Source organism: Tursiops truncatus, chromosome 3, assembly GCF_011762595.2.
Source record: "Tursiops truncatus isolate mTurTru1 chromosome 3, mTurTru1.mat.Y, whole genome shotgun sequence".
Classification (NCBI taxonomy): Eukaryota; Metazoa; Chordata; class Mammalia; order Artiodactyla; family Delphinidae; genus Tursiops; species Tursiops truncatus.
Window position 1 is genome coordinate 44606883 of NC_047036.1, and position 144179 is coordinate 44751061.

Genomic DNA, 144179 nt, shown 5'->3' on the forward strand with positions numbered 1-144179 from the left:
TTTTCCCTCTCCTTCTCTACCCGTTTTTCTGCCCATAGTCTCTTGCAACACTCCTGAACTTCCCTCTCATATAATATCATACTACCATAATTGCCTTTCTTATTGTCTTGGTGACCTACTAAACTAAGTCCTGAGAAGGCAGAAACCATGTCAGTTGTGTTCCTTGTGGTATCCTCAGCACCTAGTACAGGAACTTGCACAAATTGGTGCTGAATATTTATTGAATGAATGAATGAATGTGTGAATATGAAGCCATTTTATTTTTTATTAAAGCATAATTGATTTACAGTATTGTGTTGGTTTCAGGTGTACAGCAGAGAGATTCAGTTACACATATGTATATATGTAGGGCGCGGTCAGCTAACTGCTACGCAGCAGGAAGCTGAAATAAGCTGAGTCATCCTTCCTGTGGCCACTGCGCTTGCGCTAAGTATACTAATGAGGTTTTAAAGTAGCGACCTATCCGATGCTGGCTCACAAATCGCACCATCGGCGAAAGCCAATCACAGAGCGACACATGTTCTTAATCCCTATATAAGCAGACTGCTCTAGGATTGCGGGGTCTTCCTTCCATCTTTCTTCAACCAAGCTGTGCTCCAATAAAGTGTGATACGAGAAGAATCTTGCGTGTGGCGGCTCGTTATTCTGCCGGTCAGAAACGGCCCGCCGCATATATATATTCTTCTTCAGATCCTCTTCCCTTATAGGTTATTACAAAATACTGAGTATAGTTCCCTGTGCTATAGAGTAGGTCCTTGTTGGTTATCTATTTTATATATAGTAGTGTGTATATGTTAATCCAAACCTCCTATATAAAGTCATTTTATATTATTCACTGGATTTCATCTTGCCATGCTGTTGAGAAATTATAGGATAATAACAACTGGAACTCTGGAGTTAATTTTTTTTTTTTTTAACTAGCTGCATATGAGACTGTTTCTGACAGTCCTGTGTTTGTTGTTTTCTTCAGGTGTACAATGAGAAACCTGGGTTTTGTGACATCTGAGTCTCTTCCCAACTTAGTGAGTCTGTCTGGATCTCTGACTAACCATAAGCATGAAGGCTCTTATCAAAATAAACCACTGATAAGGGGAATCTGGTGACTGATGGAGATAAGGTAGGCAATCTCATTTATACTTCTGTATGGTGGGAAGTCCCTTCTCTCTACCAAAGGGAGTGGGGTGCCTCTAAGTCACTGGCAGTGGTCTAATATGCCAAAAATAGCTTTCTGGAACCATCATGGATTTGGTCTGGTTTCATGACCAGAAGGTGGGCTCAGGAAGATGAGGTGTTAAGTATTGTTGAAGAGCATTTTATCTTCTTGGGAGGTATAAGGCTGAAATTTATTAGTGACTCAGCAAGGCTGCCCTATTTTTAGGCCTAAAGGTTAGCTTGCAACACTTCAGAGAGTGGGCGACTGGGAGGAAGTGTTACCAGCTCAACTGAGTCTTGTTTTATTTATAAATACTGTGTTGATTAATTTTAAATTGGTTATATTTAATTTGGGACCTGAAATAGATCAGACCCCCTTCTTAGTTCCCTCTTGAGTCAAAAGACACCAAAATAAGAATTTACATATGCATTACCAAATAGTGGGTGTGCTGTGTTTGTGGCTTTATTTGTTGAATTGGGTACTAATGGAATGTGTAGAAAAATATACCTTTCCTTTCTTGCAAATGAGTCAAACGTCCAAGGATTTGTCCCTTAAGAAACTCATTTTATCTCCTATTTCTCCTGTAGAGAAATAATCCTTAACTGTAGCTTGCCCAGTTATTTCTCATGTGTGAAATTGGTCATTAGACGGTCTGGGGAGGGAGATAATGACTCAATCTGGATGAATCACTACCACTCGTGTAAATTGAGGAGTGTGGGTTTCATGACCTCATATACTCTGAGTCCAGAAGGTCTGCGAGGGTGAAAGTTTGCCTCCAGATAAATTCTAATGAGTGAGTTTGGCGAATGATCAAGTCATAAACAAACTTTCTTCCTAATTCATCCTTTGTTTGGGTCAGTAGTATTAACTGTGACAGACGAATATTATTACTGGTATATTGCATTTAGACAACTGGAGTTTGGTCAAAAGAAACCTTGACTTAGAGTGACAAGAACTGGCCTCTGCCTCAAGTTGTGTGATGTTGGGCAATCAGCTAAAATATTTGAGCCTCAATTCCTCATCTTTAAAATGAAACTAATTTGAACATGACACAGAGGTCAGGAAAAATATCATGTGTTGATGGAAATTTTTTGGTGTAATTGACTAAAATAGGAAACTCAAAGGTGTTGTAATGTGTGTTATGGTTAAATCTAGTCAACAAACTATACCCCCAAATTTACGTACAGGTGCACACACATGCTTCCTAGTTTTTTTCAGGTTCTATTTCCCATGTACTTTCATGATGGATTAGTATACACTTCACCCAACATCCAGGTGACAATTGACATATTCATAAGTTTAGTTTCTTTTTAATGTACATAACTGCCACATCCATGTGGGAGGATGAACTAAGATTTACTGTGCATCTATTCTAGGTTAGATGAAAACTCAGTGTGGTACATAAATTACCTTCAAATCAATATCCGGAGGCAGGGATTACTCTGTTTCAGCCAGGATAATAATTATGAGGGAAATAAAGGGTGAAAGTTCAGATCCTGGAGTCAGGTTTCAGTTTCTAGACCTGAATAGCATGTAAATGCATATAAGAGTTTTAATGTCATTTCAGAATTTTGTATCTCACATTTATTTATTCTTCTACTCTGTCCCTGCTCCTGTCTCCAGAGGCCACTCGTGTTATCGGTTGTTTTGTGTATTCTTCCAGGGATTCACAAGAATAGATATAGCACACTCATGTACACAAGCAATATCTCCTTTTATTATTTTTCCCTTAAATAATAGTGTACTTTCTAGTTGTTCCACTCCCTAATTTCTTTTGCTTCACAGTGTACCTTGAAGATGATTCCATATTAAGTATATAAAGAGCTTCCTCATTCATTTTGAAGACTGTATAGTATTCTGTTGTATGGATGTGTATGTGTGTGTGTGTGTGCATGTTATTTCTAATTGTTTTCTCTTACAAATAATGCAGCAAAGAATAACTTATACTATGTTATTTCAAATTTGTAAGATATAGGATAAATTTCTGAAAGAGGAATTGCTGTGTGTAGGTGCTATGCATTTGAAGTTTGTATAGATATAGCCAAGTTTCTTATCATAGGGTCATGCTGATTTACACTTTGGCTAGTCATATGTAAGTGTGCCTGTTTCTATACACCATCACCAATGGGATACATTATCCAATTTTTTCCCCTCATCTTATAAGTAGAAAATTATATGTCGGTGCAATTCTAATTTGTATTTCTTATTGTAAGAGAAGGAGGCAACTTTTCATGTGTTTAATAATCATTTGATTATTTTTTGACTGCCCAAAGGAATGTTTCTTTATATTTGAACTCCTTTTAACTGGGATAAGACTCATGTGGACTTTGCTGGGTCAGTATTCCCAAAATGGTGTGCTATATCAATATTTAATTTTTTAAAGTCTTCCTTATTTTTAGAAATGTTTTCTTGAATTTTTAAAACAAATTTATCATGTTTAATTTCCAGATTTCTTCTTTGGGCATTCCAATTATGTATACGTTGAATCTCCGTTATCTATCCTTCTTGTCATTTTCTCTCAAATTTTAAACTATTATGATTTACTTTTTATTTTTCTTGTTTCACATCAATATCTACTTCTGTCCTTGTGTTTTTAACGCTATTTATTCTGTCATGTTTCTTCCAATTTTATCTTCATTTTAATATTTTGTTTCTTCTTTTCTGAGCCCTTCAGTTCACGTTTTGTTTCCTTTAGTGTCAGCATCTCATCCTGGAACACGTATATTTTTGTTTAGTCTTTTTTATAAGGATGATTAATTAATTAACTCTGGGGAACAATTCCTGATGGAATATTTTGTGATAATTTTTATCTGTCCTGTGATTTTTTTTCTGGTGGCTCTTCTTTATTTGACTTTTGTTTCATATTTTTCTTTCTCCATTCCTGTAGGATTTTTTATAGATACTGTGCTGGTCTTCTATGTTCACTATTCATTTATAAAGGAAGTAAAGTTTTTCTGGGTCAGGTATTGACAGAAAATTCACGTGGAATTGGCACTATATTCCAGGCTACCTGGGACTTCCTAACGATCCGTGAACTTGTGGGGAGTTTATATAGGAATTACTTTTCCCAGCCTTGGCATTTTTTTTGACGTGCGTTCTCTCTTCTGCTTTGTTGGTACAGAGACAGCTTCCTGAAAATATTGCTTGTTTGTGTGATCATTTTTTTAGCTCCACCCTTATTTACCTCTTCCCCCAGTGTGTATAACACCATCCTGCTGTTAAAAACAAAGGCTTTAGCAATCAGGACACAGGTTCTATTCCTCTCTTTTAAAAAACTGTTTTTATTTATTTTTTTTTTCCTGAGACCTACTGCCATGATTTCCTCTACCTGATTCTTCCTTCATGTGACCTTGCTTTATTCCCATGTGTGAACAGCCCCCAAACCTATCCTGTATTTTTAGAGACTTTTATGTTTCCATTTTTACCAAAAATGGAATTTTGATTTTTAGTTCTCATTCTGTGGAATAGAAGAAGTAAATGCCCACTTTACTCTGCCATCATTAGATTGGGTATCCTTTGCATTATTCTTTGGGATTTTTAAAACTTTTCAAAAAAACTAGGCATGATTCTTGATATTTCAGCCCTTATTAATCAGTTTATTTTGATTTAGCCCAAGATGTCCAGTTGCTTAACAGACTTCCTCAGAGGAATTCTACCAATACTTCAAATTTACAATGTTTAGAGATAAATTCAACCTCTTTTTTCACAATACTGATTTTTCTGGAATTATTAAACCTCCCCATCAGCAGCCTTCAAACACTACCACTGTGCTTTACTTACTTATGTGTTCTTCACCCCAGACCTGTATAATTGGACACCAACTTCTGTAACAACTGCAACATTAATTATACCCTGCTATGTAGGAGACAGTGTGATGGGTAATGGATAGTAATGCCCTTGGGCTTGAGTTAAAGGTGTTTCTGCTGTGGAGCCCTTAAACTTTTGAGAACCCTGCATGTCCTAGATCCACATTCAGAATGATTTTAAAACTCACAGGCAACTCTTTCACTTAGGGTCTGGAGCTCAGCACCAGTACAAATGTTCTTGTGGCCCAAATAAATGCTTTTCCACATCTCTTAACCTATTTCCTTGAAAGAAAAAGTACTCCAAAGCCACAAAAACTGGTGGATTCTGCCACTGCTGTGTTGAATATGGACACTCCTTCAAAGTAGGAAGGATCCAACGCAGGGGACACGAGTTCGAGCCCTGGGGAAGATCCCACATGCCGCAGAGCAACTAAGCCCGTGTGCCACAACTACTGAGCCTGCATGCCACAACTACGGAAGCCTGAACACCTAGAGCCCGTGCTCTGCAACAAGAGAAGCCACCACAATGAGAAGCCTGCACACCACAACAAAGAGTAGCCCCTGCTCACGGCAACTGGAGAAAGCCTGCATGCAGCAATGAAGACCCAACGCAGCAAAAATAAATTAATTAATTTAAAAAAAAAACCTATAAAAAGGGCCAGCCTTGCTTCTTGCCAGAGAGGCACTATACTAATTTAATTACTAAGCACCTGGAGTCAGAATACCAGAGCTCAAACCCTGACACCACCACTTATCAGCTGTGTGAACCTGAGCAAGGTTCCTGACCTCTCTGTGCCTCCTCTGTAAATGGGGATAATAACAGCACCATCATTGGGTTAGGTTAATTAATGAGATAAAACATATAAAAGACTTGCCCAGGGCATGAGCACAGGAAGCCCTCAATAAATATTATTTCCAGAGAAAAATGCCCCAAAGCCAAGGAGCAATATACCTGAGGATTCTTGTAAAAGGTTATCATTAAACCCAAAATTCTAACACATTTGGTCTCTGGACTTGTGCATACTATAGATAATAGTAGTAATAAAAAAAATAATAATAATTCATGCTACTCTTATAGGTCTAGCTGTAACATGGTGAAGCCAGTTCTTTACATTAGCAACTAAGTGGAGGTTGAGCACTAAATTTCAAATAGTCTTATTTTTATAAAAATACTTCATAAGAATAAATTAAAAATTTTCAAAATTAAAGTCTTTATTAAACTAATAACTTAAATTTTTGATATTCATTTACTGTAACGTGTTTTATCTCATAATTTTGAATATTTAAAAAGTGAAATAACTATTTTTGAAGATATATATGAAAAATTCTTCATTTATTTATATTTATTTTCATATGTAATTTTGACAAAAATACATTCACATTTTGGAAATTATCATGTTTATATTTTTAATCGTTTCTATTGATGTCAATAGAACATACATTATGTAAAAAAATCTTGAATAAGCAACATAATTAGTGAGCCTGTTGAAATAAAGGCAAGAAAAATAAATCTATTAAAAATATGTACTAGTTTATGAATTGTACATATTTTTACTTCATTACTCATCAAAACATTGTTGATCCATCAACAGAATACTTAGATATGTACAATAGTAAGTAAATTTAGTTGTTTTTTTAAATTTTGCTGACTTTCAGTCATATAAAAACATAACTTGCAGGACTTCCCTGGTGGTGCAGTGGTTAAGAACCCACTGCCAATGCAGGGATCATGGGTTCGAGCCCTGATCTGGGAAGATCCCACATGTCGTGGATCAACTAAGCCTGTGTGCCACAACTGAGCCTGCACTCCAGAGCCCGGGAGCCACAACCACTGAGCCCGCGAGCCACAACTTCTGAGCCCACGAGCCACAACTACTGAAGCCCGCGTGCCAAGAGCCCATGCTCCGCAGCAAGAGAAGCCCGCGCACTGCAGCGCAGAGAATGAAGAGCAGCCCCCGCTTGCCACAACTAGAAGAAAGCCCGCACGCAGCAATGAAGACCCAGCGCAGCCAAAAAAAAAAAAAAAAGCTGCGTGTGGTTTTGCAGTCACAGTATGAACCAAACTTTTTTTCCTGCATGCCCATCATTAAATGAAATAAATGTATTGGCAAAAGCCAGAGGAATCTTAAGAAATTTGAGCAGTTGTCATTCCCAGGAATAGAAAAACAAAACACTGACTGTTAGAAAATAGAGTTTTTTTTTTTTTTTTTTTTTTTTCGGTATGCGGGCCTCTCACTGTTGTGGCCTCTCCCATTGTGGAGCACAGGCTCTGGACGCCGGTGGCAGGCTCGGTGGCCATGGCTCACGGGCCCAGCCGCTCCGCGTCCCGGACCGGCGCACAAACCCGTGTCCCCTGCATCGGCAGGCGGACCCTCAACCACTGCGCCACCAGGTAAGCCCAGAAAATAGAGTTTTGAAAAATCCTTTTATGAGTGATTCTGTTTTCTGTTGAATATATATATTAGAAATATTAGTCTGGAGCCTGCTGTGTGGAAAAGAAAGCTTTGAAAATGTTACAGACTGTGTTCCGTTGCTCAGAAAATAAGAAGAAAATGTCATTTTTCCACGTCTTAAGACAGCCTCATACTATTTCTTGATTATTTTCCTCACTCCATGAGTGAAGGTCAAAGATTAACTCAAAAATATTTCAAAATATTATAGGTTAAGTTTGGAGAAAAAATTGCTATCGAATCTTTAAGAAAGTTATCATTTGGATGTAAATTTTTAGGGGAATGAAAAATAAAAACCAGGGAGTGGACTATAGCATAATACTAGCTATTCTTGATCAGAAAGGACAGTAGGTTAAATGCATGGCTATTTACTTTAATTTTTAAAAACTGTATCCAGGAGATCTATATTATTTGCAAGAACTGTAAAAAATAATTCAGCTTGGGGACTTCCCTGGTGGCGCAGTGGTTGAGAATCTGCCTGCTAATGCAGGGGACACGGGTTCGAGCTCTGGTCTGGGAAGATCCCACATGCCACGGAGCAACTAGGCCCGTGAGCCACAACTACTGAGCCTGCACGTCTGGATCCTGTGCTCCGCAACAAGAGAGGCCGCGATAGTGAGAGGCCTGCGCACCGCGATGAAAGAGTGGCCCCCGCTCGCCGCAACTAGAGAAAGCCCTTGCACAGAAACGAAGACCCAACACAGCCCAAAATAAATAAATAAACAAATGTGGAGTTAAAAAAAACGTCGTTAAAAAAATAATTAAGCTTGCTGAAATGACTTCTTGTTTAATTTGCTGCTTCGTATAGTGTTCAACTCACTAATTATGTGCTTAAAGATAGATTTCCAGCTACCTAGAGCAGAAATGTTACTAATGGGGACCAACTAAGAATTGTTAACTGACAAGTAGCTATAAGTAGGTACCTCAAATAGATGCTGTTTGAAAAGGCCCTCATGGGGGTTGAGGAGGGCAGGAGAGCAAAATTTTGATTTGGACTACTTTGTAGTTTTTAATTGAAAAGGTATTCCCTAATTAGTAGAATTACTACAGATGTATACAAGAGAGTCTACATAGTTCTCATTTATTCCCCTTTTCTTTGACTTACTGCCTCAAAATTTTAGAAAGAAAGAAGATTTGAGAGTTGTTCAGTGAACTGAAAAAAAAAAAAAAAAGAATAAACAGCTGAATAGAGGTCTTGCTTGATCCAATGAAGAGGAAAGATTTCATACAGGGAGTAAATAAGCTGGCAGCCTAAATAATGTACTAGGAACTTTTAGTTGGAAGTCCCCAAACTGATTATTCAACTGCTGGAGACTTCTGCCTCCAAATTAATTTTGGTTTTGGTGATCACTCTTAGTAATAGCCAAAAACTAGAAAGGAAAGATACACTCACCTTATAGAATTTAGAGGGTTTTTGTGTGTGTGTGTGTTTAATGTTTATTTTAGTCCATAAAGTTATTTACTTTGGTGGAATACACTATTTCTAAAGCAATTTATTTCTAATAGAAAACTTGAAATTTATGCATGACCATTTTTTTCCAAGCCCCAGTCACCATGAGAAAGGAAGGCTCAACTTATAACCACAGAGTTATTTTATGTCAGCTCCTACCCACTAATTATTTTACCTGGATCCCTATCTCCCCTCCCCATCTTTAGTGACTGGCTTCTGCTCTCCCCTCCTACTATCAGGAGGGAAGCAACCGGAAGTCCTCTCTTGTCCTGAACCCACCTGACCTAGGACTTCGATAATGATGTTACCCAGCTTCACTTTTCAACCCACATCCTGACTCAGTTTTGGTTTTTGCTGACTCTCCTTCTAGCTTAGACTTTTTATTTAAAGACCTTCCCTCAGATTTTGCCTCTGACCTCACCACCTTTGGTGACCTGCTAAATTCAATGTAAAATTCCCAAGCAGTGCTTATGGCTTGGACTTCACTACTTCCCATACCAAGCTTGGTTATAATAATCCTACATACACTTGACCAAAAAGAAATATATAAATTATCAGAAAAACCCTGTGTCAAAGCAGCTTGGGTCTGTGAGTCCTTCAAATACTAAAGAGCCATCAATTAGACAGAAGTTAAGCTTCTTTGGCAAATCGAATCACAATATCCTTATTGAGGAAGAAACTGCCACTTAATCTGTTCAGTGCATTCACAGATATGTCTTCTGTGTGGACTGTGTGTTATGCATTATTCCTGATATTGGGTATATGGCTGTGAATAACACAATCAAAAGTTCTGCCTACATGAAATCTACCTTGTAGTGGGTGGAGAATAGAGTCAGCACTTTTCTGTGTCCTCACTCGGTAACGCTGCTTAGTAGGCAAAGGGCCTTTACCAACAGGGTGGGGTTAGGGAAGGCAGACTTCCCATAAAAGAGGTCATTACCATTCATTGTTTTTAAGGTGTCTGTCCCTAGTGTTCACTAGCCTGTCACCCCCAATCTGGCAACTCAAGAAACATTATTTTCACTCTTCTTTTAAAAATATTCTATCATAAAACCTTTCTGTATCTTGGTTATCCGAAGTTATAACTTGTCAATTAAAGAAGCAACTCAAAAATGAAGCTGGGAAAGAGTCCTCCTCGTCCAGTCTTTGGTCAAATTCTGCCTTGATTTTCCGTGAAGAGAGTCATCCAGTAGTCAGTAAAATTGGATTGATCCCAAAGCAGCATTGAACATTTGTTTTTGATGATTCAGAAGAATTAGTAAGGTGAAATTCCTGAAGGGCAGATCTTAACGATGGCCCTGATAAAGCACATGGAACTGGTTAGTGGACATTTCACTCAGTAGAATGGCAGAAAAAAATAGCATGTTAGGGCATCACTAGAGAAGATCAAAATTCCTACATAAGGTCATTCAGTTTCTTTTATAGTCTCTGTCTGCTATTTTTTTTTTTTTTTTTTTTTTTTGCGGTACGCGGCCCCCTCACCGCTGCGGCCTCTCCCATTGCGGAGCACAGGCTTCGGACGCGCAGACTCCGCGGCACGCGGGACCCTCCCGGACCGGGGCACGAACCTGCGTCCCCTGCATCGGCAGGCGGACCCTCAACCACCGCGCCACCGGGGAAGCCCCTCTGTTTGCTATTTTTCTATAAACTTACTTATATCCCTAGCAGAAAAAATAAATATGTTTATTTTTATTCAATCTCCTAAAATCAGTACGAACTCGCCTAAAGTTGATTCTGTTCATAAATTGTGGTAAAAGTCCAATATATTTTCTGTAGCCATACTTCTCTTTTACTGTTTGACTGGAAAGATTCTCTCTTATGTTTGAAGACTTCATCTCCCACCCTTGGTGCTCTAGCTGACTGCTGTGGCCTGCTCTGAAGTTGACCTCACAGTTAGCAACGCATTCTGAGGCGAGTGAGTCACTTCATTGGCAATAGTCATGCAACTGTGAAACCTCTGTGGGGTTTCCCTGGCCATCTTTGCCAATTCAAAATACCAGAGACACTGCGATGCTGACTTCAGTCCTCACACCCGAATAAGCGGAGGCTGGATGCTTATAGCTGGACAGGGCTTCTGTGCGTATTTATGCAAAGGAGGGGTAGGGTCTCTCCCACATGCAGATTTTTAAAGAGGCCTGGTGCTGCCCCTTCCCTGTCTTCACTATCTTGAGCGTTTCTCAAATAGAGAACGGACAGAGTGGAGCAAGTCTGAAGACCCACCAACATTCCCTGGAGATCTAAGCTATAAACCTGGTACATTGATTTCCATCTCTCTCTCTCTCTCTCTCTCTTTTTCTTAAAGACCTTCAGAAATAAGACAAACCCCCATCAGTCAGAAGAAGCCCCACCCTTAAAAATCACTGCCGTAGATCCTGAGCTCCTTGAGAGTTGGCAACCTGCTGTTCATTGCTGTATAATAGTGCCTCGCACTGAGTAGGTGCTTGATCAATGTTTATCGATCTAATGGATAAATGAGAAACATTTGGTATGTTGCAGTTTTGAATGAGTACATGCCAGGTCTGAGCTAAAAGAACGTGGTTGCTTTGCCATTCACACTGCTAGGCTTGGTTTGGGATTTTGTGTCATCTACAGGACAGTTTCTGCTGAAGAAAAACTTCCTAGCAGAGCCAGGCTGCTGTTACAACTGAGGTCATACGTCTGTGTCTAGACCTTTTATATGCCAAAGGAGAGTGCTTCCTTTACATGTCTGAGCTATAAAGCTCACCATCCCGTCTCCAAACTGTTGTAAATGCTTTTAAGAGCATAGTATGGAATGGTCCCAAAGAGGGCAAGGGGTACTTTGTGTTTGCTTGGAAATTGTAATACCAGTTTTCCAAGATAAACAAGAGATACACGAATTCTCTGTCGCTGAAAATGTTTCCATTTATTCTTTAAAGAGATATATCTGGACTAACCCATAAGAAATAAGAGAGATTTGTGAAGAACAGTTTGGGAATAAAGGTGAGGATTGCCTTCCAGTGCAGAAGTGTATGAGGCAGTCTTCACTTTTGAGCCATAGAGTGCCTTATGCTGAAATTCAGTAGCCATGCTGAAAATCAGTCAGTTGTGGGCTTCCCTGGTGGCACAGTGGTTGGGAGTCCGCCTGCCGATGCGGGGGACGCAGGTTCGTGCCCCGGTCTGGGAGGATCCCGCGTGCTGCGGAGCGGCTGGGCCCGTGAGCCATGGCCGTTGGGCCTGTGCGTCCGGAGCCTGTGCTCCACAGCGGGAGAGGCCACAGCAGTAAGAGGCCCACGTACTGCAAAAACAAAAAAAAAATTCAGTCAGTTGCATATGGAAATACACTTTTTCCAAGACAGTCTAATACTTCTCCCAAATTGACTCTAGAAGTGACATAGACTTCTGTTACTTCCCTTTAAACTTCTCCTTGGTTTACATCCAACTTATAGCTCTGCTTCTCAAAATGAATGTGTTTGTGCTATTAGAAACCCATTAACTACAGAGACAACTGAGGAGACCCACTCTAGTGATAATTCTTCCATGACATGTGATGTTGCTGCTCAGTTGAAAGGGACCCTGGAGGTGGATGTGTGAGGTGGGCTCGGGACCTGGTGAGTATCATGCTGTGAGCCGTCACTTCCCTGCAGCTTCAGTAGGGCGAACTCTAAAGCACTGTGAATATTCTCTATGGAGAATTTTAAAAATCAGTAACCATAGAGGCCGTTTAAAAATCTGTGGTCTCTTTCGTTAATAGCAAAGTCAATAGATTGTTTAAGAGGTTGATCAATCCAACATCTTATTTGGTGTGAATTTTTTCTGTTTTTTTGGCACAGATAACAGTGTATTTTGGTCAACTCTTAGGAAAAGCAGAAAATCATGGAGTCACATTTTGCTTTCCTGTTCAGGATTCATTTCCTGACACATCTGTTTTCTGAGACCAAGGTATGATCTCTTACACCCTAGGTTAAACTTCATTTGAAGGGAGATATTTATTCTCCTTTTGCTAGGAGGGCCTTATGTGATTTCTCAGCCACCCAGAAAAACAGTGGTTATGGCAGAAAATAGAATTTTTGACCCTATTTGTTTTCTTTAACTCTTGTAAGACAAAATGTGCTTCCTGGACGCAGATTTCATTTGTGTCCAATGAGTCAGTACAATAGGCTTTCTTACTTACATTTTGAGAGAAACTAATTCTTAGGCCAATGTTTAAAAGTACAACCACCACTAGAGATGGTTATAATTCTCATCTTTCCAGTATTGTAGATGTAAACAGTTACAGGTTTGTTCTCTCTCTCTCTCTCATTAAGCGTTCTCTCAGTGCTAGGTACTAGTCTGTGAGCCCTACATTAATTAATGCATTTAATCCTCACAACAACCTTTGAGGTTGGTATTCTAAATTTCCTCTTTGTACATATAAGAAAACTGAATCATTTAGAAGGTTAAAAACCTGTAAAGGATTATACAGCAACTAGTAACAATGCCACCTAGGCAGCCTAACTCCAGAAATCATATCCTTTTTTTTTTTTAATATTTATTTATTTTATTTTAATTTTTGGCTGCTTTGGGTCTTAGTTGTGGCACACGGGATCTTCGTTGAGGCATGCGGGATCTTTCACTGAGGCATGTGAACTTCTCTCTAGTTGTGACATGTAGGTTTTCTCTTCTCCAGTTGTGGCACATGGGCTCTGCAGTTTGCAGCCCACAGGCTCTCTAGTTGAGGCACGCAAGCTAAGTAGTCACGGCATGCGGGTTAGTTGCCCCGCGGCATGTGGGATCTTAGTTCCCTGACCAGGGATCGAACCTGTGTCCTCTATATTACAAGGTGGATTCTTTTTTTTTACATCTTTATTGGAGTATAATTTGCTTTACAATGGTGTGTTAGTTTCTGCTTTATAACAAAGTGAATCAGTTATACATATACATATGTTCTCATATCTCTTCCCTCTGGCGTCTCCCTCCCTCCCATCCTCCCTATCCCACCCCTCCAAGCGGTCACAAAGCACCGAGCTGATCTCCCTGTGCTATGCGGCTGCTTCCCACTAGCTATCTATTTTACATTTGGTGTTGTATATATGTCCATGTCACTCTCTCACTTTGTCACAGTTTACCCTTCCCCCTCCCCATATCCTCAAGTCCATTCTCTAGTAGGTCTGTGTCTTTATTCCTGTCTCACTGCTAGGTTCTTCATGACATTTTTTTTTCTTAAATTCCATATATATGTGTTAGCATAGACAAATACAAGGTGGATTCTTTACCACTGGAACACCAGAGAAGTCCCCAGAAATCATATTCTTAACTGGACACTACAGAAGCCCTTGTAGATGAAATATCCGTTATCAGAAATGTGGTCTTCAAATATCGCCTCTAAATCTATGGCTTTTGTTTTCAGTCTCATGTCAGAATCTTTCAAAGAGTAGCGGTTTTTAACTTTGAAGAGGTCAAAATTATTTTTTTCTTTTATAGATTTTGTTTTTGGTGTATATCTAACAAATTTTCACTAATCAAAAGTCACAGACATCACAAAGATTTTCTCCTTTTTTTCTTCTAGAAGTTGCATAGTTTTAGGTTTAAAAATAGGTCTATGATCCATTTTGAATTAATTGTTTTTTGATGAAAGATATTTATCAAAGTTTATTTTATGTATCTTTTTGCATATGGATATCCGATTGTTCAAGCATCATTTGTTGAAAAGACTGTTCCTTCTCCACAGAATTGCCTTTGCACCTCGATCAAAAATCATTTGTCCATGTATATATGAACAAATATATTTCTAGACTCTCTGTTCTGTTTCATTGATTTATTTGGCCATTTAGATGCCAATACCACACTGTCTTTTTTATTATAGCTTTGTAATAAGTGTTGAACTCAGTCAGTTTTAGTTTTCCAACTTTGTTCTTTTACAAAGTTGGTTTGATTGTTCTAGATCCTTTGGCATTCCCATGTGAATTTCCATATGGCATTTCCATATGAATTTTAGAATCAACTTATCTACTTCTACAGACATGCCTGATAAGATTGCATTGAACCTATAGATATTTGAGAATTGGCATTTTAACAATACTGAGTACTATAACTTATGAATAAGATATCTCTCCATTTGTTTAGGTCTTGTAAAATTTCTCTCAGCAGTGTTTTGCAGTTTTCAGTGTATAGGTCTCATACATCTTTAGTCCAATTTATCTTTAAGTATTTCATATTTTTGATGTTATTGTAGATAGTATTGTTTTTTAGTTTAAATATCTTATTGTTCATTACTAGTATATAGAAATATGCTTTTTGTTTATATTGATCTTGTATAATTCAACCTTCCTGAATTCACATATTAGTTCTAGTAGCTTTCTTGTAGATTCTGTTGGATTTTCACAAAGAGATCATGTCATGTACAAGTAGATAACTTGAAACCACCAAAAATAGACTTGACCTGATTGACATATTGTAGAACACTATACCCCAAAAGAGCAGAGCATATATCCTTTTAGAGTCCAACAAAGTCCTACTCTGGGTAAGCCATAATATGTCTCAATAAATATAAAAGGTTTGAGTCACACAAAGCGTGCTCTCTGACCACAGTGGAATTAAATCAGAAATCAATAACAGAAATATTTATATAAAATTTGTAGATTAAAAAAAATCATTATTTCTTTCATTTTTTTCTGCCTCTTTTCTCTTACCTCTCCCTGGGGACTCTGATTACATTATATTAGGCTACTAAGAATTGCCCCAAATTCACTGATAGTCTTTTCAATTAATACAAATATTTTTCTACCTGATTTTCAGATTGGATAGTTTCCATTGCTGTCTTCAAGTTTCGTAATATATTTCTTCTATAATGACTAATTGCTATTAGTTCTCTCCAGTGTATATTTTTTTCTTATGCATTATAGTTTTCACCTCTAGAATTTTGGGACTCATTCTGTATCTTCCATGTCACTACTTACTGGTTTAAACATAAACAATCAGCTATAATTACTCTTTTAATTTTGTTTTGTCTTCTAATTCTATCATCTGTGTCAGTTCTAGGTTGATTTTGATTATTTTTCACCCTCGTTATTGGTCATGTTTTCTTTCTTCTTTCGTTCCTGGTGATCTTTAGTTGGATATCATATTTTGTGAATTTTACCTTATTGAGTGCTATATACTGTCATATTTCTATAAACCTTGAGCTTTGTTACTTGGAAAAATTTGATTGTTTCGGGGGTGAGTGTAGATTTTAAGATGTGTTAGGTTGACTGGGGCAGCATTGAGACCAGGACTAATTATTTCTCGATACAGAGGCAAGACCCTTCTGAATACTCCAGCTGTGCGCTGTGGAGAAGCATCTCTTCTCAACCTGTGTGAGCATCAAGTACCGGTCCGTCTAATCCTTTTGGATGATTCTTTCTTCAGACTTGGTGCTTATCATTACTCTGCAGAATACATGAGTGAGGGTTACAGATCTCCAGGGCTCTCTATGCAGCTGTCTCCTCTCTGGCACTCTGTTCTGTGACTCTGGCCTCTTCGTCTCCCTGGGTTCTCTGCAGTATCTCTTCAACATAAGGGCTCCTTCCCAGGCTCTACCTGTATCACATACGGCCTGGAAACACTCTTAAGATATTGAGCTGGGCTCATCTTGCTTGTTTCCCCTCTCTTAGGAATCACTGACCTGTGCTGCCTAGTGTCCAGTGTCTTGAAAATCATTATTTCAAGTATTTTATCTAGTTTTTCTGGATGTTTCAGGAAGGAAAGTAAATCCAGAAATAGAAGTCAATTAATTTGATTTTCAGAAATAAAAAGAGTGAGCATTCCTTATCTATGTACATTCATTGATATCATAGATACTGCGTAAGCAAAAGATCTCTTTTCAATTTCATTTCCTTGAGACTACAACCTTTTTTATCTACTTTTATCCCTCCAAATGAGTTGGTTCCTTGCTTCTTTAAAATCTATTAACATTCATTATCTCTTAAAGGAACTAGAGGGACAACTTTTGTTTGCCTATTAGTAAATAGTTAAATCAGTGTCTTTCAAATTTGCTCAGATACCTAAACAACCACCTTAGCTTCTTATGGAATGTAATCAAATACTAATACAGTTCATCTCATTTTATACACTAGAGAAATTTTTACTTTCAAAAAATGCGATCACGTGAACATAGATTGCCACATCTCAGGTAATAATACTAATTTAGTCATCCATTTATTTATTCAACATGTGCTCATTTATTATCTACTGTGATACACATATGATGATATAAATTTTCATTGATTTTCATAACTATTATTAACAGTGTATTTAGGTCAATCTGAATCTGTGTGGAGACTTGTTTTATGAAGATTTGTTTTATACTTGAGTTGTCTTTATGAAGTGTTCAATGGTACCTTCAGATACACAGGCAATCTAACCTGAATCCAACTCTCAGATGATTACAGTGTTGAAACTTTAGGGATCTATAAGAGATGCTGGAATAATGAGACTAATATTCAATACCTTGTTACCTGAACAAACAGATACAAACTCAAAGAAGAGTCATTGATCATATTTTTAGCTGTTTGATATTTTGTGATATAATATTTAGTGCTTAGGTATTATATCAACCATCATGCAAATTCAAGAAAATTTTCCAAAATTTCTCGAAAAGGTGATTAACACTTTAGTCCCTTTTTTTAGTTCAAAGAACACCCACAACTGGAAATGAAAATTGATGGAATCTTTTAGAGAGCAATTTGGCAATCTGTATCCAAAGTCTTAAATAGCTCATATCTTTTGATATGAACTTCTGGGGAATTATCCAGAAAAATTGTCAATGGTTGATCAAAGTTGAGATATAAGAACACTCTACACAGTGCTTCTTATAATAATGAAAAATTAGAAAAAACCCTGAATGTTCAAAAAAGGATGTTTAAAAATATAGTGATACAATAATGTAAGGAAATACTATACAATTATTTTAAAAGGTACATCTCAAGGTATAGAAAGATTATCATGTTAACTCAAATAAAAAATTTCAGGTTGCAGATCACATGCGTTATATGACCCTCTTGTGCAAGCATGTGTGTGTGTTTGTGAGTGTTTGCGTGAAACAGCAGAGACACACACGTATATAAAAACCGAAAGGACACATGCCAAATGTTAACATTTCTTCTACCTAGGGTAGGGTAGTGATGCTTTTCTGTTTTTTCTTTTTCCTTGTCTGTACTACTATATTGTTACAGTGTTAGGCTCCTTGAAGTTGAAAGTTTACCCTGCAACATGCTCGTGCTTAGAAAGTTTTTTCTTGGATTGAGCTGAAATCTGCCTGGTACTTCACTCTAACTCTCTTCTCTTCAAATATTTGAGGAGAGGTATTTATTTCCATCTCTTTCAACCATTCCTCATGTGACACGGTTTCCAATCTATTAACTTGGTCCCTCTCTTCTGTGAGGGGGCTGGGATTCAGTTTGCAGATATGTTCTTAAGATGCAGCTCCCAGAAATAAACACTGTAGCCAGATGTGATCTGCCAACCTATAATTGCAGATTACCTAAGTCTTTCCAGCAGCCAAGTCAGACTCCTGCTTTCTACTGAAGTGCTCTCCAGCCAGGTCTCTCTCATCTGACACTCATACAATGGATTTATTGGAACGTGGATGCAAAAATTTGCATTTGTATCTATGAAGTGTCACCAACTGTATCCTTGGAACACTTGTCGGTGTGCTCTAGTCTTTCACAGACATTATCTCATTTAATCCTCCCAGTGTGTTGATTTTGGCCCATAACTGCTGCTTGGTCTATACGATCATTCACAGTTGCCAGTCTTTCCTGTATTCACTGTCAACACTGGAGTTTTCACTGTAACATAAGAACTGAATGAAGGTGGAGTAAATTTCCCCCTGTAGCGTTAGAGAGCAAACTTGTATATAGAGTAATGCTCCAGGCCAAGGTAGGATGCATAGTGCTGGGGATATAATCGCTGCATGCCCTGAAATCCCTGGGTTGAGGGTACACAGAATAGGAGCCAGTGAGAGATTTTCAGGGCATCCTTGACAGAATATATGTCAATAGGAAAATAGTTTCTCCAGAATATTCACAAGCATGCCCTTTTCTCCGTGTCCATACAATGGCAGTCAACTGCAGGAACAGGACTTTCCTTAGAGGTTTGTAAAATCATGGATCAGATACAATACATGGCATTTGACTAAATTTGTTTACTTCTTGAACCTTTGTACTAGTGTTTTAAAATTCTGCCCTCACATCTTGATTCTTTCTCACCATGGAAATATGGAAGCTTTGTGGTTCAGGTGGTGCCCTCCAATCATGGTCTGTACGGTGCGCATGACTCGCGTGAGAGTCACTGCCGGCAGCATTGCTCACTCGGTTACTGTCATCGGGCTCCACCTCATTCCATTGCCTCTATTCCCTAAATAAGGAGAGTACTCTGCCTTCTTTGTTTTCCTGCCATATTTTCACTGTCTTGTATCATAGGTGAAACGTAGGGTTTTTTTCCCTCCTTACAATAGTCTGCCTACTACTCAGCTATAGAATATAGATAGAGATCTATTATCTTATTAAAATGAGTTGCCAAGTATCCAGTTTTGAACAGAACATTTTCATGTCGACAGTCCTGATAGCTAAAAAAATTATTAAGTTAAATCAAGTAAATTGCAGGATGTCTAATGTGCATCTGTGTATAAAGCAGCAAAATCTAATGTCAAGTAGAAGCAAAAGTGTATCTGGATACCAAAAATTTGTCATAAATATATTTTAGGATTTGATCTATAAGATTTTTAAAATCAAGTATATCTGATATTCCTTTTTTTTTGGTAAAAAAGCTTTATTTTAAAAATCTTTTAAAACTGAGCTATAATTGACATACAACATTGTATTAGTTTTAGGTACACAACATAATGGCTTTTTTTTTAACACATAATTTTTATAACATAAAATTCACCCACATATAAACAATGATTTTTGGTAAATCAGAATTGTGCAACATCACTATAATCCAGTTGTAGGATATTTCCATCACTTTTTTTTTAAATTTTTTTATCCAGCAGGTTCTTATTAGTTATCTGTTTTATACACATCAGTGTATACATGTCAATCCCAATCTTCCAATTCATCACACCACTTCCCCCTTGGTGTCCATACGTTTGTTCTCTACATCTGTGTCTCAATTTTTGCCCTGCAAACCAGTTCATCTGTACCATTTTTCTAGGTTCCACATATGTGTTAATATATGATATTTGTTTTTCTCTTTCTGACTTCACTCTGTATGACAGTCTCTAGGTCCATCCACCTCACTACAAATAACTCAGTTTCATTTCTTTTTATGGCTGAGTAGTATTCCATTGTATATATGTAACACATCTTCTTTATCCATTCATCTGTCAATGGGCATTTAGGTTGCTTCCATGACCTGGCTATTGTAAATAGTGCTGCAGTGAACATTGGGGTGCATGTGTCTTTTTGAATTATGGTTTTCTCTGGGTATATGCCCAGTAGTGGGATTGCTGGGTCATATGGTAATTCTATTTTTAGTTTTTTAAGGAACCTCCATACTGTTCTCCATAGTGGCTGTATCAATTGACATTCCCACCAGCAGTGCAAGAGTGTTCCCTTTTCTCCACACCCTCTCCAGCATTTGTTGTTTGTAGATTTTTTGATGATGGCCATTCTGACTGGTGTGAGGTGATACCCCACTGTAGTTTTGATATGCATTTCTTTAATGATTAGTGATGTTGAGCATCTTTTCATGTGTTTGTTGGCAATCTGTATAACTTCTTTGGAGAAATGTCTATTTAGGTCTTCTGCCTATTTTTGGATTTGTTTGTTTGTTTTTTTGTTATTGAGCTGCATGTAGCTCCTTATAATTTAAATGAGATTATGTGTTGGGTAAGACAGTCTCATCGGTAGCAGCTGTGTGTGTGTCTGACTGTATGTCTCCGAGGGGGTTATGTGTCTGTGTCTGTGTGTATCTGTGCACATGGGACAGAGTATGAGGAAAAACCGTACTCCTATCAGCTCCATTTGGTGTCAGTTCAACACTGATAAATGTAAACACAGACAAAAGGAATATGAAGAACTCATTGTTACTGGTAACGAAACAGCTGGAAAAAGATGAAGGTGTAGATACAAAAGCCTTTTCTTACCAACTCCTCATCCCCACAGTTGCCAGCTGGCTTGCTAATAGTTTTAGAAACTTTCATGAGTACATAACAAAGTATAGTTTTTAGAAGTTGAAAACCAGTTGCTGGTGAATCTGCTGAAATGGTTCATTTTACAACTCTTTACATTCTCAGGAACTGTTACAGACATTGAGTCCACAAACAGTGCACATTTGCCTGCTTCATCAACAGCATTCCTTTTTGCATGGGTAGATCCCTGTTCTGTATGTCAGGAAACAGGCATACTTTCACCTTATTTATACCGTGTAACTACTCTCAGTAGGTAGTTTTACCTGCATTTGATAGGCATACAAATGAAAAGTCAGAAATGAAAAGTCAGACAGTTAAACAATTAGCTGTTGGCCATTTAACTAGGAAGTGGTAGAACCATGACTCCAATTCTCTTTCACTGCCTAGTCCACACTTTCTCGTTCCAGTAGTGCTTCCCCAGTCTTTCCTTTTTGTTCTGTTTATCCTGTGACTCACAGACTTGATGACCTCATCTATATGTTTCTTCCTAATAGCTGCTTTAAAACAATATAGCATTTAATGATCAATATTTCCAGTAAAATTAAAGGGTTAGAAGCAAAGCATATGTTCGAAGCCTTCTTCATCTGAGCTCAGAAAACTAGAGAATTCTGCCTTTATTTCAGAGAAGGCTCTCAAATAACCACTTAGCTTTCTTGTTATCTGTTCATATCTCTACAAGAGAGCAAATCCATGTCTGTATCAAATTCATTAGTCTTGTGTCAGAGACAACACCTCTGCTTAGTGTTCAAACATACTATACCTTCAGATGCTTCATGTGAGAGGCCCATGTTTATGCATTAGTGAAAAAGTCAGCATTAAGAGAACGATGAGGCCCTCCCTAGAGTCCTGTCTGAGGAGAATTGAGGAATGGTGGTTCTATCCAGGTAGCTGTAGGCTTTTATCTAGGCTTCTGTAACAATCTGAAGAGGATCTAGCTTCATTCATAGCTTGCTGATACTGCTCATGGATGGGAATGCTCGTTGCGTTTGAATTTAACCTGAAGTCATTGTATTGTGATGCTGGTAGAACAGTGAACAAGATTAGTGTCCTGGACAGCACTGGGTTACTATGCTTTGGTAAATCGGTATTAGTTGGGTTCTTGTTGCCATTTTTCTTCACCTTGGCAAGAGTTGCATGCCGTCTTCAGCTCTGTATCCATTTGCAGCATTTTATACTATCTTAGATAGCATACATAACCCGAGAAAGTGAGTTTACAACTTGATCTCATCATAAAACTCTTTAGGACTATCTCTGCGTCCTTGAGATTAGTCATACCCTTTTTTATTCTCCAACCTAATAACTTCTTATTTTTATCCAAAAATAGAAATGAGTAGAACAATATTTAAAATGAAGACATCATCTTTCCTTAGAAGGCCTTATTAAATAGTATTGCCTGTATGTCTGCTAAAGTTTTTATCTTCTTAGAGGCTCTAATTCAGGAAGGTCTAACATTTGCTGATATTTGCACTTTGATTTACACATTCTTTCAACAAATACTTATTGGGCCCAGACTCTCTGCGGGGGACTATGCCGGTTACCAATAATACCCAGCTGAGAGCAGCCATCACCACCCCAGCCTTCACCCAGTGGCTCTCTAGACAGAAGTCAGATTTTAAAACAAATATCATTGAATATTTCTTTTTTCCCCTGTCGATATAGCTTGGATAATGTTTACTTCATCTGATTTTAAAACTTTAAATGCCTTTACAGTTAAAACCCCTTGTTTATAAACAAAGGGAAAACAGGGTTGAAGTAACTTATTTTGTTTGTCTGAAAACAATTTGTACTCATGGAATTTATTGAACACATTTATAAATCAATGAGCTAGATTAACTGTAAAAAAGTATGCCTGAAACTATGGACAAAGCAACAAAATTTGTTTTAGAACATGAATATTATTTAAAGACCCATTTAGAAAAAGCAAATTCTAGAGTGTTCCTTAAGTGAGGCCTTTGAAAGCAACCCTGACTCATCACTAAAATACTTGTAGGGGGATAAAATGACTGGGCTAATTCCATTATAAGGGTAGATACTTAGATAAGAAGATCCATTTAAAATTTACTTCTTCATTATGAGGTAATAGAACATGGATATATTGGTCTGTGCCTATGATTTTGGACCCAGAGCTCCTAAAACCCTTGTAAATCCCTAAGTGATGAGCTCTGGGAGCATCTTTTGTTCTAATGAGGGGACTCTGGGTGGGCTCTTGGATGGTTCCTGGATGGGGTCCGGTCATCAGAAAGACCAAGCTAAAATTAGAAGCTTGGAATTTTTAGCCCTTTCTCCCACCTTCACCTCCGTTTCTAGAGAGGGGAGAAGGGTTGGAAATGGAGTTAATAATTGATCATGCCCATGTGAGGAAGCCTCCATAAAATCCCAAAAGTATGGATTCAGGAGTTTCCAGGTTGGTGAACACATCCACTGTCTGGGAGGGTGATGCACCCCAACTCCACAGGGTCAGGAGCTCCTGCATTCAGGGCCCTCCTAGGCTTCACCTTATGTATATCTTCATCTTGTTCTTCATCTGTATCCTATACTATATCCTTTAATAAGCTGGTAAACATAGGTGTTTCTCAGAGTTTTGTGAGCTGCTTGAGCAAATTAACCAAACTTGAGGAGTGACATGGGAACCTCTGATTTGTAGCCAAATCAGACAGAAGTTGTGGGTAACTTAGGGACCTACTGCTTGCGATTGGCATCTGAAGTGGGGGGCAGTCTCCTGGGATGGCATGCTTAACCTGTGGAATCTGATGCTGTCTCCTGGTAAATAGTATCAGAGTTGAGTTACTTTGTAGGATACTCAGCTGGTGTCACAGAATTGCTTGATAGTGGGGGGAAAACCCATACATCTTGTGTCAGAAGTGTTGTGAATATAGTAGTAGTGTAAGAATAAAAAGCACAGGAGGAAAAACTGGGGTTTTTCCAACTCACCCATTAAATTACTGAGCGTGCAATAACATGTTATCATAAATAACATGAATCTAGGAAGTATCTATTAAACATACTTGAAATCAAGAGCTCTGGAGCATATTAGACACTCAGACTACAGTAGAAGTATTTAGTCTACTTTAGTCCTTTCAGGGAAAAATGGATTGCATCTTCTGTTTACAAGTTCAACTTCTAGCACAGATTGAATCAAACTGCACAAATTCTTAGAAGACACTATTTTAATTTAATTCAGTTCTATGCCACCCAAAATGCAATGAAGGATAGGTTCCTAATGAACACAAGAGCCAATGGAAGCAAACTAAAATCCAAACTAGTGGAATCTTAACACCACGTGGGTTTTCAATATTCTTCCTCTCTCTCCATGCAGACTTGGAAAACTCCTCTTGTTCACCATTATTAAAATATATGGCTAAGAGGTTCCACTGACTGACATAGAGATCTATTACCTACTCTAAGATGTTAGCAGAGGAGGATGGAAACAATGAATAAGCTTTGCTTCTGGGTCTAATCTCAAAAGCTTCTTAGTTTGTGGACCTGGTTTTGCTTTTTTAAGCACCCATAAAGTCCTAAGAATGCCTTAGAAGTATCCTTTTTGGTACTCTGACACTGTCTGTCATTTCATAACTTATAAGAGAGAAAGTAAAAGTCCAGATATCTGGAGACATTTTTATATTTGCCGTTTCAGAAACTTAGTATAACCTTATAAAATTGAAAAATATTACAAAGCTTAGTAAACATGTTTTAACTAATTTTTTGGCCATAAATTTTCCTATAAATGTTCAAAATTGAGTCAACTTTTGGTATTCAAACACAGGTCAAATACGGTCTTTTGGGAACAAAATCTGAATCTATCTAAGAAACTCAGTTCAGAATATATACAAATTTCATAATGTGTATAAATATTGAATCATTATGTTGTACTCTAAGCTAACATAATGTTACATGTCAATTATACCTCAATTAAAAAAAACAAATTCAGTGGAAAATGAATTAGGTATTTTATGCATTTAGTAAACATATATTCTTTGACTTGGCTGGGTAATTGTCTTTTTGATATTCTTTTCAGGATAAAAACAACAAAAGAGTAGGGATGATAGCAACTAGTTACTTATTCAGAAATCTCTTATTGAACACTGATTTCCTGTCAGGTCTCTACCAGGCTTTGTGAATATAAAGATTCTGTTCTGCCCTCAAGTCATTTGTTCTGTAAAATAGTTCATGCTTTGATTTCTTCATTCATAGGACAAGTCTTCATTAAGCACCTACCTACTCAGTATAAGGCACTATGCTCAGAGCCAAGGATGTATAATGAGTCAAATAGACCTCATTCTTGCCTTTGTGGAGTGTACAGTCCAGTGGAGAACATACACATTTGTCAAATTATCAACCAGTTGCATGTAGACTCATCATATAGAATCTAAAAGTGCAGTGAAGAGAAGTACATGGTCCTATAAAAGTACAAAATTGGAGGATAAGATTTAGTCAAAAAAATCAGAATTGTTAATTGACATCTAAAGAGTAAGTAGAAGTGAGTAGGTGTGCCTAGGGAAATAGGAGAAAACAGCATATTCCTAACAGAAGGACTAGGGTAATGGGTTGACGTGTGTCCCCCTAGAATATATGTTGAAGTCAGAGCCCCCAGTATGTCAGAATGTGATTGTACTTGGAAGTATAGTCATTGCCAATGGAATTAATTAAATTAAGATGAGGTCGTACTGGAGAAGGGTGGGTTGTTAATTCAATCTGACTGGTGTCCTTATCAGAAGAGGAGAAGACACAGAGAGAGAAGATGGCCATGTGAAGACTGAACCAGAGATTGAAGTTATGCTGCTACAAGTCAAGGGTTATCTGCAGCTACCAGAAGGAAGATGCAAAATAAAGGATCCTTCCTTAGAGGTTCCGGAGTGAGCATAACCTTGCCAATACCTTGACTTCAGACGTCTAACCTCCCGAATTGTGAGACAATCAATTTCTCTTGTTTTAAGCCACCTAGTTTGTGGGTCTTTGTTACAGCAGCTGTAGGAAATGAGTACAACCAACAACTGTAAAAGTCCTGTGACAATGAAAAACATTCCAAATTCAAAGGACCAGAAGACATCCAGAATGGTTAGATTGTACTGTATAGAAGAGGTAGGGCTGCTGAGTAAAACACAGGTCACCTAATTTGAAATTCAGATAAATAACAAATACTTTTTTCATGTAAGTGTGTCCCATATTACATCTAAGTATCTGCTAAAAATTGTTTATCTGAAATTCAAATTTAACTGGGCATCCTATAGTTTTATTTGCTAAATTTTGCAATCCTATGGAGAGGGCACATGGTTAGAAGGTGATGGGAAAGAGGTATGGAAAGGCCATTCCATGCCAGAATGAAGTAGATTGAGTATGTGGGAGATGAGGAAATGGTGACAGCAGGTATAGGCAACCCTGTAACTGTTCAGCTGTAAAAGGTCTGAAAGAGATGCTGAGGAACTGGGGTAGGAATGGAGGAATGAACAGTTGAGCGAGGATCAATATTTTTGTTTTTGAAATGGAAGAGATTTATATATGTTTAAGAGCTGTCTTTGTCCATTCCATGCTCATGTCCTAAACACCTCCCAAAGGCCCCACCTCCTAATACCATCACACTGAGATTAGGATTTCAACATATGACTTTTGCGGGGGACACAAACATTCAGACCATAGCAAGAGCCTAATGAAAGAACCCCATTGAGAGTTTGATTAAACAAGGGAAGAAAAAAAGGATGACAAATGTATATAGCTCATGAGAAGATGAAAAATGATGGTATCCAAAGAGATTAACCTTAGATAGAAGAAGGGGCACATCCTCCACTGTAACAAGACAGGAGGATAGTAAGGGTTCAGTGTGTGTTGTTTTGTATATTTACTATTAGGGAAACTGTTGGGTGTGTGGGAATTCTCATCTGGTAGTCTCTATCTTCTCTTTAAACTAAGAGGCAAGTTCATATGCTAAATACCAGAAGGAACGAGACTGTTTCAGAGATTTGAAGGAAGAGGAGACAGTTTAATTTGTTATTGTGGAATGGATTGAACAACAAAAGATGTCAGGCAGTATTAGTGGCCCATTTGAGTTTTAATCTCAACAATTTCACAGTAATGTAAGTGCTATTTTTGCTCCATGGAAAAATTTACATGGAGGCATGGAGGAGGAAGTAATTAACTGGCATAGAAGGGAAGAGAGACCAGGCAGGTATAAAAAAGGAGGAAGAAACTCTGCTGATCTGACCTTGAGGAATGAGTAGGATTTTCCTGGTATGTAGAAGGTAGGGGTGGGAATATCTTGCTTAGTGTATAGAGAGATGGAGACAGGAAGGGAAAAGGTCTATTATTTAGTTCTCATTGTGGCTATAAAAAGCTTAAATTATTGCTTTGAGAGAGAAGAGAAGAGGTAGTAGCTATTCCAGAAACTCAGAGGAGGGAAAAATCACTGAAAGTTGGGATAGACAGAAAGGCTTCTGACGACAGAGGCTGGACTTCAAAGGAAGAAGGGCTTGAGTGGAAGGGTGGTGGAAAGACTGGCTTATACAAAATTTCTATATCCATGTTATCTTCCTGCCCATGTAAGTATTTGAAATTACTAATCATACTACAGAGGCTGCCATATTTATATTTCAGCCTTATATTTTGCCAGGGACTTTCTTGCTCTTGTTTGTAGAAGAATCTCAGAGATTCTACTCATCCAGAAAATATGTATGGAATGCAAAGTGGGTAAATACTGTAAGCCTCCAATATCAGAGGTGGCACAAGGTGCTGAGTAGTATGGCTAATCCTGGCTCCACAGGAGAGTTTCAAGGCGGAAATGAGCACTGTGGCTGGAGGCACGTGAGAGGGCTGCAGTCAGCTGTGGTCTCAGCCTGTAGGACACAAATCTCTCTCCAGGGTTTCATTACAAACCCAAATACTCAATTTTATGAACTCCACAACAAAACTCCTATATGTACACCTTAAATGTGTGTGATGGATAAGATACCCTCATCCAGGATCACTCACTGAATAATATTCAAGGATTTCCCAGAATATGAGAAACACACCACTCTGTGTTTTTTGTATTTTCACTGGTTTGCAGTTTCATAAGGGTAATCTGAACCCTTTTAAAAAATTATTTTTTGGTATAATATTCAATTAGTAATTTAAGAGACTATCCTTTATTCTGAGATCATGAACGTCCTACCTTTTTTGTTGTTAAAATGTCCTTATTTTATGAAATGATGGTGATTAGGTCATGGTAGGTTTTTGAGAGTTCATTTTCTAGTTTTTAACGTTCATGCTTGCCAGGAATTAGTTTTCATGTTATTGGATTTCTGAACTTTGGAAGTCTGGGGAACTCCAGTTGTGACCACGTTACAGAATGCTGCATATTGCTCCCCATGGGATGAAAGTCAAGGCTATTTAAGACTGTGGTCAGCACACACCAAAGTGAGGGTGGGTGTGTGAGCACCCTGCACCTGGCTGTGTCTCAGCTCTCCGAGTCAAGTACTTGTGACTTGGATGCAAGACCATCCAGATTAATAAAATATGGTCAGAAGGAAGTCCAGTGCTGGCAGGAGTCATAAGTCCTTCCCTGGGAGGGGGCTGAGTGCCAGATGTAAAGGCAAGCATGTGTTTACCTCCTCCAGTGCAGAAACAAAACAGTAACGGCCACCTACGAGCGCTCAGCATCAGTAGCTCTGCCAGCCACATTACATCGTACTTTTCCATCCTCAGGAGATCAGTGGTAAGATTTTTATCAGAGTAACTAGCTCCTTCCTCACATGAGCATAGACACTACTTGGGGCTTTTCTTAATTGAGATGGCAGGAGTCCTGGGCACTGACCCAGTGGGGCTCCTCTGTAAGATCTGAGGCAGAGATCTTACTTTCCTCCATTGCTGGTCACTTGGTCTTTAAAACCGATGGGGAAAAATTAGCAATCTCTACTTGCATTCAGAGATGAAGCCACATTGTCAGGATACAGATACCAAAGTCAGCTCAGAACAGCCTTGCTGAAATTGATGGATAATAAGAAATCTTTCATTATAACCAGGATTGAAGGAATCTGACTCTCATCACTACAGATTTACTCTTGTGTCACTCTAACTCAGTAGCTGGATTCTAACATACGGTTAGTGAGGATGGGACGGGACCTTCTCTGTTGATTGGAGAGGTGAGCAAGTGTATAAAAATGGGCCACCCCTTGATTACATGGGCTGCCGTCTCTACCTGGCTCATGGTCTTGCTTTCACCCTTCTTCCTTTAATGTCTTTTCATCACAGCCTTAACAACTCTCATATCAACACATCAACATACCACCTTTAGAAACATTCCTGAAGGCTATGCTGATAAAGAGCCTTGTTACACTTCTGGAATGGACCCATGTTTTCCTAGTTTTCTTTCAAACATCTGGTTTTATAACAATTCTGGTTTAATCTATAATCTTTAAAAATTCTTCTTTCCTGAAGAAATAGGAAGTCAGCCTTTCCTTGTTTCAGGATTTTCTTTGGCCTGGAAATGTCTATAGGATAATGAATACATTCACTATTATTTAATCATCATCAACTAGTTAATTAGTGATTATATATAACAATCATTAGCGTTTATTTGGCATTTACTGTGGGTTAAACATTGTGCTGAGCCTGCCCTCATGCATATTATCAGTTGGCATGTGGATCACGTACCTAAAATGTGACGTAACATGAAAGGTAGTATGGACAAAGTAAGCCTTGTAGACAATGCAGTGTGGGGACTGTGGAGTTAGACACACTGGGTTTGAATTTTGATTCACTCACTTATTAACTTGGCAAGTTTAATATCTCCTAGCCTTGATTTTTTTAATGTAAGCTAAGGAAAGTAAGACGTATATTGGAGGGTGGCAGTGAGAATCTAAGAGCATTTATGGAGATCTTAGAGATAGTAAGGCTCAAAAGCCTGGATCTCTAAATACCATCACAGATGAGACCAGAAGAAGTGGTGTAGGAGGGGTTCACTGAGCAGGAGGGATAAAGAAACAGAGAAGTTGTAGGAAGCCAGCCTTTGAGTGAAGAATGATATTTCTATGAGAGTAGAAGAGGAGGAAAGGCACACGGATTAGAGTACGTACCGGGTCAGAGAGGGGGGAGATTTATTGCTTGTTGAGAGCCAAATATGAGTCAGGCACTGGGCAAAGTACTTTGTGCATATTATCTTTAATCTTCTCTGCAAGTCAACAACAGGGGAAATAAGTGCTCCATTTTTTCAGGTGAGAAGTTGAATCTGAGGAACTTCAAATGTGTTTCTTAAGATGACACAGGTGGTAAAAGGTAGCTCCTGGATTGCAACCCATTTTCTCAGGTTCCTACGTTCTCCACTGAAGCAGGGTAGTGCCGTGATCATTAACTTGCACTGTGGAGCCCCACTTTTGCGGCACGTTCAGCTCATTCTAGTTTTAGTCCTAAGAGTGGAGGTGCGGGCGTGCTGTTGCGGTGGTGGTGGTGTAGGGTTGGAACTGAGCTTGTCCTGAAGCGATTCCAACCGAATATTCTTCCAGCCATTGTCCCTCTGCAGAGGAAGGCGAGGGAGCAAGCAGTGCACTGCCGTCCCACCCTGCAGGGCCCTGCCTGTTCCGGGGCTGGGGGCTCGCCCATTCTTACTCCACAGCGCTGTGGAGTCTGTAGGCAAATCTGAAGGAGAGAGTGAGCCTCCGTGCCTTTCACTCATGCCTTCATTTGTCTTAGATCCCATAACAGAAAATGGTGGGCTCCATATGGAAACAAATGAGATCTGACCAGAAATTTAAGATATCTGTCAATGGAGAAAAGAAGCAGATATTTATCTCACGTTGTGCGCTACATGAAATTCACATATGACATACGTGGTCTCATTGAATCCTCACGATAAGCTTAGGAGGTGCACATCATCACTGTTTGTATGATATCGTACAGCTTTCTCCAGGTCATACAGAAAACAAATTTCAGAACTGGGTCTTATACTTAGGATGATGTAAGAGCAAAGATTGAATTGGCACAAAAATAGGAGGATTTAAATGAAAATGTGTATGTGCTGAGAAACTGTAAATAATGCAGATAAGTTACAATAAATTGTATTCCTCGTTTTCTATCCACGGATTGATGCTGTTTATTTCATTCTATGGTGTTCCTGCAGTAGAAAAAAGATATCACAAAGGATTTTTTCAAATAAATCTTCATCTTTTCATCTCAAAAAATAGAACTTCTGGTGATGTTTTGTATATTGGGTTTGGCTTCTTTTAGCAGCGCAAATGGTGTCTGTTGATCAATGGCAAACTATACCTGTGAATGAGCTACACCCTATGAAGGCTCCAGCACTCTTTGGAAAAGAAGAGATAGAAACCATTCTGTCTCCTAAGCCTAAGAAGACACGGGATGCATCTGAGGCTTAAGGATGTAAAGATGCTCCACATCTTCCGTGTACCCTTAGCTGCTTAATAGAGCTGTTCAAAATATAAGTGTTTAAAATATATATATATATTCAAAATATTTATATATAAAAATATGTAAATAAATATCAATGCTACTAGCATATTTGATGTTGCCTATAATCTACTTTGAAATACTTCATGATTGACATTGTGATATATATAATGTGATATATATAATGTGATATATATAATAGTTAGTTTCAATCTGCTCCCTGGTGTGGTTAGTACCCCTTGTTGGAAATGCATATTTCACGGTATATTAGTTTCCTAAGACTATTGTAACAAATTGCCACACACAGGCTTAAAACAGCAGAAAATTATTCTCTTACAGTCCCGGAAGCTAGAAGACCAAAACTGAGGTGTCAGCAAGGCTGATTCCTTCTGGAGGCTCTGAGAGAGAATATACTCCTTTCCTCCCTACTGGCTTCTAGGGGTTGCCCACAGTCCTTGATATTGTTTGGCTTCTAGATGCATCAGTCTAATCTCTGCCTCAGTCTTCACAAAGTGTTCTTGTCTCTGTATGTGGTTGTCTCCAAATTTCCCTCTTCTTATAAGGGTACCAGTCCTTATAAGTTGGCTCTAATCCAATATGACCCCATCTTAACTTGATTATATCTGCAAAGATCCTGTTTCCAAATAAAGTCACATTCACAAATTTCTGGTGGACATGAATTTTGAAGGGACACTCTTCAACCTAGTACATGGTTTATCAGTTAGCATGTAATTAGAAGATTCTGCTCCACGGTTAGCTATCGTAAGAAATTCAGCTGCCCAACGAATGTCAGTTTGTAAAGTGGCATAGCAAATATTAGAAATAGGTTTCCATTCATGAAATTAGTGGTCTTTGGATATGTGGACTGGCTAGAAATATTAAAGAAACAATCCTCATCCTTGCATGGGTGAGACATAAAAATGTAGAGAGCCGTGTCGTCTGTGCCCTTCAGCATGGTACCAAGGCTTATCTCTGCCAGTCTCCAGTTAGCTTGCTGATTCAGAGTGCTTATTTGCCTGAATGTAGCTAAATCCTGCCTCTAAGATACTGTTGCATTTGTTTTAGGGAACTTTTCCTACAGGATGTGGTCCAAGCACCTAACAGTTTAGAAAGCTGGAGCTATATAATGCTTACAGTACCGGTTGGATGATTCTTTTTGTGACCGCTTGATGATTAATGTTTGTATAGCAGAATTCAGCTTGAGACTTGCTATCATACATGGTAGCAAGGTTGAAGGAAGGAGACCAAGAACACTCACGTACCTGTTACTATAGGACATACCTCCCCAAAAGAACCTCACAGTTATGAACAGCAAAACTGGCTTAGGTTAATTCACAGCTCATATCCACCAACATTTTTCTATAACTGCAAATCCTCTAGTCTCTTTTGGACTGCCATTCTTACCCTCTTTTTCAAAATTTTTTTTAAGTATGTAGATTTACAATACTAGTTTCAAGTGGACATTTAATTCTTATTAAACAATATAACCCAATGTTTAGATAATTATGCCAATATTAGAAACACTCTATTATTGAAGATTTTCAATAAGAAAATAGATTTGGCAAAACTTGAACTCTTCACCTGGGATTTTCCCATATCCCTTGCCATGCCCAAGAGTGGCAAATTGGCTCCCATGTCTCTGGCTGACTCAGTGTCTCTGGAATTCCCTCCTTCATGCATTCCATGGGAGCCTCTGTTTGGTGGTGTTTAGTACGTGGTGCCAGGCATCTGTTGTTTTGGCTTGAGTTTAATCTGAATCTTTGTTGTTTGACTGGGTTTTGTATTTCTGAGGGAATTTTTTTTTTTTTTATCATAAATCACCAGCTCTGCTAAGCAGCATGTGAGGCTGTTGGGAGTGAGAGTTTAATGTATTGTTACTACTGGAAATAAAACTGGAAAAATTCTTCAAAAGTGCACGTCATCTGGATTTTTCAGAAGTAATTCTTTTGGAAAAGAAAAGGTCTGCTGTATGGTCTCCTCATGCTATTTTTCTTTCATGCATTTAAACAAATAAGCAAACATGCAAACAAAGTAATGGTACCATGGCATTTCTCCTTGGTTGAGGTCCAGACCGTTGACCCCCACTGATCTGTGCTTCAGTAAAGAAGTTGTGACAGTGGCAGGCAGGAGTCCTGAAATAAATGAAACAGTTGAGTGGACTGTGGGAATAAACGACTTGCCCATGTGGATCTCTGCTTTTCTTTCTACCCTAATCTCTTTGTCCTCATTCATCCTAATGAAAGGATGCTGGAGGAGAGAACTACAGGGATGGAAAACCCCTGAGAGAAGACAGTACTAAATACAAAGCCAAAATGTGAAACTGGTTCTGAAAAGTGATAGTTGCTTGTTCGTGCTGCATAAATTCTGAGTACATCTGTGAATATGCTATTGTGTATCAGGCTCCCCAAGAGTAAATATGCCCAGACTCAGGGATTACGTCACCTGATCAATACCAGTGATAAACCAATCAGCACCATGCTTATGGGGGGGGATGGGTGCGGGGAAATGTGGACCCAAGTAACCGCGGTGATAGCGAAGGTTGTTTTAAGGATTGACGCTGTCAGGTTAATCTACCTGTCAGTTTTAGGTAGCTGATAATATTTTAAAGGAGTTTTTTCAAGTTGAACATAATTCTCATATTTCACAGGCCACGCCTTTGGAACAGGTACCTGATTTCTTATACATAGCAGCTTCTTTCTCTGTCCCTCCCGTAAGAAGACTAATCGTTAACTGATGAACACTTGGTTCCTGGGTGACGGTATATTGTAAAATCTAAGGCAGTAAACGCATGCCATCCTTTATTCCCTTCCGAAGATTTTTTTGGTGATTTGGTACTTGCTTAGTTCCTTAGTAAACATTGAATGAAAACCTACAGGGCAATAAATATGAACGTAAATAAATATGTGGGGAAAAGAAAAATGAACAGGGATTAAGAGAGCTGCCACTGATGTTTATTGACTGCTTTCTGTAGCCCAGCACTCACTTTTTTTTAATATATATAACTTTAAAAAAAAACTAATTAATTTATTTATTTTTGGCTACATTGGGTCTTTGTTGCTGCACGCGGGCTTTCTCCAGTTGCGACGAGCCGGGGCTGCTCTTCGTTGCGGTGCGCGGGCTTCTCATTGAAGTGGCTTCTCTTGCTGCGGAGCATGGGCTCTAGGCGCACGGGTCTCAGTAGTTGTGGCTCGTGGGCTCTAGAGTGCAGCCTCAGTAGTTGTGGCGCACGGGCTTAGTTGCTCTGGGGCATGTGGGATCTTCCTGGACCAGGGCTCGAACCCATGTCCCCTGCATTGGCAGGCGGATTCTTAACCACTGAGCCACCAGGGAAGTCCCCCAGTGCTCATTTTTTGAAAAATACTTTTTATGATTAGAAAATGTACATAGATAAAATAGACAACTGATGGGAACATACTGTATAGCACAGGGAGCTCTACCTACGGCACTGTGGTAACCTAAATGGGAGGGAAGTCCAAAAGGGAGGGGATATCTGTATGTATATGGCTAACTCATTTTGTTGTACAGTGGAGGCTAACACAACATTGTAAAGCAACCATACTCCAATAAAAATTAATTAAAAAATAAAAGAAAAATAAATGTTAAAACAAAAATGTGCATAGATATAACAGTCAAATCATTCCTCAAGTCTTATAATGCACAACACCAGCCCCTGTCTCACCTAGCCCATCTCAGTTCTCATCTCCTGCAGGAAACCACTTTTAATCCTTTAATCTTCTGGTATTTGCCTCCATAGTTTTGCATAATGCTATACACTGTACTGCTATTTATTTATTTGTCACATTTAGATATTGCCTATGAACATTCTACAATGGAAGACAATGGTTTAATTTCCTTAAATACCTCCTCTCACCCCAAACACATACTTCTACTTTCTCTGTTTTTATAATCTAAATTATACTTTTTGGTCAGATTAATATTCAGTCTATACATTGCTAGGTTTACATAAACATTATTCATAGTTAAGCCAGGTAGGCACCCGGGTATGTGGGGAACAGAATGTTTCCAGGGTTTCACTCTCCTTGCAAAGACTTTCAATCAGTGTTGTTTTCACCCCACCAACAGTCACTTGCAAAGTTCCTCCTGCCTCCAAAGCCTGAGCCTTCTGAGATCCTGAAGTGCAAATGAACCTTCGTAGTGACTTTATTTGCTGAAGAGTTTCCCTGTTTGCTGGTCTGGCTAATCAGTTACCACAAATCAGTCCATTGCTTTCTATACATATGTTCTTTTTTTCTCTCTCTCTCTTACCTCATTTCCCTTGCTTTCTTTACCCTTAGCAGTTTAAGAAGCTTTGTTTATCACTGAAATTTTAATGTGTTTCTGGAATAAACCATATATGTTTCAATCTGCTATGTTTAACTAAAGCTTCAAATACCCTTTTAAAAGTCTAGCTAATAATTCTCTATGCGATTATTAACCTCATTTTATAGATGAATAAAACAAGGATGGGAGAAGTTAAATAATTTGCTCAAGGTTGTACAAATAGTAAATGGTAATTTCACTTACTAATAAAAATCTTGTTCTTTTCTTTCCAGCACATTGCCTTTTACTGTGAGACACAGTTCCTGTTGTAAGGACTTTACAGTTTTTGCGGGGAGATAAGACAAGTGCATGGCCATTAGAATACAATGCATGAAATGTCAAGAACAAGAAAAATGGCATGGTGTGCGGTGGAAATTCAGAGGTGAGAGAAATGTTTTCCTGCCCATTTCTTTGTGTCTGAAACCCCATTTGGAATTGGAATATATGTTTTGTAGTACTGTGTGGACATTTCCTCATACAGAAATCTTAATTCGATGGGATTTAACCTCTATTCTTTGGTCATTTGGGATTCCATGGAGTCTTCGGAGTGAAGTAGACAGTTAATTTGTATCTTCACATAATAACTATTCTTAAGATGATATTTTAGGAAGAAGAGGCAGATTTTTGACTCACTAAATATCTGTGAGTGTACTTGATATTAAAGGCATTCAAGAGAGAATTTTTGCATCTATTTATTTTTGCCATTGATGTTGCACAATCCTTTTTTTTTAAGCTTTCTTTGTTTTCTTCTTTGAGTTTTACAGATTTAGGTTTTATGTCTATGATCCATTCTTAAAATATATTTTTTATTATGCTAAAATGTATATAACACAATCTTTCACCTTGTTAAATCTGAAGTGTGTGGACAGCCCTGAGTGAAGAAGATGGGTTATAAATTTATCCACATCTGTCCAGACCTGAATTGATTCTTTTTTGCCAGTTTGAACTATGATAACTTCATGCCACTTGTGCTCTGTGGCTCCAAAGCACTGTCTACAGAGTATCCCAGGAGGCAACATCCCATAGAGAGTTGGTGCATAGTTTCTGGAGCCAACTGGGCTGTGTTTTCTTCCAGGCTCTGCACTAGCTGCTGTTTGACCTTGAGAAATTTCACTCACCTGCTCTCTCTCTCTCTCTGTATCAGATTTCTCATCTGTAAAATGGGGATAATGACAGAATCTAGCTCATAGTATTGTTAGGAGAATTATTTGACTTATTGGATACAACAAATGTGATGCACTTACAAAAGTATCTGGTACATGGAAAAGACTATATCATCAACCATTCTCCTTCTAGGATCCTTGTGAGGAAGCAGTCTCTGAGAGCAATGTATGCTTCAGGGCTGTTTTGTTTGCTCTAGTGGAAGCTTCTTCAATCACATGTTTATTATTTTATTTTTCAACCTTTTTTTTTTAACATCTTTATTGGAGTATAATTGCTTTACAATGGTGTGTTAGTTTCTGCTTTAAAACAAAGTGAATCAGTTATACATATATATATATCCCCACATCTCCTCCCTCTTGCATCTCCCTCCCACCCGCTCTATCCCACCCCTCTAGGTGGTCACAAAGCACCAAGCTGATCTCCCTGTGCTATGCGGCTGCTTCCCACTAGCTATCTATTTTACGTTTGGTAGTGTATATATGTCCATGCCACTCTCTCACTTTGTCACAGCTTACCCTTCCCCCTCCCCATAACCTCAAGTCCATTCTCTAGTAGGTCTGTGTTTTTATTCCCATCTTACCCCTAGGTTCTTCATGACCTTTTTATTTTTTTTTTCTTAGATTCTATATATATATGTTAGCATATGGTATTTGTTTTTCTCTTTCTGACTTACTTCACTCTGTATGACAGACTCTAGGTCCATCCACATCACTACAAATAACTCAATTTTGTTTCTTTTTATGGCTGCGTAATATTCCATTGTATATATGTGCCACATCTTCTTTATCCATTCATCTGATGATGGACACTTAGGTTGCTTCCATCTCCTGTCTATTGTAAATAGAGCTGCAATGAACATTTTGGTACATGACTCTTTTTGAACTATGGTTTTCTCAGGGTATATGCCCAGTAGTGGGATTGCTGGGTCATATGGTAGTTCTGTTTGTAGTTTTTTAAGGAACTTCCATACTGTTCTCCATAGTGGCTATATCGATTTACATTCCCACCAGCAGTGCAAGAGTGTTCCCTTTTCTCCACATCCTCTCCAGCATTTATTGTTTGTAGATTTCTTGATGATGGCCATTCTGACTGGTGTGAGATGATATCTGATTGTAGTTTTGATTTGCATTTCTCTAATGATTAATGATGTTGAGCATTCTTTCATGTGTCTGTTGGCAGTCTGTATATCTTCTTTGGAGAAATGTCTATTTAGGGCTTCTACCCATTTTTGGATTGGGTTGTTTGTCTTTTTAATGTTGAGCTGCTTGTAAATTTTGGAGATTAATCCTTTGTCAGTTGCTTCATTTGCAAATATTTTCTCCCATTCTGAGGTTTGTCTTTTGGTCTTGTTTATGGTTTCCTTTGCTGTGCAAAAGCTTTTAAGTTTTATTAGGTCCCATTTGTTTATTTTTGGTTTTGTTTCCATTTCTCTAGGAGGTGGGTCAAAAAGGACCTTGCTGTGATTTATATCATAGAGTACTCTGCCTATGTTTTCCTCTAAGAGTTTGATGGTGTCTGGCCTTACATTTAGGTCTTTAACCCATTTTGAGTTTCTTTTTGTGTATGGTGTTAGGGAGTGTTCTAATTTCATTCTTTTACATGTAGCTGTCCAGTTTTCCCAGCACCACTTATTGAAGAGGCTGTCATTTCTCCACTATGTATTCTTGCCTCCTTTATCAAAGATAAGGTGACCATATGTGTGTGGGTTTATCTCTGGGCTTTCTATCCTGTTCCACTGATCTATATTTCTGTTTCTGCGCCAGTGCCATGCTGTCTTGATTACTGTAGCTTTGTAGTATAGTCTGAAGTCAGGGAGCCTGATTCCTCCAGCTCCGTTTTTCTTTCTCAAGATTGCTTTGGCTATTCGGGTTCTTTTGTGTTTCCATACAAATTGTGAAATTTTTTGTTCTAGTTCTGTGAAAAATGCCAGTGGTAGTTTGATAGGGATTGCATTGAATCTGTAGATTGCTTTGTGTAGTAGAGTCATTTTCACAATGTTGATTTTTCCAATCCAAGAACATGGTATATCTCTCCATCTATTTGTATCATCTTTAATTTCTTTCATCAGTGTCTTATAATTTTCTGCATATAGGTCTTTTGTCTCCTTAGGTAGGTTTATTCCTAGATATTGTATTATTTTTGTTGCAATGGTAGATGGGAGTGTTTTCTTAATTTCACTTTCAGATTTTTCATCATTAGTGTATAGGAATGCCAGAGATTTCTGTGCATTAATTTTGTATCCTGCAACTTTACCAGATTCATTGATTAGCTCTAGTAATTTTCTGGTAGCATCTTTAGAATTCTCTATGTATAGTATCATGTCATCTGCAAACAGTGACAGCTTTACTTCTTCTTTTCCAATTTGGATTCCTTTTGTTTCTTTTCTTCTCTGATTGCTATGGCTAAAACTTCCAAAAGTACGTTGAATAATAGTGGTGAGAGTGGACAATCTTGTCTTGTTCCTGATCTTAGTGGAAATGGTTTCAGTGTTTCACCATTGAGGATGATGTTGGCTGTGGGTTTGTCGTATATGGCCTTTATTACGTTGAGGAAAGTTCCCTCTATGCCTACTTTCTTGGAGGATTTTTATCATAAATGGATGTCGAATTTTGTCGAAAGCTTTCTCTGCATCTATTGAGGTGATCATAGGGTTTTTCTCTATTGTTCAACCATTTGTTGAGTGCCTAGTATGTGCTAGACACACTGCTTTGTGCTCAGGATATAAGGGAGACCAAAATCAGACATGCCACTGCTTTCATGGAATCCTCAGCATAATGGGAGAGATGGTCACAAATCAACTAATTATACAAATTACAACTTGATAAGTGCTAGGAAAGACAGGCTACATGGCTCTTTGTTACATTATATACGCAGAGTTTAACCCTGAGAGAGCAAAACTTTGTGTTTCCTTTTTTAAAATTTATTTTTATTGAAGTATAGTTGCTTTACAATGTTGTGTTAATTTCTGCTGTACAGCAAAATGATTCAATTATAATTCAATTATACATATACATTTTTTTCATATTCTTTTCCGTTATGGTTTATCACAGGATATTGAATATATTTCCCTGTGCTATACAGTAGGACCTTGTTGTTTATCCATTCTCTGTCTAATACTTTACATCTGCTAATCTCAAACTCCCAATTCATCCCTCCCCCTCCCCCCACCCCTTTGGCAACCACAAGCCTGTTCTCCATGTGTGTGAGTCTGTGTGTGTTTCTTGAATAATCCAAGAAGAGCTCTGATGCAAAAAAGGGAAGGGCTGTTCTGTGCAGAAACTGAGAACATCCTGAGAAACTAATTAAAACCTTCCTTTTTGATTACACCCTGGAGGATGGGAATAGCTTCCTCTCTCGCCTTTCCTTGACACAACTTGCTCAGGAGGAATGCAAAGGATGGGTGGGATCTTTCCCAACATGAGAGTGAAAGGAAGCAACATACCAAAGAGATGACGGAGTAAGAGGCACTGCAGCTGCTGATTCCACCTCCACCCTGTGGGACAGCCACTTTGCAATATTTCAAAAGCGAAGGCAACTTACAGGAAAGAAAAAAAATGCATTTAACAACTTCCTTGTCTGGAGGTCTGGATAGGGGTGGAGCACATTTTAAAGCTGCATTTATGGCAGAAATATACACGGCTTTACAGACATCTGTGCCTGGGATTCCCAGTGCCCAAGTGTGCATCTATACATGAAGCACACTCAGTTTTTCCGGGCATTTGTCAAGAAACTTGAATATTGAAGTCATTTGAGTAGCACACTGGTTCATTTCTTGTGTACTCCTAATGCCAATTTCACCAGAAAGCAATAGCTGGGAATTACATCCAGAATTCCCTCTGCCATTCTTTATTACCAATGCTCGAAAGGGTGGTGTCCTTCTGAACTTAACTGTTAACCTCAGAAAAATACATTCTCTTTTAGTATATTGTAGCACATGAGGAAAAATTGGGTTTAAATATGAGCAAGGACACGGTATCATATACCAATGGCCAAGAAACAAAATGTTAGTATTTTGCCCCCGTTTGACGTGTGTGTGTGTGTGTGTGTGTGTCTCCGTTATCTATCTAACTTTATCTTGTTCACTTTCTCTTCCTTCAAGCTGTTACATTTCATGTGGTTGGTTGATGGCTCTGCATTCAGCATGTAAAACAATTAAGTGATTATTTCCTGAGCATCTACTTTGAGTTAGACAGGAATGTCTTTGAACTCATGAAGATCATAGTCTACAAGTAAATGCAGATGTGAAACACGTAATTAAAAGCAAGATGAGTGTCAAGAAAAGAGATATATAGAATACTCTGGAATCATATAGCAATAGTAATAACAACCAAGATCAAGTCAGTGCTTACTCTGTACCCGGGCACTGTTGTAAGTGTAGGTACTATTAACTTTAATTCCCATATCCCACCTCTATTGTCACTATTTCCATTTTATAGATGAGGAAACTAGAGCCAAGAAGGATTAATCGCTTATGTACTTTCCAGAGGTTGCCCAGAAAGAAAGGGGTGGACTGGAATTTGAACCCATGTAGTTTGGCTCCTGTGTTCTATGCCCAAGTACACGGTCCTAAGGAAGAGAATTGACCCTAGTCCTCTTTGAGGAAGTGTACTGAAGTTTGGAAACGTTTTAATGATTTGTTGCTGTTGTTGTTTGTTTGTTTATTAGAGTACCCCTTTAATAAAATAAATGAGGGCAAGTATTTTTCTCTGTAAGTATTAAGATAGATTGGAAATAAAAATAAAATGCCCCTAGATGTAATATAGTAGGATCCTCGGGGGCAGGGGACCAGATATTAGGAAAGAATAGTGAAATTCAAGTAAACTGCAGAGTTTAGTAGTGGTCATGTACTAATGTCGGTTTCAATGTTGGTGACAAATGTACCATAGTAACGTAAGACAGTGACAGTAGGGGAAAATGGGTGAGGGATATATGGGGACTCTGCACTCTCTTTGCAACTTCTCTCTAAACCTGAAAATATTCTGAAATAAAAAAGTTTACTTAATGAAAAAATAAAATAAAATGCCCATAAGTCTGGCCAACCCCCAGCAAGCCTTTATTAGCTGCAAACTGACCAGTTCTCTAGGAGAGAGGTGGCTCCTCTCTGGTGTCCTTCCTGTACTATGCAGGCAACACGGCACCTTCAGCATCACACAGGGCATCTGTGCCCCCTTGTTTCCAGGCCTCTTTCTGGCCAGGCCAGACACTGTCTTCATCACGCTGTGCCGTCCTCTGTAGCCTGGGTATCTTTGTGTTCACCATCATCTCCTTGCCCTTTTCCTTCCTGGCCATTTGTGCATTCTATTCCTTGTCCTGATTCCATCCAACAAAATAGTACCTTAACTTTGTTCTGTTAGGTCTTCATGTAGCATGTTCTAAATCAAGTACTGATGTCCGGGGCATCCCGTTGGGTCGGGTTCACATTCCCATTTGTAGAGGCTGGCAGTCTGAAGCCTGGCGGACCAGACAGTGGATGATTCCTGTGGAAGGTGAGCCCCCTGAGAAGACTTGTCTGCCCTACCCATGCAGCACCCGTTGTTTTTGATCTTTTATTCTTGTCACATGGAGTTTGGCCACTTCCCATCTCTGCCATACTGCAAATAGCCAGCTAGCTAAGGAATCAATACAATAAGCTTCAGTTCAGGGATGTGCAAAAGAGTGAGAACAATTTTGAGTTAAGTGATATGAGAAATCTTCATAAAGTCCCAATGATTCTGCCACCAAAATATTTCTCAAATGCATCTCCTCCTGTATCAGTCAGAGTCCAACCAGAAGAAAAACCTCTCCAGATATTTTAAAAGAGAGGTTTTATACAGCAAATCAGTTATACAGATGGTGGAAGAGATGAGAAGCCAAACAGGAGACAAAGCAGCAACTCAGATGTTAGCCACAGCAGGAAGCCACAATCAACCCTGGGCTGGAGGGACAAAAGGAGGAAGTGGGGTTCCCAGAGCCCAGGGCGGGATCCTTGGGCAGAAGCCAGAATTAGGGCCTGTGCACGTGCCAAGGAGGAGATGCAGCAGCTGCTGGAGGTGTCACCTGAGACCCACAGAGGGAGGGTGAAATACGCCGGATTTTCCTTTCCTCCCGCTTCCCGATCTCCTGACAGTAACTACCAGTGGCCCAAGCTAATTGGAAAGCAGCCGACATGGAAGGCTAGTAAGCGCAGCCCAGAGAGGTTAGCCCTCCTTCTGCACAGCACAGGGACACTGCCACTGCCTAGGCTGAGGCCTCCACTCTCTCTTCCTTGTACCATTACAGAATCCTCAGAATCATTCTCTTGACTCAGCAACTGCGGTTTCCCTCCGTTTCATCCTCTATATGTCGGGTAGTGATGTTGCTAAAATACAAATATATGCTTTAAGCTCCTGTCTAAACCCTTAGCTGACTCCCTGCTGACTACAGGCTCATCCCAAGCTTCTTAGCAGAGTAAACAGGACCTCCCTCCTGCCCGCCTCTCCAGCCTCATCTTCCACAGCTCCCAGCATGGCACAGCTTCAGTGCCCTGAAGACTCCAGGGGACGCAGGGTGGTGTGGGCTACTTAAGTGTTTGCTTTGTGGATCTCAGAAGAGGCTCCCTGGCCCAGGTGTCAAGGTTATCATGGGGGGATGGCGGGAACAGCAGTCATAGGTGGCACTCTCAAGAGGCTTCTAGGGCCACCATGAGGGGTCCTGGAGAATAGGAGAGGACTGGTAGAGAGAGCCTGTGAGAGCACGTAAGACTCTCTATAGATGCTCCTGGGAGACAGATGGGAGGAGAAATGGAAGGGCCTTGAAGGGATATCAGCTAATGGGGGCATGGGTCAGTGAGATTTGAGTGCTTAATAATGAAATCCGTCAAGTTGGTTAAGTTTGAAGAAACTGAGATTATGTTTGAAGGAGAATAAAGTTCAATGTCCAAATATGTTTCTCAGAGCATTGTTACTAAAATTATTCCATAAGTCAAAAGATCTCTAGCAGAATGAATGAATATGAGGGACTCACTTCTGATAGGCACTAGAAGCTAGTTATCTGTCATGGGGCCTTGATTAAAATGAAGAAGGAAATTAACATCCATGAGTCTCTTAGGGAATAATCAAGTTTTAGAAGATATGGTGAGGACAAATAGAAGGTAGAAAGCATGAGTCTGGGACATCTGACAAAGTTTCAATGAAGTTTCCATACCTTCTAGATTTTTAGAAATATCTTGTGACACCATACATATATATCAATCTTCTTTGTATTCCCCTATAGTCTTACTGTAATGTGAACCTTATTGTGAAGTTAAAAGGTAACGCTACTCTTCAACGTCAAAAGAAACCAAACATTTGTTTAGCTAACATAAATGTGCCAAGCATTGAGCTGGACAGATTACATAACGTATTCCATTTTGTTATAAATTTTTGTGTGACAGATGAGGGAAATGAGACTCAGAGAGGTTAAATGATTTGCCCAAGGTTGTGTCACAAGTAGAGGCATTGGTATTTAAGCCTAGGTCTTCTTCTACTACCCCACATTTTTATCTGTTAGTAAGCAACCCTCATGATGGAGTGCAGGTAAGAGTAACTTAGTACTGAATTCAGTTTTCTTACCAAGAACATGAAAATAACATTTGGGTTTATTTCCAAATAGGATCCCTAAAATCCTATGTGCTGATTTCTGAAAAATATGGAATTCATTTTGAAGGTTTAAGACCACCCTACATCTCTCAAAATCCAGGCATTACGATGGCATCCTTGTTATGTCCAGCCTTTGAACTAATATATTTATTATCTTATCACTTTGAGTTTTCAGTGTGAAACACTGATTAATATCATTGTTGCATGTTGGGAGAAATCATTGGAAAGCAGGTTCTGAGAGGGAGGTAAGTGTTTAGGGCATCCGTTAGGTAGTGCTCTTGGGAATCAGCCCTGAGGAAGAGAGGGCAAAGAAGCAGAATTCACCACAGCGTTCACCACAATGACAAATGTAATTCTTAATAAATCTGTGTGTATACAATAAATGTATATATGTGCTGATATACAACACATGGTAAAATATCTAAATATATACAATATAGAAACAAATGTTTATATAATTATAAAATATATATTTATTGTATAGACAAGTGGTAAAGGCAATAACTACCTGGATCAGGATGAAAGCTGGACTTAAAAGAATTAATAAATTGGGCAATGTAGTGCCTACAGATTGAAAGTGTGAAGTCCAAGAGGGAGCAGAGGTTCAGGACTTCTTGAAGCTCTCACACTTCTTACCACCGTAGGATGTACTGTTGCTGTGCCAGTAATAAGAATGCATTGGTCTGTTGAGTGATGGTGTCCTATGTACACAGAATGGTATTAGGCTTATTGTCTTTGTTTTTACACGTTTGCTGATTCTAAAGACTAATACAGGGCTTCCCTGGTGGCGCAGTGGTTGAGAGTCCGCCTGCCGATGCAGGGGGACACGGGTTCGTGCCCCGGTCCGGGAAGATCCCACATGCCGCGGAGCGGCTGGGCCCGTGAGCCATGGCCGCTGAGCCTGCGCGTCCGGAGCCTGTGCTCCACAACGGGAGAGGCCGCAACAGTGAGAGACCCGCGTATCACAAAAAAAAAAAAAGACTAATACATTATGAGTGGAAACAGAAAAAAATATAAAATCAACATGTGGTAAAAACTTTTCGTAAAAAAAATGAACATTAATTCCTCAGAAATTGCAATGGCCCTTACTCTGTTTACTTAGTCAACTTTTTCCTATTTCAGCCATTCCCATCTGAGAAGGCAGATATCTAACCAGACAGTAAATCCCCATACATCCAAGGGGAAAAGAAGGAGAGGCTAATGTAGCTGTCCCTTTTAGTGCACAGATGGTGCACAGATGCTTACGAGACTCTGCCAGGCTATCTCTTCCTTCCGCCCATCCCTGCTTCTGACTCAACAGTCTTAAATCCAGAGGACTAAGGCTCTCCGTGGCTCCTCGAAGCACAGGCCTTGATAGTTGGTGCCCAAAGGGTACGGATAACTTGCTCACAATGATTGAAAGGACAAGTGCCTTCAATTTGTTCAGGGGGAGCTGCAGTGTGGAGTGCATGCCTAGCACGAGCTTAGCTGCAGTTTAGAAATACTGCTGCCTGAGGCAATCTAGAAAACGTTGGCCCTCCTACAATGACAGTCCCCTTCATTCTTGACATTTTTCTTCCATTAGTCCTTTCCTGTCCTTTTGAACAATGAATTAAGTCTGATTTAGCTATTATCTGTATCAGCAAGTCTTAATCACGCCCCAAAGATGTGGATGAGCCATATAGGTTCTTTCTTTTAAAAATTATTTTATCTATCCATTCATTCATTCATTTGCTCATTCATTTATAGTTCAGGAACTGTTTTGTTTTGTGGTTAGATAGTGCAGGTATTTGCTCTAAGGCTGAAGTGCAGAACTGGTATCATGCACGGTGACTACTGTTTGAAAATATAGAGACGGATATTTAGAGTGATAGAATTCCAGTTAGTCTGATTACATCGTAATGAAATAGCAGGCAGTTGGCTTTCCTTCTGTTTATTTTCTTCTTAACTTTCTCTAAATAATGTCACATAATTCAAAAACCTGACTCTTTCTTGCCTCTTCTTTTCATCCTCTATAAAGCCATCACTCAGGAGGGTGCCCTAATTCATTTTCTTTCCACATGTTTTAACCTTTGTTAAACCTCATATCATCTTGCTCTAATTCCTTTACATAGAATTGTGATTTTATTCCATTTTTCTTGTTTTTATCATTGCTACATACAGGAGGCAAACTTTATCTGGATCCCCAGTATTTCATCAGGGCGTCTGGTTTTCTAGCAGCTTACTGCTAGAGTGTCAGTGGATTAGATTCCCTTGCTGGTTTGTTTTGTTTTGTGGCCATGGGCAAGTCAAACTCCATTAACCTCAGCTTCTCCATTTGCAAAATGGGATAATAATACTTACCTTCTACACACCTGGAGTGTTGTGAGAATGAAAAAGATAATGTTTGCAAAGTGCTTTGTAAAAACGTGGAGCCTTTCATCTAAGGAAGGAGCTCAGAGTATTATTATTTTTGTTGTTACTGTTGGTCATGTTCCCACATGGCTTTATTTTGATGGTGTTCTTAACTGCAGTAGAGTTGAATTACAGCAACGAGAGACGGTGAAGACATAGCAGGTCATCTGGTTCAAACGTATTATAGAATTCTTCCCCTGCAACATGCTCTTGTACTTCAGTCTTGCTATTTTTAAGTCCCAAAGCATCAAACATTACAGGGTCCATTTCTTCTGCTTGACATCAGAACTCTTCTGAAGAACAGTTTCAGTGGCAACTTTTGATCTAAGTATTTTCTTAATGACCCAATTGGAAAAACTTTGAGTCTCTGCCAGGAAGATATTTTTGCCCAATGTGAGGGTTACAATTATTTTCAGGACCCTTTACTACTTTCCTGGGAGAATGGAGTCACAATCCATTAGCTTTCCTTCTGATGATGTTCTTTACAATGTTTACTCCAAAGTTTCAATTTAGAAATTTGCTAATAACCATTGGTCCATGGAGGAGACCAAACCTTGTTCAGAGATATCTCATTTCAAACACAGTTAAACTGCTTTAAATTCAATCTCAGAAGACTAAAAAAACATGTGCTAACTTCAGCCTTGTAAGCTGCATGTATTTTGCTCTTGGCAGGTGTATAATCTATCGCTGAAGATAGAGAGATTCTAGCATCTGATATTACATAAATATTTGTTGAATAAGTGGATCATTCATATTATATATATAATTCATTGTTATTTAATTCAGTAGGCTAATAATAGTCCTTTTGGTCATTTTAGATTTATATATATAAATATATTATAAATATATATTAATGTACTATACATATTATGTGTGTATATTATATATATATAGTGTGTATATATACATATATATAGTCATGAATAAATTATTTGGGAATATCACCACTTACAACATAAATACAACTGGTATCCTGACAAAGGGACCATCTAGAATGATATACAGACTTCCAAAATATGTGGAGCATGTACTATTTAGGAGCTGAAATACAGTGGTAAAGCCAAACATACTTCTCTTGTAATGCTGATTACTTCAGCCAGTGAGAATTGGTTTTGAAGATACAATGATTCTGTTTTCCCCTTGGCAATTAGTTTTCCGTCCTTTTGCTATAGAGAGTAAGGTCTGAGGTTAAATCAATACCCCGAGTAATTCTTTCCTTTTCTTCTACTTGTGGTAGTTTAATTAATTACTCTCCATTAAACTGATCCCTTGATTAAAACTAAGCTTTTATTTTACGCGCGAATGATTATTGTTTTGAATGCAATCATGGTGCCCAATCAGAATCAGGTTTTAGGTTTAAGCGGAAGGATTTTGTTTTTCATTAATTCCTGGTGAATCCTCAATCCAAGGATTTGAGCAATAATTAGGCTTTCTTAATAAAGAAAGAAGGATATGACTTTTAAGAGAGAACTCCATTCTAATTTCAAGCAGACAGAAAACTAAAATACATCTTTGAAAACTCTACAAAGCTAATGAGACACTCTGTTTTGAGATATTTTGGAAAACTAAGGAGCATAACTTCATCGAAAACTGCTCAAGTTATTACCTGTTGAAATTTGATCAGAAGGCTTGTGACATTTGACATATTTTTATGTGGCATATTTCCAGAGAGTGGAATCATTGGTGGTCAACTTTTGGGATTCTTTGCTCTTTAATCTCTTTGCCTTTAACATGGTAGTAACTGGGTAGTGAGATAGGAGGTGGTGATTAGCTTGCTGAGTCAGTGGGAAGGAGCTCTGTAATACTGAATAATTATTTCTTTGATGTGTGGAGTGGTTAACATGCTTAAGATTCTTAACACAGGACCAGCTGGGTGCCATATCTAGGAGGGGGAAGTAAAATCACTTTTATATGCCATGTAGAACATGAAACAACAAATCTCAGAGTCCAGACTTTGCCATTCTTTGTTTTCAACTTTTTGCTTTTTTTAAACTTTACACCAATCAGCTTAAGCACTTAATTTGTAAATTCCTGACCCAGGCATATCAAAATATCATTATAAGTCTGTGAATCACCTTACCTACCATGATCTTTGTCCCAGGTAACAATGGAACAGAAATCTGGACAAAAATATAAAGGCACAATGACACTACTGTTTTGGAACAAAAACATATCTTTCTTAGTGTCCTTGAAACTATAACACTAATGTGTCATTAATGGATTTAGTTTAGTGGATACCAAGTATTCTCTGACATTAGTCTCATCATGCTTTCATTTCCATAAGAGATATTCCAGTTAGGTCAAGCCCAGGGGTTAACTAAGGAGAATATAGAACCCAAAGTTGAAAATCATTAATTTTGTTCCTCTCTGTAATCACCAATTTATTACATGAGCTTTGGTGCAATGGAAAATTACTGCGTCTTTATAGATCTCAGTCATTTGAAATGGGAAGAATTTTGTTTGAGCCTTTGAGGTTCTAACACTGCATCTCTTTCCTGTCCTTAGCTGCCTTCTTCCGGGTCGGCCGCCTCTGATGCCCAAGAGAACAGCAACAAGATAGGATTTGGAGAAACCATGAGGGCCCCTGTTTTCTGAGCCTTATTTCTGGTTGTGGCAGCAAGATAGATAAGAGGAAATATGAGTTGCAGTGAGATGCAGTGGGAAAGAAAGAATTCATACCATCAGGTGAAAATTACAAAACAATTGAATAACATCTTGCAGGAAGTGTCAGCATCACATGGGTTTTTTGCCTCTCATATAATTGGCTAGGAGTCAAATTCAGGTTAAGGCATATTTTTTCCATCTCTACCACTTCACACTATAGATTTTGGTTTTTTATAAAAATAACCACTCTTTTTCCCAAAGACAGCTGAATGGTATTTCTTTGCCCCTCACTGGGACTTAGCATTGTTTGCAATGGCTGTGGGCAGCTGACTTGCATGAAAGGCAGGTTTCCACATTATATCCTCGTTGGCGTGAACTCAGCACGTGGGTAGATGAACAGCAGCCCTTGTTCCCAGGCAGAGCTCATTCGCCTGACTTGACTAATATTTACCTAAACTGCTCTCTACCTCTTCCTCCTCTCTGAGATTTGTTTTTCTTGTTTTCCCAACCTGGATGCTTTCACCTACAGCTCAACTTCCTCAGAACGGCTCTTGGCTCACCTTGTTCAGTTTTCATTTCCACGATTATTATATTTCTTAACTTGAGTGCTTCCCTTTGTTCTATAACATGACATTCAACACTGCTCTCCTGCTTTCTGCCAGGATGCCCTTTGCTATTGGTGTGCTTCCCGCCTACATAGGTATGTAACAAGCTTCTGTAGCTAAGCTCCTGCCTTTTGATATTTCCCTAACATGTGTAGTCCAGCCTTATTTGATTTATCGCCAATATATCAACTCCCCCATGACTTCACCTTTCCATTTGCTTCTGTGGATGTGAAATGTCCTTCAGGAGAAACTGACTTTAGTCCCCATAAAGAAACAATATCTGAAGACTTTTAAAAAATGACCTTAGAACATCTCACAAACATTACCACTTTCATCTTTCATATTATTTCTATTGCAAAACATAGCTGGAAAGCAAGCATTCAATTTTGAGATGGAAAATTGTAGTAAAGGCCGATTGCTTACATCCTGCAGAAAGGGGATACACAACAATAGGATCACTGCCTCCAGAGAGGAAAACACTGGAGCCATATTGTCTCCATCCCTCACCCAACATTTCAGTGTCCCTCTTCAGTATAAATATAGCTTCCAAAGATACCACCTTACAGATCCTGAATATGCCTTTTCTGGGAGCCATCTGAGCATGGATAGCTCTGTGCATTTCTGATATAAAGTAAACAGGATTTCAGGCCTCAAAGAAATGAGTTTAAAGATGATAACAACAAAATGATAGAAATTCTGGTAGTCTGGAAATTGCAACTGGAAAGAAATGAAAACCAGAGAACTTAGGAAGTCACTTTCTGGGTTTTGAAGTTGTGTGTGCTTCACTGAGAAGTATATTGTGAAAATTCCTCATGATGCTTGTTTCTCAATCTTGTGATTAGCCTCCTGAGACAGTCACATGGGCTGATTTCCTCTAAATCAGCATTAGAGAAGCATTTCAGGCAGACCACCTTGAGGTGATAATTGCCTTTCTCAGGAGACACTCACATGTGCTAGGTCCTCTGGGAGGAAATGAATGAATTGCCCATTGTGCATTAAATCTCAGACAAGAAATTTTAAAGGTGAATTTCCAAAGCGTTAAGGCTCAGAGTAATCACCGGAGCTGGACAGCTAGCCTTGGGGGGGGTCCGCCCTTCCTAGAATCAGCAAACTCTTCCCTTGTAGAAAATTACATAAACATTTGAAGGTTTCCTTCTGTCCTCAGAATTCTACTTGTCTGCCAAGATTATGGTCATTTGAGCTGGAAATTTGGCCAGTTACAATCTCTATTAAGGCATTGGTGGCTGCACTCTTTCCTGTGTTTGCTTATTCATGATCCTGTGATTCTCTGGGTCTCTGGGGTCTTTGGGGTCACGTGCTGCCTCTGAGAGCTGTCAGCATGGAGGAAAGGATATGCCTATGTCTTTTCTATCTAAATGGCAGGGTTGCTCTGGAGTTGACCCAGGGTAGCCTCCCCGAGCCTCTCCTCCATCTCAAGTAAAAGCTTTATGTAGATCTTGGTTGAGCAGAAACCCAGAAACCATTATAGGGCATCTTTCTTCATGACAACCAATAAATAGGTCTGCACCATATACAGGGCTGGTCACGTGGCCGGTTCGTCTCTTTCCTGCTACCCCACGTGCCACTCCTCATTCCTTACATCTTGACAGAACTTCTAGTGGAGAGGAATGCAAAGCTTGGACAGCTTCACTCCCTCCTCACTTCCATTAAAAAGCTATTCTTAGGGTTTCCCTGGTGGCACAGTGGTTGAGAGTCCGCCTGCCGATGCAGGGGACGTGGGTTCGTGCCCCGGTCCGGGAAGATCCCACAGCCGCGGAGCAGCTGGGCCCGTGAGCCATGGCCGCTGAGCCTGCGTGTCAAGAGCCTGTGCTCTGCAATGGGAGAGACCACAACAGTGAGAGGCCCGCTTACCGCAAAAAAAAAAAAAAGAGCTATTCTTGGCTTCTTAACACCCTACTGTCATATTGCTTTCAGAAATAAAAAGTATTTTCTTTCTCCAGTAGGCAAATGACTCAGAATTTGTTATTTCTCTCTACAGTCATTCTCATCTGTTGCAGGTTAGGGTACATTGAGAAACTCTGAGATGGAGTTTAGAGTATGGAATATTTATTATGGAGTGTCCTTGGGACCAAGACGCCTGGAAGGCTGGGAAAGGGAACAGGATTGGGAAGAAGAAGATGTTAAGCTGAGACACAGACCCAACAAAAGCCTTGGTCAACTCCACAGGGATCTCTGGAATTAGAATGACCCTTCAGATTTGTCCTGAGTTTGACTGAGGTGACCAGGCCTTTGTATTCCTGTATCAGTCAGTCATCAGATGTGGGCAACCTCGCATGGGAATAACCTCGAGTGAGAGCTGTCTCTGCAGTTAAGGCAACGCTGAAGGGGCTGACAGCTGACGGCTGTCTGCTGGTGGCATTCCAAATGGCTGGGACAAGAATCTCTTATTGAAGGAATATCTGGATGGATCTGGGTGGTGTCTACCACAGTCTACTCTTTGCTCCATTCAGATTACTTCTCAATATACGTTTAGGAAGCAGCTCTTCAGGATGCTTTTAAACTTTTCTTGGGGTAAACTGAGGACAGGAAGTTAGTGGGCTGACTATAGCCCAATGCTACAGCTGGTCTCAAGGTCACGACTTATACTCATTGCCTCCCTCCTCCACTATTGATTCTAGAGTTTCCTCTCTCATCTTCCATCTCTGTCTGTCTCAGTTGCTTACCTGATGGCATAACTGATACCCTCAGCCTTGAGTAGTCTCAGTCCCAGTCACCATGCCCTTCTCAAATCAGGATTGCTGTGCTTGTCCATTTGCCATTATAGTTGGGAAGGAAGGACCAAGAGATGCCCAACTGGATCACCTGGGTGCCAGACTTATTCCTCCATGCCCCATTGTGTAATGGCAGCCCTACTACCTGATGACTGGTCAGCTGCCCTGCCAAAACAATGACTCCTTTTCTTGCCTGCTCCTTGTGGCAAGGAACCTTAATGGTTCCTTGCCACAAGGAGCCTGAATGCCCAAGCTGTAGTCAGAGGGTTTATTACCATTAGCAAAAATGTTCTCTTTTTAAGACTCAGGATCTGTAAACCCACAGAATCCAGAGCTGCAGAGAAGGGATGAACAACTTATTCAAGCAGGTCACTGGGAAAGATGAGAGGTGGGTCCACTTTTTTTCCTATAACCATGTATTTTTCTTATAGCTATTTTTTTTTTCTTATAACCATGTGTTTTTCCTTTTGGGGGTATAGTACCATATGAAGCCCTTTGATTCAAAGAGCATACTAGTCCTAGAGGATGACACTCCATCCTGATAAATCATTGGCACTGAGCTGGAACTTCAGCTGTGCCTTCAGAGAGATATTCCAGTGCTCTCTCAGGCTACTAGCTTCTGTGTAGTGAGGTATATGATACACCCAGAGGATCCTATGATTATGGGCCAACTTTCACATCTGTTTTCTCTATCATGAGCTCCCCTGATGCAATGTTATACGAAATCCCACACCAGTGGATCAGACGCTCCATAAACCCTTGGATAGTGATGCTGGCTAAGCCCCTACTAGCAAGAAAGGCAAACCTAGTGGCAAGTTGGCTTCCTCAAAGGATGATGTCACAACCGGGAGTCAGTATTGGTCTTCTGTTTCTGGCAGGTTGGACCTTCAGTGGCAGCCATAGCTAAATTAGCCTTGGGAAGGGGAAATCCATGCTCTTGGACATATGTATAGCCTTCATTCTTACCACCTCAGCTACTCTGTTCATACACCCAGAATGAACAGAGCTTTGGGATGGACAATGACAAAGGCTGGCTGATGTTAACAGGCTGAGTCATTTTGGCTACATGGTTCTTTAGTACTTTCTCTGTGTTGGATGCTGCTGGTGGGTGTGATCATGTGATATACATTTTTATAATTTGTGCATGCTCTCATATTAATTCACACACTTCTACCCTAGATGTCCTTGTCTCTGATCTTCCTATTTTTCTCTTTCCAGGCCCTAATAGCCAAGCAATTTGCTACTGCCCATGAGTTCATATATGTATTCCAACTTTGGGCCACGTCTCTTTCTACACTAAATAGATGGCCAGGTACAGAGAAGAGAGACTGCACTATCTCTTGGAGTCCTTGCCGGGATTCTAAATCCTGTATGCTGGGAACGTATACTTTCCTTCTTCCCTTATTAGGCTTGATATGTCTCTTGCTTGCTTATGCTGCAACTTAACCTTAAAGATGATGTGGTATATTTATATAATGGAATATTAGCCACAAAAGAGAATGAAATTCTGCCATTTGCAGCAACGTAAATGGACCTAGAGAATGTTATGCTTAGTGAAATAAGTCAGACAGAGAAAGATAATTACTGTATGATATCACTTATATGTGGAATCTAAAAAATAATGCACACAAATGTATATAGCAAAATAGAAACAGACTCACAGATATAGAAAACAGACCAGTGGTTACCAGTGGGGAGAGGGAAAGGAAGAGAGACAAGTTAAGGGTATGGGATTAACAGATACAGACTACTGTGTATAAAATTGATAAGCATCAGGGATATATTGTACAGCACAGAGAATTATAGCCATCATCTTGTAACAGCTTTTCATGGAGTATAATCCATGAAAATACTGTATACCTGAAATTAATATAATATTGTAAATCAAATACACTTCACTTGAAAAACAAATAAAAGTGGCAATTTAAAAAAATATCTTAGCTGTTAGTCAACTGACCAGAATGGGAGGCAGGTGTGTATCCTGAGGGAGGCATACATTGTCTTGCAGAGGGAAGGCCTCTGCATTTTCCTCTTGCAAGAGGAGAGGGATGTTAGCTTTTGATGGTGGGTGGGGAACAGGCACTTCTGCAGTCTATGGGGTTTTGGGGAATCTAAGGATTTTGGATTTTTGTGGGCATCCACTTAGATAACTATTCAATGTGTCAGTGTCCTATTTTTCCTAGCCAGGGCCCTAATCTTAACCAGAAGATCTGTCTTGATTAGGAGTTTAACCTTGTTCAGAGTTTGGCTCCTTTGATGATTATATTCTAGACCTGGTCCTCGGATTTCTGTGCCTTCCTGCAGCAGAAAGTGAGATCCTTTGTGTCTGCTACCAAGAAGGCTCTCTACTTTCACAATTGCACTTTTTAAAAAATTTTATTTATTTTTCTATACAGCAGGTTCTTATTAGTCATCCATTTTATACACATCAGTGTATACATGTCAATCCCAATCTCCCAATTCATCACACCACCACCCCAGGCCCCCGCTGTTTTCCCTGCTTGGTGTCCATACGTTTGTTCTCTACATCTGTGTCTCAATTTCTGCCCTGCAAACTGGTTCATTTGTACCATTTTTCTAGGTTCCACATATATGCACTAATATGCAATATTTATTTTTCTCTTTCTGACTTACTTCACTCTGTATGACAGTCTCTAGATTCATCCACGTCTCTACAAATGACCCAATTTCATTCTTTTTTATGGCTGAGTAATATTCCACTGTATATATGTACCACATCCTCTTTATCCATTCGTCTGTCAGTGGGCATTTAGGTTGCTTCCATGACCTGGCTATTGTAAATAGTGCTGCAATGAACATTGGGGGGCATGTGTCTTTTTGAATTATGGCTTCCTCTGGGTATATGCCCAGTAGTGGGATTGCTGGGTCATATGGTAATTCTATTTTTAGTTTTTTTAAGGAACCTCCATACTGTTCCCCATAGTGGCTGTATCAATTTACATTTCCACCAGCAGTGCAAGAGTGTTCCCTTTTCTCCACATCCTCTCCAGCATTTATTGTTTGTAGATTTTTTGATGATGGCCATTCTGACTGGTATGAGGTGATATCTCATTATAGTTTTGATTTGCATTTCTCTAATAATTAGTGGTGTTGAGCAGCTTTTCATGTGCTTCTTGCCCATCTGTATGTCCTCTTTGGAGAAATGTCTATTTAGGTCTTCTGCCCATTTTTTGATTGGGTTGTCTGTTTTTTTAATATTGAGCTGCATGAGCTGTTTTTGAAGATTTTGAAGATTAATCCTTTGTCTGTTGATTCATTTGCAAACATTGTTTCCCATTCTGAGGGTTGTCTTTTCGTCTTGTTTGTAGTTTCCTTTGCTTTGCAAAAGCTTTTAAGTTTCATTAGGTCCCATTTGTTTATTTTTGTTTTAAATTTCATTACTCTAGGAGGTGGATCAAAAAACATCTTGCTGAGATTTATGTCAAAGAGTGTTCTCCCTATGTTTTCTTCTAAGCATTTTATGGTGTCCACTCTTAATTTAGGTCTCTAATCCATTTTGAGTTTATTTTTGTGTACGGTGTTAGGGAGTGTTCTAATTTCATTCTTTTACATGTAGCTGTCCAGTTTTCCCAGCACCACTTATTGAAGAGACTATCTTTTCTCCATTGTATATCCTTGCCTCCTTTGTCATAGATTAGTTGAACATAGGTGCATGGGTTTATCTCTGGGCTTTCTATCCTGTTCCATTGATCTATATTTCTGTTTTTGTTCCAGTACCATATTGTCTTGATTACTAGCTTTGTAGTATCATCTGAAGTCAGGGAGTCTGATTCCTCCAGCTCCGTTTATTTCCCTGAAGACTGCTTTGGCTATTCAGAGACTTTTATGTATTCATACAAATTTTAAGATTTTTCGTTCTAGTTCTGTAAAAAAATGCCATTGCTAATTTGATAGGGATTGCATTGAATCTGTAGATTGCTTTGTGTAGTATAGTCATTTTCACAATATTGATTCTTCCAATGCAAGAACATGGTATATCTATCCATCTATTTGTATCATCTTTAATTTCTTTCATCAGTGTCTTATAGTTTTCTGCATACAGGTCTTTTGTCTCCCTAGGTAGGTTTATTCCTAGGTATTTTATTCTTTTTGTTGCAATGGTAAATGGGAGTGTTTCCTTAATTTCTCTTTCAGATTTTTCATCATTAGTGTATAGGAATGCCAGAGATTTCTGTGCATTAATTTTGCCTCCTGCTACTTTACCAAATTCATTGATTAGCTCTAGTAGTCTTCTGGTAGCGTCTTTAGGATTCTCTATGTATAGTATCATGTTATCTGCAAACAGTGACAGGTTTACTTCTTTTTTTCCAATTTGTATTGCTTTTATTTATTGTTCTTCTCTGATTGCCATGGCTAGGATCTCTAAAACTATGTTGAATAATAGCGGCGAGAGTGGGCATCCTTGTTTTGTTCCTGATCTTAGAGGAAATGCTTTCAGTTTTTCACCATTGAGAATGATGTTTGCTGTGGGTTTGTCATATGTGGCCTTTATTATGTTGAGGTAGGTTCCTTCTGTGCCCACTTTCTGGAGATTTTTTATCATAAATAGGTGTTGAATTTTATCAAAAGCTTTTTCTGCATCTATTGAGATGATCATGTGGTTTTTCTTCTTCAGTTTGTTAATATGGTGTATCACATTGATTGATTTGCATATATTGAAGAATCCTTGCATCTCTGTGATAAATCCCACTTGATCATGGTGTATGATCCTTTTAATGTATTGTTGGATTCTGTTTGCTAGTATTTTGTTGAGGATTTTTGCGTCTATATTCATCAGTGATACTGGTCTGTATTTTCTTTTTTTGTAGTATCTTTGTCTGGTTTTGGTATCAGGGTGATGGTGGCCTTGTAGAATGAGTTTGGGAGTATTCCTTCCTCTGCAATTTTTTGGAAGAGTTTGAGAAGGATGGGTGTTAGCTCTTCTCTAAATGTTTGATAGAATTCACCTGTGAAGCCATCTGGTCCTGGACTTTTGTTTGTTGGAAGATTTTTAATAACAGTTTCATTTTCATTCCTTGTGGTTTGTCTGTTCATATTTTCTATTTCTTCCTGGTTCATTCTTAGAAGGTTATACCTTTGTAAGAACTTGTCCATTTCTTCCAGGTTGTCCATTTTTCTGGCATAGAGTTGCTTGTAGTAGTCTCTTAGGATGCTTTGTATTTCTGCGGTGTCTATTGTAACTTCTCCTTTTTCATTTCTAATTTTATTGATTTTAGTCCTCTCCCTCTTCTTCATGATGAGTCTGGCTAATGGTTTATCAATTTTGTTTATCTTCTTGAAGAATCAGCTTTTAGTTTTATTGATCTTTGCTATTGTTTTCTCTGTTTCTGTTTCATTTATTTCTTCTCTGATCTTTATGATTTCTTTCCTTCTGCTAACTTGGGTTTTGTTTGTTCTTCTTTCTCTAGTTCCCTTAGGTGTAAGGTTAGACTGTTTATTTGAGATGTTTCTTGTTTCTTGAGGTAGGCTTGCATAACTATCAACTTCCCTCTTAGAACTGCTTTTGCTGCATCCCATAGGTTTTGGATCGTCGTGTTTTCATTATCATTTGTCTCTAGGTATTTTTTGATTTCCTCTTTGATTTCTTCAGTGATCTCTTGGTTATTTTGTAACTTATTGTTTAGCCTCCATGTGTTTGTGTTCTTTTACGTTTTTTTCCCTGTAATTGATTTCTAATCTCATAGCATTGTGGTCAGAAAAGATGCTTGATATGATTTCAATTTTCTTATGTTTACTGAGGCCTGATTTGTGACCCAAGATGTGATCTATCCTGGAGAATGTTCCGTGCGCACATGAGAAGAAAGTGTAATCTGCTGTTTTTGGATGGAATGTCCTATAAATATCAATTTTCTCTGTCCGGTTTGTTGTGTCATTTAAAGCTTCTGTTTCCTTATTTATTTTCATTTTGGATGATCTGTCCATTGGTGTACGTGAGGTGTTAAAATCCCCCACTATTATTGTGTTATTGTCGATTTCCTGTTTTATAGCTATTAGCAATTGCCTTATGTATTGAGGTGCTCCTGTGGGTGCATATATATTTATAATTGTTGTATCTTCTTCTTGGACTGATCCTTTGATCATTATGTAGTGTCCTTCCTCGTCTCTTGTAACATTCTTTATTTTAAAGTCTATTTTATTTGATATGAGTATTGCTACTCCAGCTTTCTTTTGATTTCCATTTGCATGGAATATCTTTTTTCCATCCCCTCACTTTCAGTCTGAATGTGTCTCTAGGTGTGAAGTGGGTCTCTTGTATACAGCATATATATGGGTGTTGTTCCTGTATCCATTCAGGAAGCCTGTGTCTCTTGGTTGGAGCATTTAATCCATTCACGTTTAAGGTAATTACCTATATGTATGTTCCTATTACCATTTTCTTAATTGTTTTGGGTTTGTTTTTGTAGGTCCTTTTCTTCTCTTGTGTTTCCCACTTAGAGAAGTTCGTTTAGCGTTTGTTGTAGAGCTGGTTTGGTGGTGCTGAATTCTCTTAGCTTTTGCTTGTCTGTAAAGGTTTTGATTTCTCCATTGAATCTGAATGAGATCCTTGCAGGGTAGAGTAATCTTGGTTGTAAGTTCTTCCCTTTCATCACTTTAAGTATATCATGACGCTCCCTTCTGGCTTGTAGAGTTTCTGCTGAGAAATGAGCTGTTAACCGTATGGGAATTCCCTTGTATGTTATTTGTCATTTTCCCTTGCTGCTTTCAATAATTTTTCTTTGTCTTTAATTTTTGCCAATTTGATTACTATGTGTCTTGGCATGTTTCTCCTTGGGTTTATCCTGTTTGGGACTCTCTGCACTTCCTGGACTTGGGTGGCTATTTCCTTTCCCATGTTAGGGAATTTTTCAACTATAATCTCTTCAAATATTTTCTTGGGTCCTTTCTCTCTCTCTTCTCCTTCTGGGACCCCTATAATGTGAATGTTGTTGCATTTAATGTTGTCCCAGTGGTTTCTTAGGCTGTCTTCATTTCTTTTCATTTTTTCTTTATTCTGTTCCGCAGCAGTGAATTCCACCTTTCTGTCTTCCAGGTCACTTATCTGTTCTTCTGCCTCAGTTATTCTGCTATTGATTCCTTCTAGTGTAGTTTTCATTTCAATTATTGTATTGTTCATCTCTGTTTGTTTGTTCTTTAATTCTTCTAGATCTTCGTTAAACATTTCTTGCCTCTTCTCGATCTTTGCCTCCATTCTTTTTCCGAGGTCCTGGATCATCTTCACTATCACTATTCTGAATTCTTTTTCTGGAAGGTTGCCTATCTCCACTTCATTTAATTGTTTTTCTGGGGTTTTATCTTGTTCCTTCATCTGGTACATAGCCCTCTGCCTTGTCATCTTGTCTATCTTTCTGTGAATGTTCACAATTGCTTTTTATCACTTGTTAACTTCTCTCAGCTTTTGTTATCTTTCTTCCAGAAAAGCTTAGAATATAACAGTACAATTCCATTGTTTTTATAGTTTCTATTACCTTTTTATACAAATGCAATATATAGCACTGGCTAGTGCATCTCATCCACCTTTATACCATCTCAGTTCACCAGTGAAAACATGAGCAGTTGTTCCTTCACCTAGTACCAGGGCTGTCTGTGCTTCCTGTGCCATCAGGGAAGAAGTTCTCATTGCCAAGCAAAGCAGTAAGTGATCGAGCTCCAAAACCCTGTCTTTCTTCCTACATTCTTAGAGCACACCTGGTACCAACTATCACAGGGTGAGGTTTCCCAGGAAGCAGTCTCTGAGATGGAGATTAGAACTTGCTATATTTATTAATGAGAGCTCATGGACTGACACCTATAGAAGGGATGGGGAAGGAAACAGGATTGGGCAAAATGAAAAGTTGAGCTGAAACGCAAGCATAACTATAGCCTCAGCCAGAAACACAGAGACCCTTGGAGCTAAAATGGTCCTTCATAGGTATCTTGAGTTGGGCCATGATGTTCAGGACTGTGTATTCCTGCGTTGATCCAGGATTGGATGTGGGTATTCACGGAAAAATGGCATGACTTTGGATGAGAGGGCTCTGCAGCTGAGACAGTTCTTGAAGGGGCTCACAGGTAAAAGCTGGCTGCTGACAACTTCCAAACAGCACGAACAATAAGTCTTCCAGTGAAGAAGGATATGGACACTAGAGTTAATCTTTTGGGGCAAGTAGCAATTTCAGTAGCTATGGAGGTAACTTACAGAAAGATTATGCCATTCTTTGTTATGACTCTGTACGTTTACACATTCTCCTGTTTCTGTCCCAAATGATCTTCCCCCTACTCCTAATTCCTTTCTCAGCTAACTAAGACATGTTCTTCAAGCATTTTTTCCCCAAGGAAGCCTTTGCTGACCAAATTCCCTCTTTTACCACCCCCAATCCCAAGTCTCCTTGCCTAACTCCCTGGCTCATTAAATGCTTCAGTGAGTCCCTACGACACTTTAAACAAGCCTTTATGTAGCTATCTTAGTCTATTTTGACTGCTATAATATTAATACCATAGACTGTGTGGCTTATAAACAACAGAAATTCATTTCTCACAGTTCTGTAGGTTGGGAAGGCTAAGATCAAGGTGCCAGCTGATCAGTGTCTAGTGAGGGCCCTCTTCCTGGTTCATAGACAGTTGTCTTCTCGCTGTGTCTTCACATGGCTGAAGGGGAAAGGGAGCTCTCTTCGTCCTTTTTTATAAGGGCACTAATCCCATTCTTGAGGGTTCCACTCTTATGACCTAGTTCTCCCCCAAAGTCCCCATCTCCAAATACCATCACATTGGGGATTAGGTTTCAGCATGTGAATTTTTGTGGCAAGAGGAGTACAAACATTCAGTCCATGACATTAACATTCATCACACTGAGGTGTAATTGTGTAGTTACCTGCTTATATTTTTACTTGCACTGTTATAACTTTTTATTTTATTTGTTTGTACTCAAGGACCAGAACCAGTATGGTACCTTTCATATGTCATGTGTATTAAGTGAATGAATGCATCAAAAATGCACAAATGCATCAGACCGTCATTCATGTCATAGTATAAGGCCATAGATCTAGAGTCAAGATATCCAGTTTGAGTCTTTATTTGATCATAAACAGATAATAGATGTCAATCTCCTATATCTCAGTTTCACCTTCCATAAACTGTAGAGGTTTCCTTTTTACTTTATATCGTTATTATAAAGATAAAGGAAGATAAGATATGTGAAAGAATTTTGGGTAATAAAATGGCTATACAAATGTCAAGAATGATTACTGTTTATCTCTTTATCACTCTATGTTCACCTCTGACCTCACTGCCTATAAATGTTTCATTTACTATTACAACCCTGTAGTTAATCACAGGCACAGATTCTTTACTGTTGTTATGACATACTCTTCAGTCAAGTACAACTGATCCACATGTGTATTTGGAAACTGGTGGACAAACGAGCCACTGAAAATTATCACCTCTAAAAGAACAATCTGGGATAGTCACAGTCTAGCCACAGAGGCTAAAAAGATAATTACGATACCGTCTCTGAAGATGCGGTCTCTGACTGTAGGAAACTAATAGTCTGCTAGAGGGAGACCAACATGTAGCAATTTAGGAGAAATCAAATATTGTAAGTATTTTGTAGCTATGAGATGGAATATAGTTCAGATGCAAAGGAAGGAGTGATGGGTGATGGTCAGAAGAGCCTCCATTAAAGAGATGAAGTTTGTAAAAGATGAGTCTGTAAAAGAGGGAGTAGATCTGATCCAGGCAGGCAAGGAACTGGAGGGCATCCAGGATGAGCAGAGGCACTGAGGAGTAAGACAGCTGGAGGACTCTAAAGTGTATGAGCAGAACATAGGGTAGAGGGAGCAGAGAAAAAGAAGGCAGCCACATGTGGCCCCCAAATTGTTGTCATGAAGGCATCATTGGACATGCTATATATGAGATCTTCTTCTGAAAAACCTTCCCAGATCCTTCAAGAAGAATTCTTGCTTTTATTCCATGGGCCTCAGGTATAGGTCTGTGGGGCCCCCATCTCATTTGTTGTTGTTTGTTTTTATATCTGTCCTTCAGCCTAGACTTTGGGCCCTTTAGGGCCAGGGATTTTCTGTTCCCTCATGTCTCATAATGGTAACAGGCACACAATACATGTATACTGAGAGAGGGATGAAAAGATGTAGTATCTTAGTTTTAAGTAAATAAGCAAGACATCAGGAACTAAAGAGGAAGACTTTATATCTTAAAGAGACAAGTTTAGGGTAAAAAATAACCAGAAGTAGAATCTGTGGACTTGAATTCATGTTCTCAAAGTGAGGTACTAGCTGTGTGATTTGGACCCATGGAGAACCTTGCTAAAGCTTCAGGGGATCAATTACACTTGGCATTCAATGTCATTGCAAGAATGAGACAACTTATGTGTGCTCAAGGACACAGCTTTTTCTATCTAGACCCAGATAGGATATCCTCCACACTCAAATTCTCATCACATTTAAAAAAAATTAGTTGTAGCTTAACCAATGGAGGCAAGAACTAGACTTGACCTGGTAAAGATAATGGAATCTGAGAGGTCTTCTCTTAAACTGGAGGCCTGTTGTATGATGGTAGAGCCATGGGTACCAAAGCTAAGGCACCTGAGGTTGAGTCCCCACTCTGCTGCCTGTTGACTCTATCACTTTATACACGTTATTTAATCTCCCTGTGCTCCGAATTCTCATCTGCAGAACCAGGATTTGTTGATTCAGTTGCTATTTTGACACTGAGAGTTACAAATGTGAACAAAATATACAAAACTCCTGTTTTTATGTAGGTTATGTTCCAGTGATGATGCTAATAGTTCCTATTTTGTAGATTTGTTGTGAGATTTAAATAGGTCTTTATATATAAAGGACTTGGAACCATGCATGCCTGGCACACAGGAAGTGCATAATGACTATTCGGTATTGCTATTATATATGTAACTCTGATATGTATAGTCTTAAAAGCTGTGAGTATTCGTGGTCCAACCATTATCCTTCAACTTGACATCATGTTTCAAAGTTCCAGCCTAAAGAATTCATTGGCCTCAAATGATTAGAATTTAGTAATTTCTGATTTTTCTTTCTGTCCTAGTTGAAGTGGTTTTCTCACTGTCCTTGGTCCCCACCTTGGTTCTCCTCCCTCTGTCCTATGGTAGAACCAAGTTAACTCTCCCTGGAATGGTTCTGGAACCCTCCCCTCTTGCACCCTCCCCATCTGTCTTGAGTGGTATAAATTCTCCTGTATGGGACACCCTACACTCCCCAACCTTTCCCTAATTGCCCAGCCTACGGGGACATCTTTTTCACCTCTCTTCTCGTATAGCACTCCCTTCCAGTACCACTTATTTGACCCTGAGCACTTCTGCTCTGAATTGTAGGCTCTGTTTTTCTGTACAGACCTTGTCAACAGGTGAGGAGGAAGGATGGGGCAATGCCTTGTATTTCTTTGCATTTTCCCATAGTCTTTTGCACAATATGTGTGGTTTGTTTCCATTTGGCTTTGATGGACTTTCTGTGTGTAGAGAAACTGTGAGAGGGTTTGCTGCTGTGGATTTTCTCAGCCTAGTGATATGGGGAGCACTTAGGATGGCTCTCGGGAAGAAGGGAGGTATCGGTAATTATGGATGCGTGAGTCTAAACATTGCAACTTGCACGTCCTTTGAAGTGAACTTGTAGAACTGCAATGAGAAATGGAGAAGTAGGTCTCCACTGGCTTTTGTTGTTGTGCACTAACTAAATGCAGGTAGAAAAATCAACTTAGCAAATGTGGTAAGTTGCTTCTCAGGTGTTAGCGATTAGTTTCCATCTTCCTGCTCAGTGTTGTTCATGAACCAACAGCATCAGCAACACCTGGGAGCTTGTTACACCCACAGAGTCTCAGGCTCCACCAGAGACCTGCTGTACCAGAATCTGCATTTTAACAGAATAACCAGGTAATTCTTATGTACACTAAATTTCGAGAAGCACTGAATTCTAAAGCTGAACATTTAAATATTCCTGTATGTGGGCCCCTCCCTAAAATTAAATTAAATGAGAATCTGCAGGAGGGGACCAGGCCTAAGTATTTTTTCAAGCTTTTCAGGTGATTCCAATGTATAACAAAAGTTGAGAACCACTAATATGGGATGATTTCTGGATTGGTAAATATTGAGTAAAGGAGCAGATATGAATCTGTTTATCTTTGGGATAACTTCTCTTTCCTTTCCTTTTCTTTTCTCTTTTTTCTTCTTCCCTCCCCTCCCCTCCCCTCCCCTTCCCTTCTCTCTTCTTTTTAACAATATGCCAAATGCACACTAGGTGAATTGACAGAACTGGTTCATAAATCCCCAGCCAGACTGCATTTTTTTCGGTCCTGTTGTATTGATTCCATAGGTCTAGCCCAATGTCCAGCCATAGCCTTTCTGGGCTGATCAGCCTCATAGCCTGTTGACTGTTGAACAGGGGCCAATCCCCCTGCAATAGGCCCAGTCAGATATTGTCAAAGCATAAAACAAAGGACATGCCACTGGCATTGGCTCTGGGGCTGGAATTAGATCAGGAAAGGCACTTCCTCTGTGATCTGAGGTAGAATAAAACTTGAGTTTGAGTGTCCAGTTGTGTCCAGAGGTGAGGGTTAACATCAGAGAATGTATCCAAGAGATACGTACGTGTGTGGGGCCAAAATTCTGTAATAAATTCAGGGTCCTCAAGTCAGGTGAATGCAAGACCAGTGTAGGTGTGAGGGTCAAGGTAGAAATGAAGCCAAGGCTCCCAGAACACTGAACATGAATCGACCTGTGTTGTCTAGAACTTGTTTTTATTTGGCCACAGAATAAGCTGGCCAGAGTTAAAGGCATAAGGTTTGTGTAAATAAATAACAGCTGTTACAGTTCTGAGATCCTCTGAGCTGCTCCAATTAGTACCTTATCCTTGGTGCTGGGGGACCAACTCCGTTATGGTAATAGTCTCCTGCAATGAATTTTCTTTCCTTACTGGAAATATGATTTATTCTGAAAATGTTAAGACTTTGGTGATAGGAGATAAGAATGTCTTATCAGGACTTCAAAGGATCCAGACGGCCATTGTTGAATGGTACGATAAATGTAATGTCAGGTTAAAGAAGAAGACTGCTTTGAAAAGTAGTTAGATGGTCATGAATTGTTTGTGAATGAGGCTGAGGTAGAGTAGGTAGAGAGGTTCTTTCCTCGTCCGTTAGTATAGAAGCAGTTTTTCCCTTTGTGAGCCTTGAACACAGCAAGGAACATCAAGGAATTTCTCGGTTGGTAAAGACTAAGAATTATCTTCCTGACTTCCTTCACACTAAAAAACACATCAAAACATAATATGTGGTTGTTTCTATAGGGCCATGCCACTGGAATGGTAGGGAATGACAGTGCTATCCAGTCATTTATTGGTGGTGGTAAATACATTTCTACGTATTTCTGATATTACAGATATTCTGTGCTAATTCTAAAAGCCATAAGAGAACTCAGTAGTGTGGAAAGACTGGAAGGAAAGTGCACTTCTCCTTCTGAAAAGGGCATAGGGAGGCATAAGCACCATCTTTGCTTCACCAATGTATTTGCAAATAAGACATTTTCCCAAAAGTAGATAATCAAAGAGGAAAATATGAGAATTTAATTCCCCAGCTCTTCCAGTGAAGTGCCGTAGCAAAGTCATTGTATAAATGGCAGCCAAATGTTGTGATCAAGAATTCAGGTATATTAGGTGCTTAAAAATAAATAAACTGAGTCCCTTGCTGGTGAAGAAATTGAAGCTCCAAAATGTCAAGTGGTTTGCCCAGAGCTACTGATGGCCTGAAGTGGTCCCCAATACCGTAACACTTAATGGGTTGCCAGGCTGATTGTTTCATAGAACAGAGGTCCTTCTAATCAAGAGGGTTGTGTAGGACAAAGCATCTTTCTCATTCACCACAGGAAAGCTGTTTCCTTCTGAGACCTATTGCTTATTCTTGATTATTCAGGTGATCAGTTATCTCATGGCTCCTCCCATTCACTGCTGGTTTCTTTCCCTGTTCATAGTCAGTTCTTGGGAGGACGGAAAAATAAAGGGGGTAAAACACATAGTCATTCTTCTACCTATTAGTGGTTTGGTAGGGAGCTTGTGGGGAGAGAGCGTTGGTGGAAAGATTAAAATAATTTGTGGGGCTTCCCTGGTGGCACAGTGGTTGAGAGTCCGCCTGCCGATGCAGGGGATATGGGTTCATGCCCCGGTCCGGGAAGATCCCACATGCTGCGGAGCAGCTGGGCCCGTGAGCCATGGCCTCTGAGCCTGCGCATCCGGAGCCTGTGCTCCGCAACGGGAGAGGCCACAACAGTGAGAGGCCCGCGTACCGCAAAAAGAAAAAAAAATAATAATAATAATTTGTGGTGATTACCTGTGGATTTTATTTGTTCTAAAATATTAATGACAGAACAGAAAAATTGAGAGTTCAGCTAAAAATACATTGGTACTCATGTTGCAAAACCTCCAGTGTTTCATGACTAAAAATTTAAATGTTGAATCTTATTCAATCACATAAGTCACTAAGTTTTAGTCTGAGTTTAGTTCATGATTTATACTCCTGTTGGAAACTGTTTTAGACGTTAAGTTTTGCATTTGTAAACGCGTATAGGAGTGTGAGTGAGTGAAAGAAGGTAAGTTCCCAGGCTTTTCTAGGCTGAGAATGTCAACCTATGTGTGAACAAATGCCTTCCTAGCCGATACTGGGTGGAAACCACTTGAAATTTTGGAGGAAGGCCAACATTTCATCATCTTGGCTGATCTTTCTGCATAATGCTCTCGAGTGCCATACCAGGGCAATAAAATGCCAAAGGCTTGTCCAAAATGCCAATGATAATACACCTATTTTCATCCAGCACAGCCACTGTAGTTCACGAAGTTACTTTCCCAGCTGAAAAATGCTGGTGAACCAGCGTGGTGAGGCCCAGATAAGTACCTGCTTCCAGTTACTGGCAAACAGCAAAGACAATGAAACTTCAGTATTGAGTCACTTGTCAGCTGCGCAGGCTGACTTCAACTCCTACCACTGAGTTTTCAAGCTGCTTAGGATTTTGCCTTATTGAGCTTAACATATTAACTCTATGTTAATAGAGTTGTGCTGTTAAATTCTAGAAGAACCAAATGCTTTTAATAGAGGCTGAAGGCCTATATTCTGGAGCATGTGCAATACTTACCATTCTAGTTTCTGAACTGAAGTTGGGCTGCCAATGCCAGGAGGGGAGATGATTACACGCATTGGTGCATTGTGAGCAGACAAAATGCAGTTCCTCCTTGTTGGTTAAGAACCTGTGCAAATACCAAGTCAGTCTCCCACACACACGAGTCTTCTCCATCACTTCAGTGGGAGTTTTATGTGGGAATTAAGAAGAGAAAAATGTCACTCAGGGTGTGTGTCTGATCATGATTTAATATCTAAGCCAAGAAGTCCTCAGAGAGTGAAAGCTCCTACCCACGTAACAGTAAATCATGAACACATGCAGCAACGGGTCTTAGAAGAAGCCTCTGCAGTGTTTGGATGGAATGAGCTATAAGCTTTGTCATTTTATATTTGATAAACCTAAATGGACATTTACAAGAGAGCTTCATATTAGGGTATTTAATTGAGTACAAATGATAGAATGGTCAATCCTTTGTTCTCCCTTTGTAGGAGGACCATAAAAGTCCCAGCTGATAATTGCTGAGAGAAAAAAAAAAAGCCTAAAATAATTTAAATGCCTTCATGGCCTAAAATAGCAGAGTGGGAAGAAATGAGGGAGACAAGAGGGGCAGAATGTGTGTGAGAACTGAAGGCTTTCTTGACTAACCAATTAATTATACCTTTCTGTATGATTAAGATGCATTCATTGAAAATTAGAGTCCATATAATTTTGATTACTGTTAAAACAAATACAAACAGTAAATAAGCACAGCCATGTTTTATTAAAATAAATAATGGAGCTTACAGGATCCATTCATGGTATTTAAATGCAGTACCACCTTCATGGGGCTGTTTCCCATGGGGTAATTACATGACTCAGTCCACCAGATACCCAGCTGAGCCGAAGAAGCAGATTTACAGGGAGTGAGGAGAGGTTGGTCTGTGATTCCTTCTGCTTGGCTTTTGAGTTGCTGAGTTAGTGTAGACCTGGGTGTGATCTCCAGCCTGCACCACTAAGCAGTCTCCTCAACAGGAAGGGGACGTTTGTAACTAAAGAGGCAGTCATGCTGTGACTCTGGCCCTATTCATGTTTGAAAACTAAAGAAATGAGAGAAACACTAAGAATGAAGCTGTATGTAACTTGTATCCAAGAGACCTGGAGAGGCCATATTGACTCTACAAGGGCTGGCGCCAAGGAGGCCCCTCTGTAGGGCATGCTGTGGTCCCACCAGGATGGAATCCACCATTGTTCTTAATGGAAACACATTCCAATGCAATTCCAGTCTACCTCCTCAAAGGAGGTAGAAGGTAGTGAGTGTAAGGAGCCAAGGTGCCCCTGGCTCCTTACACTACGATGTGGTAGGTTTCATCACCTGCAAGGAGAGATATCTTGACTTATAACTTTTAAATATCTTAGCTGTAGCTCCCAGAAGCAGTCCATGCAACATTTTGCAGGTAGAACAGATCACGTTTAAGACTTTACATGAGGGCCCTTAAAATTATATTGGGGTAACTTTTTCAGGCAGATAAATAAAACAGAACATCATGTTTCACATAGGATTTTACCAACACAGCAGCATGCTTGTGCTGATTTTATCTAGCACGGCACTTTTTGGTTTCTTACCATCATAACTGTGAACTGAGTTCTGGCTTTTTTTTTTTTTTTTTTTTTTTTTTTTTTTTTTTTTTTGCGGTACGCGGGCCTCTCACCGTTGTGGCCTTTCCCGTTGCGGAGCACAGGCTCCAGACACGCAGGCTCAGCGGCCATGGCTCATGGCCCCAGCTGCTCCGCGGCATGTGGGATCTTCCCAGACCGGGGCACTAACCCGTGTCCCCTGCATCGGCAGGCGGACTCCCAAACACTGCGCCACCAGGGAAGCCCGAGTTCTGGCTTTTATATATGCTGCTCTCAACCACTGGATTCTCTAACTTTAAACTGGATAAGTGTGCATGCACATGAGTGTGTGTGATGTGTATGTTTTAAAAGACTTTTGTTTTCTTCAGAACAGTTTTAGGTTCACAGCAAAATTGAGAGGAAGGTACGGAGATTTTCCATGTACTCCATTCCTCCACACGTGCACCGCCTCCCTTATCATCAATATCCCTCACCAGAGCAGTGCATACAAATACAGCAATGCAACTGATGAACCTACGTTGACACAGCCTAAGCACCTGAAGTCTGTAGTTTACCTTAGGGTTCAGTATTGGCGGTGTACATTTTAGGGGTTTAAACAGAATGTATATTGACATGTATTCTTCATCATAATAGCATAGAGAGTATTTTTGCTGCCCAAAAGATCCTCTGTGCTCTGCCTAGTCATCCCTCCCTTCGCCCACAAGCCCTGGAAACCACTGACCTTTTCACTGTCTCCATAGTTATACCTTTTCCAGGATGTCATATGGTTGGAATCATACAGTAGATAGCCTTTTAAAATTGGATTCTTCTGTTTAGTAATATGCGTTTCAGTTCCCTCTTTTTCATGGCTTTATAGCTTATTTCTTTTTAGCACTGAATAATATTCCTTTGTCTAGAATGAAATGTACCACAGTTAATTTATCCATTTACCTATTGAAGGACATATTAATTGCTTCTAAGTTTTGGCAATTATGAATAACTGCTATAAACGTGTGTGTAGGTTTTTGTGTAGATATGAGTTTTCAACTCCTTTGGTAAATACCAAGGAGCCATAATTGCTGCCTTGTCTGGTGAGATATATTTAGTTTTACAAGAAACTGCAAAACTGTCTTCCAAAGTGGCTGTACCATTTTTTATTCCCATGAGCAGTGAATGAGCATTCCTGTTGCTCCACGTCCTCACTATCATTTGGTGTTGTCAGTGTTCCAGATTTTGGCTGTCCTAATAAGTGTTAGTGGTATCTCATTGTTTTAATTTGCATTTCCCTGATGACGTATGATGCAGAGCATCTTTTCATAGGCTTATTTGTCATCTGTATATTTTCTCTGGTGAGATGTCTGTTGAGGTATTTGGGGCATTTTCAGTTGGGTTCTCTGTTTTCTTATTGTTGAGTTTTAAAAGTTCTTTGTATATTTTGGATAACAGTTTTCAGATGTGTCTATTGCAAATATTTTCTCCCAGTGTGTGGCTTATTTTCTCACTGTTTTTGCAGAGTAGTTTTTAATTTTAATGAATACAGCTTATTATTTCTTTCATGAATCATGACTATGATGTAATATCTAAAAAAATCACCACCATACCCAATGTCATCTAGTTTTTCTCCTACAAGTTGTGTTTTTAAATTGGGTCTCTCCACAAGTATAATATTTTTCCTCTGCAGATATAAGCATTGCCATTCTCTCTTCCCTCACCCCAAGATGGAATTATGAGTGGGAAGGAAATCTAACTGGCATGGACATTGTTACACAAAAACCCAAAGCAATGCCAATTGGCAGAGGGAAGGAAGATTCTTAGTGTTTGACAATTAAGTCTTATCCTTTCGGCCAAGAAAATTTATCCACGGAAACATTGTTTTAAAAGCCTACAGTGCTATACCTTTCCTAGGTTCCTGAATATTGCTGGGAAAATCCAAGTCACATGAAGATACTTTTTACTTATCTCCAGGGAAATCAAGCTATTGGATTATTAACTCTGGGTTATATCATAACTATACTGTTTGATGATGTGTCTGGGCATTAGAGGAAGGACTGTTGCAGACTAGCATGGGTGCTGGTTTATTTTGAAGCTGAGTTTATTTGAAAAGAACTCTTTACAAGCTTCTGTGTGTTGTATTGTTTGGCCCAGAGAGTTGATGCAAGTCTTGAAGCTGGAGGTTGTGAGATAAATAATGCAGGGTAGAAACTTGCCCCACTAATTAATCAGAATCTTGTGAATCCAAGTGGAGTGAGTCACAGACAGCCAACCAGGTAAAATAGGACTGTAAGACTGTTCTAGATCAAAGACAGCAACAATTTTGGATCTAGTTGCTAAACAAAGAAAGGAAAAGAAACGATAAAAGAAGATTCAAAAGTTTGTAACTGATTCCTGGTGAAAGACATTGCCACTCAACACAATTTTATTCACAGGTTTATTCAATAATAAATGCCAATTAAATCATAATTAAATAGAAGGAATTATAAGAGTTATTATTTGCATCAGCTTCCAAGTGTGTAAACACATCCTTAATGTGACAATTTCTTAGACCATATCAAATCCCTCATCAATTAATTTTTTTCTCAAACAAGTGTGTTTGATCCTATTAGAGAAGTTTTTCATATACTGTTTTTCTGGTCGGTTTTCAATAAGTTGGCACTTTATGCTTCCCCTCTTTTTTCATCCATTGTCTTTATAGTTTATTTTCTGAGTCTCTACAGGAAACAATTTACAGTATGCCTTTATTAAAAGAAAGAGCAGGGTGGAATGCCTTAAACTTAAAAATATCACATCAGTGAGAAATACTTGCCCAATATGCAGAAATATCATCAGAGTGTTATTAATAAGCAAAGTGATGGATAAGCAAAGTGATGGATCCTAATTACATAAAAGACTTCTGCTAACAACCCCAGTCAAGTTAACATAAAATAAAAACTGATAATGGCATTTTTGACAGTTGAGTGGTCTCAGATAGTCTAAGACGCTCAAGTCTAATATCAATGGTATTTCTCCCACATTCTATATCTTGTAAGTTTGGGTGAAAATTGTATTTAGGATGTTTATGAAGCCAAAAAGTAGACATATGTGGAAGGAGAGTTTTAAGGTCTGAATTATCTGAGGTGAGTACATAGTGATGCTTCCTGAGACTTAGGCTGGAATCAAACATTTTGAAAATTTCCTGATATGAAATAAATGACGTACTAAACATGTTCTAAAGTTCAGTCACCCTCTGCAGGAGACTAATTTTTCCCCAGTGTCCTGAAATGCACCTTAAAACATAAAACTCCTTTGAAATATGCACCATCCCTGATGGAAATAGAAATTGCAGTAATTAAACAGTGGAATAAGAAGTATGCTTTACAAGGTACTGTTAAACTAGGAGATACCTACTCAACCTCGCTAAGAACCTCTAAGCATTAATGGAGCTTTTATTTAGATATTGTAGAGGATTCTTTTGTAAGATGCCTTTATCCTCAAACTATACCCATTTATTTGAGGAGTGGTAGATACAAAACATCTGATTTCTAGTCTCAGCCCCCATCTCTAGCAAACTCTGACCTGGTCCAGGAAAAGGACAGCCTAAATCCTCCTGCTAGCAATGGACTCGGTGACTTTGGGCAAGCCACTTAGTCACTAAGTCTCCATCTATTCATCTTTAAGTTGGACTCTTCTTTGCTGTCTTCCTTATGTGTATTAAGGAGATAATATTGGTAAATTGCTCTGAGTTTCTAAGAAGAAAAACGCACTTCAGATACAAGCACCATTATGTTGTTTTGAAATCAAGCTATATCTTCGTTTCCTTCAAACATCCCTTCTACTATTGTGTTTACTTCAACTGTCAGGTGTGTCTACTATAACTGGTCAAGCCAATACTTACCTGTTATGCCTTTCTCTATTCCTGTTACTTATCCTACTTTGCATATTATTCCCAATTCAATTTCTTTGGGAATAATCTATGAATGAGCAAGTCATATCGACCATAAGAGCATGGTTTTCAGAAACAGGCTTGCGCTATAATATTTGTTAAGTGATGGTAAAACAACATCCAATAGCTTCTTGTATTTTTTTTTTTTTTTTTTTTTTTTTTTTTTTGCGCGATACGCGGGCCTCTCACCACTGCGGCCTCTCTCGTTGCGGAGCACAGGCTCCGGACACGCAGGCTCAACGGCCATGGCTCACGGGCCCAGCCGCTCCGCGGCATGTGGGATCCTCCCGGACCAGGGCACGAACCCGTGTCCCCTGCATCGGCAGGCAGACTCTAAACCACTGTGCCACCAGGGAAGCCCAGCTTCTTGTATTTTGAAATGGTTATGTACAATAAAAATAATAATTAATGTTGTAAATTTCAAGTACACCTTTCATCTGATCATCTCAAAGTATTTTAGAAACACTAATTAAACTCCACAACACCCCTGTACCATACATATTATTATTTCCATTTTGCAAGTGAAGAAACTGAGGTTCAACAAGGTTATGTGACTAGTGCAGGACACAAAATGAGTCAGTGTCAGGAAGGGGATTTAGTGTTTCCAACGCCCAGTCAATGAGCTAATTATTGCTCTGATTTCAAAGATGGAAGGTATGACTGACTCCCAGGATTCAGGAGTGGCATTTCAGTGCTTCGGTTATCTGGTGCCTTCGTTCTCCCATTGATTTCTGTTCTTAACTTTTGGAAGGTTTTCTGGCTTCTCAAACTCATGCATCAGTGAACAAAATAGAGCTTGGCATAGGCTATAAAGCTCAAATTAGTTAATGTTATAGTATCTTTAGCCTAGCAAAAATATCTAGTGGGAACGAATGTTGAAAGTTAGTACTAACCTGATGGGGTGAATTACCTGTTGATTTTCTTATCCTGTTGTGCCCCATGCAATGCTGTAGCAGAAAGGTTTAGTACACTAAGTAGCATTTTATCACTAGAGAAAGAATAATCTGTAGTGTTGATTTAATTTGCTTTAAATCATAAGAATTAGAAATTGACTACCTAGCATTAATAACCTATATCCTATGAACTGACTCAGAGAGTTGGGGTAGACTGCAGTCCTTAACCTTAGCTAGGTCACACCTGTTTCTCAGTTTGGGTGGGTCAGTCTCACCTCAGAACTGTCTCTCTAGGTTACTTTGGGGTTGTTTTGAAGATTCTAACTCAAATGACTTTTTCTTCAAAGTGTAGCAACATTTTTCTTCTCACGAATAAGTTTCTAAAACTTTTCTTGTCTAATTTATGGAATCATTTAATAAAATCCTTATTAGGAGTGAACAGTTTCAGCCCAGACACTTGAATTTATCCCTGTGGTCAGATCGGCCCCATAAGTACAGAAAATCCTGGTGATTTCTGTAGGCAAGTCAGGCAAAATAGCTCAGTACTTCAGAGTCCTAGTTTGGATTTAATCCCGGCTAGGCTTCTCACTAGTTGTAGGACATTGGGCAGATTACTAAATCTCTTTGAGCTTGTTTTATCATTTGTAAAATGGAAATACTATTTCTGTATCCTGGGTTTATTGTGCAGATAAATTGAGATAGTGTAGGAAAATCCTGAACATGATACCTGGCATATGATAGGCAATCAGTAAATGGTGTTAATATTAATACTAGTCTTTTAATTACTCCCTGAATTTACAAGGAAATGATCCTAACAAAGACTGATGTTATATATGGAGATTTGGAAAGAATAAAAAGACAGAGTACGTCCAAAATAAAATAGGTGCTAAGCTGAACCCTCCGGCATTTATGTCTGGAGAAACAAGGTGAAAAGGTGTTGAGTGTGTGACCAGATGGCTCTTAGGGACTGAAGCAGGAACGGATGGCACATTAATCACAGGAGAAGGCAGGGTATGTAAATTGGCACGGAATATTATCGTGCTCTTTCTCTCACAAAAATGTTATTGTTACTTTGGGGTATTACAATGGAAAATTGTTCTCAGTAAGTCCAGCTTTTCCTTTGATATTTCCTAGGGAATTGCACTTGGCTCAAGCATTTAACGTTATTTTCAAAGAAGTTTTGAAAATGTTTGTGAAAATAGTAAGACCAAAGTTAAAGCTAATGTAAAGTAAAGAATCATTCCAGGTGGGGCTGGGAGTGAAATACAAATAGCTTTTCGCTTAATAAAAAAAAAGACTGATTCATTAAATACATATTTGCCATTTAGATATAGAAGTACTTGGGAAGGAGAGGGCAAGATGCTTTCCTTTTGGTCTAAGGACAGCAGATAGGAGACATGAAGCCATTTTCTCTTTTCCTAACCTTGCAGGAAGATCCATACAGTCTGAATTAAGTCCACGAGACAGAATATCTCATTGAAATTTATAATCCAGGATTCCAGAATAATGCATGAAAATGAAATTTGTGATAGTTACAAGCACTAGAATACTAATTTATCAATCAATACATAGTCTGCAGCTCACATCAAAATCTTTATTTATTTTCAGATGATTATCCCACCTGATTTATCATTCTGTCCCTTAACTATTTACATGCTTACTGCACTTCAGTACCTGCCTTTAGGTGGGTCACTGGAGAATTTTAATTCTTCTCTCGCTAATTCTATAGATTATTTATTTCAGGGTTACCTCTTCATTGGTTTTCCTATTTCTAGTTTCTTCCTTATTCAATCTATTCATCACAATTGCTGCCCAAAATGATCAAAGATGAAAATCCCAGAATATGATGGTATCATTGCTCAAATTAAAAAAGCCTTCGGAATCTCCTTAGATCTGCAAAGGAAAAAAAAAGTTTGAACTTATTACCACGGCATTCATATCCCTTCAAAATAAGCACCCAACCTAGTTTTCAGATTTGATCACAGATTATCCCCCCACCTAAAAACACTTTCTACTTCGTGCCATTCAAGCAGTCACCATTAGTGTTGATGTGGCAAAACCAAACCAGTTTGAGAGGTGATGAAGGAGACTAGTCTGTGTGGCACACCAGGTCCTAGCACATAACAAGAAAGAGACTGAGGACAAAAGTCAAACCCAGAGCCCACATGGCTTGATGAAGAGACTAGGCCAAAAGATGAGGAAGAATACATGGCAGGTTAAGAATTTGCACGGACTTATGATTATTGTTATTATTGTTACTGCCACAATTCTAATTGATTTTTTATTCTATTAGCTGGTCTCAGTAGAATACAAGCCTGAAAGCAACTTTACACTTTCGTACCCACTCCTTAATGTAGACTTCGTAAAACCCTTGTACCCCATGCCTGGATGAGATATCTTTCCCAGTCACTCTTAAATAATAAAAAGACTCCAGTTACTTTCAAGAATTAAAGAGTTCAGTCCAGTTTTAAAGGAGGTCTTGGCCATGGAGTTATCAGAAAGGGCAGTTAGCAAGTAGAGAGAAGGTAAGCGAGGCTAGTCTAGTCGTCACCTGTGTTTCTACCCTGTGGATGAGGGACTCATGACTGTTGAATTTTTCTTTGGGGGATACATTTGTGGGATCCTTGGAGTTCCTTTGCTCATGATCTCAGGCTGCAGTAAATTTTATGAGTAATGATTATCAGTTGCTGGTCACTTTCAATTGTCTACCGCATCCCTTGGGCTTCTCAAGGGCCACCTCACTACAGGGAACACAATGTCTTTTTGGAGAGGGTCTGTTTTGGATTGAGTCAGAATGTTTTTTTTTTTTCCCGCCATGGGATTCACATCTAGAAACAGGGAAGTAAACCCCTTTGCCAAGTCATATATGAAGAAACACTGCCATCCCACACAGCTCTCCTTTTCTTTGTTATGAAAGAGCAAAGTCTTTCTTCCCTCTTTTTCACTGTGCAGTCTTTCACCTTTAAATGTTTTCTAAACCCCAAACACCAGTCCCTGTGTCCCCCAGAATCCTGGAGATGAATGTCAAGCTCTCCCTTTAGTCACTTTTCAACCTGTTAAGCTAAGTCTGAAGTGAGGCTGCAGCTCTTCCCTACCTTCATCCAAGGAGAAGTAAAATACTCAGCGTCTTTTTCCAAAGAAATTTTCTCTTTTGATTTTTTTCAACCTCAATCTTTTATATAGCTGGAGGAAGTGATCACCTGATCCTGGTAGCACTGGCTTGGGGCCAGTTCTCTTCTAATCTTTTTGAGATAGTTTAGCACCCTACTTTAGACTTTGCAGATAATGTGGTATCTGCTGTTTTGTTCTTGGCCTTTGCATCTCTGCCAAAATCCCAGGGCAACAGAAAGAGTTACATTCAACATTCAACATCCCATGACTCTCTGGTGGTAGCTGTGGCAGTTTTTTGTTTGTTTTTTTCTTATTGAAGTATAGTTGATTCACAATGTTTCAAGTGTACAGCAAAGTGCTTCAGTTATATATGTATATATATATATATGTATATTCTTTTTCAGTTTCTTTTCCATTATATGTTATTAAAAGATATTGAATATAGTTCCCTGTGCTATACAGTAGGTCCTTGTTATTGATATTTATCTATTTTATATATAGTAGTGTGTATCTGTTCATCCCAAACTCCTAATTTCTCTCTCCTTCCACACACACCCCCTTTCCCCTTTGGTAACCATAAGTTTGTTCTCTATGTCTGTGAATCTGTTTCTGTTTTGTATGTAGATTCATTTGTATTATACTTTAGATTGCACGTATAAGTGATGTCAGTGATACTTGTCTTTCTCTGTCTGAATTGCTTCACTCAGTATGATAGTCTCTAGGTCCATTCATGTTGTTGCGAGTGGCATTATTTCATTCTCTTTTATGGTCATTTGGCTGTGGCATTTCTTTTGAAGGCCCATGTTCCGCCTCCCGCTGATGGGCCCAGACCTCCACGGCTGGCCCATGCTAAATATGGTCAGGCCTTTGTTAGTTGCTTAGGTAGTTCTTTCTGCCTGGGATGCCCTTCCCCACCTTGCAAAGGTCTCCGTCCTCTAAGATTCTGCTCAAATACCGTCTCTTCCGTACAACATTTCTGAGCTCCCTTGGTCAGGAGCAATACTAATCCAAGCTGTGTTTACCTACTATTTAGGGACCACATAATGAAAATTCTAGGCTTTAGAGTAAGACAGACCTGGGTTTAAATTTGAGCTCAGCATCTTACTAGCTCTGTGTGACCTCAAACAAGTCCCTTCATCTCTGTGAGTTCATCTGAACACACAAAGGGAAAGTAACCTCTTATTATTTGTGGTTGTATAAATAATCATTTATATAAAGCACAGTGTACAACATCTCAGTATGGTCAGTACTCAATATGATAGGTAAGTACGTCATGTAACAGTTAGACTGTTAATACTATGAATAGTAAGTACTGCTCCTGTGACCACTTCTAGTACTGGTACTTCTGCTCTCACGTCAGAAGTAAAATAATCTGAACACAGCAAAATGGAAGACTATTGCTACACATCTAGTTTGACTTTTCATTCACTGCCATCTGCCAGCCACTAGACCAGGTTCTCTATATATGCTGCACAATTTAATTCTCCCAACCTCCCTATGAGATAAGTGTAATAATTTCTTTTTGATGGTTGAGGAAACTGAGGTTCAAAGAGAAGAAGTAACTTGCCCAAGTTCCCACAGCTAATAAGGGACAGAGTCGAAATGGAAAACCTAGGTCTGCCTCACATCAAAGCTTGTGTGAGTAACAACCACGTTGCACCGTGGAGTCCTAAGGCTCTTCTTGTGTATTTGCTCAATGCCCAGGTTATACAAAGCAGCATCACCTACTTCAGTGCTTTCTGGGCCTGTTAATTCCAGCACAGCTCTACCTCTAATGTGATTTCAATTCTGCAAAAATTTCCTGGCATAAAATAACACCTAGAGGGGTGGGATAGGGAGGGTGGGAGGGAGGCTCAAGAGGGAGGGGATGCGGGGATATATGTATGCATAAGGCTGATTCACTTTGTTGTACAACAGAAACTAACACAGTATTGTAAAGCAGTTATACTCCAATAAAGACCTATAAAAAAATAACACTCAAAATTCCCATGAGTGTATGGTGGGGGAATCTTTGTAAGCCTTCCTGGTTTTAGGCTGTGAGTTCCTTAAAAGAACACCTTCCTCCATCTCCCCTCTTCCCAGCAGCCTTTACAGTGGCTACCTGGGTCTCCCTATCAGATGGACTCTTCCCTGCAGTACCTGCAACTTTAAATGAACAGCCTGAGCTCATCCAGGCTGTGCTGTTAAATCGTGTCATGCTTGCTTAGTATGGATGGCACATCCTCCCAGGAAACTGGAAGTGCCAAGTGTTATTAATTTCCCCTCAGTGTTCCAGTTTTGTCACTGGCATAGCTTTCCTTTCCAACTGTGAAAGGTACTGCATTTTCAAGTGCAAAGACTGAGCGAGAACGTGTGAGGGTGGAGGCATCAAACGCCCCATCTCCCCGCTTCTTGACCTGTACGGTCTTGCTACCTGATTACCTCCAGAGCCATCCCAGACTCCTTGGTGCTCTATGTGATCTGGCAGATGGGAGACCCTGCTGTTAATCTGAGCCCCCTATTTCTCCACGAACATGCGAGTTGCATTTTTATGTTGTTTTTTTTTCCTTAACGAGGATGTTCCTTGCTGACAGCTTGAAGTGGCCCTCAAATTCCCAAAGATTGAAGTTCAGTTTAATTTGAGGTAGATCAAAATATTTGGCAAGGACACTTTCCCTCTTCATATGTAGATCAATTTAGGGACTCAGAGAAATGACAAATGGTTCACCTGAGTTCTCAACAAAATGTTTGTTAAGATTTATTGGTAGATTTGAAATAAATGCAGGGGCTGGCTTTTTGGTGGGTAACCTTGAGATGTACCAACTTAAAAGCTACAAGTGCTTTATGGTTCCTGCTAAACATTTTTGGTATAGAATACTCCCATTACTAAGGAGCCTATTAATATTTTATTTTTCTCCTCAACTTGGGGTAGGGGTAGATATGGGGAATAATTAAAAACCTTGAAGAAACTCAACATAGAAATATCTGTAATTGAAGAGAAGATAGTATTATAAAGAATAATTGGATACATATATATGTGTGTGTGTGTGTATGTCAGTTGTATTATATATTTTATACATTTATATCATATATATCAATTGCTCTCTATGTGATATATACTACTGATTTTCTGCATAGTATCAAGCTGTTTTCCCTTCTCTCTGTCTCTATAGTAACAGTTCCAGTTATATATATAAAACTGGATATATATATGTAATTGGAGATGTATATATATGAAATTGTATATGTATGTTTTTGATACCCTGTGTAGAAGACTCCATTCCTTTTGCCTATGAAGTTTCTTATCCATTCTTTAAGAAAGACATGGGTGGAAGAGCACGTCTTCTGTACACCTTCTCCATGCTCCCAAACAATCTTGCCCACTTCCTGTTTTCTGGTCCCCTGGCACTTTGCACAAGCAAAAGGCTTCTTCCGCTTGTTACACAGTAATACTCTACTCACTGTTCTGTGTCCTCACCTGACCCATGTCTCCTTAAGGGCAGGGACCGTGTTTACACTTGGACTTCCCAACATGTGGTAGGTGCTCAATAACTATTATATTAACATGTCCCTTCGTAGAGTAATTTGAATTTTAACAGCGATACCATGATAAACATTAAGTTGCAATTATGTATAGTATCATTACAGTTTGGTGTATCTCAGTTCCAAAAATGTTTGGCTTCAAAGAGGAATACAATTTCAACATAAAATGTGTTTGGTCAGTCCATTCATTTACTACTGATATTGAAGAGTGAATGTAATCATAAATCTATGAAACATCTTTGGCTATTCTGTGTCTCCTTTTTTATCTTGGAAATTTGGAAAAGTAAAAATAATCATACACATTCCTCAGAATTGTGGTGGTGAGGATAATTTTATGAAATTCTTTGACTTCGCATCCTGCACTGAGTTTCTTCCATCTCAGGTCAGGCTCATGCCTGCCATGGAGTTAAAGGTCTAGTGGGTGGGTCCCACATGTGCTAATGCAATGTCATTAACTGTGGGGAAGGCAGAGGCTGTATTGCTTAGTTCAAGGAGATTAAGCAATAGCTCTTTATTCTAGAGAAATAGACTTTGCATGGTGTAACTCCACATATCCTTCCAAGAATTCTGCAAACTTTCTTCCTGAGGATTGGAACATGGAGGCCTGCATCACTCAGTCTTCCCTTCAGTTAGTTCGGTCTGTTGTCAGTGCTGTTTAGTTTGCCTTTTCAGATTCCAAATCTTTGGCTTCCCTGCCAAACGTACATACATATACACATACATACACATACATAGATTACATACATACAAACACACATATGCACAGACATAAACAAACATGTATACACTCAAATACACTTACCACCACTTATACATACAGATATACACACACAAGCACGGGTACCCATATGTAGATACGTAATTACTCAAACACATGATATATGCAAATGCATACACACAGATGTGAATACACATGAACACACACACACACACACACTTATGTAAGCACATGTACACGTGCACACATGCCTACATACCCATACGAATCACCTTAGATGCTTTGCCTCATTACTTAAATTTTTTTCCTACTCTTAACATCCCTAAGAAATTCTGGGATATGGGGAAGGAACAGAGTGCTGTTATTTATTCTCTCCCTTATGATTCTAAGAAAGGTTTGCTGGCATTTCCACACCCACTTGGGGTGAGTTACCTGCAATCTCCAGGCTAGTGGCTGTCAGGAAAGGCCTTCCTCTCCAGCACTGTGTGGTCAGTCCTAACGTGTCTCCTCATGGCTTTGCTAGACTGGCATTAATATCGGCTAAGACCCAGGCTCATTCATTTGCAGCTCTTAAAAATGAAACCACTGGGGACCAGGGGTCTCAGTGAACACTAGGCAACCCTGAGGCCCAAACCCATTACCTGTCACTGGCAGGATGTGGACTTTTATTTGTCCCTAGTCTCCCTGCCCAAATAGGTGGAATGGGCTTAGACTGCAATTTTAGTGACATATATATCACTTAATATAAATACCACATTTCTTCACAGCAAAGGCTGTTAACTGTTAGAATTGTTTCCCAAGAGAGTTTGCTGAATCTGTATAAAAGTATTTGAAAGTGGGGGCATTTTCTGTTTATCTGGGAGAGTATCTAAGTGGGTGAATTATTCAGACAGCCTTTTAATGTCCTAAACACGAACATTATCTGAAGCTTCCTGGGAAGTCCTTCTTTAGCACTTGGCAAAATATTTAATGATTTCAAACACCAAACCAATGGACTTAAAAACGTAGACTTAAGGTGGTTTTCATCTCGTGCTCTTCAATTAGACATTTTATGTCAGTGGCAGAACTGCTTAGCCCCTGTTGCACCTCAATGTTATTTCAAGAGAGAAGCGTACAGTGGCTTAACACCAAGGAGCCATTTGAAACCTCAAGTCTAGTGACAGTTGTAGTATTGATGTCTTTGGCAAGTCCCTCTCTCTTTCTTTATGCTCTTTATTTTTGTTTCTCAACAGGCAGACCTAATGTCTTAAAGGTATTCTTTGAAAATTTCATTAAGCCCTGTTGGTGTAGCGCTCCAAAGATTGTTCCGCTTTGTGGGAATGCAGTTACAGAATGCCTTTGAAACCACTAGCTGGAACTCTATCACTGAAAAATGATTCACTGTTTACTGTTCACTGCTTGGTATTGTGGTCACTCAGTATTGTTTTAAAAATATAATTTGGGAATTCCCGAGAATTTCTGGGGATTTGAATTTCTCATTGCTGAATCTTGAAGCCCAGTATGTGTCAGGAACTTGCGAACACCAGATCTTGTCATATGCTTTTTCCTCTGCCTGAAACACTCTTCCCCATCGCTGTTTCTGGCTAATTCTGATTCATCCTTTCTGTCTTAGTACAAATGTCACTTCATCTGGGGAGCCTTGCCAGATCCTTAGACTATACCGCTCCCCTCACTGGTCTTCTAAATTGTGTATCTTAACTCACTTCACCCTTTTGGTAATTGTTTGAATAATTGTTTAATTGCTTTCCCCTACTCCAGTCTCTGTGCAATGAGCTCTGTGAGGGGAGACCCTAGGAGTGGCCAGCAGTCTTGTCCATCCATCACTATATCCTCAGTGTCTGGAGAGTGACTGACCTGTACCTGGCCCTTAAGTGGTGAATGAATGAATGAGTGAATGAATGAATTTACTGAGCATGCACTGTTTGCCAGGCACCAAGCAAGGTGCTAGGGGAAGAATTGATAAATGAGACTTGAGGAGCTTGCCTTCTAGTGTAGAAGAACACAGAGGAACTGAGCATTAAGGTGTGCCAGTTGCCACATGCAGGTATGTACCGAGGCCTGAGGGGGGCCAGGCTTGCGCCTCCCCCTAGACATTAGGACACATTGCGGGAAGCTGGGTGAATAACTTTCTGAAGTTCAAACTTTGAAAGGCTTTGTAGTATTGAGGTAAACTTAGGCATTTAAAAATGTATGCATTAAGCAAATGTTTATCATGCACTTGTTGCAAAGGAAATAATTCCTAGGCGCTAGGAAAATCACTTTTATGTTCCTTACCATTTAAGGAATGACTTAAATGTGAAAAACATGCATTTGTTTTCTTCAAAAATTGTGTCTAGGCTAGGCCTAAGTATGATTTAATAGAATTAAGAAAAAGTGTTCTAATAAATAACTGTGTCTCTCTGTTTAAACTATAGCAATTTCCCTTGAAAAACCTTTGGCTGTTTCTTTTTGTTTTCCCAAATAAACGAAAGCTGCTATAAAGAAATCCATTGATAGGAAAATGGCTGATAATTAATATCAAAGTTCTGTCACTCTGGGATCCTGTTATCCACCAGAAGCCCTCGAAAGAGGTGAGCTGGTAACATAGATGGTGAAATGTATGCTTTCAAAGGTAAAAGTGATGTTATGTTTTTGAGACTTGTCTCAAAGAAGAGGCCTCCCTGAGAACATGAGCACACGCTTAGAGTTTTCTCATTCTCGGCAGGCAGTCTGGTCTGTGGTCATACTCCATCCTTGCCAAGAGAGGCATCCTTCTAATTGCACCAGCCCACTGCATATCTTCCCTCCTCCAAGAGGGACCGGAGGTGTCACGAACGTATCCTACCCTCCTTACCCTGGGGCTTGCAGTGGCCGTTCCTGAGAAGCAGGTGTGGACTGGAAAGAAGCTGTGGGGCTCTCTCTGGCCACATGTGGCATCTGTGAGAAAGAATCCAGCCAGACAGAATAACTGAGCTCTCTGAGAGAGCCTGAGTCTGCTTTGAAGAGAGGAATTGCACAAAGGAAGTTTCTGCAAAGAACACACTTCTCATGCGCCCTCTCATTTGTCCTGGAAGTGTCAGCCTCTGTCTTAAAACCTCCAGGCTCAGAACCTGGGAAGATTGCTGCCTGACTACTGCAACCTGTAGGACAACAATGATATAATTCAGCCTCTATGCCTGCTTCTCTGGACTTTGAGAAGGAAAGATGACAAGTCCCTCTGCATTCCATCTACCTGCTCAGCCAGCATCTCTTAGTACTTGCTATGGGCTGGGCACCGTGTGAGGTACACACCTAATAAAATCGAAACAAGTGCCTGCCCTGATAAGCTTATGCCCCAGTAAGGGAGAGAGACGGTATCAATGTAACTAGTAAACTTCTCACGTTAGGTAGTGATGAGAGCTAAGGAGAAAGCGGTAAAGCAGGTGAGAGATTATGAAATGTTCCGGTCAGGGAGAGTGAAGCAGCGTGACGTGGGAGCGCATGCAATTTTAGATAGGCTTCCCCAGGAAGGGACCTCTTGGAAGAGAGGGGTGAGCCAAGTGCGTATTTGGATGAAGATGTGATGTATGAGGAAGCTCTAAGAACGGTGGGGATGCTGGTGTGGCTAAAGCAGATCAAATGTGGAGAAGAGTAGAGGAGATGAGGCAGAGGGGAGCCAGTTCCTGTGAGGCCCTGTAGGTCCTGGCCAGGCCAAGTGTTCTGGTCTGAGAGCTGTAAAGCCTTTGCTTCGTTCCCAGCACATGGGCTCCGACCCAGAGTTATCTGTGGAAGCATCTTCCTGAGAAGGGCAAGTCTGCCTTCAAACAGCACCAGGATATATTTGTAATTCTTTTCACGTTTTAACAGGTCTTTATTCGTTTTGGAATTGCTGATTACTGGGATTTGGTGGAACCATCAATAGGTAGTCTCCTAAATATGGAGGCGGTTTCCCACAGGTTTCCGGGGTATAGCCAGGGAGATCTTGTACTGAAGCAAAAATTTAGGACAGTTGCCTTCTCTTACACATTCCACTCCATGCTTCTCTTTGCTTGGAACTAGGCCTTCTATTCCCTCACTATTCCATACAACTTTATGCCGCACTTCCATCCCCAGCTGTTCCCTGTTAAGAATACAGTTGTCAGATTTAGACTGTCCCCTCCCGCTCCTGAAATGAAGCCTGATGATTGTGTTTGTTATTTGGATTCCAGGGGCTGGATGAAAGCTGCCCTTGCTTCTTCAAAATCCCTTCACCTTTCCTCTTCTGTGAAGTGGGTATAATAATCATCTCCCTCTGAGGGCCTCTGGGATGAACAGATGAGATATGACCGTTAAAAGGGTGAGGGCATTTCCTGGAGCTTTTCTTTTTAGTTTCTTTCTCTTTCCATGAAATAGTTTGACTCTAACCCATTTTCCTTTTGTTTCTAGCCTTAGGTTCCACCAGTGTAAAAACAACGTCAATCTAGTATATAGAAAGCTGGTCAGATTTCTTTGGGGCCTATGTATTGTAATGAATGGTATCCTTTTTGAAAACAAATCATTGTGTTACATTCATCTGTTAATTATGAATGTAATTCGCAAATATTTGATAAGTGTTACACTGTACCAGGAATCCCAGACAAAGGGCTGCCATTCCCACACATAACAGAGTATATATTCCAGCAGGAAATATAGACATTCAATAAGCAATGGCAAGATTTCTTAGCAGCAGAAGTAAAGAGCTCCACAGTATTGTAGAGGTGGCTAAGGGGACAGCTTAAAAGAATCTGAACCTTCTGAGGCTTAGAAACGATCCTTAGAGGTATTTGTTGTTGTTGTTACTATAAAAATCTTCCCATTTCACTAATGTTTCCCTTTACCTATTTCAGCATATTGTTTGATTTCCTATTTTAAGCTTTAAAATATGCTCACTTTATATGCATCATTATGATACACCTCAACCTTGCCAATGGAGGTGATAAAAACCCACGTCCATACTTTCAGAGGCCCACAGCCGTCCACTGTTAGAGGCAGCTGCCTGGAGCAGGTTTTGGATTTGCTGAGCACAGTCGAAACTGGCAAGATCAAACTACCCATTTTCCAAATTACCCCAGCTTTCCTCACTGTGACTTTACCAGAAACCTGTGTGGCGAAAGTTTCCAGCTTACATTTTGTACTACAGTAAATCACATTCTATTCCCGGGGCTGCAAAACAGAAAGTTTCCTAAATTGTTCAATAGCACAGAATGTCTTTCCAAACAGCCTGCCTAGGTTTAAAAGCTACCGCTGACTATTTATTAGGAGCACCGTTCTCCCTGAAATTAAATTCTTGGTCATACAAACATATAAAAAAATGAAGCCCAGTAATGGTCTTCTCTATCCTTGATTATCTCTTCTCTGTGCAAAGAATCATGTATAGCTCTCCCCTATGTGAAAAAAGGAGAAAGGAAAAGATCTGAAAATGCTGTGATGCCTGAGAAGGGGACTCTAACACTTGGACATCTTGTGTGTGAGGAACGATTCCCATCCTTATGCTGCTGTCGTGGAGCTTGGATATTTACAGACCTCCTGCTCTTGACAAGTTTGTGCTAATTTACATAGTCTCACACCACTCCCAATTTATGGCAGAATACATCTCACATTTGTAACATACTCAGGGCTCTTCGGAATTCTAACCTTGCTAGCTAGAAACACAGTTTCTAGGCAGGCGAGAAGGAGAAAGAAGCAAGGATTGGCTACATCTCTTGTTCCCTTTTCAAAGTCTGATCCCAATCAACTCTCGAAATTCTCAAGAATCCTTGAAGTTGGGGACCTGTGGCTGATGGAACTCGAGCCAACCCATGTATTGTTGCCTTTGGAAAGTGGCTGCTGTGATCAGTTCTCCTTGGCCGTGTGCTGGGTCGGAGCCCTCCCAGCCTGCCCTGCCTGATGGAAGCTGTGCTTGCTCCAGGTTTCCACTAGAGACCTCTAGCTGCTCACAGGACGGCTGGGGAGCGTTCTCAGGAACGGGCGTTCCTCCAGAAGCAGCAGAGGTTAAGAGTTTGCCAGTGGCCCCTGGGAGGAGGGGAAGTTCGCCATCAAAGGAAAATCTGTATTATCTCTTTCTTTCCTTCTCATTTTTTTCTTAAACAAATTGAGGCTTATTCAAACAGCTGTGTTGTGACAAAAAAAAACTGAAGAAGAAAGAATTTCTGTGCTTTAAAGCAATGCCATAGAAATGCCAAAAGAGGGATTTTTTTTTTTCTAGGTTGAAAAGCCCCTTCTCCAGTTGGAAGCCAGGTTCAATGCTCAGCCTTTGAGAGCCTCTCCTGTCAGTGTGAGAGAGAAAGAGCTCTGTTCACAGGTAGTGAGCTACTGGATGTTATTATGAAGCTGAACTAACTGCCTTCCATATCCCCGCATGCCCCAACCTTTTACTGCAACCCCTGGGTAGGCTTCTCCTGGGTTCTTGCCACCTTCAGTGGGAGTCTGTAGCTATAATCCCATGTAACAGCAACACATGGGACACATCTGTAAGGAGAGACTAGCAGATGAAGTTTCACTATTTTTCCAAAAAGGCAAAACACATTAATCTCCATTTGCCTTTGAATGGTATGTAATAGAAACAGAGGACCAAAGGGGGAAGTAATCTCCCTTCATTTAACCTGTGCCCCTGTGAAAAATTGCTGTAGCTTATATTTCAGAATCTGAGTGTAACTAATTTTGCTCTCTACCCATGGTCTTTACCATACAGCAGCATTAGAAAGAGAATCAAAACAGGATTAGGTCAATGGGTCTAGAAAGCCTTGCAAGAGTTGATCAAAACTTCTTCAGAGACTCTCTAACATCTGTTTTTCTCTGAGATAATTGTGGATTCTCTGCATCTATTTTTAGGAAAAAATCTTGCCATTCTCTTAGGTAGACTGTTATTTGTTCACTCATTCATTCATTCATTTATCAAGTGCCTACAATGTGCTAGTCACTGTGATTTACAAGGAGAACATAAATAAAGATGCACGAGAACTTGAATGGGAGTTCCTAACACTGGCTCCACAGATTCCTAAGAATGAATGACTCTTTTAAGATGCCTGTTAATCCTCCTAGGGGTTGTTTGTGTGTATGTGTGTGTGTGTGTGTGTGTGTGTGTGTGTGTGTATGTGTGTGTGTGTGTACACTTTAACTGGTGAGGAAAAGCCAAGATTTAAAACAATCCTTAAAGAGGTTGATGTAAAAAAAAAAAAAAAGTTAATAACGATTGCAGAGGCTGACAGTTATGTAAGCAGATAATTAGAAGACTACATTAAAATTGCCATATAATAGAGCTGCTTGCAGTATCATGAGCTCACGGGTGGAGTTATCACAAGTGTCCCTGACGCAGAGGTCAGGGAAGGCTGTAGAGAGAAGGTAGCATTTGTGTTACCTATGGAGGATGGGTAAGAATTTGCCGGGTGGCTGGAAGGGAGAAGAGATGGAAGCCGGTGTGCCCCGAGGGGCAGCTCACCTCCGGAGTCTGAGGCTACCCTACAAGCTGGAGCATGACTGGCATTTTTTTTCACTGTAGCTTGACAAATGGAGCCTGCTTTGCCATTAGTCAACTATTACAGGAATAGGAATTCCACAGGCATGCCCTGGCTGACCACGGATGGCTGAGAGCACATGTCAGTACGGAAACGCCCCAAGGCTGGTGTGGCATGATCCAAGAGATCTCCAATGCTTGGTGCCGGGCCAGGCTGCAGGGCTGCCTGACCTTAACACAAGGTTGCTGCTCTGCAGCTCTGACCTGCACTGTGGGTGGAGTACCCACTGTGGGGGACAGAGCCCCGCACGGAGGCGGGAGAGCTAGCCCCAGTTCTGCACCTGGCCAGCTGCCTGCTCGCTCACTACCGCCAGCCACTCCATCCTCTTCCACACAGAAGAGTCACCATCTATTGAGAACTTCTAAATTCCAGCTTCTGTGCGAGGTGAATTACCTGCCTTGTTTCACTTAACTGTCCCAACATCCTACAAAGTAAGAGTTAGCTTCCTCATTTTCTAAAGAGGGAGCTGTGGTCAGAAAATGTAATTAACTCCTTTGAGGTCTTGCAGCTAAAAAGGTGGTGATACCAGCATGAGAACCATAGTCTTTCTGACTCCAAAGCCCATAACCATTTTGGTTCATCTCATTCGTTCTGGATAAGTCTCCATCTTGATAATTCAACTGTGTTTTAAATGTCATCATCTTGAGGCTATTGACTTATTAGTGAAATAACAGCTGCAAATGTCCTTTGACACTTAGTTCTGCAGAGCCAGAGTAATGTATTAGGTATATAGTGCTTATCTGGGGAGTCACAAAGCTGAATTTTTCTGCAGTTGTGCTAAATTTTGACAGTAATGACAGAATTTGATATGAAATTTACAGGATATATTTGAGGCTAAGATTAAATTGTCCTCTCTTTGATCTGGATAGTATCACTGATATCTGATTATATCTTTAAAAGTAAATGAGTTTCACACTGTACAAGCAAATCCAGATTTTAATGTGAGAATTATTACTTTATCAGGATCTATCTATAAATTATACCATTTGACATAATACAATAAATTGTAAGTCACAGGTCTTTTTAAGAGAAGGAGGTTGATTGGCCTAGCTGATAAATATTTTAAAATTTATCTAGCACACTGTTGAATGCAATATTTAATATTTTTTCTATATTTAAAGTAGCTTATTCAATATATTTTAATTATGCCTACAGCAAGTATTATAATCTGAGAAATGAACAGTCAACAAATGCAGTCCTTTGATAATATCTTTGGCAACTTGAGTTATTTCAAATAAAAAAGGCAGTTCTGTATCACTGTTTCCCCCAAATCTTTAAACTGAGCAATTGTTTGTGGGAATTCCACAGATATTAAAGAATTCTGGTTATTGTGTTTTTCCATATTAAAAATTAGACTATAACCATATTAAAAGAGACTTCTTTCTGCTGTATTTCCTAATCTTAAATTTGAACAGTTTGTACATCCATTATAGCACGTTACGGAAATACCTTTCTAGCAAGAATGCCAGTTATAGAATCCAAGTCTAATTTGTGGATGTTGTGATGTAGTAGCAATGAAGAGCCCTGTTATAGAGTAAGACTGACAGTCATTCAATTAACTTTATAATGGGAAACTCCAAAATCCCAGGTCATACTGCTAGGCACTATGCTTTAAGACAAGGCAGTTGACAAGGTGTTTTTCTTTCTTGAGATTTGCAAGTCTCTCTAACTTTCAGAAACAAAACAAGTAGGTGGATATAACTCTTACTCCAGCCTTTTAGTTGAAAAGTAAAAAGGCAATTAGTTACTCAGCCAAGCGTCTGGCTCTTCAATAGGATATATATACATATACTTATCTCCTATTGGTTCTGTTTCTCAGAGGACCTTGACTAATCTAGACCCTATTTCATTTTATAAAGGGAAGGCAAGGTGGACTTGGCCATGGATCCCAAGAACAGTATAACTGATGTACCTTTGTTTACATTTGAATTTTTGTTTTTCTCAGAAGGGTGTAAGCTGTCCTACACTTTAGGACAGTGTGCAGACATGACCGCAAACAAACCAGATGTTGACCCGTGGAGTGAAGTCTTAGAGATTTTACCGACCCAACAGAGTATATAGAATAGTGCTCAGGGAGCTGTTATTATGTCATCAGCAAGGGATTAAATCCTCCCTAGGTATGCAGTGACAAAGCAAAGAAGAATTGAACCACACCTTAGAGGAGGAATTTGGGCTCCTGGAAACATTCTCAAGATTTTAGCCAGTTCTCTGTTGGTAATCAGAGCCATTAGAAACACATTTGGAAAAAGTCCTTAACCCTGATGATTCCTTCTTCTTGGCGGAACATATCAGCAAGATTGGGTAAAGTTAGGAAAGAAAGCAAGGGACTTGGTTAAAATCAGGGAGGATCAAATTATATTTATTAATATGATATCAAATACTGGTTTGGCTTTTTGTGTATGATGAGGTTAACTTTATTTAAATTATGCATGCATTTATTTATATGAAAAATGTATGTAAAGGTACTAAATCTATTAGAGAATGAAACCAAATAATGTCCCTTAATGCTTATTTATATAACCAGTGGAGAGCTTTTCTCTGGTATCCTTGAATTTACACTATGCCCACACTGCTATCTTGGAAGCTGTAATGAAATCTGGCATATAGATTCTAGCTGGGTTTATGCAGAATAACTTGAATAGAATTTAATGTCTAAAAAGAGAGTGGGTGTGGAATACTTAAAACACAGAATCAAAGGCCTATTTCCAATAACTTTCAACTCTATTAGGATAATAAGATAGGTTATTTAAATCCATCTTTTATTTCATAGAGTATTCTGCCATTGATCTAAAATCAAAATACTCTTTCCATTGGTATGACATCAAAATAAAGTCAAAGATGGAGTATGTTTTAATGATTAATGGAAAAAATTTAAATAGCTGCTGATTAGAATAAATGATACAATAACTTTCTTTTAAGGATGAGAGAAAACTTTTGGAGGTGATGGATATATTTATGGCATACATTGTGGTAATGGTTTCACAGGTGTATGCTTATTTCTAAACTCATGAAATTATATACATTTAATATGTGCAGCTTTTTGTATATCAAGCATACCTCAATAAGGTGGTTTTAGAAAAAGAACTTTCTTTTATAACTTAAAATTAACTTTTTTTTCTGATTATAAAATTAGTAAAGGTTCATTTCAAAGAATTTGGAAAATACAGCAATTTACATAAATATTTTGTCTTAGAATATTGCTTGTGCTTGTATATTGCATCAAAACTGAAAGGATCTCGTATAAATAATTGTTTCCTAATTAAGTAATTTTTAATAAAATTACACTTATGATAAATAACACTCAATTCTATTAAAAGATTAAAAGTAAAATTCATCTCTCACTCCACCCTCTATTTTCTTGAGGTAGTTGCTGTTGAGTATTTCTTGTATGTTTGTTCCAAATTGACCAAGAAATATAACAACTGTATCATCCCACAGAAAACATTTTCATCATATGCTTGCAGTCATGCTGTCTCATGGAGAATCTTAAAAATCAAAGAGATAAGTGCGCTATATAACATATAATCATGTGCAATGAAGTTCCCCCTTTTTGTAAGACTATCCAAATATATATTTTTACCTTAAGGTATTAAATCAGTGGTAACAATCTAACACATTTCCAAGTCCATGCACCAAGTCTGTTTCTATTAACACATCCCTGGCAACTCTCCACCTACCAAGTTGAATTAGTCACCTCAAAAGCCACCCTCTTCCATATAGCATTGCTCCCTTAGCTTCTTGACCACTCCTACCACTGAAGAGGTAAGGCACCTTTGTACAGAGGTCATGGTCACTTTGCCTTGGGCTCCCACAGGCTCCAGCCTCTTCTGTTCTCTGTATCTGTGCAGTGAGATGCAACGTCTGACTCTACTCATCTTGCCAGGCTTTAAAAATCTCTTCCATGAATATGTTGATCATCACTAATATTTAGTTCCTTAATATTCCATGTTCCAAGTGGTAGAAACTTTCTTCCCCTTAAATTCTTCTGTTCAATTCCTTGCCATAGTCTTAAATACTTAACATCAGAAGAGAGATAACTGCTCATTCTATCCTAATATCTTTGCTTTGGTTGGAATAACTGTCAGGCACTTCCAAAGAACAACATTCCCTATATATGCTGCAATTTTATGGCTGGGAATTCCTCTATGTATTCAGCTTCCTAATAAGAACACTCAGATCCTTCTTACCATTAAATCTTAGTGCAAGTTTGTTCAAAGAAAGTTTTGGCTAATTAAAAAAATGATGTCCTTTAATTTAACTCTATACTACCTATACGTCTATGATGTGGTTGGTCATGAACACTTTCCATTGGTACGTATTTTCAACTAGCAACATGGCTATTTTGAGAAGCTGTGTTCCACTCTCTTGAAGTGCCCTGGATTGTGCCAGAAAGATTCTTAGTAAATGCTTGTGATAATACATTGAAATCTTAAGTGGAATGCTACTATGTATAGGAACTTCTGTATTACCAACTTCCTTTGGTGGATGGGAATGGTACTTTATATCGCCTGCCCACTATCATGGATAATTCTTCTGGAAATGCCTAAAATTCCTGACTTTATTCCATCATCTCCCTTATATCCCCACGTTCCACCCCTTACCTCTTTTTGTGGTATATATCATATGGGCTACAGATTCTTTATGTAATTTCGTAGCTTTTTGAATCTCAATTACTCCAATCAAGCCTCTCAGCTGATGAAAATGTGTAAGCAGGAGACCTAATGCTCTCTGGTCCAGGATGGTATGCAAGAATAACCTAGTTCTGCAGCTTAAATTTTCCAAAACATACAGAAAATAAAGAATAACTCCAGGAGTAGTGAGAGACGCACAACTTTTATCATGATCCAAAGTGACTTTAATAATTGTGTCCCAGACTACAGGAGCCTTCTACTTATTATTATTTCTGTGAGTATATTTTTAAAAATAATAACTTCAATTAATACATTAAAAATAATAAAATTAAATCACTAAAAGTCAATCCAAGGCTGATAAACTTCATATGAATTTCAATATATCAATCATGTTTTATGGTTCTGGGAGAAGATAACATAAAAATTCACACAGGGCCGCATTATTTTTTTTAAGGTTTCCAAAAGATAAAGCTTGAACTAGATCTGGATTGAGTTCGTGATAAGTAAAAATGGAAACAACCCATGGATTTCCCCTGATGTATTTAGTCAGTTAAAAATAGGTGGCCATTCATTTTGAAAATATTACCCTAATGGAAGCTCTGTGCCCTTCCAAATTCGATGGCATCTTGTCCCCTCTCGACTTCATCCAAGTCTAATTTTTCTCTGCACTCTTTCTTCTTCTCTACCTATCACAAGGATCCAGCCCCAGAGGAAAATATCCTCAAATCTAATCTATCCCACTGAGAACTTGCCTTAGAAGCTGCAATAAAAAAACAAAGCCATAATGTAGAGAATGTATATGAAATTATCTCTATTCACCAACTTGTTTGTTTCAGGTTTACATGTGAGAGCAAAGCATACTTTACCAGCTCACAACCTTGAACTAGTGAAATTTGTTTTCATGATGGGACCTCTTGTCCCTGTTTCCCCCTTGTTAACCTCCTGCTTCTTAATGCTTCCTGCTCTCCTCTCAAGTTGGCAAATTCAATTGAAAACTGCTCTGATGGAAGAATCTGCCATGTACAGCATCACCTCTGCATAAGAGAATGGCAACAGTTTAAAAGTATCAGCTATTCCACAGGCATTTGTGCTTAACCCAGTGCCCCTTCAGAGTTTGCAAATTGTCTGCTATGCATGGATTTTGAGAAATTCTCACAGCCCTTTGAAGTAGGTATTCACAACCTCATTATGCAGATGAGTTCACCATAGCGTAAACAATTCAGTGCACTGTCCCCAGTCACACAGCCAATAAGTGGCAGAACCTGGGTTTGAGTATATTTCTTTTTTTAATTAATTTTTATTGGAGTGTAGTTGATTTACAATGTTGTGTTAGTTTCTGCTGTACAGCAAAATGAATCAGTTATACATATAGATATATCCACTCTTTTTTAGATTCTGTTCCCATATAGGTCATTACAGAGTATTGAGTAGAGTTCCCTGTGCTATACAGTAGGTTCTTGGGTTTGAGTATATTTCTTAAGGTGCCTTTAACAGTGCTTAAAGCCTTTGTCTAAGTAGAACAGTTCTGATGTGAGAGAATTTCAGGCAGATCAGATTTGGTGAAAAGGGAAAGGCAAACCTTTCTGGAATCTGTCAGACTTGGATACGTTGTATTTAATTTGATTGTTATAAATGTTATAAATTGTTATAAATGTATCTTTACAAATATCCAAATATAATTATCTGATACTAAGGTAATGAACAAAGGATTCAGATACTCCATTCGATGGATAAATCAAATTTTATCCACCCCACTCTGTGAGGTGTCTGCCTGAAAGGACTCTTTTTTATTTTTTTTGCGGTACGGGGGCCTCTCACTGTTGTGGCCTCTCCCGTTGCAGAGCACAGGCTCCAGATGCGCAGGCTCAGCGGCCATGGCTCATGGGCCCAGCCGCTCCGCAGCATGTGGGATCTTCCCGGATCGGGGCACGAACCCGCGTCCCCTACATCAGCAGGCAGACTCTCAACCACTGCGCCACCAGGGAAGCCCGAAAAGACTCTTTTAAGTCTGAGCTTTTACCTAGCAAGTCATATTGAAGCCTACTGTGTTTCTTAATGTACAAAAAGTCTCTCTCCTAGCTGTGTTTTTTTCCCCTCTCCCTTTTTCAGCGTTGCTTTTTGTCTCCATATCTACCTTTATTTTATTTGCGTAAACTCCTCATGCTTAGCTTAAGAAAATGATGAACAACTCTTTAGCTTGTTTATTTCACTCTGCTGCTGCCCAGAAGTTGCTACAGAAAAAATTCAGGGAAAATGTACTTTTCAGCAGATGTAGTATGGGCTGAATGTTTGTGTTCCTCCGAAGTTCCTTCATGTTGAAGCCCTAAACCCTCATGTGATGGTATTTGGAGGTGGGGCCTTTGGGAAGTAATTAGGTTTAAATGTATCATGAGGGCTCTGGCTTCAAGACGGAATTAGTGTTCACTTAAGAAGAATAGCGACCAGAGATCACTCACTTTCTGCCATGTGAAGACACAGTGAGAAAGCGGCGCTCTGTAAGTCACCAAGTTCTTGACCCTCACCGAAAACCACATTTGCCAGCACCTTGATCTTGAACCTCCGTGAGAAATAAATGTCTGTTGTTTAACCCACTCAATGTACAGTGTGCTGTGATAGCAGCCCAAGGCAGCTAACACAGTGTGGTTTGTAGTTTGGTCTGTGAGGTTGTGCCACAACCCTAGTACCTTTCAGAAACTCCTGTTTTAAGTGACACTTTCTGTCCGTACATCCTTATAGTCTTAACTCACCTTGGCTAAGTTTGCAGCAGCACTTTGAACACTGTAGTACAAATTCATGTACTAAGATGCTATTTATTAAATTATTATTCCAATAATAATTAATAACATTATTAAGGAAGTATGAAGTAATTCCTATGTTTCCTGATGCATGGTAACTCTACCAAATACTCTCTCTATATATCATTTCATTTAAATGCCTTTGATAATCCTAAGGGGTCAGTACTATTAATATCTTGATTTTATAGATGATAAGTCAGATTTGGAAAGAAGTTTCTTACCTATTTCATGTATGATATTCAGCGGATGCAGGATCTGAACCCTGATAGTCAGACTCCAATGTGCAGTTTGTTATAGTTCACTTATGGATAACCATTGGCATGGAACACAGCAACTTACACATAGAAAATAACTTATCCTCAAGAATTAATTTATTACCATAAAAGATCCTAGCATCCAGCCTGGACTGTGCAATATTTCTTTAAGTCTGTGTCACTTTAAAATGCTGCATTGTAATTACATTTTCTACTAAGTTGTCCCCAGCATAATTTACACAGCTGAAGATTTCATTTTGATCCCGTAAGTAAGCTGAGATGAAGCCTAGCAATGCCCTCAGTGACAGGTGTAGGACATTTGCAGTGGAAAATCCAGAACCATCACGCGGCCCTTGAGCGGAGTTTGGCTTGCTCACCTGTGGTTGGCTCTCACGCTAGGAAGGGAAGTCCTGCTTGCTCAGGCATTTGGCAGAAAGCCCAATGAAACTGCTTTTGTTCTGGTGAGAGCAACTGATCTGGGAGGAATGTTTGAATACGGAAGAGATAAATAGGGCATTTTCCAAGGTCCAGGGAGCTGTAGGAGCCCATAAGGACAGCATTTTTGGAATAAGTGTGCAGGACCTATGTGGTTGCATGCCTGGGTGGGGATCCGACTGAAGTTTAATTTATAGGCTCTTTCAGGTTCTAAATGGAATCATTGAATAGTATTTTTTCGAGATTAGAATAAGATTACAAAAATATATTGACCTGAACACTGTTTACCTTTTGTATTATGTCTAATGCTGCAAGGTTAAAATAAAAGAGTAAGAAAAGAAATAATAGCTTCTATGTAATGAACACCTCTAATAGACCAGGCACAGATTTAGGCTTTTCGTATTCTGTCTAATGAACTCCTTACAGAAACCCACAGATTTCTATGCTCATTTTATATATCCAAGAAGAAGTGCTGGCTCAGAGAGGATAACTTCTGAGGATCACATAGCTGTAAATTGTAGAGTTGAGATTTGGACCTGTATTTGTTTACTCCAAAATCAATCCAAGGACAGAAACATTTGGTGGTAACTAATGTATTGTATTCCCTTTCCCACATAGAGTTCAACCCCTGTAGGCATAATGGTTTTCTCAATAGACCAATTAACTTTTTTTCATTGGTGTCACCTTTCTGATTTGTTTTAGTCCTAGAAGTAATCTAGGGGTCATTTTTATCACCTATTGTAATCATAGTGCTTCAACTCACCACCATTTTTGCCATAAGTCTGGGAGATCATACACCTCCCTTATTCAAATTAGAACTGGTTACAGTGTTCTCATTTGTAAGGCAGATTTTATGTTCGTTATCAATCAAAATGTCTGTTAGATTGCAAGTATGCACATGAACAGTTTTAGAAATGTGTTTATATTCCATTATGTTCTTTTGGGCTAGGTTCGTATATGGTGGTTGAGTGATAATTACATATTGTTCAGGACATCTCAAAGATTGAACTGAATGTCAAATTTCTCTTCATTGCATGAACTCTTTAAATCATATTTGATCAAAATGTTCCTAGTTCAGGTTTTGGTACCCGGTTTCATTTACATACAGTTTGACACTGTTTCAAACTCACATGAAGCTATATACATTGAAGCGAAACCGCTGGTATTGGTGAAAATTGCTTTGTTGGATTAACCTATTCAAAACCCCTCAGCCCTGAGAGATAGAATTTCAGTCTAAGTAGGTTAGCTCCACTGGATTTATGAGTCCCAAATCCTAGTCTTTGGCAAAATTCCCTTGGATAGGAACTCAATATTGAGCCTTGCCCATAAGCCAGACAAATGAGCCTTGTGTTTGGAATATAGTATATATCTAAAGTAATGCTTCTTAAACATTTTCATCTTTTGGGTTGTGGTCCAGGTTTTGTGGTTACTACTAAAAACACTGCCGTTAAACCTTCTTGAGCAGCAAACACAAGAATGTGTCCTTCCATCTTTTTATGGACAAAAAGCAATTTCACCTGGTATTTAAAGAAACAGCAATGTTCCAATCAAATAAAGGGGAACATAGAGTAATATCTACTGTTTATTTGATGAATCCTGGGATCTAATCTTATGTTTGCCTTCATATCCACCAAGTTAAGGATACTAGGGGTGATGCAAAATGCAAAAGAATATTTAAGAGAAAACTGATATGCTCTAGTTTATAGTAATCCATTTTTACTACTTTTTCTTGATAATCAGTATCTGAAGAAGGAGAAATAACTGCTTATTTGAGATGGAAGGTCTTGGCCAGACCTGCCCATAACAGAGTCCTTTGGTAAACGTAAATAAAGCATTCTTGAGCCCTGAGGTATAGGTAAGGGGAGATTGGCTGGTGCTGGCATGGCAAACATTTCAAGCCTTGGAGCCTGGGTATGCAGCCTGGGTAGCATGCTAAGTAGTAGATCTAATACCTTTTAAGTTATGTCTGGATGTTGAAATGCCCAGGATATAAAGGAGAGCAGTGCTGTACTCATCTGACCTTGAGGACAGCCTCCCTCTAGGATGTCAAGACCACCAGCATCGGACATGCTCCCATGAGAAAACAAAGGAAGCAATGGGGCTCATACCTACTCACATCTTTGCCCTCTGTTCATTCTTTGCATTCTTTATTAGCTACTTTTGGAGTAAACAAGAGTAAAAACAACATTGAACTGAGTCCAAGTCATCATTCTTATCCATCACCAAATCATGAGCAGAGTTTGAAATGTGACCACCCTTACTTGTAATGTATAGATTGTTGTATGAGCTAACTAATGGCTTGAAGCCCAACTGATTTAACTTTTAAGAAAAAGATAAATTTACAAATATGATGATACAAAAAGAAATAAACAGGTATTCCTTAGGAAAGAAACACAATGTTTGCTTCCTGACTCTGAAATCCAGATTTTCTAAGCTATACACTACTTCAATTTTTCCAACTTTAGGATGCATATATTGTGGACAAGTAGTAGGAAAAAGATTTTAAAGCATGATTTTTAAAAATATAAAACACATTACACAGGGCTTCCCTGGTGGCGCAGTGCTTGAGAGTCCGCCTGCCAATGCAGGGGACATGGGTTTGTGCCCCGGTCCGTGAGGATCCCACATGCCGCGGAGTGGCTAGGCCCGTGAGCCATGGCCACTGAGCCTGTGCGTCCGGAGCCTGTGCTCCGCAACGGGAGAGGCCACAACAGTGAGAGGCCCACGTACCACAAAACAAAAAAAAAAACACATTACACAAATAAGAACAATAAAGGTAAAAGCTATGAGTAAATGCAATTCAAATTTAGGAGCATATTTTTTCATGCCCATGGATAATTACTTGAGAAATATACAAGTAACTCTTAAAAGGTGGAAAGTGTATAGTAAAATGTTATTTTTCACAATAACAAAAATCTATGTTTTTATGAGGCTTTGAGGTTGCCAAGGTGCTGAAAATAAGAATTTCCAAAAATACCTTGGCTATTCTCTTGTCCCAGCTGCTTTCCAATCTACAATGCACCTATAAAACCATTATCCTTTATAGCAGGCTGCTTCAACTGTCTTATTATAGGTATATTTTTTATTTACCTGATGCTTCAGTATCATGATTTCATTATTGTATTAATCAGGATCCTCATGGTTGCAAGAGATAGCAACCCAATTCATATTGTCTTAAGCCAAAAGGTATATGTATTTGAGGCCAAATATGTATTTGAAGAGTCAGTAGCTCCAGCTTCTCAAAACACTATCATGTTTTTGGAATACTTGCTGGAATGAGGAAAGTGATATGTTTGTTACTAGCTATTATTTTTGTTGTAGAATGGGGTTTAGAGTCAAGCAGACATGGGTTCAAGTCCCAGTTCTCACTTAGTACCTTTGGGATCTTGGTACATAACTAAACTCTGAGCTTCTGTTTTCTCATGGACAAAACTGGTTTCACAGGACAATTTCATGAGAGGAGAGAAGAAACACTACCACCTACCTTCTCTTCTGTGGTTGTCATAAACCTCTGGAAAAGGCCAGGGCAGATATAAGAGCTTGTGTGGAAACCATCTGAGCAATATACCAGGTAAGGCACAGAGGTATTCCAGAGCATCTTGCTCTGTGGGTTGGGGTGTCTTTAGACAATCTGATGCCAAAGATATAGCTGGAATGAAAAAAATGGAGAAATGGTGACCAAGGACATAAGCAAAAATACTTCTACTCCCATCTACTGAAATGAAGAGTAACATAAGTTCTACTTAGTGACAGCACAATGAGTTCTGCTGTCTCTAAATCCATAAATAGTCAATGGTAAAATAATGCGTATATCACAAGTGCTAGGAGTATATACTAATATAAATGTTTAGAGACACTTTTAGATTTCAATTGATTTTTTAAAATTTTGACATGTATTTTCAAGTTTCTGAATTACTGAAAGAGGATGCTGAATTTAAAGTTAAAAAAATATACACATGAGTTAAATTATACAGTGAACATGGGCCACAGATTTAGATCTGTGTTACTGAAATTAGATACATAGAACTTACTTAGGAACTCTCAAAGCCTGAAGCAGAGTCATGTACAAGGCCCAGATCTACAGGAAGAAAAGGAGCAAAGAGGATTCTTGAGTCTGATCATATACCAAGGAAAGTTCCTAGCTCAACCTTTTAGTACGTGATCTAACGCAGAGTCACTCAAGAAGAAAATTGCATATATACATGGTGCTTTTTCCCTCTAGTGAATATCTAAAAGCAATTCACCTTTCACAGTATGCAAAAGCTATAGAGTATATTTTTGAAGAAAAAGTTATGTTGCTTCAGCGAGGTGCAGCTCTTGAGACATCGCCAAAATATGTTTTAATTTTATTTTCTAATTTATAGCTATTTTGTTTCCTAGTAGTCCAGTGGATTAAAAGCTATTAAAAAATTTTAACCTGAGGGGATACCTTCAAGATGGCAGAGGAGTAAGACGTGGAGATCACCTTCCTCCCCACAAATACATCAGAAATACAACTACAGGTGGAACAACTCTTACAGAACACCTACTGAATGCTGGCAGAAGACATCAGACTTCCCAAAAGGCAAGAAACTCCCCCACAGACATGCGTAGGGGAAAAGGAGAAAGAAAAAACAGACACAAATGAATAGGGATGGGACCTGCACCTCTGGGAGGGAGCTGTGAAGGAGGAAAATTTTCCACACACTAGGAAGCTCCTTCACTGGTGGAGACAGGGGGTGGCTGAAGGGAAGCTTCGGAGCCACAGAGGAGAGCGCAGCAACAGGGATGTGGAGGGCAAAGCGGAGAGATTCCCGCACAGAGGGTCGGTGCCGACCAGCACTCACCAGCCTGAGAGGCTTGTCTGCTCACCTGCTGGGATGGGCGGGGCTGGGAGCTGAGGCTCGGGCTTCGGTTGGAACGTAGGGAGAGGAATGGGGTTGGCGGCGTGAACACAGCCTGAAGGGATCTAGTGCGCCACAGCCCGTAGGGAGTCCGGGAAAAAGTCTGGAGCTGCCGAAGAGGCAAGAGACCATTGTTTCCTGGTGCGTGAGGAGAGGGGATACAGAGCACCACCTGGATGAGTTCCAGAGACGGGCGTGAGCCATGGCTATCAGTGCAGACACCAGAGATGGGCATGAAATGCTAAGCCTGCTACTGCAGCCACCAAGAAACCTATCTTGGAGCACAGGTCACTGTCCACACCTCCCCTCCCAGGATCCTGTGCAGACCTCCATGGCCAGGGTCCCATGATCCAGGGACAACTTCCCCGGGAGAACACATGGCACATGGCACACCTCTGGCTGTTGCAACATCATGCTGCCCTCTGCCACCTCTCCCCCTGGCCTGAGTGAGCCAGAGCCCCCTAATCAGCTGCTACTTTAACCCCGTCCTGTCTGAGTGAAGAACAGATGCCTTCAGATGACCTACACGCAGAGGCGGGGACAGATCCAAAGCTGAGCCCCTGGGAGCTGTGAGAACAAAGAAGAGGAAGGGAAATCTCTCCCAGCAGCCTCAGAAGCAGCGGATTAAAGCTCCACAATCAACTTGATGTACCCTGCATCTGTGGAGTACCTGAATAGACAATGAATCATCCCAAAATTGAGGTGGTGGACTTTGGAAGCAACTGTAGACTTGGGGTTTGCTGTTTGCAACTGATTTGTTTCTGATTTTTATGTTTATCATAGTATAGTGCCTGTTTTCACTGGTGAATTTGTTTATTGGTTTGGTTGCTCTTCTCTTTTTTTTTTATTATTTTTAAAATTTTATTTAGTTTTCTTTCTTTTTTTTCTCCCTTTTCTTCTGAGCCATGTGGCTGACAGGGTCTTGGTGCTCTGGCCTGGTGTCAGGCCTGAGCATCTGAGGTCGGAGAGGTGAGTTCAGGACATTGGACCACCAGAGACCTTACAGTCCCACATAATACCAATTGGTGAGACGTCTCTGAGAGAGCTCAGTCTCAACGCTAAGGCCCAGCTCCACCCAACGGCCAGCAGACTCCAGTGCTGGATGCCCGATGCCAAAAAACTAGCAAGGCAGGAACACGACCCCACCCCTTCACAGAGAGGCTGCCTACAATGACACTAAGTTCACAGACACCCTAAAACACACCACTGGATGTGGCCCTGCCCAACAGAAAGACAAGATCCAGCCCCACCCACCAGAAGACAGGCACCAGTCCCCTCCACCAGGAAACCTACACAAGCCACTGAACCAACCACACCCACTGGGGGCAGACAGCATAAACAACTGGAACTATGAACCTGCAGCCTAGGAAAAGAAGACCCCAAACACAGTAAGTTAAACAAAACGGGAAGACAGAGAAATATGCAGCAGATGAAGGAGCAAGGTAAAATCCCACCAACCAAATGAAGATGAAATAGGCAGTCTACCTGAAAAAGAATTCAGAGTAATGATAGTAAAGATGAGCCAAAATCTGGGAAATAGAATGGAGAAAATACAAGAAACGTTTAACAAGGACCTAGAAGAACTAAAGAGTAAACAATGAATGATGAATACACAATAAATGAAATTAAAAATTCTCTAGAAGTAATCAATAGCAGAATAACTGAGGCAGAAGAATGGCTAAGTGACCAGGAAGATAAAATGGTGGAAATAACTGCCAGAGAGCAGACTAAAGAAAAAAGAATGAAAAGCATTGAGGACAGTCTCAGAGACCTCTGGGACAACATTAAATGCACCAATTTTTGAATTACAGGGGTCCCATAGAAGAAGAGGAAAAGAAAGGGTCTGAGGAAATATTTGAAGAGATTATAGTTGAAAACTTCCCTAACCTTAAAACCTTTACAGACAAACAAGGTTAAGATTATTCAGCACCACCAAACCAGCTTTACAACAAATGCTAAAGGAGCTTCTCTAGGCAGGAAACATAAAGGAAGGAAAGACCTACAAAAAGAAACCCAAAACAATTAAGAAAAATGGTAATAGGAACATACATATTGATAATTATGTTAAATGTAAATGGATTAAATGCTGCAATCAAAAGACATAGACTGGCTGAATGGGTACAAAAACAAGACCCGTATATATGCTGTCTACAGGAGACCCACTTCAGACCTAGAGACACGTACAGACTGAAAGTGAGGGGATGGAAAAAGATATTCCATGCAAACGGAGATCAAAAGAAAGCTGGAGTAGCAATTCTCATATCAGACCAAATAGACTTTAAAATAAAGACTATTACAAGAGACAAAGAAGGGCACTACATAATGATCAAGGGATCAATCCAAGAAGAAGATATAACCATTGTAAAAACTTATACACCCAACATAGGAGCACCTCAATACATAAGGCAAATGCTAAGAGCCATAAAAGGGGATATTGACAGTAACACAATCTTAGTAGGGGACGATAACACCCCACTTTTACCAATGGACAGATCATGCAAATGAAAATAAATAAGGAAACACGAGCTTTAAATGATACATTAAACAAGATGGACTTAATTGATATTTATAGGACATTCCATCCACAAACAACAGAATACACTTTCTTCTCAAGTACTCATGGAACATTCTCCAGGATAGATCATATCTTGAGTCACAAAACAAGCCTTGGTATTTTTAGGAAAATTGAAATTGTATCAAGTATCTTTTCCGAGCACAATGCTATGAGACTAGATATCAATTACAGAAAAAAAACTGTAAAAAAATACAAACAAATGGAGGCGAAACAATACACTACTAAATAGCCAAGAGATCACTGAAGAAATCAAACAGGAAATCAAAAAACACCTAGAAACAAATGAAGATGAAAACACGACAACCCAAAACCTATGGGATGTAGCAAAAGCCATTCTAAGAGGGAAGTTTATAGCAATACAATTCTACCTGAAGAAACCGGAAAAATCTCAAATAAACAACCTAACTTTACACCTAAAGCAATTAGAGAAAGAAGAACAAAGAAACCCCAAAGTTAGCAGAAGGAAAGAAATCATAAAGATCAGATCAGAAATAACTGAAAAAGAAATGAAGGAAACAATAGCAAAGATCAATAAAACTAAAAGCTGGCTCTTTGAGAAAATAAACAAAATAGATAAACCATTAGGCAGATTCATCAAGAAGAAAGGGAGAAGACTCAAATAAATAGAATTAGAAATGAAAAAGGAGAAGTAACAGCTGACACTGAAAAAATACAAAGGATCATGAGAGATTACTACAAGCAACTCTATGCCAATAAAATGGACAACCTGGAAGAAATGGACAAATTCTTAGAAAAGCACAACCTGCTGTGACTGAACCTCGAAGAAATAGAAAATATAAACAGACCAATCACAGCACTGAAATTGAGACAGTGATTAAAAGTCTTCCAACAAACAAAAGCCGAGGACCAGATGGCTTCACAGGCGAATTCTATCAAACATTTAGAGAAGAGCTAACACCTATCCTTCTCAAACTCTTCCAAAATAAAGCAGAGGTAGGACACTCCCAAAGTCGTTCTACGAGGCCACCATCAACCTGAAACTGAAACAAAAGATGACACAAAAAAAGAAAACTACAGGCCAATATCACTTATGAACATAGATGCAAAAATCCTCAACAAAATACTAGCAAACAGAATCCAACAGCACATTAGAGGAACACACACCATGATCAAGAGGGGTTTATCCCAGGAATGCAAGGATTCTTCAGTATATGCAAATCAATCAATATGAAACACCATATTAACAAATTGAAGGATTAAAACCATATGGTAATCTCAATAGATGCAGAAAACCTTTCAACAAAATTCAACACCATTTATGATAAAAACTCTCCAGAAAGTAGGCATAGAGGGAAACTATCTCAACATAATAAAGGCCATATATCACAAACCCACAGTCAACATCGTTCTCAATGGTGAAAAGCTGAAACCATTTCCACTAAGATTAGGAACAAGACAAGGTTGCCCACTCTCACCACTATTATTCAACATAGTTTTGGAAGTTTTAACCACAGTGATCAGAGAAGAAAAAGAAATAAAAGGAATACAAATCAGAAAAGAAGAAGTAAAACTGTCACTGTTTGCAGATGACATGATACTATACATAGAGAATCCTAAAGATGCTACCAGAAAACTACTAGAGCTAATCATTGAATTTGGTAAAGTTGCAGGATACAAAATTAATGCACAGAAATCTCTTTCATTCCTACACACTAATGATGAAAAATCTGAAAGAGAAATGAAGGAAACACTTCCATTTACCACTGCAACAAAAAGAATAAAATACCTAGGAATAAACCCACCTAAGGAGAGAAAAGACCTGTATGCAGAAAACTATAAGCATTGATGAAAGAAATTAAAGATGATAGAAATAGATGGAGAGATATACCATGTTCTAGGATTGGAAGAATCAACATTGTGAAAATGGCTATAGTACCCAAAGCAGTCTACAGATTCAATGCAATCCCTATCAAACTACCTATGGCATTTTTCACAGAATTAGAACAAAAAATTTCACAATTTGTATGGAAACACAAAAGACCCCGAATACCAAAGCAATCTTGAGAACGAAAAATGGAGCTGGAGGAATCAGGCTCCCTGACTTCAGACTATACTACAAAGCTACAGTAATCAAAATAGTATGATACCAGCACAAAAACAGAAATATAGATCAGTGGAACAGGATAGAAAGCCCAGAGATAAACCCATGCACATATGGTCACCTTATCTTTGATAAAGAAGGCAAGAGTATACAATGGAGAAAAGAGAGCCTCTTCAATAGGTGATGCTGGGGAAACTGGACAGCTACATGTAAAAGAATGAAATTACAACACTCCCTAACACCGTACACAAAAATAAACTCAAAATGGATTAAAGACCTGAATGTCAGCCAGATACTATAAAACTCTTAGAGGAAAACATAGGCAGAACACTCTATGACATAAATCACAGCAAGATCCTTTTTGACCCACCTCCTAGAGAAATGGAAATAAAAATAAAAATAAACAAATGGGACCTAATGAAACTTAAAACTTTTGCACAGCAAAGGAAATCATAAACAAGATGAAAAGACAAACCTCAGAATGGGAGAAAATATTTGCAAATGAAGCAACTGACAAAGGATTAATCTCCAAAATTTACAAGCAGCTCATGCAGCTCAATATCAAAAAAACAAACAACCCAATCCAAAAATGGGCAGAAGACCTAAACAGACATTTCTCCAAAGTAGATGTATAGATTGCCAACAAACACATGAAAGGATGCTCAACATCACTAATCATTAGAGAAATTCAAATCAAAACTACAATGAGGTATCACCTCACACCGGTCAGAATGGCCATCATCAAAAAAGCTACAAACAATAAACGCTGGAGAGAGTGTGTAGAAAAGAGAACCCTCTTGCGCTATTGGTGGGAATGTAAATTGATACAGTCACTATGGAGAACAGTATGGAGGTTCCTTAAAAAACTAAAAATAGAACTACCATACAACCCAGCAATCCCACTGCTGGGCATATACCCCTGAGAAAACCATAATTGAAAACGAGTCATGTACCACAATGTTCATTGCCGCTCTATTTATAATAGCCAGGACATGGAAGCAACCTAAGTGACCAACAGATCAACGGATGAATGGATAAAGAAGATGTGGCACATATATACAATGGAATATTACTCAGCCATAAAAAGAAAGGAAATTGAGTTATTTGTAGTGAGGTGGATGGATCTAGAGTCTGTCATACAGATTGAAGTAAGTCAGAAAGAGAAAAACAAATACCATATGCTAACACATATATATGGAATCTGAAAAAAATAATGGTTCTGAAGAACCTAGGGGCAGGACAGGAATAAAGATGCAGATGTATAGAATGGACTTGAGGACACGGTGAGGGGAAAGGGTAAGCTGGGTTGAAGTGAGATAGTGGCATGGACATATATACACTACCAAATATAAAACAGCTAGTGGGAAGCAGCTGCAGAGCACAGGGAGATCAGCTTGGTCCTTTGTGACCGCCTAGAGGGGTGGGATAGAAACTAACTCACCATTGTAAAGCAATGATACTCCAAGAAAGATGTTAAAAAAAAAATAGTCATGTACCACAATGTTCATTGCAGTACTGTTTACAATAGCCAGGACATGGAAGTAACCTAAGTGTCCATAGCCAGATGAATGGATAAAGAAGATGTGGCACATATATACAATGGAATATTACTCAGCCATATAAAGAAGCAAAATTGCATTATTTGTAGTGAGGTGGATGGACATAGCGTCTGTTATACGGAGTGAAGTAAGTCAGAAAAAGAAAAGCAAACACCATATGCTAACACCTATATATGGAATCAAAAAAAAAAAAATGGTTCTGACGAACCTAGGGGCAGGACAGGAATAAAGATGCAGATGTAGAGAATGGACTTGAGGACACGGTGAGCAGGAAGGGTAAGCTGGGCTGAAGTAAGACAGTGGCATGGACATATATACACTACCAAATATAAAATAGGTAGCTAGTGGGAAGCAGCCGCATAGCACAGGGAGATCAGCTTGGTGCTTTGTGACCACCTAGAGGGGTGGGATAGGGAGGGTGGGATGGAGATGCAGGAGGGAGGGCATATGGGATATATGTATACATATAGCTGATTCACTTTGTTATACAGCAGAAACACACAACGTTGTAAATTATACTCCAATAAAGATGTTAAATAAAATGGTTTCTTACAACAAAAAATAAAATTATATTAAATATTATGATAATTGAACTTATAAATTATTATTTGAAGAAAAGTTGAAAGAAAGAGAACAAATATTATTAGTTTTCAATAATAAAAAAAATATTTTAGCCCAAAATTGTCCTTTTGCAAACTGAGGTCAAGATTAATAAACAAAATATAATGTAAGAAGAATAATCAACAACAAAAGGGGTTACTGGTGAGACATTCAGGTTCTTCAAACTCTGAGGAAATATTGGACCCATGACTTATTTGTCTTTGGCTTTGTCATTTATTATGTTGAACAATTCATTTTAATGATTTCAGTAGTATGTCCATGCAAGGGAAGAAAGATGTTTTTCAGAGATGCTACTTCTCTATTTCAGTTATCTTTTGCTCTGTAAAAAGCCATCCCCAAACTCTGTTGCGTAAAACAATGAGAGCCTTTTTTTTCTGCTAGTCTTGTTTGGAGCTGCTCATGTTGCTGCAGTAAGATGGCAAGTAAGCCTGGAATGCCTAAATGGCTCGCTCCCAAGTCTGCTGAATGGCAGGGACATCTGGGTGATGATGACATCTCTTTCTGCACATGGGCTCTCCATGTGACGAGATTGGGCTTCTGTGAATGATGGCCAGATTTGTCACAAACTACCCAGATTCAAGAGGAGGGGGAATAAATTCCATCTCTCAATGCGAGGGGTGTCAGGAATTTGTGGCCAACACACCTAGCCTTGAATGTTGTTATTCAAAACCATGTCTTTTTCCTCTTTTTTTTTTCTTTCTTTTCTTCAAATCATGTCATTTGTAGTCTGTCTTAAGTGAATACAGAGATTCATAGAGTTGCCTCTTCCTTTGAAGTGTGCCAGAACTTTGGCATTTCTAGAGGGCCCATTGGAGGCCAGAAGCATGATTTCAACCCTGAGCAGAGACTCAGCAAATGAGGGTGAGCTCAGTGAGGATGGTCCAACCTGTGAGATTGCTTGAAAGCTGTCAGGGCAAGTTGGTCCAAAAGATTCCCCAAATTTGGGCAGGATCCAGCCTGAGTCCTGCATTTGTCACTAGGTGCCTGGGCCCTGCCAGGTCCACAATGAAGATGTCCAGTAAACAAGCACACTACTTACTGCTGACTCTGCTTGCCAGGACAAAGCAGTAGGCAATTCTGCTCTTCCCTCCCCACACCCATAGTGCAGCAGATCCCTGGATAATGATAGGTTTCATCTTTATTAAGTAAATCACATCGGCATTACAGCACTTCCATAAACTCCTTGACCTTACCAAATGGGCAAAAACCAAGCATTATGAGCACTTATCTATGAAGTTTAAACCAATTGCTTAGGGTGTTTATTAAATGATGTCTCTAGATACACCCTGATCTTAACTATTGCATAATAAATAACATGAATTTTCATCAAAGAGCAGCATTGATTTTTTTTTTCTTTGAGATAGGTAGGTATGTGGTAATGCTTTCCTCTTTTGTTTTGAGAAGTCAAATAGAGATCCTGGAAATTATGGGTCCAACTATAGATATAAAGCCCACATTTTTTTTGTAAAACATTGGACCTCAACACTTACAAATCCAGTAATAAGGTTCTAAATCTGGGGAGGCCTTGTGACTATAAAATGCATATGGAGCATTTTAGTCTTTTTTTAAAACAGTTTTTAGCCCTATCAGCATAAATAAAACCAGTTGCTATAGAAATTATGTAGTAAAAAGTAACGCAGTGGTTAAGAGGGTCTTTCCGTATTCACTTGTTTAAGTGAATGACCACAGTTTAGGGATTTTTACTGATTCTCCAAAGAAGAGAGAAATGAGGTGGGAGGAATAAACAGATTTCTTTCCTTGCAATGGAGACAATAAGTTCCAACAGAACCAGCCTAAACAAAATCACATCCAAGTCCATATCCAATGGTGAAATTAAGGGCAGAATTTTGGTTACATAATGTTGTCGACTCTTCTTTGGTACTGGAATTACAACAATGGAGAATGATAAGTACCAAAATGAGTGGTAAGTTTTGATAGGAGCCTCTTAACAAAAGGTGAGTGCAGGGTAAGAGGGATAGAGAGGCATATTAACAAAAAAAAACTCCCATTCTTTTCTTTCTTCATCTCATCAGAATGTCTTTGTGACTTCATGATGAAAAGCTTTTGTATTTAGAGATTCAGGAATAAGCACCAAGGCTTCATGCAGAAGCTGAAAGAATTAAAGCAGGAATCAAGAGGAAATAAAGGCTATTTTATTTTAGTTTTAAAAAATTTTACTGAGTGCTTCCCTGGTGGCGCAGTGGTTGAGAGTCCGCCTGCCGATGCAGGGGACACGGGTTCGTGCCCGGGTCCGGGAAGATCCCACATGCCGCGGAGCGGCTGGGCCCGTGAGCCATGGCCGTTGAGCCTGCGCGTCCGGAGCCTGTGCTCCACAACAGGAGAGGCCACAGCAGTGAGAGGCCCGCGTACCACAAAAAAAAAAAAAAAAAAAAAAATTATTGAAGTATAGTTGATTTACAATGTGTTACTTTCCTTTGTACAGAAAAGTGACTCATTATACATATATATATATTCTTTTTCATAATCTTTTCCCTTATGGTTTGTCACAGGATATTGAATATAATTCCCTGTGTTGTTTTTCCATCCTATAAATAATAGTTTGCCTCTGCTAATCCCAGACTCCCAATCCTCATCACCCGCCCTGCCCCCGGCAACCACAAGTCTGTTCTCTAAATCTGTGAGTCTGTTTTTGTTTTGTAGATATGTTGATTTTTATTGTATTTAGATTCCACATATAAGTGATATCATATGGTATTTGTCTTTCTCTTCCTGACTTACTTCGCTTAGTATGATAATCTCTAGGTCCATCCATGTTGCTGCAAATGGCATTATTTCATTCTTTTTGATGGCTGAGTAATATTCCATTGTATATATATATACCACATATTCTTTATCCATTCATCGTTAAAGGCTGTTTTATAAAGAAGAGCTTTATTGGTCTTCCTTGATTTTAGTCCCCCTGATGATTCTGGTATCTTCTTTCTTTATTCTTCTTAGTGTCTTGGTATTTTTATCATCATTTTCCTGTTTCTCTCACTGGTAATTAAATGCATGTATTTTTATGCTGGTCCTTACTTCTTTTTCTGACTGTATTGTGAGAACTTAAAAAACAGCAAATCCCATCTTCTATTCCCACTGTAATTTTTTCCTGCCTAACACAGTGCTCTGGGTTCCTTGGGACTTAGTTCATACTCTTGGTTGATAAGGGGAAATTGCCATATTCTAAATTAACACCAAGGGTGTGAGCTTGTTCACTATTTCACAATGACCACCAAAGGGAAGATCATTACTGGTAACTTGTGTGCCACAATTTGTATGTGTGATGGCTACGCAAGGAAATAGATCTGCTTTTGAGTGCAGGTTTCAGTGGAAACTAACTAACTAACTATGGGCAACCTACGTGTTCACTTTAGGCCCAGGGGTCATCACCAATACCACAGGGGTAGTAATAGTATATATCTCATTAGAAGGTTCACAATTAATTGAGATAATGAATGTAAGGCATTTAAAGTATCTGGCATATAGCTAGATTCAATAAGTGTTGTCTGGGGCTTCCCTGGTGGCGCAGTGTTTGAGAGTCCGCCTGCCGATGCAGGGGACACGGGTTCGTGCCCTGGTCCGGGAAGGTCCCACATGCCACGGAGCGGCTGGGCCGGTGAGCCATGGCTGCTGAGCCTGCGCGTCCGGAGCCTGTGCTCCGCAATGGGAGAGGCCACAACAGTGAGAGGCCCGTGTACCGCAAAAAAAAAAAAAAAGTGTTGTCTGTGTCATCATCATCATCATCATGATTGTACTGTGCTCATATTTTTTTAAGTGCTTCAGTTCTTGAAATTTACAACACTGACTGATGTTGGCCTATTTTTTTTTTATAAATTTATTTATTATTTATTTTTGGCTGCATTGGGTGTTTGTTGCTGCACGTGGCTTTCTCTAGTTGCAGCGAGCGGGGGCTACTCTTTGTTGCGGTGCGCAGGATTCTCACTGTGGTGGCTTCTCTTGTTGCGGAGTTTGGGCTCTAGGCGTGCGGGCTTCAGTAGTTGCGGCTCGTGGGCTCTAGAGCGCAGGCTCAGTAGTTGTGGCACACAGGCTTAGTTGCTCCGAGGCATGTGGGATCCTCCCAGACCAGGGCTTGAACCCATGTACCCTACATTGGCAGGCGGATTCTTAACCACTGTGCCACCAGGGAAGCCCAGCCCAGCCTTTTTTTTTTTTTTTTTGTAAAAGTTCCTGCTAGCATGATCCTGGACCAAGTAAATACGTATTTCAAAGTATTTACCTATTTTGAAGAATTGGGTCATTTTACTTAGAGTCATTGCTATGAAGGCTTTTAGGAAGCTTAAATTGTGTGCCTGCTCAGTCTTTCACATTGAACATATCACCATTTGAAGACACCAACTTTCACGGATTTCAGTCTGTAAATAACTGTTTTACTCTCCCTATTGTACTTTTGTCACAGTACCTGATTGGAATTTTTTCAGACTGGATGACATATTTACTGCCTATTGTCCTTTTTTAGGCTTGTTCTTAACCATGCCCAAGCCCCAGGGTCATTTGGTGGTGACATGTTATAAATAACATTATTACCATAATTAAAGGATTGATCAGAGTAGCTTGGGAGGAAAATCTACTCACCTTTGGCTTGCAATCAAGCCTGAGTCACTGGGGTCATTAACACAATTTACTGTAGCTGACCAAATACTCTTCTTTGGGTAGGTGATGTTTTTCACAGTAGACATACCTAACACTTGACTGGTGTGATGTGACCTAATTCCAAGTAAACTGTAAAATCAAAAATATTCGTTGATGGCCTACTGTGTCCTTTTATTGTGCTTTTATGCAGATTCTTCAAACTTTATAAGACTCTATTAAGCTATGTAGGTCTTCCAAACCTAACCTTGTCAATATGTAAAGTAAAATGTTTACTTACTGAAGAAATAACAAAATACGATCATAATGAAATTATTGTTTAATTACTTGGGAACATATTGTCTTGTGCCATCAGTGGGTAAGATGACGACCATTAATCTGAATTTCTTTCCAGCATCTCTCTCTCTTGCCTCAGTAGCAGCTAATTTGCCATAGTTCAGGATAGGACAGTCAGAGCTGGAGTGTTCTGGGGGTTGGGTATGTGTGCTGGTCTCTGTAATTTTCCAAAGTTCTCCAGGGAAATCTGGTACTCTACCACCTTCCTTCCCTGGTGCCTCTGGGAACTACAGAGGAGCTCCCTCTTTCTCCCTGCTTCTTCTCCTTCTCCTTTTTGGTAGTCAGGTATCTTCTCCATAGGAATAGAGATCATTGCATTAAAAAAAAAATAGGAAGATTAAAATAAAAAGGGCTCTTATACTCTTATAGAACCTAATTGTAAAATTTTCATTCACTTTACGTTTTATTTCTTCTTTCTTTTATTTTCCTATTGATTGAAAGTTAAAAAGAATAGAATCCTGTAATGAGCACTAGTTTGCATACAGAATGAATAAAAGATTGTTTTCGCATTCTCCGAGTAAAATATTTTAAATGGCCAAGTACAGGAATATTTGCCAGGCTCTGAAACAATTTCAGTGGTACAGTGCACGTTCACAGTGGTAACATAATCAAGGGCCTGTCTGAGGCCCTCCTGGGAATTAACATCTTCATATCTGCTTTTGGCAACCTGACCTCACTGACTGCATTTAACCATCTTTAAGTAAGGGTGTTTGAGATTTAATTTGTACAAGTAGAGAAATATTCTGAAGATAAAAGTGTATGCACACGTATATAGAACCTAGCATGTATTTATTCAGTCAGTTTTAGTTGAGCTGGTATATTTGTATTTTCTCATAACAGTTAATATTCCCTCACTGGCAGTTTATAATGCAATATAATATTATACTTTGTGGATATTATAAATAGAATAAACTTGAACCACTAATAATAAAACATCTATGGCACTCATTTATTCTTGACTTCTTCACTTAGATCATCACCATTTATTAGAACTGCACACAATACTTCTCTAATAGGTTTAAGGCAGAACTGTAATGATTTCAAGCAGAATTGTAATGATTTCAATAGTTACTTATCAAAGGAGTGGAAGATTTCCATGTAATTTCTTCCTAGTCGGGTCTGGATACGAATGAAAGGAACAAGAAAAGATATAATCTCGGAGCTATGAAAATAATTTGGGAAAACTATTAAAGCAAAGTATTATAATTTTTAACTTGTACACCAATTTTAGTTGAATTGCATAACTATTTAGCAGTCATATCAATTAAAATGCTCTAAAATGAAATAAGGAAAATGAAGTTAAAAATAGAGCGAATTACTTTAATACCTTATTTAAATTTTAATTTGCCTTTAAGACAATTTATTTCAGGTCCGGGAAATATTCTATTTTTTGGCTCTGTCAATTAAGATCAATCCCCCAAAAGAACTTGTTTGTAAAGGCCAACATTTCCAATGTGGCATCTAGACCCGCATGCAAACTATTAATAAAGTAATACAGTGCAAATGACCCAACAAAAGCATATTTTCAATTCATATTTCAATTCATGCAGGCTATTTGATGACACATTAACAAATTATAATAAATTTCTCTCATGAGAATTTGGCCCAATGTCAATCTGACTTTGAAAAAAAGATCAAAGCTGCCCTGTCAAATTAATTCTGACAGACTTGTCAGAATTAAATAAATTAAATAAATTAAATAAAACTTGACATACTTGTCTTTGGCTATTGAAATTTGACCTCTTAACACTTCGTATATTTATTGCTTTTCATTGCTCCTTAGATTGTACACCAATGGATCTTACTGAGGAAAAACTCATCGTATCTATACCAGCTGAATATTTAGAAATGTGACAGAAATTTGGTATTTCTACATGGCCCTCTAGTACACTGTCCTCTTTATGTCTCATACATTCTTTTGTTCTGGCAAAGAACAGGACAGTGAAAGAAGGGAAAAAGAAGGCATTCTGGTATGTCTTTTGCTGACTCCTCAATAGTTGGGATTTGTAAGAGATCACAGATCAGAAAGGATTTTAAACTCTAGTGCATTTGAGCTTCCAACTGCTGCTTGAGCAATGTGACAACAGTTTGAGATGCCCTTCCAAATGTGCCTGGCTTAAGTTACAAAAAATGTTAATAGCTTTGACCTCTTCAACTATTACATGAAGAAAAGGCTCAACTCACTTAAGGGCCACCCTATTGTAATCTCTATCTTTGAAGTGAGTCACGTACTAATTTCCTCTCAGGAAAGTTTAAACCAAAATATGTTTAGTCAGAAGGATTACTTTTTACTTTAAGAACCCCAAACAGCTGAGATTTGGGCAATATGATTAAAAGATAGCAAATTAATGCATTAATTTGAAAAATGTGTGCAAAGTACTGAACTAAATTACAACCCACAGAGCCTTCATTTACTTTCCTGTGTTTATGTAAATGGACATTCTATTAGTAAATTGAATGCAAATGAATAAAATTTAGTATCTGTCATAGCTACATGAGACAGTAACTTATACAGTCATAAAAATAAGAGATCTCTACTACAATTAAACAGGCTTATGTAGATCCCAGATACTATGTGACCGAGGAGAGCCTTGTTTATTATACTCACCACTGGTGCATTAAGACTTAGGAATATTTGAAATGAGGACATCTCAGGATTGTTCACTGTGATACCAGGATTTACAGTATTTTAGAAGTGCCCCGGAGTTCTAACTATTCTTTGATAAACAGAACCTAGTCCTAAATCATGCTTCTGATTGTCTTGTAGTCCCTTTTCACTAAATATTAAGTGATGATTATAATGAAACCTTTATTAAATTTTTACTCCATTAAGGAGTTTTGGTGAGCCTGTAAGATTTAGCCACAGCTGTTGTTCTCTGAGAAAGCTTAAAAACTGACAGAATCATCTCTAAGGTTATTCTAGAGCCTAGGTATTCCTTTATGATCTGTGGCAATGTATGTTGGGTGGGTGATAGATTAAAAATAAGGACAGATGGAAATGTATGTTTATTCTTCTTCTACTGTATTTAAATCTCTAAAATCAGAATGTAACTTACGTGGTGTTACATAGTTAAATTGCAGTGTTTTTCTTCTTTGTTTATACATACTATAATGGTCCATCTTGCAATTGATGGGGTGGTGGATATAATGAAATGTGGTAGCTCCTATTTTCTGATTCACACAAAAGGCTAAAAGGTAATATTTTATAATTTTTCTATCAGTGAAGATCCATGACTTCATATCAGTCTCTGTGTATAGCTAAGAAATCCTTCCTACATTTCTCCATTTTCAGGTTCTGGGCTGGTAACATTGCCTGTAATCATTTTTATTAATTTGTGTGTGTGTGTGTGTGTGTGTGTGTGTATGTTTAGTGTCTGAAAAAACTCTTCAGGGATTGTTCTCAGTGGGGTTAGTGGAATAGCACTCAATTTTTTTTTATTACCAGAAGTTAGTGAGCCTAACCAAGAAGACATTTATTTAGACAGATTAATCCAATTGATTCTCTCAATATTGAATTAAAATCAATGGAAAGGCAGGTTTACCAGAGAAGCTGAGAGACATCTTGGGCAAAATACTAAGACCCTGAATTTCAGAGCTTGAGCTATACAGTTAATGGAAGTGAGTTTAACTAACTGATTGTTTTTCTCCCCCTATGAATACCTGGATGCATGCTAGCATAGAGCTAGTCCTTAGCAGTTGACATATCCTGTTTTCCTCACACACAGTGTTTAATTCTATGGGCTGACATGCTCAAGCAGATAGGACTAGGATTCCCTAGAAAAGTGGATTTAAACATTTTTGACCACAGTGCTAAATACAGTCTGTTCTACCTCCTGACATAATACATCTGCACACACATAACTGAAAGTCCCACACAACTGAAGTGAGAACATTACAAACAATAATTACTACTAAGACTTTTTGCTTATGATTTACTCTAATATGTTCTATTCTGTTCTATTCTCTTCTTTCCCCATGTCATTTTTACTGCTAACTTCTATTTTTTTTCCTTTTATGTATGAAAAAGCTTATGTATCACTTGAAAGATTCAAAAGAATACATATAATATAAACACATTGTGAAGCATAGTAATGAAACAAACTCCATTGCTCCCATCTAGAATATTATGAACATAATGAAAGCCCTCTGTGTACTTCTTGGTATCAACCCCTGCCTTGTACACAGAGATTACTACTTTCCTGAATTTCTTTTAATTGTACCCTTGCTTTTCTTTTTAGATTTACCACATAAATTTGTATTCTCAAAAAACATATTTAGTTTTGTTTGATTATAATTATTTGATATTCTTCCTTGACTTGCTTTTTTCTTCTTTTTGCTAAATGTTACATTTCAAAGATCAATCCATATTCATACATTCATTCATTCAACAAATATTGATTGAGTGCAGACTATATGCCAGGTCCTCTGCCATGTGCTTGGTGTGCATCACACAAACCAAATAAGGAGTCCTACTCTCCTAGAGCTTACATTCTACTGGGAGGAGACAGGTGATAAACAATAGATGTAATAAATAAGTAAATTACATCAAATGTTAGAAGCTTATCTTATCTGTATCGCTTTGTGTTTTCATGATTATTCTGCTTGCATCTCCCTTGTTAAAACTTTGATTTGGGGAAGAGTGCCGTTCCTGGAAATGAGTTTAGAGAATTATTCTCAAAAACAGAAGGAAATGGTTCTCACCTAAATATTAAGAAATAATCTCTATTTCTGATAAGGAAACATAGAGCAGGATTAGAAGAATCCAGAGTGCTGAGGTAAAGGTACATGGCAGTCTTAGAAGGATTGTTCCTGAAGGGCCTTGTAAAGAAGGTAGCAGTTGAGCAAAACAACCAACCAACCAACCCAGGGATGAGTGTAGTTGTAGTATTTGTAGTTGTGTATTTACTTTCACTGCTGTGTAATATTCAATGGTGTAGATATACCATTGAATCCTTTCTCTTCTTTATTATGATATTACAAACATTCTTGCCTTATCTCCTGGGACATGTGCAAGAGTTTCTCTAGAAGTAGAATTTCTAGAAGCTTATGAAGAATTTCTAGAAGCGCATGCAATATCTAACTTAGGATACAGACAACTTAAAAAAATTATTATTATTATTTTGGCTGCACCACGTGGCATGTAGAATCTCAGTTTTCCCCACCAGGGATCAAACCCACGCCCCCTGAAGCGGAAACGCAGAGTCTTAAGCACTGGACCGGCAGGCAAGTCCCAAGATACAGCCAGATTATTTTCCAGTGGTTAACCAATTTATACTCCCACCAACAGAGTATAAGATTTTCTATGGTCCACATTTGGCTAATGTTCAAAATTATGAGACTTTAAAATTGTGCCATATTTAATTTTGCCATATAATTATCTTTGCATTTATCTCATTTCTGTTGAAGTGAGTACTTTTTAATATAACTATTGGCCTTTCTTGTATCTCTTGCGTTTATGAGTTTTGCCTATTTTTCTGCCAGGTTATTTCTATTTTTTCTCATTGGTTTGTATAATCCAGATGATCTCATCTCAAGATTTTTAACTTAATTACATCTTTTTCAAATAAGGTAATATAGGTTCTGAGAATTAGGACATGGACGTATCTTTTTGAAGGCCACCATTCAACCCACTAGAGGAGGTTTGGGTATAGTCCTCATACCCCAGCTTTGCTTTCAAGCCAGTGTTCCTTTAGTTCTGTACAAAACCTCTACTAATTTGAAACTGATACCATCTTGTTATGAGATTTTTATGCCCCTCCTCTTTGCTTTAATTTGCAGTATTCCTTCTCTTCCAAACTTGTATCTAAGTGGATAACTCAATCAATATACAGTTTCTCAGTCTCTTTCTGACATCACTACTATCTCACCTCCTCCTCATTTTAGCCAACCCACACCTGTGACTATCCTGGGGGCTTTTTATGGCTCCAGGTTTGTTTTTTAACTTCTTTACCTTTAACTGTCATCTTTAAATTCAACACATCAGGATGTCCTTGCAGATCTCGTGTTCACTTACCTTTCCCCACATGTATTCTTCAGCAACACTGAGACCTAGAGTCTCTCAATCCCTCATTTTTACCCTTTTTTTTTTTTTTTTTTTTTTTTTTTTTGTGGTACACGGGCCTCTCACTGTTGTGGCCTCTCCCGTTGCGGAGCACAGGCTCCGTCCGGACGCTCAGGCTCAGCGACCACGGCTCACAGGCCCAGCCGCTCCGCGGCATGTGGGATCTTCCCAGACCGGGGCACGAACCCACATCCCCCGCATCGGCAGGCGGACTCCCAACCACTGTGCCACCAGGGAAGCCCCTTTACCCTGTTTATAAGCCCTCTAAAGTGCTCAGTAATTGCTGTCTGGTAGTGGTAGCAGAAGGATTCGTATTCAGATTCATAGTCCATCAGCTTAACCATTTCCTTGCCAATATTCTCAATTCTCTTTTTTTTCCCATGCCAAACTGTATCCAGCTTTTTAAATGATACTTTTCATAAACAATCGTGGTATTTCAGGCAGGACATGGGCAGGCAATCATTAACCATAAACAACAACTTTCAAACTCCCCCTTTCAATGGACTACCAAAATCAGAAAACCACTATAAAACCCAAGGAAGTCTTCATGTGATGCTCTGAACAGGAAAAGTGTAGAGTGAGGGTTGACATTTCACAGTTAGCGTGTTATTTAACAACTTTTTACAAGCCAACCCTAACTTCCAGGAAATGTAAATGTAAAAGGCAGAATTATCAATTTGAAGATCCACAATCTAAAAAAGGAACCGCTGCTTTTTCATTCTCTTAACTGCCCAACCCCAAACCTAAATAATTTACAACAAAATAAATGTAGTTCTTACCCTCATGGATCTCCAGGCTGATTGCAGAGAGAGACTTGAAGAGATAATGAAAAGTGTCAGTAGTGTTCTAAAAGTGAAAGTACAAGAAGCTAGTTTAGGAGAATAATTATCCCCTGAAAAAATGACATTTAAACTGGGTCCATGAAAAGTGAAGAGAAGAGAGTGCTGGCAGTTGGAGAAGCATGCACAAAGGCCAGATTATCAGGTGATTCTGGTCTCAACTTAGATTATTTTCTCTGTGAAGCCTTCCCTGGTTTCCCGTGTCTAAGTCAGATCTCCCTTCTTTACACCTCCCCAGGAATCATCAGTTCTCCTTAGTTAGCACTTAGAATCAGTAGTTTCTCCTTTCTCAAATATGTTGTATTTGCCTGTTTTCTTTTGTTTGTTTGTTTTTTTGCTGTATGCGGGCCTCTCACTGTTGTGGCCTCTCCCGTTGCGGAGCACAGGCTCCGGACGCGCAGGCTCAGCAGCCATGGCTCACGGGCCCAGCCGCTCCGCGGCATGTGGGAATCTTCCCGGACCGGGGCACGAACCCGTGTCCCCTGCATGCCTGTTTTCTTGACTTTCTTTCTCAGTGGCTCTGGAAAGAGTTTGGTATTTGACTCATTCCCCATAATATCTCCATGCCAGGCAGTATCTGACATATAATACAGGCTTAATAAAATTTGTCAATTAATTTAATAGATCAATGAGAGTAAAGTACTCCAAGGGCAATAACTCTATGGGTACAAATGGAGGCCAAGTGATTTGCTTTGCCTTTGTGGTGATCATATTGATGGGACCTATTCAAATCAATTTAATTCAAGGCAATGTATATTTATCGTAGACTATGGATATTACTGTAGGCATGTTGAAATGTCACGTATTCTTCACTCACATGGTATAGTGATATTGATCTTACCTTTCTGAGGAAATCCCATACAAAATAAATAATGTACAGAGTATGTTTTGGCAGGCTGAGTACTCAGTCCAGTAAAGCAAGAGCATTGTTTCTATATATGTGTATCAAAGCACTTTTTTTTTTTTTTTTTTTTTGTAGGACTCACTGAGTCACTACATAGGTTTCAGGCTCTGTAGCCATGAGAGATTTGGAAATCCATTCCCAGGACCACAGTTCTCAACAATACCTCAGTGTGTCACAGTCAGCTCTGAGGTAATGTCACCAAAAAATGGTGCTAATGTGTTCACAGCTCTTAGAGGTTTATCATGATTTTGTAAGAAAAGGTGGGTAGAATGGGAATTTGAATTAAGACAAACCATTAATGCTTTACCTCTGGGACTGTTGATAGGTCGAGGGTGTTACCCCTTTCAGACAGATTAATGCAGTTGTAGGCTTAAACAAGAGCCCTTTAGAGGAAAGAGGTTGGGAGAGGTGTGCTGGCAGACAGTTTTCTTGTTTAGATTGTATCTGATGAAAATCTTTAAAGTCACGGCATTAGTAGGAATTTCACTTCCAAGAGTTAACATCCTAAGTATTATCAAAGCAAATCTCATAATTTTGCTATAAAGGCATCAAATTTCTAGTCACCTTAGGGAACAAAAAGGTAGACCAACCCACTTCCTGCACTAAAAAAAGGAAATGCCCATCTCTGAAAGGTGCTGACCTTTAGACGTTATGTCGTATCAGTGGAGAAAGAAGATTGGATGTAGGCCTCTTGACATATTTCTTCTGAAAGGTAAGTTAGTACAGGCTACTCTCAGCATTGGTGTTTTCGTGTCAGCATTTGTAACTGATGCCAAAATATTGGCTCTCTGTGCACCAATGCTGAACAGAAATATGCAGACAGTTTTGGAGGAAAGAGAAAGAGTAGCTTTATTTCTTTGCCAGGCAAAGAGGGAATACAGCAGGCTAGCACCTGCAAAAACTGTGCCCCTTGTAGAGGGCAGTGAGAAGTTTTTATAGTAATGGTTCAAAGAGATTGTGATCAGCTCATGGACACTTTTCTGACTGGCTGGTGGTGAGGTAAGTGGGAGTCAGCATCATCAAGCTTCTGATTCCACCTGGTCTGGGCTCTACGTGCTTGTGGGCAGAATACTATAGTTAATCGTTAACTTTTTCTACCTGGAGAGGGTTTCAGTATCTGCAAAACAGCTCAAAGATATTGCTGTGTGTGCCCGTTGATGGGGAACCAGGACCTTTCCCCAAGGCTGCACTACTGTTTCTCTTGTTTGTTTCTCCTTTGTCTCACATCCCCTCCCTTCTCTAATTAACAACTGCTTGAATTTGCCTTTTGGAACTCAGGGAAGGTCAGTGAGGCTGAATGAAGTCTATTTCCTATAATCAAAGAAATGGGGGACAGAGAAAGGCTTTGTGCTCAGGAGCCCCACTGGGCTCTGCTCGGTAACGTTAAGTTTGGCATTAGTTATCTTCATTTATAATAATATTATTTATAGTAAAACTGAGACTGTAATAGTAATAAATTTCTGTAATAATTAAGGGGCAATGGAGTAGAATGAACACTAGACTGAGAGTTTGAAAATCTGAATTCTTAGGTAGGGAGTAGCCACTAGATAACTAGAGGTTTTAGATGAGCAGCCACTACATAACTAGAGATTTTAGATGAGCTACTGTAGGTCTTAAGGATTATAACTCAAAAATGAGAAGAATGGACTAGATCAGCTGATCTAAACTGTGTCCCTCAGAAACATTAGGGATCCCTGGTAACCCTCAAAGAGCACTCCGTAGGGAACAGAGAAAATATTTAGGTGGGGTCTATATTTCTACTTCTACTTTAACTAGAATCTCCACTTTGATCTCCTTTATATATTGGACTTTCTTAGAACATTTGCATAAAATGGTTCTTCTCTTCATTTCTTTTTAAGCAGTGGACTAGGTGACTTCCAAGTGTCCTTGCTGCACTAATATGCAACTACTCTGTCCTAATAGAGGTGTCATAAATTCACATATTAAATACCTTAGAAATTTAGCTTAAGATGTTTCCAGAATAAGACTTAAACATTTTGTCCAGAAAGAGCATTTTAAATTATGTCATAGATGCCCCAATCTGGAGTTTATCTTAAGAATAAAAGTGTTTTGCTTATTTTAGAGCATATCATGAATATTCATCTGAAAATACATGTTATCCTCAGAATAGAGTACCAAAAAGCACAAGAAGTACCTTCTCCTTATTCTGAGAATAATTTCCTGAAGGTTAATTAAAAACATCTATTTTTCAACCATCATTGTTTGAATATCTAGTATATACTAGCCAGGTACTGTTAGGCTTTAAAAATAAAAGATCCAAAAATGTCCCTCCTGACCTTAAGAATGTAGTCTAGCGGGGAAGACAGACACATGGACAATTAACCGCAAAGTGATGAGGTATATGTAGGGATAGACATATATAGTGTAGATTTTAAAAGAGTTAAGCATGGCGATTAGAAGCATAGGGCTTGTTTGTGTTCAAATTCTAGTTCCCTTGTTTAGTAATATTATGGCTTCTAGTTTCATGACTTACTTGAGTTATGGCTTCATTTTCTTCATTTGAAAAATGAGGATAGGAGAAGTAGCTGCCTCTTAGGAATTTTTTGTGGCAATTAAACGTTCTAACAGTGTCAGACACCTGACACAATGTCTGCAGTGAGTGCTAGCTTAAATGGAAGCTGCTGTTGCTATACTGCTTAGTAGATTTTTTAATCTTTATTTTGTATATACGAAGGATTTGGAGACAGTATGTTCCTGCGTGGCTTGCAAGCAGAGGTCTTTGCTTCAGACTAGCTCTTCAACTGTGTTGCAGAGCAAATAGCCTTGGTAGATAGGGATGGTGTCTCCTGCTGGAGCAAAGCTCAGGTATGTTCACAGCCCATTGAAACGAAGACCTTGCCTCCCTCTGGGCCAAAAGTCAGGTGGGCTTACTGCCTGCTAGAAGAGAGTCAGGTTTCCGAGCTCGGGCTTCCTCTGCTGTAGCATAGCCTGCAGCCTGGGCGGGCATCACCTGGCCCTCTTTGTGTCATCCTGTGGTCAGTGGGGCTTGGGGAGCTGGCACACCTGCTGGTACCCTGTGGGTGATAAAGTCTTTAGTCTCTGAGTCAGGAGTCATGTCTTCTTACAGCATCCAGGGCACGTGAGCACCTGCTCTGTTAGCTTGCAGGAAAGTAAAACCTCAGAACCTTCATAGTTCTTGATACTAGAGATACTTCGCGGTAAAGATCTTACCCCAGCCAGAGGATCACAGCTTTTTAAACCATATTTTCTCTCTTTCCCAACAGCATATTATGAAAAATTTTAAGCATATGCGAAGGTGAACACCCCTATTCCCATGACCTATATTATCCCAGTAACAACTTATTATATTGTAAAACTTTTTATGAAAATAAAGATTAACATTTTTATTTTTGTTACAACTGTAACTGGCATCTGTACTTCACAGACCTTTGAGCCTCATAATTAGAAGTCAGAATGCTTAGGCTCAGAAAGTTTAAGGATCTTGCCTGAAGCCCTGTTGCTAGGAATCCTCGCAGCTGCTCAGTCCTCTGACTCCATATTTCTGGCTTTCAGTAAAAGGGTACGTGTTCATTTCACAAGGTCGGGGAAGAATTACATTCTCCCCACCTTTCCTGTGTTGAGGCAAAGAGTGTTTATACCTGGGATGGGCCTGAACATAGAATCCGGCTCATGGTCCGGTTTAATCTGGATTGTCTCGCACTGAAAATATATACACCCCATTTAGGAACATCCTGAACTTGGTAGTAGATGCTCCTTTGGGATGTCTCTACATCTGCTTTAACTGACACCTCCAGCCTGCACAAGAAACGCTGTTGTTACTCTGATAAGCATCAGTGTGGATCCCTAGAGCTTCTCCAAGATGTTCACAAGCAACTGGGAGGCGTTTGGCCATCACCACTAGGAGGAGGTTATGAGGGGACTGCAGATGCTCTGGGATGGTGAGGACGGAGAAGCTGACCTGTGTCAGAGGGGTCTATTGTGGTGTGAAATGAAACTAGAGTATGAATGATAACTTACCTAGTTGTGAATTAAATGGCCTTTATGACCTGGCCTGAGCCCCATCCCAAAGTTGTCATATTGTTTTATAGGAAACACATTAATTTATAAGTAAACTTTTGGCTGATAATATGTAAGTTGGAGATAAATGATAAGTACATATGAACCTTAGGCTTTAACACTGACATTTATAACCTGAAAAATATGTTATTCTTATTACATGCAAGTGTATCATGACACACCAGCCAGAAACATGCTTTATTGAGTTACTTGCATAATGTGTTCATTTTGAACCCCAGGATCTTTTTCACAGTTGTCAGGGGGTCCACTCAATGAGATTCTTCTCTCAAGCTTCATAAAAACAACCATACTATTGACCAATAATATAAAATTGTCACTTTGCACAGGTACCTGGCACGTTGGAAGTACTAAAAATATTCATTGACTAAGTGAATGAATGAATGAACTAACTTATACTATACAAGAATGGTTACAGATGAATGCAGTGATATATACCATGTTTCATCACTTCTAAGATATAATTTTCCACATTGTAATTAATATATCTGATATTAGATGTTTTAAATTGATACAGCTAGCAGTATTTTTTCATATAAAAGTAATGATACATCTTAAAATAATTTTTTTTTTTGGTGGTACGCGGGCCTCTCACTGTTGTGGCCTCTCCCGTTGAGGAGCACAGGCTCCGGACGCGCAGGTTCAGTGGCCATGGCTCACAGGCCCAGCCGCTCCGCGGCATGTGGGATCTTCCCGGACTGGGGCACAAACCCGTGTCCCCTGCATCGGCAGGCGGACTCTCAACCACTGCGCCACCAGGGAAGCCCTTAAAATAATTTTTTTATGTTCAACGAAATGTACTTTATATCTCTAATTTACCTGTATATTGTGTGCTCCTGGTAGGTAGGCCTGTCCCTTCATTACATTAAGAGGTACTATATTCATTTCTAATAATTTTACAATTTAAAATAGAACATTTTTTGTTAGCTTTTCTTTTAATAGCTTGGAATATGTGTTCTACCTACCTACGACTATTCATTTACATGATGGGTAGGGCCTAAAACTTTCTGTCTCCTCTGATAAGCACTCTGCAAAATTGTCAACTGTGACTGCTTACTGACATAGGAATGACAATTTAGTCTTCACTAGCCTAGGGTAGAGTGTAGGCATTCATGAACCATCTGGATTTTAGCAGACTGAGCTCTACCTCAGGAAAATTTCCCATTACACAGTGGTCACTTCCTATGCCACTCTACTAAGGATTCCATCACCTCTACAGTATCTGCAGTTTAACTTCTTAGCTTTTGACACCCACTTCTGTGTGGGCTCCACTATCTGTCTTTATGTTCATTATTTAAGTGTTGCTGTCAGAGTGGGTGGTAGTATGCTCTCTGAATTGTCATGGCAACCAGAAAATCATTTTTCTAATCTTGTCGTTGGCTATTAATTGTTACTTTACAAATCTATTATATAAAACGTCTCCACATGCCAGAGTGAATCAATCTTCTATGGATTACTTTTTTTTCAAATATTTTACGATCAGATTCCAAACTAATTTCTTTGTTGATTAGTGTGTCAATAGTCTAAAGGCAATGACTGTTCAGTGAGGTTGGGTACAGTAACATGTCAATTCAAAACCCAGATTCCCTGGCTATTTGTCTGTTCCCCCCCCCCTTTTACTTTTCTGTGATAATTAAACATAATTCCAGAGGATTAGTAAAAGTAGAGTACTTATATCCTAGATGCAGTACTTTAATATGTCAGCCTGGGGAAATTCGCTGGCTTATTCTTTGGAGATTGAAATGAGTTCTTTTAATTTTGTGCAGAATTGTATAGCTTTCCCTGCCGATGGTGTTAACGGTACCTTAAAAGAGGTACTAAGTGCTATCTCTTCTTTAATTCCTGGAATAGAGAGCAGCTGAGGAGATGGAAGACTATGGCTAAATACCTTACTAGAATCTAAGTGGAAAGTAGAAATGTTTGTGCTTTAATAGAGGATTTAGGGCCTCCCTGGTGGCGCAGTGGTTGAGAGTCTGCCTGCCGATGCAGGGCACGCAGGTTCGTGCCCCGGTCCGGCATGATCCCACGTGCCGCGGAGCGGCTGGGCCCGTGAGCCATGGCCGCTGAGCGTGCGCGTCTGGAGCCTGTGCTCCACAACAGGAGAGGCCACAACAGTGAGAGGCCCGCGTAACGCAAAAAAATAAAATAAAATAAAAAGGATTTAACGTAACAATGGTTCAAACTACTGAAATATTTGTGTTTAAATTTTTGCCTTTGCGTTTGATTATTTACTTTGATCTGATTCATGATAACCTCACTGGATGTCAGATTGACGGTGCGCATACTTGTCTGAGATTTCCGTTGCATGTCAGCAGACTCAGCATGGGGGGAGCAAGATTAGGATTTTTGCACTTGTAGCTCAGTGGATGGGACAGTACAGAGATACTTTGTGCCGTGTGCTATGTACTTTGGAATGTGCATTCTATAAATATTTTATGAGCCATCAACTTACTGAGCAATATCCTAGTGATTTTTTTTTTGATGGAGAACGTAGCATCTTCTTTAGTTGTTTATTATTTTTTATGCCATATGTTTTCATTTGAAGCTCTCTGGATAATTCAGGCAAAAAAAGAAGTGAGTGTGGCTTAAAAATACCTGAATTAGCTGCTAGGCTTAAATTCTCTGAGCTTGTGATGCTCAAACAGGGGTGCACATCAAAGAAAATCCAAGGACTTTATACATAAGAATGTTAAGACTCTCAGACCTCCTGATTCAGAAGCCTCCAGAGGTAAGACCCTGAATCTGTCTGTTTAAATAGATTTCAGGTGCCCCTGGCTCTTCATTCTGGCTAAGAACCACAGACCTGCTAAATGCTCTGTTCCTGATATATATGGTGCATACCTTATAATTTGTGTCTCTTGATTTAGAATTTTTGAGGAATCCTCATGCATGGAATCTTTCTCAATTTCTGGTTTGAAAGGCAACTTTTGATTACGTTTAAGCCTATGCATTCGCTTACATTTATGGTGCACTTTACATTTAGCAAAGTACCTTCATTTCATCCTCACCATCATCTTGTGAGATAGGCCGTGGACAAGGTGCATGAATGTGCAAGTTGGCTTGCCGCACATGAGCCCTGGTTGAGGGGACATATGGGGCCTCCAACCTGGTCCACACAATGAACACTAAATTGTGAGCCTGCAGCAGGCTGGATTGACTCAGAGGGGACATCTTCTTCTAACTCTCACAGAGGCGTGCCATGGGCCAGAGGCCCCCCTGAGGTAAACAAACCAGGGCTTATTATCCCCTTGAAGAGCTTGAGAGGCTCTGACAGGATCAATAGCTCTTCCAAGGTGTCACAGGTAATGAGTGGCCAGCTGAGACGATGTTACTTGGCTTTATCCAGTGCTTTCCTGTCATACTAGAAATTATTCTTGTATATTCTTTGAGATACCCATGTAATTCCACCAGAGTAATTTACAAATGCTCTGGTTGTTCATTAAAACTGGTTCCTGGCCATATAACTATGTAGAATGAGTTTCTTTTTCTTTTTGATCAGGAGCAATTTAGTCAACGTTGGTTGTGACTTGTATTTGAAAACAAACACTCATACAAACAAAACAAAACAACGGCTTGATAACCTTTGAAATTCTCGGCTATGCTGAACATGTAGATTAAAATATGGAAAATCAATACAACTTCTGGGAGTTTTCATAAGGATGATAATGTATGTAAGATCATCCTTCAGGACATGATTGTCTTGTGATGTACTGGAAACAGTAGGAGCCTGGAGGTGGGGAAACTCAACGTCTAGTCCTGATATTTTCCCTGATTTCATGCATGCCTAACCCAATTCATGATGAAATGATAAATCTCTGGCTTTTTTTTTTTTGCTGGAAATTAGTCTTGCACAAATACGTTCCTTGGCTAGTCTGCATGGTTCCAAGGGTGGGCCTTTGTATTCTTCTAGCCATGTCCCTGTGTCTTCACCAGCTGCCACTGTGCTCACCAGGTCACTCTCAGTGGGACATGGCTCTTCTCTCCTGACCCTTGCTGCTGCCAGCATCACTCTTGCCTCTTATTTCCCAACCCTGAATGTAAAACCTTCCTCTCAACTCCTCATGTAAGAAAGAGATCAGGCTGTAAATATTGGTGTGTCTTTATTAAAGGCTTGCAGTAGTGGAAAGGAAGTTCAACACCAAGAATAACTCATAATGCTCTCTTTCTGGGTTGGTGCGCTATCTCACTACCAGCCTGTCTCTGTGTTCCAGGCACAGCTCACTCAGAAAGACTGGCAGAGCCCCAGGCCTCTCCAGACGTGGGAGTCCAAGCATAATGATTCTCATCTACAAAAAGAGGAGGAGCGTTTTTCTCCCCACCTCATCTCAGGACCTGCCTCCCTAGTTTTTAATTTCTGCCCTACGTTTCAAATTTTCCTAGGATTATTAAGAGTGGCAGCATCTGCTTACTTTAGGAGAAACCTCATTTCTGCCCAGAAGGATGTGGTATCTCCCTAGAGTCCCTATAAGACAGTTCAAAGTCATTAGTCAAGTCAGACTCCAGTAAATTAATCAAAGTCTAAATTATTCCACCTTTAATGCTAGTCCCTGTGGGACATGGATGCTCTATCAGTGTGTATCTGTTCTTCGACTGGTTGAGTTCTATCTTATTCTCTCCTCTGAGGATTTCAAGTAATCTGGATTCCAGGATCGAGGATCTCTTTTTATACCTCTCTGTTCTTCTCATTTTCCAATATGTCAAATGGAGATGAAAAATCCTTTATAGGGTTTTTAAAGGATCATATATAAAGCATGAAATCATGCTATTTATGTGGTAGATTTTGTACAAATACTAAGTTTTACATTTTGTATATATAAGTATTAATTTTAATTTAACAAATACTAAATAATAATTGCCAGGTACCATGCACTTCTATAAATGCATTTAAGAATAAGACATTTTATAACATCCCTTGGAAGTACTATGATTATCTTCATTTTATCTTTACTCTGAGACTCAGAGAAGTTAAGCAATTTGCCCAAGGTCACGCAGGTAGCAGTAGTCAGTCTGGTTCTAGAATCTGTTCTTAGCCATTTTGCATAGGCTTAGAATTTTGGTATCTGAAGACATGACCAGAGTAAGCAAAAAAATAAATGTTTACTTGCAATATGAAGGAAGGCTTAAATTAGGATTTTAGTGGAAACAATTATCCAAGTATATAAATCACCAAGAAAATAAGGATCTGTGTTCTTTCAGATGCCAGTTTTTGTGTGGCTTGTTATTGAATTTTTATGTGTAACAGGTGTTGATAGAAGACAACAACTAAGGGCCCTATCCTTAATCTGGGGCCTTGCTATTTAAAGTGTGGTCCCAGGACTAGCAATATCAGCATCACTTGAGAGTTTGTTGGAGATGAGGATATTCAGGTCCACCCAGACCTGTTGAACCAGAAACCGGATTTTACCAAGAACCTCAAATGATTTCTGGGCACATTAAAGTTTGGGAAGGTCTGGTCCAGAGCAGCCTATGTTCCAGCATTGACACAAAATAATATGACACAGGTGTAAGCAGCTGTTTACCAGATGTGCCCAGGGGGGACATCAATATGTTGGTATTCCTAGAATGAACTTGCAACACGTCACTCTTCAGCAGCGGGAGAGCTCTGTGTTAGTATATCGTGATTGCCACTAGAAAACATCCCTCTTTAAAGTTTCTTCTATTTGATGCAGACCTCCCAGAGCACCATTGCCAAGCTCCATTTGAAGGCTCTAAGGTGATGAGGGTCCGTGTCATCCATTCCATCATAACTGGTGGATCTGTTTGAACAGGCACACAAGTTGATCAGCGTTATCGGGGTGACAGAGGCTATTCTGTGACGTCATTCATGTCTTTGAGATTCTCAGTGGTGATTTCTGCTCTCCTGGTTTATGCTTTGACCCTTCTCCTCCAGCACAGGGGCTTTCTGACTCCTGCCTCTTCACATGGCTCCTCCTGTCTGGCCCAGAGCTCAGTGTGCTGGGATCTCGTCTGAATACTCTTATCCTGTTTCTCTCATGCCTTCCTGTCCTGCTTGGACATCTTGATATCCATCTGAGCGCCCCTCTCCAGATTCTGAAAATTGTTGGTATCCCCTAGCTGTACCCAGCGGTGGATTCTCTTCCCTGCTGGAGTGACTGCATGTGTGTTGTCTGTGGGACTAATCCGACACGGGGTTGAACCCAGCTTCTGATCTTTCTCTTCCAGGCTTGCTCTGCCTTGTGTCCCTTCACAACTCTGCAGCATCCCTTGCCCTGCAGAGAGGTCTAAGGCCCATAGGCACTATTTCTTGTGGATGAGTGTGAGAGTGCAAATGCACTATAAAAAAGGTAAGGCTGTGAATGCATTCAGTCATGGGGGAACTGAATTCTGTTTCAATTTCTGCTGTCAGAACAGCCTATTCTTCTAAATAAAAACATGAGCCAAACACAGTCTAATTTAGTTAATAGAATATCATGATCAAATCAGATTGGATATTTTATAACCTAAATCAGTTGTGGAAATGAAATAACGTGCCTTGAGCTCCTTCTTCTATGGCAGGTGTGTTAATAACTGCTAGTTCTCTTTTTCCTGGCAATCAGTTCAAATAAAATAGAAAAGGTCTGTTTTGATGTGTTGGGTAAACCTGGCTTTGATGTCTGTATTCTAAGTCTGTCTTCCTAAAGGCATGTATTAAGCATCATAAGAAGCGTCTGAGGCCATTAAATTCTACTAGACAGTCCAACCATTACGGTCAGAAGCACATCATCAAGAAAAGCCGTTATTTTTTGACAGTGTTTTTTCCATAATTGATAAAAGCTACAGAATAGTCTTTGCACAACCCAGGGTCTCTGTAGGAGTGTGAGGCTGGCTTGGGAATGAACAGTGTGTGTTTTGTTCAACTTGGTTCAAATCATGGAGCATCTGGTTTATGCAGATAATAGAGAGCATTTGTCCAGACACCTGGCGTGTGCAAATTGCTTCTCATTTTTATACTTGCAAATTAGGAATCCAAGACCCCTGCAAGGTTATGAATAAATAACAGGGCTAAGGGCTTACAGACCAAAGTCATTGTTAAAATAAACAAGCTTTAGCTCAAGATTTAACAAGCCAGTCACCCTGCAAGTAGTGCATTCCCAGCTCTGCATTGTCATCTTTGTGGCTTATATTCACCAGTCATTTCTTTTTCTTTTCCTTTTTTTTTTTTTAAAGAGATTGTCTCCATTTCCTCATTTTGATGGCCTTTGACAGATGGTACACAAAGGAAATATGGCTTTATATAGTGAGCTTGGTTGGTATGAGGATGAGGTTAGAGGTCTTTGCTTTTCTACCCTTGGTAAAGTCTCAGAAAAGAGTTGGCTCTGGACAGAATTGTGAGGAAGTGCGTCCTTCCATTCCGTGACGTTCCTCTTTCTCTACCCTGACTTTGCCCTATGATGGATTGCCTCCGCTGAGTGTTCTTTTCCTTCTTACCGCATCTGAAAACTTGTTTTCAGGAGATATATGCAGAAAAACTCATACTCATGAGCAGACAGCTGTTAAAGTTGTAATATATTCCTTTTACAAAGAATATTGGTATTTTAAACTGGAGACAAGAAACCACATGTCAGAGGAAAAAAATAGGAACCTGTTAATTGCAAAATGTTAGGCATTAGTGAACAGATGGAGAAAATATTTCAGTGGGGGAAGGAGATCCTGAGTTTCATTAATCCACACAGGCTACTTGCCCTGCCTACGCATATGATAGGCTGTTCTTCAGAGTTGGAAAGTCAGGACTGAAGTGGAAGGGTGGGGGAGAGGAGGGGATATATATGAGGATCAGTGGAGGAGAAGAGCAAGAAGAAATATGTATGTGATGCTAAGGGGTTGGAGTTATCTTTTTATTAAGAAACTGAGGCTTTGGACTAAGAGATGGAAAACAAGGGTGCTTACAATTCCTACTTAATACTGTGGAGTGGAGGCTAGCCTGACAATCTGGTGTGCTTTCAATGTAAAAACATACTTTTGAAGAGTGATAAGTCCTTATGTAAAAGCTTGATGTCATTATTCATTTTGTTAATATTTTCACTTGTTTCGTGTTTGATTTGCTTAAAGTAATGCACTTTTGCACAGAAAATAAACCCTAGGCAGTAAAATTTAATCAGATATGGTGTGGTGGCCCCCAGGACAGCCCCCAGTAACTCTTCCTTCCTGGTATCCATGCCCTTGTGTAGTCTTTTCCCATACTGGGTATTATTGATCTATGAGACAAGTAGGATATTATGGAAGTGACACTGTGACTTCTGTAAGGTTAGATCACAAACGTGTGGTAGCTTCTGTCTTTTACTATCTGCATCACTTGCTCTGGAGGAATCCAGATGCCGTGTGATAAGAACGTACAAGTAGCCCCACGGAAATCTCATAAGGGAGGAAGTAAGGTCTTCTGCCATTAACCAGCTCCAACTTGCCAGCCAAATGAATGCCTCCTGTTGGAAGCAGATTCTCCAACCTCAGTCAAGCCTTCAGATGAAAATCCAGCCAACATTTTGATTGTATCCTCATGAAAGACCCTGAGCCAGTACCATGTAGCTAAGCTGCTCCCAACTTCCTGACTCACAGAAGCTATGAGAGATAACCAGTGTTTATTGTTATTTTAAGCCAGTATTTTTGAGGTAATTTTTTATGCAGTAGTAGATAACTAATACATATGGATAAGGCAGGGATCTAGGCTGGAAGTATGCACAGAGAAAGAGTGCCTGTGTTTTGCAGATATTATACGTTGTAGAAAGGAGAAGGGCAGTGTAGGGTAGAACAAACAGTTAATGACTTGTGGAGGAAGTGGCACAGTAGATGTCCCACAAAAGACCTAGAACCACCTGAATGAATGGTCCCAAGAGAAATTTTTCTGGTGGGAAGAATGTGATTAGAAGGCAGAGTGATATGGGGAGGGGGAAGGGTAAGCTGGGATGAAGTGAGAGAGTGGCATGGACATATATACACTACCAAATGTCAAATAGATAGCTAGTGGGAAGCAGCCGCATAGCACAAGGGAATCAGCTGGGTGCTTTGTGACCACCTAGAGGGGTGGGATAGGGAGGGTGGGAGGGAGATGCAAGAGGGAGGGGATATGGGGATATGTGTATGTATAGCTGATTCACTTTGTTATACAGCAGAAACTAACACACCATCGTAAACAATTATACTCCAATAAAGATGTAAAAAAAAAAAGAAGGCAGAATGATAGAAATGAGCAAGCTCTTTGGGGGAGGTCTAGTGTGTGTGTGTGTACATTCATGTAGAAGGGTCTTAAATGCTAGTTTCTGATTTTTTGATCTTGGAATATTATCTAAGAAGTAGAAAAAATATTTAAAATTCTTAAGCATTAGAAATCATCTTGGAATCATATTTTAAGAAACCTAATCTGGTTTTAGACTACAGGATGAGTTAGGAGGGAGTAAAGATCACTGAGAGGATCCCACGGTGATATAGGTTTGTGAGAGATTTAGTTGAGGGCAATGAGAGTGGAGAGGAAGGGCAAATCTATGAGAAGACAAAAAGGCCAAGTGACAGCCTCTCTTCTCTTGGACTGCAAACACCATGGTGTCAGGAACTATTCTCGTTGCCAAGCACATAACCGGCATTGGTAAATGCTCAATATGTACTTATTGAATGAATGAATGAAAAAGGGCCAGTCCTTGGCAGAGATGTCAATAAATAAATAGTTAATCAACAGTTGGCAAAATTAAGACCTCAGGAAGTGTGAACAACTCCCTTCCAAGTCCATCCTCCTGTTTACTCTTCTTTTGTTCACTGGCCTTCTTTCAGGTGTAGAATAGGACCATATTACTTTCCACCCCCGGGTCTTTCGTCATGATGCTGTCTGTTCTTCCTGGGCAGACTACTCCTGGGTCAGTAAGGTAATGAGAGATGTGAGGATCATTTGATTAGTATCTGGCTATCCTATTAAAATGCAAAGAAGCTCCACAAGGAGAGGGAGCTGTCTGCTGGAATCACTCTTATATCTCCAGGTCATTTTATTGTACCTATTTAAGTTAAGGATGAGATACCAAGTAAATCTCTTCTTCTCCATCACATCTCTCACTGCCTAGAATACCCCTATGCTCTCCATTTCTCTTCCTGAACAGCTCTTTATCTCACATCTCATATTCTACCTGTGTATAGAAGAATTAACATAGCCTTCCTGTGACTGCTATCCTTCAAAGGGTAGCTTTCATGGTTAGCCGTTGGCTGGTGTCAGTAACAAAAATTTCTGGAGGTTTTCCACCATTCCCTAACCAATAAGGGTGGTTCGTTGTACCTAAATTATTTGTACAAATAGTATTCATATTGGACACTTGCTTTTCTCTGGGAGTCTGGAATTTTTGTACAGTTAGGCAGATGGTACCTATGTGGCCAGACCCCAGTAACAACTTTGAGTACTGAGTCTCTAATGAACTTCCTGGTAGACAGTATTTCACACACATTGTCACAATTCAATGCTGGAAGAATTAAACACCTTCCACGTGAGTCCACGGGGAAAGGACTCTGGAAGCTTGCGCCAGGTTTCCTCCATTCTTCTGATGTGCCTCTTTCCTTTGCTGATTTTGTTTTGTATCCTTTTGCTGTAATAACTCACAGCTGCAAGTACAACTATCTGCTGAGTTCTATGAGTCCTAGCAAATCATAGAAACTGGGGGTGGTCTTGAGGAACCCTGACCCCACCATCCATTGGCAAATTCTGTCAGCATTGCTTTCAAAATCTATCCTGAATATGACCATTGCTCATTTCCTCTACTGCTTCCACCCTTGTCAGAACCATCACTATATCTCTCCTAGTTGGTACTCTTAACCACTCTCCCTATTTCCACTCCTCTTTGTTTTTGAGCAGAGCAAACTGATTAAAACAAAAACATGACCTGTCACTCCTCTGCTCAAACCCTCCATTGACCAGACCTCCCACTCAAAGAAAAAGCAAAGTACTTACATGACCACCGTAGCCTGGCTGCCCATTGCCCCCTAGCTTGCATACGCTCCTGCTTCCACCTCATTCCCATTCCTCCACAAGCCCGTTCTCCCCCCAGAGCCTTTACACACACAGTCCTTTTGACCTGGAATGTTTTGCCCAGATGGATTTGTGTGGCTCAATCCTTCACTTCCTTTAGACTTTTTATCAAATGTGGCCTTAATATGAGGCCTTCCCTGGACACCCTGCCTGAAATGTCAACCTCTCCGTATTCCTCACAGTCCCCACCCTTCTTTACTTTTCCCCCTTAACAATTATTATCAACCTATTATACGTGTGTTGCTTATTTACATTATTTATTGTAGGGATTTTTGTCTGTGTTCACTGATGTAACTCCGGTGCCTACAATAGCTCCTGACTTACGGAAGGAACTCAAGAAATGCTTGCTTAATGAATGCACAAATGAATGAATAAATAACACACAACCCAGCCCCAAATCTCACCTTTTCTGTATAGCTTTCCCCAATTCCCTAGAACCTTTTGTATGTAACTTTGTTTCTTTTAGTAATTTTTTTCTCATTCTTGTTGTTTGCTACTTCTGATTGACAATTATTTCCTAATTCTCTTTGTAGTCCATACACCTGGAACAGTTTCTGGCATGTTGTAATTCAACAACAACAAAGTTTTGAAAGAGTGAATGAATAAATGAACTTTTCTTGTCATGCAAAATATCTTTCCAAATGATTATTCCAAATTACACTGACGGTAGCAGTATACGAGTGCACTCCTTTCACGAAAGATAAGGTAGGGAGTTTGTTTCTGCTCCTTCAGTCATGCTAAGTGGCTATATTGTATTTTTGTTTGTTTCTTTGATTGCTACTGTTGAACTATTTTCAATTCTTTTTGTTAAATCTATAAATCTGTTCTGCTTGTACTAATTTGTAATTTATTTTAGAAACAATGAAAACACAAAGTTTCCAAAGACTATGGAAATTGGTTGTTTCTTTGCATCAGCAAGATCGGAGAGCTTGTGAGTCGGGGCCCCAGATGCCTCCAGGGCCAGACAGGCAGCAAAAATGAGTGAACTGGAAGTGAGTGTTCTGTTGGTGGAGATGGGATGTACATTCTCCGCTGCCCCTTGCTGCTAGTATTCGGTACCACTAATGAGTGCCGTGAGGGGAAGTGGGCTCAGTGTTGCCAAAGTTTCTTTTTCAAAATTAAGTTTTTTATCTCTTAGGTCTAAAGGTGAAATCCTGGAGGTGAAAATACAGAGTAACTCTAGCAGTAAAGATATTCACCTTAAGAGATAATGAAATGGTAAAAGTACTAAAAAGTAATCAACAACATGTGATAACATGAGAAGCTGTGATATAGACTCACTACCCTTGAGAGTGTTGAGCATAGTATGTGCTTCATATTCACGTCTTTGGGAAGTATTGGTACGGCTTATGAAGATTAAGAAATCATTTGTTTTTATTCTTTTTCTCCCTCTATCAGATTTCCAAATTGTAACGATTGAACCGGAGTTGGCAGAAGGCTACTCCTACATTTGGTTTCGAATTTGCTAATTCATTTACAGCAGCTATTAAATTCCTGACTGATAGGTCAGGGAAGCTTCTGGCCAGCAGAAGGCATGTGTTGTACATATTTTATCAACCACACAACACAGCAGAATTCCTCATTTTCATCGCCAGCTGCCCTATGCCAACACTCTCCTGGAGTTATGTGCCATAGAACTAGGGTTATATTATTAAAATCTGTAGTCTTGAAGAAATTGCTTTGTTTTCAAAGAGTTGCTTGCTAGAAAAGGGGAATGACATTAATAATACAGGCCGGCCCATCGTTTGGACAGTTCCCTTGGTGGTCAATTATAGCTGGCATCCTAGGGTGAGCAGCATCTGTTCTACAGACTTCAAGTTTTCTTCTCACAATGAAGAAGATGGAAAAGCTGTTGAATGCACATTGGGAATCTTCCCTAGTTTTGTAGGTGGCATTGCCAGATCTAAACTGTTAGCGATCACCTTGTGTTAATCTTTTACATTTTCTTCTTTTTTTAAAATATGAGGTTTTCTGTGGCTGCCTACAGGATTTCAGCATAGAGCCATATGTGTCTTTTTGTGAAAATAACTGAAGTGCTTATTGCTACTTAAAATTTCAGAGGAGACAGAATTTGTCAAGTTCAGAGCTCTCGACCAGGTGCTCTGGAAGAATATAAAAGAGAGAAGGTTGGTTTATCATGCCTAATAGGAGATAGCACTAGAAATATCTGGTAGTGGTTCATTTAGTTTGTTTAGGACATGATTGTAATGTTGGTGTATAAAGAAAGTTACCCAAAAGCCATTTTCATAATACCAAGTAATGACTGTACTTTATCATAGCACCGTTGTCCTGTAGTCTAGACATTATAGCCTTATTCATCATGCCAGTAGCATTATTTTCATATCATATCTCTCTTTTTTATTCCACTGTCAAACAAGGCAATAAGTAAATCATGCTGCCTTTAATTTTCTTTGGGCAAACTATATAATAATTGACTTTATTTCTCTTTAACTTAAATATTTTCTAAATTTCGAATTAGTTCCTTGATGTTTCAATTAGGTTTCATCTTGTATATGTCCTGTAAACATGTTCTGTAGATCTCCTGGTAAAAGAGGTCAAGCTATTTAGGAGGTGGTTATGGCTTTTTCTTAAATAAAAACCAAAAACAATCAGAAAAGCAGAGTAATGATAGGCTTCCATGGCTGATTATTAGTCTGAAAGAATATATGATATTCAGAGCCTGCTGTGTATCGATTACATGCTTGGTAGTTTAAAGACATTTATCGTTTCTACAGATTGGCCTTTTTCAGTGAGTATTAGAATTCTCTTTACACAATGAAAACTCAAAAGCACCTGGTAAGGAACAGTACTATTTCTAACAGCCTCACTATGTGAAACTGAATCTTCTCTTTTTGCAAATAGTGGAAGAGATTCAGGATAAATTTAAAAGATAAATCAGCTGCATGGTGGCACCGAGGCTTTTTGACATTGCAGCGGGAATGAGTTCAGCAAACCAATCTGATAGTCGTACCGGTTATGTTGTGTTCGGCTCTAGCAGCCCTTTATGGTGCCACCGCTTTTTCTTTAATCTCGCAGGATCGTGTGCCTCCACGTGAGTCTGTGTCCTTTAAAACAGACACCTTGGGGATGCTGGCATCCAGAAAACGCGCCACATATTTCAACAGCTCATCCCTTCGAATTGCCTTGAGAGTAACTGGCACTCTCTTTGCAACACTTTCAGTGGTGACAGCTCTTCGGGCTTTGAGGACTGGTTTTGAAAATGTGAAGGAAACAGGAAAAAAAGGGAAAAGAAGGAAAAGTTGTCCAGAGCTAAGTCTAGACAATGTGGTAATAATTGCTTTACGTGAGCTCCAATTGAGATGTGATGATCCGATAACAAGCATGATTTTCCCTCCCTTCCTCCCTCCCTTTCTGCATTCCTTCTTCCCTCTTAGCCTCCCCCCAACTCCTTCTCCCCGTCGTCTCCTCTTTTTTTTTTTTTTTTTGCGGTATGCGGGCCTCTCACTGTTGTGGTCTCTCCCATTGCGGAGCACAGGCTCTTGACCGGGGCACGAGCCTGTGTCCCCTGCATCGGCAGGCGAACTCTCAACCACTGTGCCACCAGGGAATCCCCTATCCTCTTTTTTCTTGGCTCATAAAATGCTTTTGTGAAGAAAATTTCAAAAGTGTTTTCAGCATGGAAAATTCATAAAATAAGTAAATATTCTTCCAAAGTGATGGCTTTGAATACTAATATTTTGAAAAGTAAGTTCTAGTGTGTTTGTAAAAAAACAAATCTATCTTACAGCTAACCCCAGTGAAACTACCCATCTCTGGTTATCTGTTGCTGTGTACAAACTACCCCCAGAACTTAGTGGTGGAAACGGAAATCGTTTGCTGATGCAGTTTCGTGGCTCAGGAAATCAGGCAGGGACGGCAGGGGAGGCTCCTCTCCACCCTCACCCCCATGAGAGCTGGGGCCTCTGCCAGTGACTCAGTGGGCTGGAGTTGGCTTGGACAGGGCACTTTGCGGCCTCAGTTCTGGCTGTGATCCTTGGGCCTTGTCCACATCCAAGATGGCTTTTTTTTCACTCACATGTCTAGAACCTGGCTTGAGATGGCTAGAATGCCTGGCTCTGGCTGGCCTTCTCTCCCCATGTGGACTCTCAAAATACCCAGGTCCAACTTCTTGACAATGTGATGGTCTCAGCAGCTGGATTTCCCACACAGTGGCTGGCTTTTCCCAAAGCAAGGCTTCCAGGAAGCAAGAAGTGGAAGTTGCCAGTGTCACAAAGCCTGGCCTGGAAACTGATGTAACATCTCTTCTGCCATATTCTTTGAGTAAAAGCAGTCACAGAGCCAACCTCGATTCCAGGGCCAGGAACATGAACCTCAGAATTCAATGAGAAGAGTCTCAAAGAACTATGTGGTCATCTTTAATCCACCGCAAAACCTAAAGCTATCCAGATAGATAGGACATATAATCTCTGGATTCTTCTCTCATTTGAAAACATAAGAAATGTTCCAGGTGCTCTATGAATTAAAGGTGAAATGTCAAGCACAGATTTGTCTAAGGATATGGTATGTATATGCTCAGAATGTACATACATTTATTTCAATAAATTTATTTTAATAAGGAGATAATTCTGGTTAATGTTTATATCTACATGACAGACTCATTCTAACAAATAATCTATCAGCAAATTTTGGATACTTTGGAAAACAGTCACCCGATAGATTAATGCAGTTTACCTGTGCTGTTATAAATCATATATTCCTCTGTACCTTATTCATATTCATCTCTTTTCTTGAAATATATTACTTACATTCATACTTGATTTGCTCCCTAAAATGTCTATCTAGCCACCAAAATCCACGTCTTCCATTAAGTCTTTCCCATCCCCAAGTCATGTATTTCCTTTCTTCTAAGCTTCCGTAATTTCTGGAGGCTTAGAAGAAAGAAATTTTCAGGTAAATTTTGGACCTGTCTTACGATTCTTCACATACGTTACCTTGGATTAAAGCTATTTATTTACTCATTGTCTTTTCACTCCTGATAAGCTCCTAGGATGTGGGACTGTTTCTCATTTATTTTTCCCCCTGATGCCCTTCTTAGCATGGTATCCTGCCCAGAGTAAGTGGTGGAGAAGTATTGGTCAAGATAAATAATTGAAAGACTAATACATAAGGATTTCTGTTGATTGTGCTAGTTTTATAGAAAGATCCATTATTCTAAAAGATGTGATAAATTGAGCACTTAGCCTGGACAGAACAATGGTAAGTGCTTACGTACAACATCCATTCAGCATTATTAAATGAGGGCCCTAAACATTATGCTGGGCAAACAACTGAATGCGGCTTCTCCACTCAAGGCACACTCATTCTAGTGGGGAAATTGGACACCACACAAGAAAGGGGATAACCATTTAGTAGAATTGTGGTAAGGGCTATTAAAGAGAAGCACAGTATGCTAGGAGAAGATAGAACATGGAGGTGACTTTTGAGGTGAATTTTAAAGGATGATCAGTAATTAACAAAAAGGTAAGGGAGTGGCGTTCCAGGACCTGGCGGGGAAGGATGCATAGTCTGTTGGAGAATGGAGAGAAGTGATGTTTGTGCTGAGATCTGAAGGATATATAGGAGTTGACCAGGTGTATAGTGGAGGAAAATAATATCAGGCAGAAGAAACAGCTTGTGTAATGTACCTGAGGTGGGAAAGAGCAGAATTAAAAGAAATTGAGTGACAAAGTGACAAAGGCAGGACCTAAATTCAGGCTCTCAGATCCCAAAGTCAGAGCTTTTATGTGAAAGAATATTTGCAAGTACCGTTCCTGCTTAAGCTTAGGTGTGGACTAGTTCATATTTTGGACACGTGAGTTACATTTCAGGTCCATTAAGAGCAAACTATATCTTCTCTATGCTCGACGTGGCTTCTCCACACCTCTCCAGTCACATTAGAAACAGGGACATCGTTAGAGAAGACATAAAAATCACGGCTATTTCCAGACAGTGCTGGGCTCTATAGAGTAGACTGCAACTATGAGCTGAAGGAAGCATTTCATGGTACGCGTGAGTGATGACGTCTTCTGAGAAGCCCTTTATCCACACAGTAAAGAAGCAGGCTGTGGTCCTCTCTGCAGTGTGATTGTAGAGTAACAAACTGCATACAAACACACCGGAAACTGCAGAGAGAAGCCTGGCTTAGGAGCCGAAAAGACTCAGACTGAAGTGCTGGTGTGGTTTAATTTAAAATCCTAGCCTAAAATTACTAGGTCTGTGATGCTCTTAACTTCATTGAGCTTAAGGTTTTTACCTGTAAGAAGAGTGTCATAATCCTTACTCTAAGAGGCTACTGTGATGATTAATAAGACATTGTAAAATGACTGCACTCTATTAGACACTCTATAAATGATAATTAATATTGCTGTTATTACTATTTCTATTTTACATTTTGCATCCTTTGGCTGCCAGAGCAGGAATAATGGCTGTATAAACATTGACTTACTTCGTTTCCTCTACGTAGCATCTGTGTGTGGTAGACAGAATAATGGCACCTCCAAAGATGGCCACATCCTAATACTTGGAACCTATGAACATGTTAAATTACAAAGCAAAAGGGACTTTGTGGATTAATTAGATTGAGAATCTTGAGATGAGAAGATTATACTGGATTATCAGGGTGTAGTCACAAGGGTCATTGCAAGACTGGAAGCAAGTAGATCAGAGTTAGAAATATTGAAAGATGCTACTCTCTGGCTTTGAAGATGGAGGAACAAATTCTCCCCTAAAACTTCCAGAAGGAACCCAGCCATGCCAACACCTTGATTTTAGCCCAGTGAGATCTATTTTGAACTTCTGACCACCCGTACTATAAAATCATTTTTCTAAGCCATTAAGTTTGTGGTAATTTGTTACAGTAGCAATAGGAAATGAATACACGACGGGACAAATAATTTGAGCTAGTAAAATTTTTATGTGCAAGCTTTGTGCACAGGAAAGCATCTTTGTTTATATAGATGGGCCTTATAAAATCATCCGTTCATAATTGATGGTGCTTTTATTGATGAAGAAAAAGCCTGTACCGAACCTAAATTTATCCCAAGAATCACTTTATTTCTCCTTTTCTTTACCATAATATTATTTTTTTCTTGTTCATTTTAAGAGTAGCCAAAAAATAAAAATAATACGATAGAAAGTCTTTTGAGAAGAAGATTTCCCGAGATGTTTCTATGCCTGGCATGATGGAACTCCCCCAATGACATTTATAACCGGGAAGCACTGAGTTCTTCAAAGGTCACACGGAATGAGAGCCTGGCCTCTAGAGCAGGAGTTTGTCATCTGCCATCACCATGACTTTCTGCCAAAATGCTGGCTTGCCTGTCTCGGGAAGGATATTTTTAGGCAAGAATTTCCAGTAGAATCTACTCCAGTAAACGTGAGATTTTAGAAGTTTTTGGTGATTCTGCCTTAGTCTTGGTACTGAATGGATTAGTAATAAAATCAT

The 144179-nt window shown here is 39.4% G+C and overlaps 1 long non-coding RNA gene across 2 annotated transcripts; it reads left to right on the forward strand.

The window, feature by feature from the left end:
• Positions 1-826: 826 nt before the first annotated feature.
• On the forward strand, positions 827-100801 carry LOC141278185 (uncharacterized). 2 transcript variants are annotated; one of them, XR_012330528.1, is made up of 3 exons: positions 827-1117; positions 35893-36041; positions 100680-100801. It is a non-coding gene; the product is annotated as an uncharacterized lncRNA (long non-coding RNA). The 2 variants fall into 2 exon arrangements; XR_012330527.1 differs by lacking the exon at positions 100680-100801 and adding an exon at positions 49297-49712.
• Positions 100802-144179: the final 43378 nt, after the last annotated feature.